A 144,179-nucleotide genomic window follows, 5' to 3' on the forward strand; every position below is an offset into this window, starting at 1 on the left:
TAACTCAAGACTCTGTAAAGATGTTATGTTACACGGTAAAAGGGACTTGATATATGTGGTTAAATTAAGGATCTTACATTGGAGAGATTAGCCTTTGTGATTAACTTGGGGCCACTGTACTCAGATAGGCTCTTATAAAAATGAGGAAGGAGAATAACAAGTAATAGAAGATATGACCTTGGAAGCAAGAGTTTGCAGTGATGCCACAAAGAAATCATGAGCGAAGGAATTCAGGCACCCTCTAGAAGCTGAAAAAGGCAAGAGAATGGATTCTCCTCTTCAAGTCTTGATTTTGCCCAGTGAAACTGATTTCAGACTTCTAACTTCTGAAATGGTAAGAAAATTAATTTGTACTCTTTTAAGCCACTAAATTTGTGGTGATTTGTTACAATGGCAATAGAAAATTAACACGCCTAGCCAACATTGTGGAGGGCCATATGAACAAGATCTGACAATGGACAGGAGTGAAATGAATATACCTAACAACAAATCTGGCCCCATAATTCCTTACAAAGTCTTCACCCTCTTTTTTTCTCTGTCCACCAGATGGAAGCCAAGAACATAAAGGTCCTTGGGGATGAGAGGTCTGCAGGAGGAAAGAAGCGTTAGGACCTAAATCGACCTATGGAAGACCACCTGCTAATATCCCACTTTACTGAAATGATCTTTCTGCCTATCTTTACTGTGAGACAAAACATATAAATGAAAGAGGATATACCTTATTCTTGTGTTCTTAATGGTTAACATTATGTTTGGTGCCTACCTAGAAAGTATCTCCTAAGGGATTATCAAGACCTTGTAAGCTATGCAAAAGAAAGGAGGCAAGAGGTCAGAAGTGAAGATAGCAAAGGCAGATTGAAAAGCAGAGGGCAGGGCAGGTACAATTTTTCAACACACAAGCTGAGAACAAAGTCAGGGTCAGGAGTTAACCTGTAATGGATATCGGCCTATGGACTATAGGCTCATTTACATGGAGAGAACAAAACCAGTCATCCACTACACAATGGGTGACCATGGCAAAGTAGGAATGAGAGGAAACCCTTATGAATTTGGGACCTCTATTCAAAGTTAGTAAATATAGCACGTTTATTAATCTCTTGATCAGAAATAACTTAGCCTTGCCTAAGTTATTCATTTTTTCATACATGCTATTTTGATAGTGTTTGGATAAATAAAGCCATGAGATGCTTTCTGCCCTGGTTTACATGGGAAAGCAATATACAAAGGTTCACACTAGAATTAAAACAAAGATTATCCCCCGAAATAATGGAATAAAACAAGGCAACCATCAGCTCAAAGACTTTTATTGTCCCAAGTAGGGTCTGAGATTTATAGAGAATATTTGCTTTTCCTATTTTCAATCTACTTAAGTTCTGTATTATTTGAAGAGCAACCCAATTATTTTTAACCTAAATGCTTCTCTGATCTGGAACAAAGTTTTGCTTTTACCAGACAGTTCTCAGGCCTTGCAATAGGCAAGATCATCGTCACTGTAGTCCCAAGATACAGTCTCTTTCTCAGTGATGCATAAAAGGATTTTCCTCCCTTCAAATGATAATTAAATTAAAAACAAAGTTGGAAAGGCAGCTTTGAACTGCTCTGATGAAAAAGGTCACTCACTGATCAGCAATCTGTTAGCACAGCTGTGTTGAGAAGAGACTTTTGAGCCATGTCTTCTACAAGTGGGTTCTTCATGTCAAGTGAGAAGGCCGTTGATTTTGCTTCTTTTAAACACTTTTGTAAGTGACTCTCAGAAGCCAGCAAACATACAGGCATTTGGTGAGTTTGGAGAGACTTAGGTAAAATACCAAATTATTTTGTCAAGAAAATCCACAAGAGGAAAGCAACACTGAATCTACAATCAGGAAAACAAACAAACAAAAAACCTGTGGCAGTGAGCTAATTTATGTCCTTTCTATTAGAAGTGTCATGTGTCAGTTTGCTCGTTTCCTTGATCATTGTACCACCAGAGGGGAGGGAGTTTCATGAAGTGGTTATGCTTAACAAGTGTTACTCCTAGAAATTGCATGTGGCCAAATCATATTTTATATTCAGTGAACTGATATTTTCCAATCTAAAAAATCTACATGGCAATGACCAAGGGATTTTAGCATTGTTTAAAGAAAAGAAAACCTTATGCCCATGGCAATAATAAATGGACACTTCTCTTCTCAACTTCTTGGATGCTACAGCCAGTAAACAAACAGGCATTTGGAGAGTTTGTAGGGACAGACAGATAATCTAAGTTTGGTTTTAGACAGATAACAACCTAAGTGTAGCTAATGTCAGGTTTTGAGTAGCAATTGCTCTTCTGTAGCTCAGGAATTGGAAAATAGTGTCGTTTTAAAGTTTCTTCATAGGATAATAATTTTCCCATTGGAAAATCTCAGATTCAAACCTGTCCCTAATCACTTCCTTTAAATTCCAGTAAGAAAAAGAATAAACTGAACCTAGTGCGGAGACTGGAAATTGATTTGTTAGTCATTTTCAAATATGGCATATCATGTTGGCATTCACTTCTTTTAATAAATATAAAATGACTCATTAATCTCACTGTAGAAAAAATACAGATGAGATTTCTTTTATCATAACATTTACTGTACATAGAAGTTTGATGACTAGTAAAATGATAACAACATTAACATTCACTGAGCAATGTTTACATGGCAATGACTGAATCCATTCTATATTTCTTGAAAAGGATGTGGGTTGTGTATCTCAGCAAATATCGGGGTTTTTAGGTGCTTTTCTATGTCCTTTATATGCCTCATTTAATCTTCACAACAATCCTTTGAAGCAATTATTTAGATAATTTTATGTGACCTTTGAAGACTTTGAAGTATAAACTTGATATATCTTATTTAATAGAAGGTTTTCTTCATAATCTCCTTATCTTCCCTGACAGGTTTTCCTAACTTCAAATCTGGAGAAGAGACAAGAGATTCATTCCCTTTCTTCCTAGAGATTCTTATGCCAAGTAGTGCAGAGATTCTTATGAAAATTATTAAAAAGTTAGCCTTCATCAAATCACAAAAGATGAATATGTTGAATGGGTGGCTACTTACATTTTTGTAACTAGGAGGAGTCATTCAAGTGGTTCTTAAATGAAGAATTAAATCTTGCTTAAAGCTTTACTAATGAAAACAAATATGTCTGTTATTGTTGATTGTTTACAAAAAGTGTCCTAGCAACATGAGAATTTTTTCCAAAAAACATAAATGAAGAACTACATGAAGTTATACACTTATTGACTTAATTTTGTTAATAAAATAAAACCTTACACAATTGGGACTTTGCAGGAAAAATTCAGCTTATTCTATTCTTCCAATAACGTATCTGGAGTAAACAAATCCCATTATTTTGACATCTCTTTTAGTTATTGACAGCCTATTGGAAAACAGCTCAACAGTTTCACTTCTCTGACTCACATAAAGGGCATGTCATGAGATTTCCTAAGAAAAGGTCTAATCTCGGTTAGGTGAATTTTGGGGTTTGTATTGGGTACAGTATTATTTGGTAATAAAGATCACAGGGTAAAAGTCTCTTTATCTTTGACTCGCTGCACAAGTCAAAGACATCTAGCTTTCTTTTTCCTTATGAAACATTTTATTTTCCTAAATTGTAGCTAGACTCTGAACAATAGGCTGCCTTGCCTGGTAAGTCTGCAATGGGTAGATCCTAGATGGTCTTAGGGCAAATAATGTGTAGTAAGCTTTAGATTAGTGTTTACTCACATCAAAGAAGCAAGAATAGGTTTTGTGCTTTGAGGTTGAAATGTATCAAACTGACTTTGGATAACTTGAAAATACCTTACAAAGGGAAAGGGAATTTCTAGCATAAGATTTATGTCAAGTTTGGTACTATAATGCCAGGTGATAATAGCTTCACTTTTGCTCTGTGTACATGTGTATTTTCTAAATTCTAAAATATCAGTGATTTTAAGATATACCTTCAATTCAAGAATACCTTTTCAGGATACAGAAAATGCCACAATAAATACAATAAATTTTGTTTCTAGTGGTGGTTTATTATTGTAAACTAATCAAACAATAATGGGGCATAACTAGGCGGCATTCCCCCTACCCCTGTTTTCTTTTTAAATTATTAGGAGGGCTTGATGTGGATGTTAATGCTTGAAGTGAGTCATTTGCAGAGCTACTCTTAGTTATGCAGCTGTTAGGTGAATAGACTCACAATCCAAAGGACAGCTTGCAGTGGAACTCTTGGCATAATGAAGGCTTTCCTGCAATATTCCCCTCCCCCGAGGATCCTTAGCTCTTATCACTAGAGAGAGGCACGTTAGCACTTAACACCTCATCTCCCATAGTGTAGCCAGGGAGGTCTAATGAAGAGGAGCAGGTGATCCTGAACAAAGTCCTCTGTTATAGAGGTCACAGGAGAATGTATTAGAAGGAAGTAGTTAAATAGGCATGAAAACTTCCTCAGCTTTGCAGAGGAGGGCCAGCCCTTCCATAGATGTGACTGAGCAAATGACTATGGGCAATTCAAACAAGCTCAGCAAGTTGCCCTTGGGCATCAGGGAAGACTTCAATGCAGCTGTAGTCTCTGACGGACTAAACTTCAAAAGTGAGTCTGGCTACCATGACTGAAGCAATTGGGCTAGAATCCTGCAAAGATTTTCCAGTTATCTTTCTCTGTCCTGTATCCATTCCTACCCTGTAGCTGCCAAATGGACAGGACATTAGATTGATACCTGTAAGTCTCTTAAGGGATGGATACAGTGAGGGGGCAAGCTGAGCCTCACAATGAAGCCCCACTAATAAGCACATGAAAATATTTGGGAAATGAAGTAGAACAGTAAAACATATGACTGTGTCTGTGTATGTCTGCTTCACAGAATTTCTGCATACAAAATCATTTTAATACACCATTGTTGGTGTAATATATTGGAAGATACATTAAACAATAATTATAGATAAAAATTTAAGTTAAAATTAATCTGAGGGTGGTATTACCAAAGCAAATAATACTGAAAAAGTCACAATTAGATAATTACATAAGCACACATCAACAGATAATGGCAGTTACAGATACTGTAAATCACACCCAAGTCTCAGCCTGGTGATGGTCACATTTAGTCATCAATAATAATAAATAATAATACATTAAAAATAGACCTAAGTATGTTACATTTTTATTATGTGTCCAAGAATTGTAATGTCTATCAAAATTTTTGTGAAACAACAGTAGTAACAGTAACAACAACAGTTTGTGAGAGCTTCATTCCCAACATGGTTAGTAATTGCCTTATATTTTCATTCTTATCCTTACAGCAATCCTTCAAGGGAGGAATTATTTCTCTAAAAGTGGATCTTATTCATTCATTTATCAACATATTTATTCAACAAATATGTAATGCTGTTATTTGCAGATCCTTCTGTGAATACTAGAGTTTCAACACTAAGCAAAAGAAATAAAAATCATTAATGTCATAAATAAATAAACACACAAACTAGGGACAGTCACAATCAAATGCCGAGCCACCACCAGAATTAGAGGACAGAGTTAGGATGGGGACAAATTCCATTTAAATATGATGCTCAAGGGCGATGTTAAACCTTAATGATGTGAAGGATCTAGCATAAATATCATGGGGAAGGGAATTCCAGATAGGGCAAACAGCAGAGGCAAATGTCCTGAAATGAGAGTGAATTCTGTGTCTTCATGATGCATCAACAATGCTAAGTTGCTGGGAACAGAGTGGTCAGATCAAAAGTAGAAAGAAATGAGGAGAGAAAGATAGGCCAGGGCCAGTGTCTTGTAGGCAATCATAAAGGGTATGGAATTTTAATTTGAGCCAAGGGATGGCTTTCGGCAAAGGAATTATGTGATCTAATTTTAAGAGGTTCACTCTGGCTGTGGAGGACTATGGAGATAAATTTTGTGGACAATAGACTGTAAAGGGTACATGAATGAAATGGAGGAGACCATGTACAGGCTGTGGCCCAGGTGAAAAAAATTAATGCCTTTTACTAGAGTTTTTCTCTATGGAGCTTATGAGGAAAGGTAAAGTCCAGGATAGATATTGAACACAAATTATGAAGCACAGGGATAAGAATTAGATGTGTCATAAATAAGTCAATGGTGAGTACTGATGTGGGTTCCTAGACAAGTTGTGAGTTATGGTAATAGTTATTCATATGCATAAGGGGAAGGAAAGTAGGAGGAAAATAAGTAGGAGTACTAGTAATTAGCAAATTAAGTATTGCTGAAGATGACCCAGAACTAGTGGAGGTTGGACTTGGACCTGGTTAAATCAGATTCCAAAGCCTATCCTCTTTGTGTTCAGTATCCTATAGTAAATTCCAAAGATGAGAAAATTACTCATGTGTTTCCTCTCCAAAATAACTGAAAATTCACTGCTTAGCTTAGTTGCTTTCCAGGACTTTGATAAATCTACTGCACTACATCTCAATATGAGAATTCCTGGGGAAAGTGGAAAGGAGACGCTGACCCTCTTGAACAACTGACAATGGATTGCAGATTAGATAAAACTATATTTAATTACTAGGAAGATACTGACACTAAAACATAGTAATGCTATTTATAGCTCAGCTGCTGTAGGGAATGTGGGAAACAATGTGCAAAACCATTTTCAACTACCTTACTTTCTTTGAATGCACTGTCAAAGCATATTTTCCATAGTTCCTTGAGGCTACTGTAACAAAAAGTTGTAATTTCTAACCCAGGAGCAGTAAGGCAGATATCAAAAAGAACAAAGTAACACAGTCAAAGCAATAATAAAAAATGTGGCAACTACAACCTGTGGCTTAACTGTGTGGCTCCTTCTTTAAGGAGCTCAAGCAAACATAGAAGAACTCCAAAGCGCAGTTAAACAGGAAGCATTTGCCCCTGCTGCTCCTAAGGTTGTTACTGTTGACAGACTAGACCTAGGTCAGTTCAAAACCTCCTGGAATTTGTTCAGCATTCTTGGCACTAAGGCAGTACTGATGGAACAGAAGTTACCTACCGGTATGGCAGCCTTTATCCATTATCCATGAAAGGTACTGTCAGATGCCCTGAGGCTTTAGAGAGAAGTAAAACCATATGTTCACTGCTGCTAGGGTGAGTGTAGAAAGCCATAGCCCTTGAGCCATACTGATGATGTTAGTTGGATAAAATGATGGCACCATAAGGTCTTTCTTTGTGAATTTTAATAAGTTAAATGTTCAGAAACATAAGGTTACGCACCCCCTAAGACTCCAGACTCACTAATCTATTTATGTTTCCCAGCATTGCTGGAAAGTGCTGTCAGGTGCGGGTGGATGCACTTCTTGAAGACTGAGGTAACAGATGATTTCTACGGTCTTTACGCTGACATTTATTTGCTGGTAATAAGACAGTGTTCAGGCTAGGTGATGCTCCAGCTTCTCAGCAGATGGTAGAAATTTACAGAAGAATAAACAGGATTTTTTTTTTCAGTGTCTGGGTTTTAAATAAAAGGCTGTGCCCATACAGGATTTTGGAGGCAGGCAGATATACATTCAAATCCCTGCTCTTCCTCTTATTTTTATTTTATTATTATTATTATTATACTTTAAGTTTTAGGGTACATGTGCACAATGTGCAGGTTAGTTACATATGTATACATGTGCCATGCTGGTGTGCTGCACCCATTAACTCGTCATTTAGCATTAGGTATATCTCCTAATGCTATCCCTCCCCCCTCCCCCCACCCCACAGCAGTCCCCAGAGTGTGATGTTCCCCTTCCTGTGTCCATGCGTTCTCACTGTTCAATTCCCATCTATGAGTGAGAACATGCAGTGTTTGGTTTTTTGTCCTTGCGATAGTTTACTGAGAATGATGATTTCCAATTTCATTCATGTCCCTACGAAGGACATGAACTCATCATTTTTTATGGCTGCATAGTATTCCATGGTGTATATGTGCCACATTTTCTTAATCCAGTCTATCATTGTTGGACATTTGGGTTGGTTCCAAGTCTTTGCTATTGTGAATAGTGCCACAATAAACATACATGTGCATGTGTCTTTATAGCAGCATGATTTATAGTCCTTTGGGTATATACCCAGTGATGGGTTGGCTGGGTCAAATGGTATTTCTAGTTCTAGATCCCTGAGGAATCGCCACACTGACTTCCACAATGGTTGAACTAGTTTACAGTCCCACCAACAGTGTAAAAGTGTTCCTATTTCTCCACATCCTCTCCAGCACCTGTTGTTTCCTGACTTTTTAATGATTGCCATTCTAACTGGTGTGAGATGGTATCTCATTGTGGTTTTGATTTGCATTTCTCTGATGGCCAGTGATGATGAGCATTTTTTCATGTGTCTTTTGGCTGCATAAATGTCTTCTTTTGAGAAGTGTCTGTTCATGTCCTTCGCCCACTTTTTGATGGGGTTGTTTGTTTTTTTCTTGTAAATTTGTTTGAGTTCATTGTAGCTTCTGGATATTAGCCCTTTGTCAGATGAGTAGGTTGCGAAAATTTTCTCCCATTTTGTATGTTGCCTGTTCACTCTGATGGTAGTTTCTTTTGCTGTGTAGAAGCTCTTTAATGAGATCCCATTTGTCAATTTTGGCTTTTGTTGTCATTGCTTTTGGTGTTTTAGACATGAAGTCCTTGCCCATGCCTATGTCCTGAATGATAGCTGCAAGACTGCAGACAAGTTATTTAACATCTCTATATTTCTGTTTCACCATCAGAAACATGGAACAATTAATATCTACATCTCATGGTAATTGTAAGGATTCAAAAAACTAATGGATGATGTACTTAGTACAGTGCTGAAAGTATAACAAGTACTAGGTAACTCTCTCTGCCTGTTGCCTCTGTGAGGATTTTTAACTATGTGGACTTCTTCAACTTGTGTTTTAAATGGAAAGTAAATAGAAGCTGTGATGTGTTTGTGAACCACTGAAATGCTCAAAGCTTAAACATTATTTCTCTGATTCCATCTTGCTAAACCATGCAAACATGATTTAAATCTCCTACAAATACTAGTCATGGGATTACAGGGACCTGGAAAAACATCTTAGCAGACTGTCTGATCTGGCATATAGCAAAATGTCTGGGACACTGTCCTCACTATCGTTCTAAGAGACAGTGTCCCACGCAATTTAAGAATTATAAATAGCTGCCCCAGCTCCAGCTACCATCGGCCTAAAAGGAAAAGCAACATCAAGGAAGCTTCCTGGGAGTGCAGACACAATGGGGGTGAAGGGATGTATTGAAAGAGTCCATTGAAGTCCTCCAATGTTTATGCAGCATCACTTACTGATCACCTAGTGTGCACCAAGCATTGTAGAGGATGTTCACAATAGAAGGTAGCATAGCTTACTGTAAATATTACAGGCACTAGAGTAAAATACATAAGAAAGACATCCCAGCTCTGTCACTGGGAATTATATACAAAAGTTATATTGGAAAGCCAAAAATGGAATTTGTTCTCACTATATTAATAATGGATTGTTTACAGATAAGTCAGGCATATTTTTATGTAACTCATTTTATTTATATCTGGCAGGCATTGAAACATTGTGCTCCTAAGAACAGACTTGAGGCTTTTTTTTTTTTTTTTACCTCTGTTGACACAACAAGAAAAGACCAGATTTTTAACCCTGTAAACTGTATGTTAGTAAATAGAAACATAGACCTGACCCTACTACTCCCATTGCCAGGGCAAAGTGTGAACCCTTAGCATAGTGTATAGGGTTTCTTATTATTTGACAGCCATCAATGTATATTGTATTTTCTGCAACCACTATATACCATGAATATAACCTGTCTAATACATAAAAAATTCCATTTTCCCCAGAATGTACCATGTTTTCTTTTACTATCTCTTTACTTCTGTTGTTCACCCTATCTGCAGTGACATAACTCTACCTTGCTTTTTTCCTGACTAGAAGACAACTGTCACACTTCAAAACCAAAGTTAATTTCTACTTTTCCTCCACGAAAATTGTCTAGTCTTCCCCAAATTCAATATTCCCTATTCTGGGCTTCCAAATCATTTTGTGTAGAACTATATAGTAGGCAAAGATTTTCTTTTTGTTATTTGGGTTTTAGAAATAACTACTCTAATTATCATCCTTACTAAACAACCAGCTATTATGTACCTTTGTATACTTATCCATACTTGTTGAACCATTAATAATGTGCCATGTGATTTACTAAGCATGTTACATGCTGAATCTCCAGCCCCTACAGTAATCCAGTGAATTTGGTATCATTTTCCATTTCACAGATGCAACAACTGAAGCTCAAAGGATTGAAATGACCTTTTGGCTTAAAAAACTAACTTTCTGTATTAGTCAGGGTTCCCCAGAGAAACAGAACCAATAGAAATATATAGATATACAAAAAAGGCATTAATTATTAGAGACTGTCTACAAAATTATGGAGACTGAGACGTCTCACAATCTGCAGTCTGGGGTGGTGGTGGGTAGGGGTGGCTTGCGTTGTAAGTTGATCCAGGACCATAGTCCAGGACCATTTATGTCCAGGGATAGGAGAATATGAGATGGTTGTCCCAGCTCAAGAAAAGGGAGGAAAGAGGGTAAATTTGCCCTGCCTCTGCCTTTTTTGTTTTATTCAAGTCCTCAACAAATTAGATGATGCCTCCCCAAATTGGTGAGGAAGATCTTTACTGAGTCCACTGATTCAAATGTTAATGTCTTCTGGAAACAGCCTCAAAGACACACCTAGAGATATTGTTTTAGCAGCTATGTGGTCATCTCTTAGCCCAGCCAAGTAGACACATAAACTTAATCATCACTGTTTCTCAGGTAGAAGGAGATGTTACACAGAGAAAGATTCTTCCAATTAGGGCTTCTTAATCTCTACCAAGCCATCCTCTTTAGTTATAATATTTCTGGTCATATTTCTGACTATCTGATCATATTTCAACATAACATGAGAGACACACTAGGACACAGCATTAGAACACATGATGTAATGTATGCAACAGTGTTTGGATAGTGTTATCTAGTAGGGGAGCTATAAATAATAGTACCTTTTCTTTCTTTGCAGGTGTCCTCCCTGAGCATGAACTGGAATGACCAGTATAGCCTACTTTGGTTATAGGTAACAACAACAGCAACAACAACAAACAACAACAAAAACACACACAGGCCCATATTATATATTCACTACAAAAAGGACCATATTATATATTCATCTACAAAATGTGTGCCCTACACTTGTAGGGACAAAAAATCCCCACCCTACCTGACTCCATCCCTAATTATGAAAAGACATATGCTTCAAGAAACAAGATCTATGGCAAACTTTTTTTTTTTAATCCCTTGGCTACATGACTAAGACCTGTTCACCTTCCTCCTCGATGAGTAGCTTGAAAGGTCCTGGCAAAATCATACAGCCTCCTCTGTTAAGTGGAGCCGACTCCTGAAAGAGCACTCCTTATAAATTGTCTTGTCCATATGTTTCTGGAGGATGTGCCATCTGGGATTAGAGTGCTCATATTTTATGAAGCAGGAAACCAAAAATATGTTCACAATTTAACAGTCTCAATTTGATGAGAAAGTGGAGTTGAATTTACAACAAATTTATACCATCTCAATATGTGAACCCACTGTGTGCCAGACATCATATTAAGCACTCTTTTGAGTGGAAATTAATTAAGAGACAATTGTTTTGGCTTTTGAGAAATGGACAATTCAAAGAAAGACTTAGAGTGAACCTGGCTCTGTTCAACCTGCCAGTAGCATACAAAAAATAAATTTATAACAAAATATCCTAAAAACAGATTTCATCACCCATGCTAGTCCAGTGGATTTGTAGCAGATGTCTGCATCGTTACACTGGAAAAGAATCTGAGGTTTGAGAAAAAGGGGTGTCATTACAACGTCTGCCAAGAGCAGGCACATGTGGTGGCAAATATGCCCTAGTCTTGTCTTCTTCGTTGGAACTGAAAGAAGAAATGGCCATGCTAGAGCATTATTTACAAGTAATGATGCTTACTTCATCCAGCTTTATTAATTTAAAAACATGCGTGAAGAACCAACTAAATGCCAAATACCATAGAGTAAAAATGACCAGGACCCGGTTCTTGCCCTCAGTGTGCTTGTCAGGACTCCCTCCTCTACCCTTTCTTAGCATCTTTACGTATTACATCCTATGGTGGCACTTATAATACTATGTAATTTCTTATTTACTTGGTCATATTATTCTCATTAGTGTGTTCAGACTACAAGTCTCAACCCATTGTTAGATCATTAAATTAAAAGCAGTAGGTTGTGACAGTCATTCTTCTGGTTATAATTAACAGAATGGAATAAAAATAGAATGAAATGGAATAGAAAGTATTAGAGTGCTTCACACATATATGTATTATATTCATGTATGTACATACCTATACATATATATGACTGCATAGGCTGGACTTAATATAAATTGTATTTGTCAAATTGTATCATAATTAGAACACTCGAAAGCCACCAATTTATCTAAAATGTTTAAAACAAGAGTGTAAAATATATTTCAAAAACAGAAGAAATGTGGATTAACAATGATAGTAATAATAAACACATAGAGTGTAAATATGCTATTTAAACATATGTAGTTTAAATATGCTTTTTGTAGGTGTAGCTCTAGAATTTATATCCTTATCCATTAGAGAAAGAGGAACTGACAGCAGCTCTTCCGGTACTACCGATCTGCCTGCATTTCCCCACTACCAGCTCCCACTCTACCTGCATGTACCTCCATCATGTCACTCATTAGAGTGTGTCCAGTTCATTAGCTTGCCTATGTGTCTTGCTATTAGACTGAGGGCACCTGAATGCCAGAGACTGTTTTAACTGTTTTCTAAAATGAGGCAGAAAGCTCTGATCTGAATGTTTGTGTCCCTCCAAAATTTAACCCCTATTATGGTGGTATTAAGAGGTGGGGCATTTTAGTATGTGATTAAATCATGAGGGCTCCACCCTCATAAATGAGATTAATGCCCTTATAAAAGAGGCTTCCGAGAACCACCTGGCCCTTCCACCTCCTCTACCAGGTCAGGACACAGCATTTGTCCCTCTTTGTACTCTTCTGTCATGTGAGAATGCAGCAAGAAAATGTCATCTTGGGAGCAGAGAGCATTCAACAGACATCAAATTTGCTGGCAACTTGATCTTAGATATCTCAGCTTCCAGAACTGTGAGAAATACATTTCTGTTCTTTATAAGTTGCTTAGTCCCAGCTATTTTCTTATAGCAGCACAGACTAAGATTAATAATAATTATTATATAATAGACACATATGTAGGTTTGAGGACATGCTATTCTTTAGTCTGGCTCCAGAATAGATATCTTTATCCATTAAAGAAAGAGGATTGACACCAGTTCTTCTGGGTTGACAGATCTGCCTACTGCTAGATCTGCCTACATTTCCCAACCACCAACTACTTTACCCTGCCTGTGCTGCCAGCACATCGCTCTTCATAGTGTGTCCAGTTTGTCAGTCTGTCTGCACTTCCCCATTAGACTGAGGGCACTTGAAGAGCAGATAATGCCTTGGCCATTTTTGAATGCCCAGAATTTAGCTTAAAGACAGGCATCTGGTAGGTGCTCGCTGAATGTGTGTTGACACACACAGGCCTATAAGAAACATGGTTAAAAAAAAAAAAGAATTTTGCTCTTCTGTCATGCCAAAAGTAACTCAGACAAACCACAGGATGACAGATTGTTTAGAATGTACCAGAATGATTGCATGAACAATAAAACTCCTAGCAGGAGAGTAAGGATAAGAATGGGATTTCTTATGAAATTATTAAATGCTTATTGAGAGTTCACTTAGACTTGCCATAAGTTTCTGAGCAAAATTTTGAAGTGATATTCTACACTGTGCCTAAACTAGACTCTATTTATTGCTGAATATAGAATATCTTATTAGAACAAAAACTAGAAGCTTAACACAAAAAAAGTTATAAGGAATGTAAAATTCAGGTGTTGAGGTAGAAATTAAATGGAGAGAAGTGATCTACCTTAACATATTTCAGAGAAAGAACTGGCATGATGTAATGATGAAGTAGGCAAGGGCTCCCACATGTTTATGACATTACAATAGATTACTTACAGATATCTCCAAAAAGAAGTAATCTTCTCAGGAATGTGGTGACAGTGATGTTGCAGTCAGTATTAGATTTATTGTGGCCAAAATGCCATTGGCGTTCTATAATCCCTGGACTCTGTAGAACTTATAGCCAACCTGGGGAAACAAAATTGAAATGCTGGAGACTATGAGTTCTGATTCTGGCTGAAATCACCATATACATCTCTGGTGCAAACCCCATATGAGCTAAATTCAAGTTCTAAGTTCAAGGCAAATAAAAATTATAAATAAGATGAAAGAATACTGAATTCTGGATAAAATACAAGAAATTAATTCCCAGATTTCACCTAACATAGTCATCTAAATTGCTGCTTTGTATTTTTTTTTACAAGTTCCTTATTTCCCCAATAGTTTATTGGAAAACAGGTGGTGTTTGGTTACATGAGGAAATTCTGTAGTGGTGATTTGTGAGATTTTGGTGCACCCATCACCCGGGCAGTATACACTGCACCAAATTTGTACTCTTTTATCCCTCACTCCCTTCCCACCATTTCTTCCTGAGTCCCCAAAGTCCACTGTGTCATTCTTATTCCTTTTCATCCTCATAGCTTAGCTCCCACTTATGAGTGAGAACATAAAATATTTGGTTTTCCATTCCTGAATTACTTCATTTAGAATAATAGTCTCCAATCTTATCCAGGGCTATGAATGCCATTAATTCATTCCTATTTATGACTGAGTAGTATTCCATCATATATATATGTATGTGTGTGTATATATATATATACACACACACACACACACACAGAGATACATACATACATACATACCACGGATTCTTTATCCACTTGTTGATGAGCATTTGGTCATTTGGGCTGGTTCTACATTTTTACAATTGCAAATTGTGCTGCTATAAACATGCATGCATGTGCATTTGTCAATGACTTTTTAATCTTTTAACTTTTTATTTTTTATTATACTTTAAGTCCTATGTGCACAATATGCAGGTTTGTTACATTTGTATACATGTGCCGTGTTGGTTTGCTGCACCCATTAACTCATCATTTACATTAGGTTTTTCTCCTAATGCTATCCCTCCCCCTGCCCCCCACCCCACGACAGGCCCCTGTGTGTGATGTTCCCCGCCGTGTGTCCAAGTGTTCTCATTGTTCAGTTCACACCTATGAGTGAGAACATACGGTGTTTGGTTTTCTGTCCTTGTGATAGTTTGCTCAGAAAGATGGTTTCCAGCTTCATCCATGTCACTGCAAAGGACATGAACTCATCCTTTTTTATAGATGCATAGTATTGCATGGTATATATGTGCCACATTTTCTTAATCCAGTCTATCCTTGATGGACATTTGGGTTGGTTCCAAGTCTTTGCTATTGTGAATAGTGCTGCAATAAACATATGTGTGCATGTTTCTTTATAGTAGCATGATTTGTAATCCTTTAGGTGTATATCCAGTAATGGGATGGCTGGGTCAAATGGTATTTCTAGTTCTAGATCCTTGAGGGATCTCCACACTCTTTTCCACAATGGCTGAACTAGTTTACACTCTCACCAGCAGTGTAAAAGCATTCCTATTTCTCCACATCATCTCCAGCATCTGTTGTTTCCTGCCTTTTTAATGATCACCATTCTAACTAGTGTAAGATGGTATCTCATTGTGGTTTTGATTTGCATTTCTCTGATGACCAGTGATGATGAGCATTTTTTCATGTGTCTGTGGGCTGCATAAATGTCTTCTTTTGAGAAGTGTCTGTTCACATCCTTTGCCCACTCTTTGATGGGTTGTTTCTTTCTTGTAAATTTGTTTAAGTTCTTTGTAGATTCTGGACATTAGCCCTTTGTCAGATTGCAAAAATTTTCTCCCATTCTGTAGGTTGCCTGTTCACTCTGATGGTAGTTTTTTTTTTTTGCTGTGCAGAAGCTCTTTAGTTTATTTAGATCCAATTTGTCAATTCTAGCTTTTGTTGCCATTGCTTTTGGTGTTTTAGTCATGAAGTCCTTGCCTATGCCTATGGCCTGAATGGTATTGCCTAGGTTTTCTTCCAGGGTTTTTATGGTTTGAGGTCTAACATTTAAGTCTTTAATCCATCTTGAATTTTTGTATAAGGTGTAAGGAAGGGATCCAGTTTCAGCTTTCTACATATGGCTAGCCAGTTTTCCCAGCACCATTTACTAAATAGGGAATCCTTTCCCCATTTCTTGTTTTTGTCAGGTTTGTCAAAGATCAGATGGTTGTAGATGTGTGGTGTTATTTCTGAGGCCTCTATCCTGTTCCATTGGTCTATATCTCTGTTTTGGTACCAGTACCATGCTGTTTTGGTTACTGTGCCTTGTAGTATAGTTTGAAGTCAGGTAGCATGATGCCTCCAGCTTTTTTTTTTTGCTTAGGATTATCTTGGCAATGCGGGCTTGTTTTTTTTTTTTTTTGGTTCCGTATGAACTTTAAAGTAGTTTTTTCAAATTCTGTGAAGAAAGTCATTGATAGCTTGATGGGGATGGCATTGAATCTATAAATTACTTTGGGAAGTATGGCCATTTTCACAATATTGATTCATCCTATTTATGAGCATGGAATATCCTTCCATTTCTTTGTATCATATTTTATTTCATTGAGCAGTGGTTTGTAGTTCTCCTTGAAGAGGTCCTTCACATCCCTTGTAAGTTTGATTCCTAGGTATTTTATTCTCTTTGTAGCAATTGTGAATGGGAGTTCACTCATGATTTGGCTCTCTGTTAATGGTGTATAGGAATGCTTGTGATTTTGTACATTGATTTTGTATCCTGAGACTTTCGCTGAAGTTGCTTATCAGCTTAAGGAGATTTTGGGCTGAGACTATGGGGTTTTCTAATTATACAATCATGTCATCTGCAAACAGGGACAATTTGACTTCCTCTTTTCCTAATTGAATACCCTATATTTCTTTCTCTTGCCTGACTTATCTGGCTAGAACTTCCAACACTATGTTGAATAGGAGTGGTGAGAGTGGTCATCCCTGTCTTGTGCCAGTTTTCAAAGAGAATGCTTCCAGTTTTTGCCCATTCAGTATGTTATTGGCTGTGGGTTTGTCATAAATAGCTCTTATTATTTTGAGATACATTCCATCAATACCTAGATTATTGAGAGTTGTCAGCATGAAGCGCTATTGAATTTTGTCAAAGGCCTTTTCTGCATCTATTGAGATAATCATGGGGTTTTTTTTCTTTGGTTATGTGTATGTGATGGATTATGTTTATTGATTTGTATATGTTGAACCAGCCTTGCATCCCAGGGATGAAGCCAACTTGATCGTGGTGGATAAACTTTTTGATGTGCTGCTGGATTTGGTTTGCCGGTATTTTATTAAGGATTTCTGCATCAATATTCATCAGGGATATTGGTCTAAAATTCTCTTTTTTGTTGTGTCTCTGCCAGACTTTAGTATCAGGATGATGCTGGCCTCATAAAATGAGTTAGAGAGGATTCCCTCTTTTTCTATTGATTGGAATAGTTTCAGAAGGAATGGTACCAGCTCCTCTTTATACCTCTGGTAGAATCCGGCTGTGAATCCATCTGGTTCTGGACTATTTTTTCATTGGTAGGCTATTAATTATTGCCTCAATTTCAGAGCCTGTTATTGGTCTATTCAGAGATTCAACTTCTTCCTGGTTTAGTCTTGGGAGGGTGTATGTGTAGAGGAATTTATCCATTTCTTCAAGATTTTCTAGTTTATTTGTGTAGAGCTGTTTATAGTATTCTCTGATGGTAGTTTGTATTTCTGTGTGATCGGTGGTGATATCCCTTTTATCATTTTTTATTGCATCTATTTGATTCTTCTCTCTTTTCTTCTTTATTATTCTTGCTACTGGTCTATCAATTTTGTTGATCTTTTCAAAAAACAGCTCCTGGATTCATTGATTTTTTGAAGGTTTTTTTGTTTCTCTATCTCTTTCAATTCTGCTCTGATTTTAGTTATTTCTTGCCTTCTACTAGCTTTTGAATGTGTTTGCTCTTGCTTCTCTAGTTCTTTTAACTGTGATGTTAGGGTGTCAATTTTAGTTCTTTTCTGCTTTCTCTTGTGAGCATTTAGTGCTATAAATTTCCCTCTACACACTGCTTTAAAAGTTTCCCAGAGATTCTGCTATGTTGTGTCTTTTTTCTCATTGGTTTCAAACAACATCTTTATTTCTGCCTTCATTTCATTATGTACCCAGTAGTCATTCAGAAACAGGTTGTTCACTTTCCATGTAGTTGTGTGGCTTTGAGTGAGTTTCTTTATCCTGAGTTCTAATTTGATTGCACTGTGGTCTGAGAGGCAGTGTATTGTGATTTCTGTTCTTTTATATTTGCTGAGGAGTGCTTTACTTCCAACTATGTGGTCAATTTTGGAATAAGTGCAATGTGGTGCTGAGAAGAATGTATGTTCTGTTGGTTTGGGGTGGAGAGTTCTGTAGATGTCTATTAGGTCTGCTTGGTGCAGAGCTGACTTCAAGTCCTGGGTATCCTTGTTAAACTTCTGTCTCCTTAATCTGTCTAATATTGACAGTGGGGTGTTAAAGTCTCCCATTATTATTGTGTGGGAGTCTAAGTCTCTTTGTAGGTCTCTCGACTTGCTTTATGAATCTAGGTGCTCCTGTATTGGGTACATATATATTTAGGATAGTTAGCTCTTCTTGTTGAATTGATCCCTTTACCATTATGTAATGGCCTTCTTTTTTCTCTTTTGATCTTTGTTGGTTTAAAGTCTGTTTTATCAGAGACAAGGATTGCAACCCCTGCTTTTTTTTTTGTTTTGTTTTGCTTTCCATTTGCTTGGTAGAACTTCCTCCATCCCTTTATTTTGAGCCTATGTGTGTCTCTGCACGTGAGATGGGTCTCCTGAATACAGTACACTGATGGGTCTTGTCTCTTTATCCAATTTGCCAGTCTGTGTCTTTTAATTGGGGCATTCAGCCCATTTACATTTTAGATTAATACTGTTACATGTGAATTTGATCCTGTCATTATGATGTTAGCTGGTTATTTTGCCCATTAGTTGATGCAGTTTCTTCCTAGCCTCGATGGTCTTTACAATTTGGCATGTTTTTGCAGTGACTGGTACTGGTTGTTCCTTTTCATGTTTAGTGCTTCCTTCAGGAGCTCTTGTAAGGCAGGCCTGGTGGTGACAAAATCTCTTAGCAATTGTTTGTCTGTAAAGTATTTTATTTTTCCTTCACTTATGAAGCTTAGTTTGGCTGGATATGAAATTATGGGTTGAAAATTCTTTTCTTTAAGAATGTTGAATATTGGTCCCCACTCTCTTCTGGCTTCTAGAGTTCCTGCCAACAGATCCGCTGTTAGTCTGATGGGCTTCCCTTTGTGTGTAACCCGACCTTTCTCTCTGGCTGCCCTTAATATTTTTTCCTTCATTTCAACTTTGGTGAATCTGACAATTATGTGTCTTGGAGTTGCTCTTCTCAAGGAGTATCTTTGTGGTGTTCTCTGTATTTCCTGACTTTGAATGTTGGTCTGACATGCTAGGTTGGGGAAGTTCTCCTGGATAATATCCTGCAGAGTGTTTCCCAACTTGGTTCCATTCTCCCCATCACTTTCAGGTACACCAATCAGACGTAGATTTGGTCTTTTCACATAGTCTCATATTTCTTGGAGGCTTTGTTCATTTCTTTTTACTCTTTTTTCTCTAAACTTCTCTTCTCACTTCATTTCATTCATTTGATGTTCAATCACTGATACCTTTTCTTCCAGTTGATCGAATCAGCTACTGAAGCTTGTGCATTCGTCATGCAGTTCTTGTGCCATGGCTTTGAGCTCCATCAGGTCATTTAAGGACTTCTCTACACTGGTTATTCTAGTTAGCCATTCGTCTAATCTTTTTTCAAGGTCTTTAACTTCTTTGCGATGGGTTCAAACTTCCTCCTTTAGCTCGGAGAAGTTTGATCATCTGAAGCCTTCTTCTCTCAAATTGTCAAAGTCATTCTCCATCCAGCTTTGTTCTGTTGCTTTCAAGGAGCTGCATTCCTTTGGAGGGGGAGAGGCACTCTGATTTTTAGCATTTTCAGCTTTTCTGTTCTCTTTTTTCCCCATCTTTGTGGTTTTATCTACCTTTGGCCTTTGATGATGGTGATGTACAGGTGGGGTTTTGGTGTGGATGTCCTTTCTGTTTGTCAGTTTTCCTTCTAACAGTCAGGACCCTCAGCTACAGATCTGTTGGAGTTTGCTAGAGGTCCACTCCAGGCAGACCCTGTTTGCTTGGGTATCACCAGTGGAGGCTGCAGAACAGCAAATATTGCAGAACAGCAAATATTACTGTCTGATCCTTCCTCTGGAAGCATTGTCCCAGAGGGGCACCCACCTGTATGAGGTGTCAGTCAGCCCCTACTGGGAAGTGTCTCCCAGTTAGTCTACATGGGGCTCAGGGACCCACTTGAGTAGGCAGTCTGTCTGTACTCAGAGCTCAAACACCATGCTGGGAGAAACACTGTTTTCTTCAGAGCTGTCAGACAGGGACATTTAAGTCTGCAGAAGTTTCTGCTGCCTTTTGTTCAGCTATACCCTGCCCCCAGAGGTGCGGTCTACAAAGGCAGCAGGTCTTGCAGAGCTGCAGTGGGCTCAACCCAGTTTGAGCTTCCCTGGCCACTTTGTTTACCTACTTAAGCCTCAGCAGTGGTGGATGCCCCTCCCCCTGCCGGGCTGCTGTCTCACAGGTCGATCTCAGACTGCTGTGCTAGCATTGAGCAAGGCTCTGTGGGCATGGGACCAACTGAGCCAGGTGCAGGATATAATCTCCTGGTGTCCCATTTGCTAAGACAGTTGGAAAACTGCAGTATTTGGGCAGGAGTGTCCCAATTGTCCAGTTATAGTCTGTCATGGCTTCCCTTGGCTAGGAAAGGGAAATCCTCTGACCCCATGTGCTTCCCAGGTGAGGCGATGCCCCACCCTGCTTCAGCTCACACTCCATGGGCTGCACCCACTGTCCAACCAGTCCCAGTGAGATGAACCAGGTACCTAAATTGGAAATGCAGAAATCACTGGTCTTCTGCGTCATTCACACTGGGAGCTGCAGACTGGATCTGTTCTTGTTTGCGCATATGACTTATTTTCCTCCAGGTAGATACCCAGTAGTGGGATTGTGGGATCAAATGGTAGTTCTACTTTAGGTCTTTAAGGAATCTCCACACTGTTTTCCATAGTGATTGTACTAGTTTACATTCCCACCAGCAGTGTAGAAGTGTTCCCTGTTCACCACATCCAAGCCAACATCTATTTTTTCTAAATTTTTTGATTATGGCCATTCTTTCAGGAGTAAGGTGGTATCACATTGCGGTTTTGATTTGTAGTTTCTGATCATCAGTGATGCTGAGCAATTTTTCATATGTTTCTTGGCCATTTGTGTATCTTTTGAGAACTGTCTATTCTTGTCCTTAGCCCAGTTTTTGATAGGATTGTTTTTCTTGTAAATTTTTTTGAATGTATTGTTTGTATTTTTAATAATTACAATTATTTCTGTAAACATTATATTAAAATGCAAGAGTACCATGTCACTTCTCTGTACCAACTTATAATGGAATATCACCATCACAAACTGCAGGTAAGGAAGTGTAGACAAACTTGTTGGCATAAGACCTATATTTATGCACTACTTATCATATGCCAAATATTGTATATCACTTTGTATAAGTTATTTTGCCCATATAATTATGCACCTTACAGGTGGGTTACAGAGAGCTGAAGAAATCTGCCTAAGGGTACAAACAAAAAAATCAACAAAGGCCAGACTGAAAGTCAGATCCAAAGTATATCAGTCAAATCCAAAGTATATTGACGCTTTTTCCACTACATCACACTGCTTGGAACATTCTTATGTTATTTTGTTAATACACCCAACTTTTATCAGCTTATTATTAATAACTTCTTTTACAGACAAGAAAGCAGAGGCACAGAGAGAAGAAATGATTCCTCTAAGATTATACCACTACAAAGAAGTAGAACAGATTTAAATACAGATGTTTGACTCCAAAAACTGATGCCCTTAAAACTACTGAAGTTATTCACTATTGGTACAATTTATTTAGAGCATCATCCTTAGCAAATTTGAGACTATATGACTTGACCAATTCATGTAACCTCTGACTGTTCATTTCCTCCCCTTCCCTACTTTTTAAATCAGGCTATTGGTAAGATTATGAGAAAGAAAGTATGAAAATTTGCTTATAAATAGAGAAGCAGTGTATGTAGCTATATGTTGGAGTTGCTCTACTTTAAACAAACACACGCAGAGTGGTTCAAGAGGTAAGTGTTGTGTCATTATTTAAGGCTTAATTTTGTTTAGCATTATCTTGATATGAGCTTTTTATAAAACTTACTAAATTATTCTCTACCTGTGTCTATCTCCTTTATAAAACATCTTTATTCAAAGTTTGCCAATTAATAAAATTTGGGGAGGGAACACAGTCTAACAAGTAAAAAAATGAAACACATTTTTTTTAAGAAATGTAATTTTCTTGCTACTCCACATATTGAAAGTAAACTATTGATAAGTTAAACTCCAGTCTGGACTCTTTTAATTTATAGGACACGTCGCCTGGTGTTACTAATCCTTATCTGGAAAGAAGCAGTTTATACAATCTCGTTTTTGAAATGCATAAAATGCTATGCAAGGTTTGCTTCATTATTATACCATATAAAATGCTGAAGTATATATTTTCCTCATATTTAATGTATAGGTAACTTTCACAACAGATTGGGCCCAAAATTGCAAATTATATATTAGTAGCCTCTGAATTAATTAGGTTTAGATGTCTGTGTTTTATAAAGGTAAAGACTGAGGTAACACTCTGAAGAAGAGAGGTCATTAAATTATTGCTTTCTTCTTAACTAATAAAGACAGTAAATTTCTTTCAATATTTTCTGGTTATATGACAAAGATGCAAGTATTTTATTTAAAAAGAAACTTTCTTTGCTTTCTTAGATCCTTATACTATGCCCAGTGAAAGTTGTTGAGTAGGCACCAACCACCAATCCCATTTTTCCAACTAGCGAGTTGGAATCTCGCACTGATCTTTTGTAAGGTGGCTTCCATTTGCTCCCCACTCACTGTTGTGGAAAACTTCCTCTTCCCTCAACAACGGCCTCTCTCAGAGGCTATTCCAAATTAGAGTATGGTATTTTGTAAGGTGGATTCAATGAACGGGGCTTGTGATGCTCTCCCAATTCTTAAAATAGATAGCTTTTAAAAAGTCATTTTCTGGAGGCCAAAGCTATAGGATTAATCTCTCCTGAAATCCATAAGAAGTAGAATCAGAAACATATCAATTTAGGAAGTAACACTTCTTTGTCCATAATACAAACTTCACAACATATACAAAATTTTTAAGTAAAATCAGAAAACTTTCTTTCCTTGCTCCTCAAACACTAATATTGAATGCCTATACCCACTCTCCCATTACTCGGTAGGCATTTTTATTTAAGCAGAGGTACAGAGAAAATCAAGTTTCCAAATAGGTTCAGGAGTCATTTCATTAATAAAAATCAAGGACCCAAAATAATTGTTCTCTAATGTCTTTTGTTTTGTTTTGTTTTGTTTTTGTTTTTGTTTTTGTAACAGGCAACAGTCTATTTTAAAATAAATAAAATCAAACATATTTTTAGAACACTTACTTTTCACAACAGTTTTTGGATATGTCTAATTTAATCTTCTCAATAACCATGTAAAAATAAGACATAGTTATTACCCTCATTTTTCAGATACAGCAGGATAAATAATGGGTCACAGTCACAGAGTCAGGAAGTGGTAGAGCCACTAGATAGAAGCTGCCTTTAAAGTTCTAGATTCAGGATTGTGGCCACTTACGCTAATTAAAAAATCACTTACTACTCTGGGATTCGGTGCAGTTCAAATATGGAGAAAAAGAAACAAAAACAAGATAAATACCTCTGGGAGGGAGCAATATTTTCCTACCCCAGGGCAATGGCAGGCCTTCATTAAATTCTCTCATGTGTCTGTGCTTGGACAGCTAAGACGATCCCACAAATTCTGCCTCCTAGGGCAAAGAGAATAAGCCTGCAGGATGCAGTATTGATAGCAGAGACCTGAAACTTCTATACTAGAGGGAAATATGGGTTAAAGCATTAAGGGCTATGTAAAGATCAAGAAGTCTGATATCTATTCTTCTGATATATTGAAAGTAAGGTGACCTCCACCAAACCCTATATCAGAAATAAATGTAAGTACAGTTGGGTAGAAATGGATATACACATTTATTAAGGACTGCCTAAACTATATTAGTGATAAGACTGTAATAGCACTCTTCTTAAATTTGGAGGCTAGGATAGGGACCTTATAAAAATATATATATTGGAAGACATACAACTTTTCTTTAGAAAACTGTACACATGCATTTTAACAAACACTATTTCCTAGAGTCCTGAAGTATTTATAGATTTTCCTCTGTCAACTTAAATATATCCATGGACTACACAAACTTGAAATTAGGAGCCACTGACCTATAGTCTGATAATCAATGAATCTAAGCTAGGTCCTCAGAACAAGAAGGCAGACATTTAGGCAGCATGATGTTAAAACCATAAGCCAATTAATTTAATTTCATTAAAAATCAGTTAATTCAGTGAGGGAAAAAGATCTACAGTTTATTTGGTTAAAAAAAATCAACATTTAAATTTGTTCATGTCTCTAGCCATAGTTTTATCCCTTTTTCTTCATTTTCCTCATAGTCAATTGGTCAGAAGTTAAACGACTACACTTATATTTAACCTGTTTCCTGCCCTATCTTACCCAGTACACTATACTTCTTGAACTACTAGAGACTGAATCAAAGGCAGGACAGAGAACAGTAACACAGGAGATTCTGTGACATCAAATGGTTTCACAAATAAATCACTCACGTTAATGGACTAACAGAGTTCTATCTTTGCTCACAATTTAAACCTCTCTGTATCTAGAGCAGTAGCTGCTACTTCAGTGTGTATTCAATAACTGTCAATGAACACCATGTTGGCTCCAAGATTCCTCCAAAAGGTGGGCACTTTCAGGATCCTCCTTTGCTGATTGCTTCAACATAGCTCCAGGGTGTAGCAAAATATGTCTTTGCAATTTGCATTTCTCTAATTAGTGAGTTTTCACATTTAGCTACCTCAATAGCAACCAGCTGCCACTTGTGTTTCCTGTATGTATGACACCTCATGACACCACCGAGTCTTCTCTCTGAATCCTCAATTAGCGAAAAAGCCTGCATCTTTGTTAGCCTGTGGGGGGATAGATATGCATATCTTCTTTTTTTGCTTTCCCTTAGATAAACTTGGAATTAATTTCCAAAGTGGGAAAAGAAAAAAAAAAAAGACATATGAGAACTGTTATTTCCTAATTCCTCCAACCCAAGATGGAAGGAATCAGGTAGTCCAATGTGGTGTGCTGAAGATATTTTGGATAAAAAGCAGAAATGAATAGAACCAGGAATAGCTTTAAAATGAATCATCAGTAGAGAGCATGAGGGTATTGCTGTAAACTTTGGTAAATACAAAGCATGTGTTTTGGTCAAGGCCAGTATCACTTTGTCTCACTCTGATTTTCTCCCAAAATGCAAAAAAAAAAAAAAAAAAAAAAAAAGTGATTATCTTGCAATTATGGTGAAAAACATCAGGGAATAATACCTATGTAGATCACGAAAAAACCATGAGTGATGATGTATTCCTCACGCCTGACTTTCTTATACTCTAGCATGACATTTCAGATCAAAATCTAAAGTTTTTATAAGTAGTGCATATACTGCTGGATTCAATTTTACTCAGCTGGGTACAATGACTTCAGATACAAATAAGCAAGCACTGGGAAAAGCTTCCGATGGCTGTTAAATTAAATCTAAATTTAATTCATTTAATTAAAGGAAGTATCATATGGAAACACCATCTTTGTTTCCCCTACCATGAAAAACCAGTGACATCATGAATATTAACAATGCCAGGGGCTTAAGATATTATTTTATATATTATTTATTATAGTTCTTATATTATGGAAACAGTGTCTAAGTCAAATAACTTGATTTTTGAAATGACAGATTATATAAGAAGCAAATGTGATGTAAACATCATCCAGCCTCCATTCAACAAGTTTTAGTATTTAGTATGTACACAGTACTATGCTACATGCTGAAGAAATAGAAATAAGACATAGAACTTCACAAAGAGTTTAAGGGAGGAGACAGACTTGTAACAAAGAATTAGCAAAAGTCTACAAGATTATTATTTATTTCAATGTTATAGACAAGAAAAGTGGAGTTTGAGAGGTCACACAACAGGAGAGTAAACATTCAGATTTGTCTTACTTCAGAATCTTTTTTTTTTAACCTGTTCTTTAGAAGTGCAGGAGTTTTATGATAAAATGTTTGAGAAAAAAAGACAGAGAGAGAGAACATGTAGGGTGTGTGTGTGTGTGTGTGTGTGTGTGTGTGGTGTGTGTCTGATGAGCAGCAGTGGGAGGGAATTACAGAATTACAGCATTTTAAACCAGCTTTTCATAATCCCACTATAGTGAGCTTTCCAATAACCTCTATTAGAAAGTAAATACCGGAAGCAAGCATTTGCTCCACCAACACTGACCTCTAACCAGAACCATTTGCAAAGGTACAAATAAAATCATATAAGTCAGTGCTCATTACCTTGAGCATGATTGTGTGTATGTGTGTGTGAGGGGGTGTGTGTGTGAGGGGGTGTGCGTGTGTATGTACGTGCCTGAGCATGCATGTGTATGAGAAGTTTTTATTGATCCTATATAGGCTACAAACAGGCAAAGAACTCATCTGTTAAAAGCTTTTAAAAGCTTGTTCTATCTCATCTCACCTAGCTGTTCATCCTAAGAACTACAATTTTGACAGGAGAATATAAGCAGCCATTAGCAGCACAGCCTATCCTTTTATAATTTGGGGTATGTACCATTCTGGGATGGTCAGAGACATTCTGCAGTTTCAACTGATGTTGTAGAATGAACTCTGTTCATGAGTAGAGAGATGTCATTTTTATAAACCCAGAATGGTGGGAAGAGTGTGGTGGGCTAACCAGAGAATTGGATATGTAATGGGATGGATATTTAGTAAGGGTAGGACTTGTCCCTACAGAGACAGTCCAAATTATATTTCTTTATCCAAAGTAGGGAGCTATTCATAATCAAGGAGAATAATCTAAATTCAGCCATAACATTTTAAGGAAGTAAACTGATATGTTAACTGTCTATGATATTTTTCTCAACAGGGTATCTGACTTGAGGATTTTTCAAGCTCCTATAGCACATAGTTTCACTTAATAATGAGAATTGAAACAAAAATGTTTAATAATATTTTAATTTACATGTTTTTGAAGTTGTCATTTTCCAAGGATCTCTGTGATCATGAATTTTGGGGAGATGCTATTCAATCCAGACAGTATACCCTCTGCACCCCATCAATTCATCCACATCCCATCTGTAAAATACATTAATCCCATCCCAACATACTCAGTTAAACCCACTAAAACATTAACTCTAAGTCCAAAATCTCAATTATCAACTCAGAGTTTCAAAATCTCATCTAAGTCATCCAACACATGTAGGGATGAAACCCTGGGTCTGATCTACCCTGGGATAAAATTTTTCTCTACCTGTGGACCTGTGAAATTGAAAAACAAGTTCTCTATTTCCAAAATACAGTGGTGGAAGAGACATGGATGCCATTTACATAATAAAAGCAAGAAAATAAAAGGAATAAAGGAGTCACTAGTATTAAAGTAAGTCCAAAACCCAGCAAGAAAATTTTCATTAGGTTTCAAGACCTAAGAACAATCTCTGTGGCTTCATGATCTGTCCTGGGGACCAGGGCAGCAGTCCCACCTTCTATCACTGAGGTGGCAGTTTTACCCTCTAAGACTTGCAAGGCAGTGGCAACCCTGCCTTCTGAATAGCCCATTCTATGTTTGCAGATCCTGAAAGTCTGATAATCCTCCTTCATATTTCCCTATTTCCAATCTGTTATCTTCAAGGTAGGTTTGTTTCTGCCGTTATTCTCAAAATCCTTTCCAGCCTTCTGGGAATGTAAAAGTGATCCACACCATTACACATGAGGGCTCTCCAGAGATCCTTTCTATGTAGCCCCATCTCTATTCCTGACTTTTACTGGTATTGGTCATTGACTCTATAATCACATGCCTAATGTCTTCAGGAAAATATTGTACAGCCATACACTTAGTGTTATCTCCAGAAAGTGTGCAACTTTTACAATATGGATAGGCTGAAGATTTTCCAAATCATCAAACCTTTTCTTCCCTGTGACATACCCTACCTAAATTTATCTCTTTTCTCTCACATTTTACTGTAAGTAGCAAAGAGAAACCAGACAACACCCTCCCTAATTGGCTTGGAAATCTCCTCAGATAAATATCCAGATTCCTCACTTATAAGTCTGACTTTCCATTCAACAGTATAACACAATTAAGCCAACATTTTTGCCACTTTATAACATCATTGCCTTTACTCCAGTTTCCAGTTTCCAATATCATGTTTCTCATTGCTCATTTTCTTGTGTGACCTCACCAGAAGCATCTTTGATGTTCATATTTCCACCAACTTTCTGTTCGTGGTACATGTATCCTCTAAAGTGATAGAAAATTCTTCTAATGTGCTCCTCACAGCTATCTCAGTTCTCATCAGAATCATATTTAACATCTTTAAACATTTTTAATCATCTTTAACAATATCTACCAGCCATTTATCTAAGGAATCTGGGCTTTTTCTATCAAGTACTTTAGCCTCTGCCCAATTCTAAAGCCATTTCACATTTTTAGGTAGTTGATACAGCAGCTCCTGCTTCTCAGTATCAAAATCTATATTAGTTTCTCAAACTGTTGTAACAGAGTTTCACAAACTGAGTGGCCAAAATAACAAGTGTATTCTGCTCCAGTCCCAGAAATAAGAAGTCAGAAATCAAGGTGTTGGTAAGGCCATACTTTCTCTGAAAACTCTAAGGGAGGTTCCTTCCTTTTCTCTCCTATCTTCTGGTGGTTGCCGGAAATCCTTGGCTTCCTTGGCTTATACCTGCATGATTCAAATTTCTGCCCCCATCTTCACATGGTCATATTTCCTCTGTGAGTGTTTGTGTTTCTTCACACAGCCTCTTAATAAGAATACTAGTCATTAGATCTAGCATTCGTCCTAATGAAGTATGACTTCATCTTACTTAACTAATTACATTTGCAAAGACCTTATTTCCAATTAAGATCAATTATGAGAGAGTGGGGTGGACATATTTTTTTTCTTTTGGGTAGTGATGAACTGTTCAACTCAGTACACAGGACGATTTGGCAAGAAAAACTAATAAAAAGCATCTAAATTGAAAATTAAAATGTAAAAGTATTTGGAGATGACTTGATTGTATATTTAGAAAATTCTAAGAAACCCACAGAAAGACTTTTGACTTAAAAAGCAAATTTAGAAATAGTGTAGGATACAAGATCAAGATCAAAATGCAAGTGTCAATGAACAGTCTAAAATGAAATAAAAAATAGTTCTGTTTTTAAAAGTATAAAAAAGGATAAAATATTTAGGGATATACCTAACCAAAAATTTCAAGATTTGTACATTGAAACTATAAAACATTGTTGAAAGGTTCTAAAGAACATTTAAATGAATTAAAAACATGCTGTGTCCATAAATTGGAAGATTATAAATTGTTAAGATGGCATTCCGCCACATATTTATCTGCAAATTCAACACAATCCCATAAAAATCACAGTTTTCTTTTTATTTTTCTAATATTGACAATCTAATTCCCAAATATATAAAAATGTAAGGGACTCAGAATAGTTGTATGCATCTAGAAAAGGGAGAAGAAAATTGGACATTCTCATTTTCTGATTTCAAAACTTAGAAAAAGCTACAGTAATCAATACAGTGTGGTACTGGCATAAGAATAAATACATGCATTTTTAAAATCCCATTCTTACCCATTACCTTTGTTATGCTTGTTATCTCAGTGGTATATTCCATCCCATTGAGATACATATATATACATGCATATATTATATACATAATACATATATACACAAATATATCAATAATTTATATATTTATAAAGGGAGAGAGAGAGAAATGAGATAGAATTGCAAGCCCAGAAATAACGCTTTACATTTATGGTCAATTGACTTTTGACAAGGGTACTAAGGCAATTCAATGAGAAAAATATATTCAACAAACTGTACTCGAACAACAGGGTAAACACCTGATAAAGAGTAAGTTGGACTCCAACCCATGCCAAGCGAAAAAGAAACTCAAGGCTGGGCGCAGTGGCTCACGCCTGTAATCCCAGCACTTTGGGAGGCCGACGCGGAAGGATCATGAGGTCGGGAAATCGAGACCATCCTGGCTAACACGGTGAAACCCCGTCTCTACTAAAAATACAAAAAAAAAAAATTAGCCGGGCATGGTGGCAGGCGCCTGTAGTCCCAGCTACTCAGGAGGCTGAGGCAGGAGAATGGCGTGAACCCGGGAGGCGGGGCTTGCGGTGAGCCGAGATCACGCCACTGCACTCCAGCCTGGGTGACTGAGCGAGACTCCGTCTCAAACAAATAAACAAACAAACAAAAAACTCAAAATTGATCTAAGATCTAAAAGTGTGGGCTAAACTATAAAACTCTATGAAGAAAATGTAGGTGTAAATCTTTGTGACCTGATGTTAGGCATGTTGGTTCCTAAAGTGACACCAAAAGGACAAGGAACAAAAAAAAATTAGTTGTGTTGTACTTTAAAATGTAAAACTTTTGACCTGCAAACAATACCATCAAACAAGTGAACAGACAGTCCACATAATGGGAGAAAGCATTTTCAAGTCACCTGATAAGAGGTTTGGGTCAGGGATATAAGGACCCATTACAACTCCATAATAAAAAGTGAACAAAGAGGATATAAATAAAAATTTCCCCCAAAATATATACAAATGGCAAACAAAGACAGGAAAACGTGCTGAACATCAGTAGTCATCAGAGAAAGGCAAGTCAAAACCACATTAAGAGAACTTCTTCATAACCACTAGGATGGTTATAATAAAAAAGGCAATAAAAAGTGTGGATGAGGATGTGGAGAAATTGGACGTCCCATGCATTGCTATTGAAAATATAATATTGTGCTGCTATTTTAGAAACCAGTTTGGCAGTTCTTCAAATGTTGTCATGGAGTTGCCACATGATGCAGCAATTCTACTCTTAAGCATATATCCAAATCACAGCATGTATCCACCCAAAAACTTGTGCACAAATATTTACAGCAGCCTACTTATAATAGCAAAAACATAGAAACTATCCAATTGTTCATCGGCTGATAATGGATAAAATAATATTTGGTATATTAATAAAGCAAAAACTTACTTCTCAATAAAATGGAATAAAACATGGGTAACATGCCACAACATGGATGAACCTTGAGAACATTACGCTAAGTGAAATAAACCAACCACAAAACATTAAATATCGTGTGATTTCATTTATGTGAAATGTTCCAAATAGGCAAATCCACAGAAACAGAAAATGGAGTAATGGTTTCCAGGGTTTCTTTTAGGGGTGATGGAAATAGTGTAAAAGTAGATTGTAGCAATGGTTTTATAATTTTGTAAATATGCTAGAAACCAATTTGTACACTGAGAAAATTTTATAGAATGTGAGTTATATCTAAATTAATCTGTTAAAAAAACTATTAGAATGAGAAAGCTTTAGTCATGTAGAATTTTGTAAAATGTTCATAGGTTAAAGGCCACATTTGCCATAAAGAGTAATCTTCGATGATTCTGTTTTAGAGTAAAACTCTAAGTCTGTTAAAATAATTGCTCTTATAGTCTATGCTGTACATTGAATATTTAATATATTTGTTCTGTAGTAATTTTCCCACTTCCTTTTCTGATCAATTTATCTATTTTTCTTAGAATGTGCTAAATCTCTCAAGTTGGCCTAATTTACAAATTTCCTGTACTATTTACACTATTCTAAGAGAAAGTCAAGCTGCTAATTAAGTTGGATCTAATACAAGTCTCATGACACCAACCCACTCACCCCAACAAGGTACATTTATATTCTTTTTATTGTTAGTCTTTGATCAATTTGCTCTCTGACATCTCTCTATGAAAATGACTTTATTTTTAGAAAATAGGAGCATAGAAAATGTCTCTATTGATTAGTACATAGAAAGATGAATAGGCATCTTTTGAAAATTTCAAAATTAATTCCCAGCCTGTCTCCAGTCCTCTCAAATCATATTAGTTTTAGTGCATTTAGTAGATAATTTGTATTTTACCATCAATATTTTAGAAATATGAGATTGGATGGGAATTTAAGGTTTTAGCTGTATGTGACATCCAGGAACATAATTTAAAATTGGTTCTTTTTGAGAAAAGACATTTATCCTAATTCTTTGTGACCCATTTTTTTTCTCCCATGGAAAAGAATGACCTGTGCATACTTTGAACGGCATCAGAAAACCTTCCAGTCCCACTCTGCCCTCCCATCTATGACTCATTTCTAGTAGATTAGATTAGTGGGGAGTGGTAGTGGTAATGAAATTAGACTACTAATACTCCAAACCCAACCTATGGAGTCATGTGATATAAAGTGTGGATCAACAGAATTCAGCAAATAGGGATTACAATGTGATATCCACCTTATAATCTAAAGTTCAGGTTTCCTAATAAAGCTGTATTGGATAATACTGCAATTCCTTCCTCACTGAATTGAATCTATCAATCTATCCATCTAATCAAATGCAGTACAACTGCAGAAGTGAAACTTCTCTAATACAGTCTGTGTCTGGTGCAAGGTGGGTAGGGATACTGATGGCCAACTGTAATAAGCAGGAATAGGAAAAATGAATTTACTCCAAATCAGTGCCAATAGATCCAAGACAGAAATAGCAAGATCTGAAAGGCCAGGACACAGTTTACCTCTGCTCCAATTTCATCAATCAGAAATATCATTCTTCCTTCATGAATGGGAGAAATTTAATGAAAATAGAAGAAGACTGGAGGTGTCTTCCAATACTATTTCCTTCTTGGTGGTGAGGAAGGAAATTCTCACATCCATCTACTTCCTTGGAAAAAACTGTATGTTAATCAGGGGGTCCCTCCTTTTCCCCAACAACTGAACAGTCTACTGGACAGGCACTGGTCAACTCTTTGGTCAATGGTGTCTGCCTCATTCCAGTGCCTTAAAGTGCAGACTGTTATATAGTTATGTGTCTGGTAAACTATGGAATCTTTCCTGTCTCTCTAACAATCAGAATCTTCTTTCTTGCTCTACTGATTTTGGAATCTCTCCCTTTATCTGATATCAAGATATTAACTCTCTTGGTCTCTGTCTCTCACTTACTTTTTATTTTCTCTCCTGCCTCAGCTTCACACCACTTTTCCAGGGACACATTTCAGTTAATTCTTACCCCAGGTAAGACCTCTGGGACTTCAACGCCAATCCAGAGCCTGATCATGCTTATCCAGGAGAGAAGAAGGAAAATGAGTTTCATCGAGATTCAAATTCAAATTGTTTATTTTTTCCTAAGATGGCAGATTGGAAGCAGTATTAGCATGCCTCTCTCATTTAAAAAGACAAAATAGCGTGTAGAGATTCACACTGCTTTTTTTTTTTTTTTTTTTAAAGAAGCAATGCAGGGATTTAACAGGAAAGCTGAAAGAATCCAAAGACCCTTTGAAAGAAGCAGTGGGCAGCAGCCTACACCATGAGCCAGGCAAAAAACTGTAAGTCCTCAGAGTGTGAGTTGGGAGAGACTGCCTCCAGGATATACACCTCTCCATTGGGGAACCTAGAAATCCAAGTCACAGGGGAAGGCCCTTAATCTTACCCAGTGCTGGCAATGATATAGGCAGTGGTGAGGAATATAAAAGGAGAAACAGCAGTGAGAAGAGCCTTGTGTGCATTCCCAGTCTCCAGCATGGATCAAGGGAAGCCATTTCTTATTCTGTGTCACAGGGGACTTCACAGAATTCTACCAACTAACTCAGGCAGTGGTCATAGGTTAAAAGAAACTCCCACCTGAATTTTGCAATATGACCTCAAGGGGGGATGAAGTCCCTTGGCCAGAACTGAATCAGGGGTAGTGTGAGTGGAAGTGTGCTGCAGCCATGAGTGCAAGAGCTGGGGTGCCCCAGCTTTGTGGTTAGACTGGGAGGGGTGTGGCCTGAAAGCTGGGATAGCTACTTCCCTGAGGAAGGCTTATGGCCTGAGGCAGTTTTGAGTTCTAATCGAAAATGACCTGGAACTTAACTCACTGCTGCTAGCAGAATACTGCAGATGTGAGATCTGCCTTACCAAGTATCTGGGAGCTGGTTGGGGGTTACCGGCACCTGCTACTTTCCACTCCCTCTGCAACATTTTCTCTGCAGCAGAAGCCAGAGAAACACCTCTCAACTCCCAGAGGGGACACTGCTTGACCCACATGTTGGGAGCCAGAGGACAGATCTGCCTCACCCAGCCCCCACCTGGGTTTGTTCCTCTGCCTCCCCTAGTAGCTCAACACAAAGGACAGAAACTTTTGGGAGCTTTATGGCCCTGCCCATCACCTGAGAAACAAGAGTATCTCCCCTGGATAACATAAGGCAAGTATGTATCCTACCATTACTACTGCAGCTGGTATTTTTCCAGCTGCAGTAGGAAGGTGCAAGTACCACCTCTTGGCTAGAGGTCAACCGACACAGTCCATTACAGCATCTCCAGGTAAAATAACGTAGCACTCAGGAAGGATAAAAATTGTGTATGGCCTTGGTTATTACCATTGCCCACCCTACCCTGGCTAATGAGAAGGTCTGAAGTCTGTCCACACGACTAGTTCATTACTATCACAACCAGCATTTGAGAAAGCCAACACACCAAAGCTATCCCTAATTAAGGAATCTCAGAGTCTGTATCACTCCCCTGCCACACCCATCAGAGCTGCTGCTGGGAGACTTGGTGACAATCTACATCAGTGGATCCCTTGCAGACATTCCCCAGCACCAACCTGGAGTGTGGTAACCCCACTGGGCAGCTAGACCCAGAGGAGCAGCAGTATTCACAGTAGCTTGGTTCTCAGGGATCCCTACTCCTAGAGGAAGGAGAGTGCACCACATCAAGAGAACACCCTATAGGATGAAAGAATCCAGATGGCAGTCCTTGAGTCCCAAATCTTTCAGCTGGTGGGAAGTTTCTTTCAACAGAGGCACAGGTGTAGTACAGAGTTCAGCAAGGAGAATCTGCAGCTCTACCGCAAGAGTCAGGCAGCGCTGGTGCTTGTCAAGGGTCTTGGAGAAGGTGACTTATTTTGCCTTTCATCCACCACTACAGACACAGCTGGGGCTTCTCTCACAGGAAGCAGATAGATAGATAAGCATATATATGCATATACAGATATAAATATATATAAGCATATATATAAGCATATATAGATATAAATATATATAAGCATATATATATATATATATATATATATATATATATATATATATATCTTACAGGAAGAATGGGTGCATATATAGACAGCCTTTCTGGACTGTGGTGATTACATCCCCATCACAGGTGCACCCTCCAGGTTCAGGCTTGCACAAGGGGAAATGTCACAATTCCTCTCTGCTTGGAACATAAATATCCAGCAGATGAAAAGAGGTGGCTGTCTGATCTGAATAGCTGGAATACTGGGTCAGGAGTGTTTCTGGGAAGTGGATAGGTTTCCTGCTGACCTGGCAAGGGAACTGAGGTGGCTCCTACTCTCCCCTCTGTTAAGACTTCAGTGCATTTCACTGACAGCTTCTCTAACCACCTCTGTCAAAGCTGGGACTTCTGCCCATCATTGGATATTGCATTCACCCACTGGGTTTAGCCATAACCAGTTTCTACTTGAAGACATCTCCAGATGTTTAGGCTTGAATCCTGAACTATTCAATCCAGTAAATAAAATACTAGGGGAAATATAAATATATAAAAAATACATACCATGGGAGAATGAGATAAGCTTCAAAAGAACTTATGTAAAGTCTTCAACCCTTAAAGCACCAAGAGCTGAATGAGGCTATAATAAACTATAAACATAAAAGTCACATCATTAAGGGGAAAAAGGAATGATAAAAAATACCGTCAAATAAAAAATAATTTCAAAAATAAGAAGTCTATGCAAATGAGAAGGAACCAGAAACATAATTTTCATAATATGACAGATCTGTAGCACTCCCAAAAGATCACCCTTAGCCCTCCAGCAGTCAATCCAAACCAAGATTAAGTCATTGAAATACCAGATAAAGAATTCAAATGGTTAATTATTAAGCTGCTCAAGAAGATACCAGAGAAAGATGAAAGCCTATATAAAAAAATTTAAAAAATCAAAAATGAATGAAAATTTTTCTAAAAAGATAGATGTCATAAGGAAAAACCAATCAGAACTGCTGGAAATGAAATGAATTACAAGATGTATTGGAAGTGTTAATAATAAAGTAGAACAAGTAAAAGAAAGAATGTCAGTGCTCAAAGACAGGGCTTTTTAATTAACCCAATCAGATAAAAATAAAGCAAAATGAATCAAAAGAAATGAACAAAGTCTCCAAGAATCTGTAAGATGGCCAACCCTAAGAATAATCGGTATTCCTGAGGGAGACGAGAAAGCAAAATGTTTGGAAAATTTATTTGAGGAAATGATCGAGATAAACTTCCCTGGCCTTGCTAGAGATTTAGATATCCAAATACAAGAAGTGCACAGAATTCCTGGGAGATTAGTTGCAAAAAAGTCATCACCAAGGTGTATAGTTATCAAGCTATGTAAAGTCAATATAAAGGAAAAATTCTAATAGCAATTAGACAAAAGCATCAGATAACTCATAAAGGAAAACCTATCAGACTAACAGCAGTCTTCTCAGCACAAACCGTAGAAGCCAGAAGAAATTGGGGTATTATCCTTAGCCTCCTTCATACAGAATAACTGTCAGTGAATAACTTTGTATCCAGAAAAATTAAGTTTCATAAATGAAGGAGAAATAAAATTATTTACAGATAAATGCTGAGAGAATTTGTCACTACCACAGTACCCTTACAAAAAATTCTAAGAAGTTATAAATCTTGACATAAACGTCTTATATGCACCAAAACAGAACTTTTCAAAGGCACAAAACTCAGAGGGCCTATAAAACAATTACACAATGAAAACAAATAAGTATATAGGTAACAATGAACAGGATTAATTGAAGAGTACCACACATCTTAATAACTTTGTTGAATATAATTGGCCTAAATGCTCCACTTATGTAATATAGATTGTTAGAATGGATTAAAAAATGACAAACCAAATATATGCTGTCTTCAAGAGACTCATCTAACAAAGAAAGATTCATATAAACTCAAGGTACAGGGGTAGAAAAACAGATTCCATGCAAATGAACACCAAACGCAAGCAGGAATAGCTATTCTTATATCAGATGAAACAGGCCTTAAAGCAGCAACAGAAAAAAAAGACAAAGAATGTCATTTTATATTGATGGAAGAATCAGTCCAACAAGATGACATTACAAATCTAAATTCATATGCACCTAACATTGGAGCTTCCAGATTTATAAAATGATTACTACTAGACCTAAGAAATGAGATCGACAGCAACACAATAATAGTGGAGGACTTCAATATACTACTGATAGTGCTAGTCAGATCATCAGCAAAAAATGTCAACAAAGAAACAATAGCCTAATGTACACTCTAAAATAAATGAACTTGACAGATGTTTACATAACATTCTACCTAAGAACAGCAGAATATACATTGTTCTTATCATGACACAGAACATTCTCTTAACTAGACCATATGATAGGCCACAAAACAACTCTCAATGAATTTTAAAAATTGAAATCATATCAAGTACATAAAGAGATTAATCTAGATATCTACTTTAAAAGGAACCTCCAAGACAAAACAAACATGTAAAAATTAAACGATCTGCTCCTGAATTATTTCATGGTTAATCATGAAATCAAGATGAAAATTTAAAAATTCTTTGAAATGAATAATAATAGTGTCACAAGTTATCAAATCCTCTGGGACCCAGCAAAAGCAGTGCTAAGAAGAAAGTTTACAGTGCTAAATGCCTACATTAAAAAGTCTAAAGGATCACAAATTGACAACCTAATACTGTACTTCAGAGAAACAAGGACAAACTAAACCCAAAGCTAGCAAAAGAAAACAAATAACAAATATCAGAGCAGAAATAAGTGAAATTAAAACAGAAAACACACAAAAGATCAATGAAACAGAAAGATGGTTCTTTGAAGAGATAGAAATAATTGATAAGCCATTAGCTATATTAACCAAGAAATCATTCAAATAAGCTCAATTAGAAATGAACTTGTAGACATTACCACCAATACCACATAAATAATAAAGATGGTTTGTGACTACCATGAACATCTCTATGCACACAAAGTAGAACACCTAGAAGAAATGGACAAATTCATGGAAACATACAACCCTCCTAGATTAAGTCAGGAAGAAATATAAATCCTGAGTAAACCAGTAACAAGCAGTAAGATTGAATCAGTAATAAAAAATTTGCCATCGAAAAAAGAACAGAGGCCCAGATGGATTCACAGGTGAATCCTACTAGACATTCAAAGAAGAATTAGTACCAATTCTACTGAAACTATTCCAAAAGATTGAGAAAGAGGTAATCCTCCCTAAGTCATTACTTGAAACCAGTATCACCCTGATACACAAACCAGGAAAGAACATATCAAAGAAGGAAAACTACAGGCCAATACCTTGGATGAACATAGATGCAGATATCTTCAACAAAATACCAGCTAACCCAATCCAATAGCACATCAAAAATAATAATAATAATACATCATGATCAGGTGGGTTTCATCCCAGGGATGCAGGGATGGCTTAACATATGCAAGTCAATAAATGTGATACATCACATAAATAGAATTAAAAACAAAAACCATATGATCATCTCAATAGATGCAGAAAAAGCATTTGAAAAAATCCAGCATCCATTTAAAATAAAAGCCCTAAAAAAACTAGGCATAGAAGTGACATACCTCAAAATAATAAAATCTGTATATAAGAAACCCACTGCCAACATCATACTGAATGGGGAAAAGTTGAAAACATTCTCCCTGAGAACTGGAACAAGATAAGGAGGCTCACTTGCACCCCTCTATTCAACATAGTGCTAGAAGTTCTAGCCAGAGTAATCAAGCAAGAGAAGGTAAAAAAGAGAATCCAAATTGGAAAAGAGGAAGTCAAACTATCACTGCTCATGGATGATGTGATTTTTTACCTAGAAAACCCTAATGACATTTCCAAAAACTCCAAGATTTGACAAATAAATTTAGTGAAGTCTCAGGTTACAAAATCAAGGTACCCAAATCTGCTATACACCAGAAATGGCCAAACTGAGAATCAAATTAAGAACTCAATCTCTTTTTGCAATGGCTGCAAAAATAAAATAAAATAAAATACCTAGAAATTTACTTAACCAAGGAGTTAAAAGGTCTGTACAAGGAGAACTAAAAAACACTATGAGAGAAATCACAGATGGCACAAACAAATGGAAACACATTCCATGCCCATGGATGGGAAGAATCAATATTGTGAAAATGACCATGCTGCCCAAAGCAATATACAGATTGAATGCAATTCCATCAAAATACCAACATCATTCTTCACAGAATTAGGGATAATATCCTAAAATACATATGGAATCAAAAAAAGAGCCAGAATAGCCAAAGCAATCCTAAGCATAAAGAACAAACCTAGAGACATAATGTTACCAGACTTCATATTATACTTCAAGGCTAAAATTACCAAAACAGCATGATACTGGTATAAAAATAGGCATATAGACAACTGTAACAGAATGGAGAACCCAGAAATAAAGCCAAATACTTACAGCCCACTGATCTTCAATAAAGCATGCAAGAATATAAATTGGGGAAAGACACCCTATTTAGCAAATGGTGGTGGGAAAACTGGCTAGCCACATGTAGAAGAAGGAAACTGGATTCCTCTCATCTAATAAAAACAACTCAAGATGTACCAAATACTTAAATCTAGTATCTGAAACCATAAAAATTATATAAGTAGCCTTGGAAAACACTCTTCTGGACATGTCCAGAAAAGCAATTCATCATGAAGACCTCAAAAGCTAATGCAACAAAAACAAAAGTAGATAAATGGGACCTAACTAAGCTAAAAAGCTTCTGCACAGTAAAAAAAAAAAAAAAAAAAAAAAAATCATCTGAGTAAATAAACATCTTACAGAATGGGAGAATATATTTGCATATCCTGCATCCAACAAAAGACTAGTATCCAGAAACTACAAGGAACTCAAACAAACCAACAAGAAAAAAAAACAAAAAAAACACATCATCCCATGAAAAAGTGGGCAAATTACACGACCAGTCATTTCTCCAAAGAAAATATACAAATGACCAACAAATGTGTGAAAACATTCTCAACATCACTAATCATCAGGGAATGCAAATTAAAACTACAATGAGATTCCACTTTATTCCTGCTAGAGTGGCCATTGTTAAAAAGTCAAAACCCAATATATGTTGGCATAGATGTGATGAAAAGGGAATGCTTATATACTGCTGATTGGAAAGTAAATTACTACTACCTCTCTGGAAAACAGTATGGAGATTCCTTAAAGAACTAACAGTAGATATACCATTTCATCCAGCAATTTCAGTGCTGGCTATCTTCCCAAAGGAAAAGAAGTCATTATATAATGCTATATAACATTATATAACAAAGACACATTCACACATATGTTTATTGCGGCACAATTTACAATTGCAAAGATGTAGAACCAACCTAACTGCCCATCGACCAGTGAGTGGATAAAGGAAATGTGATGTAATAATAAAAGGAACAAAATACTATATTTTGCAGCAACTTGGATGGAGCTGGAGGTCATTGTTTTAAGTGAAATAACTCGGGAAAGGAAAACCAAATACCATATGTTCTCACATATAAGTGGGAGATAAGCTATGTGCACACAAAGACATACAGATTGATGTAAGGGACTTTGAGATTCAACAGGGGGAGAGGAGAGAAGGGGAGTGTGGGATTTAAAAACTGCATATTACAAACAATGTACACTACTCAGGTGACAGGTGCACTAAACCTCATAATTCACCACTATATAATTTATCCATGTATCCAAAAGCTACTTGTATCCCAAAAGCCACTGAAATAAAAATATTTAAATAAGATTTTAAAAAATTAATGTTTATCGGGCATCCACTGTATCTCAGACAACTCTTAGCCTTTTTCAACATCCCTATAAAACTTTTATTCAAAAGCATAGATTATAATAGATAATACTTGTTGTTTTTCATATATCAGTCTTACTCTAAATAATTTACATGTTAACACACTTAATCCTTATGCTAAATTCATGAGGTAAGTGCTATTTTAATTTTTATGTTAATAGTAAGGAAACAGAAGCAAAAAGGTTAAAAACCCTTTCAATATTATAGCTAGTAAATAACACAGCTGAAAATGGAACCCAAGCAAGTTTCTCCAGATGGGAAGGTTATGGTTATATGGATGAAATAACTTGACCAGCTTCACAATTGACAAAGAGTGGCACCAAAATTTAAACCCAAGACTTTCACCAATATTTTTTTCTATTGTATCTTTTTTTGCATAATAAGCCAAAAATAAGAAAAAAGAAAATAATTAGATAATATTTTTGCTTAGCAATACAAACATCTAAGTCATAGATTAAAAATTAGTTTGTACTGAATATAAATAATTCATAGGTTGTAGTTATAATTCATTCATTCACTCACTCAATAAATAGTACAGCCTATTATTACTATTATTTTTATACTTTAAGTTTGGGATGTATGTGCATAATGTGCAGGTTTGTTACATAAGTATACACAGCCTATGATTAAATCACAATGATCATATCAACCACCTCTACAAACATCTAGCAACTTTAACTACACTGAGACACTTGGCATTAGAGAGTTAATAGTGTGATACTAAATAGTAATAATAATATTTAAATTCTTAATTTGGATTGTCAAGGCATAAGGATGAAATGTTTTCAGCATAAACAGCCCTTACATGGAGAAACCAGAAGGTCTTCTCAGAAAGTAGTCAAGTCATTGGCTGACACACACACTGCAGAACCCATTTATTTGCCTGATACCAGCCTGTAAAATGCAAACTTAACCTCTTGATCTCCTTGATGTTAAAGGACATTTCCCTCCAACTCCTCACAAAAATAATGCTCAAATTTTCATACTACAGCTAGAAAAAAAATGCACTTTTACACTGGTAACATAGAAGCTAGAATTCTCTCAGGTTCTATTTGAGGCTTACAACTCATGATTCTCGACTCCTTCCAAATACTCACCCACTCAATGCTGCCAGAATGGAGCCGGAGAGAAAAATGAGATAGATTTACCTGTAGTCACTTATTTAGACCTTCCACATTGTGTTGTATGCCCAAAAGCAAAAGTTGAGCAGCTGCATTTCTTAATTGTATTTTTTCAGTTTATTTATGCCAATGCCATGTAGAAATGTATTTCTAAGATCAAGATCTTAAGTAAAATATCACCTATATTACCCATTCTGTTAATGTATCTGATTTTCCTTAGCACTTACCATGGAGGGACTGATGACATCAAGTCTTGTCATTCAGTTATTCACCCACTTATTCATACTTTTAATCTTAAAATTACTAGATTATCATTTTTAACTCCTTCTATGCACAATTCAATACCCTATTCCTCAAAATCCACTGGTAGTTACCAAACGTTTAGGGAAGAAAGCCTCGAATCTTGCATTGCATTAAAGAATCTTCATAATCTAGTGCCTGAACATGTTTCTGCAAAAGCTTTGGCCATCAGTCTTATCCCATTTTGAAGTCCCTCTCATCCCTAGTTAAATGTTCAATGCCAGACTTCAGGACTTTCCCTGTTGACCATGGTTCCTTACAAATAGGCATTCTTCATCTTAAGTCACTTGAGGCTCTATTGGATGAAAGGTCTTGTAGGGCATCTGCTTCACTTTTATGCATTCTATTCCAGTTATCATATTGTCTTATACATATACTTTTTTAAAAAATATAAATGGTTACTTATTGATTTAATTTAAACAGTTTTTTAATTTTATTTATTTATTTATTTATTTTTTGAGACGGAGTCTCGCTCTGTCACCCAAGCTGGAGTGCAGTGGCGTGATCTCGGCTCACTGCAAGCTCCGCCTCCTGGGTTCACACCATTCTCCTGCCTCAGCCTCCTGAGTAGCTGGGACTACAGGTGCCCGCCACCACACCCGGCTAATTTTTTTTTTGTATTTTTAGTAGAGATGGGGTTTCACCGTGTTAGCCAGGATGGTCTCGATCTCCTGACCTCGTGATCTGTCTGCCTTGGCCTCCCAAAGTGCTGAGATTACAGATGTAAGCCACCATGCCCGGCTGATTTAAACAGGTTTAAATGCAAGATGGGTATGGGAATATAGAAGATGTTTACTATCTGTTACTAGTCATTGGCTTCTAGACGGTGGAAAAAAATAAATATACTACCTTTCCTTAAATTTCCTTTCCACTATCTACCTGAACAAGAGGAGCGTATGAGAAGCAAGGAAGAATAAAGTATAACACTAAGTTGCCTATGATTATGATTCATGAAATGTTAGAGATGTTATATATTACACAGGCATAGAAAATCATGAATAGGAAAGGTTGGGGAAGTTAAATTTAAAGTTGGAACTTGAGGCAAACTTTAAAAGCTATAGAGAAAGAAAGACTGAGAGAAGAATGCGTTTTGGCTGGAAAATCCAGAGGAAATGATTTGCCAGCCAATTTTCTTTTTTTTTAATTTTTTTATTTATTTTATTATTATTAAACTTTAAGTTTTAGGGTACATGTGCACAATGTGCAGGTTAGTTACATATGTGTACATGTGCCATGCTGGTGTGCTGCACCCATTAACTCGTCATTTAACATTAGGTATATCTCCTAATGCTATCCCTCCCCACTCCCCCCACCCCACAACAGTCCCCAGAGTGTGATGTTCCCCTTCCTATGTTCATGTGTTCTCATTGTTCAATTCCCACCTATGAGTGAGAACATGCGGTGTTTGGTTTTTTGTCCTTGCGACAGTTTACTGAAAATGATGATTTCCAATTTCATCCATGTCCCTACAAAGGACATGAACTCATCATTTTTTATGGTTGCATAGTATTCCATGGTGCATATGTGCCACATTTTCTTAATCCAGTCTATCATTGTTGGACATTTGGGTTGGTTCCAAGTCTTTGCTATTGTGAATAGTGGCGCAATAAACATATGTGTGTGTGTGTCTTTATAGCAGCATGATTTATAGTCCTTTGGGTATATACCCAGTAATGGGATGGCTGGGTCAAATGGTATTTCTAGTTCTAGATCTCTGAGGAATCGCCACACTGACTTCCACAATGGTTGAACTAGTTTACAGTCCCACCAACAGTGTAAAAGTGTTCCTATTTCTCCACATCCTCTCCAACACCTGTTGTTTCCTGACTTTTTAATGATCGCCATTCTAACTGGTGTGAGATGGTATCTCATTGTGGTTTTGATTTGCATTTCCCTGATGGCCAGTGATGGTGAGTATTTTTTCATGTGTTTTTTGGCTGCATAAATATCTTCTTTTGAGAAGTGTCTGTTCATGTTCTTCACCCACTTTTTGATGGGGTTGTTTTTTCTTGTAAATTTGTTTGAGTTCATTGTAGATTCTAGATATTAGCCCTTTGTCAGATGAGTAGGTTGCGAAAATTTTCTCCCATTTTGTAGGTTGCCTGTTCACTCTGATGGTAGTTTCTTTTGCTGTGCAGAAGCTCTTTAGTTTAATGACATCCCATTTGTCAATTTTGGCTTTTGTTGCCATTGCTTTTGGTGTTTTAGACATGAAGTCCTTGCCCATGCCTATGTCCTGAATGGTAATGCCTAGGTTTTCTTCTAGGGTTTTTATGGTTTTAGGTCTAATGTTTAAGTCTTTTATCCATCTTGAATTAATTTTTGTATAAGGTGTAAGGAAGGGATCCAGTTTCAGCTTTCTACATATGGCTGGACAGTTTTCCCAGCACCATTTATTAAATAGGGAATCCTTTCCCCATTGCTTGTTTTTCTCAGGTTTGTCAAAGATCAGATAGTTGTAGATATGTGGCGTTATTTCTGAGGGCTCCGTTCTGTTCAAGGCAAGGCAAACAACTGCTAGCCTGAACTCTCAACCTGGTTTTAAAATGATAGCTCTCCTTTCTGTCAGTAATTCTAATTTGAAACTAGTTCATAATGACAATTAACTTGATGCTTCAGTCAATTTCATAAAATGCCAACCACTTCCTCTAACAATTATTTCTTTCTAATCTCTACACCCTCTTACTAAAAAATCTGCTCATGTCCTCTTATTAGAAGTCAATTTTCATTATTCCTGCTGAGGGGTACTAAGATTCATTACTCTATACCCCTGGTATTGACTGATTAGAACACAGTTGGGGCCAAGCCAAACAAAACAGATTCTCTTTGTCCTGGATTCTTAAGGGGTTTAAAACAGGGATTCCATGTAATATTGTGTCAAGGATAACCATATGTCCACCAAAGGGGAGAAAGTAACCTCTTGAGACAAGGAAAAGAATGAAGCAGACATGCAAAGAGAAGCAGAGATAAGAAACCATGTACTCTCAAAAACACAGAGGAGGTAACCATTGGGGTGCTGTCTTCAGGCATATGGGAGATTCGTCTTTCTCTTGGAACCTGTGCTTTAGCCCATATGTATATTTCCTTTTGTTCCCCATTTAAGTAACCATTCCACCACACCAGGCCTCTAATCTCTTCATCCTACCACCTTTTTATTACCTCTCAACTATCTTGGTTTCCTCTCATTTCACTCTCTGTTCTGCATAAATTTCAAGGTCAATCATTAAAAGTGAACTCCTGGCTTATTTCTCACAGGGTCTTTCACCTCTCCAACTTTGCCTTTCTCTAACTTTGCCAAACAAATTTTGCTGAAACTTAAGCCCTATTTAAATCCAATTATTTAGCTATTCCATGTTTATATCATGCAGATAAAAGTGGCTAGATAAAAACTCGGAGATATTCTATATGAACCTATTTAAATATAGTGATCTCTGCTATCAAGTGGGCCTTAATGCTGCCTGATGATCTAATTACATTTCCCTGGGCCATTCGCTCTTGCAACTTTAATATGATAATTTCATACCTTTGTCTTCTGAAGTTTCTGGTCTTCATTCTCCCATTTCTCATTCTCACTCTCATATAATGATTCTGATTTTCACAACTGGAAAAAAACAAAATAAACAATTACAGAATAATTTCACAACCTGAAAAAAATAAGAAAAAATTGCAAAACAATTTCCATAAACTCCCACTCCCACCTCTCACAACTGTGCATGTGTTCTTCTTATCAAGACAGATGTAATTTCTGCAATTCTTTTTAAGATACAGGTTTCATTTGTGTAATGTATCCCATGTCTGCTCAAAAATCAAGGTCTAATGGCTTGGGTTAGTGTACATTTATATGAAGTTCTTTCTCCATCCATTCTTCTGCCTTGAATTCCAGAATCACATATCTATCTTCCCTACTCAATATCTCCTATTTCTTGCCATAAAATAAAGTTCTCTTTTATACCTCTCTTTCTTTTGTAGTCTACATTCACTTTATTAGCAAAATCTTTTACAAATCAAAACAAACAGAATGCCAGCAGTTCTCTAGTTTCCATTGCTCTGAACTGCCATCATTTCTTGCCAGAATTACTGAAATACCTTTCTGATTTGTCCCTCTGCTTATGCCTTTGCCCTCTGAAGTTTATTCTCAGCAGCCTTAAGAGTGATACTTTTAAAATATAAGTCAGATGATGGCAATATTTGTCTTAAAACCCTCCAGTATTTCTTCACTGTGCTCACAGTAAAATTCAATGTACTTCTATTAACCTACAAGCTTTTTTGTGACCCAGATCTTGTCACTTCTTTGACCTCATTCCCTACCACTCACTCTCCGAGGTATTCAGCTCCAACCATGCTACAGCACTGCTGCTGCTTCTGGATCCTATCAGGAATTCACCTGCCTCATGTTTATTAAATTTGCTTTTCTCTCTGACTAGACTTGCCTTCCCCTATATATCTACCTGGGTGACCTCCTCACCTCCTACAGAATTTTGGTCAAATGTCTTTTCTCAGAGACTACTTCCTGTCAATGCTTCCTAAATTAGAAGTAGATTTGCCAACCATTCCGATTTGCCTCAGAGTATCCCAATTTTAGGATTAAAAGTTTCACACCCCAGTAACAACCTCGGTTCCAGGCAAACCATGAGAGTTGGTCACTTTAATAGCACTCACCCTCATTCATCCATCCATCAGCTATCCACTTTCACTTTTTTCTTTTTTTCAGTAGCACATTTCACCATTTTGTGTACCAAATATTTATTTGCCTATCCCATTCTGTTATTGTAGTTTCCACAAAAGTAGAGCTTTTAGTATGTTTTGTCTACTTTTGTATTCCCTGCAGCTGAGAATAGTGCCTGTAATACACCTTAACGATTTGAAATATTATTTTAAATGAATAAACAGGTAATTGAATAAAAGAAGAAATAGTTCCCATAATTCCCTGTGTTTGGTTAAATTAGATTAATTAGACTTATCTTCCTTGCAACCAAATACTCTCAGATTCTACCAACCTCCTTTGTTTGGAGCCAGAATCTAAATTTGTTCTTATGTCTGTGCTATCAGTGCTGAACTTCTCTGGACCAAATATCTCTTTAGCTTTGGTTCAGTTTATCTTTGACCCCCTTCTCTATGAAGAGATTTCCCATTGCACAACCAAGACCTGAGCAATTACATGGCAGTGAATAGATAAGCCTTACTCAAATAAACGGGAAAGAGAGAGAGACCATTAAAGGATGATTGTGTCCCCCCAGATTCATATGCTGGAGTCCTAGCCCCCAATACCTCAGAATGTGACTGTCTTTGGAGATAGGACCTTTAAGAGATAATTATGGTAAAATGAGGTCATATGAGTAGGCTATAATCCAATGTGACTAGTGTCCTTATAAGAAGGGGAGTTTGGTCACAGACTCAAAGATACCTATATGAAGACAACAGAAAGGAATGACCATCTATAAGCCAAGAAGGGAGTCCTCAGTAGAAACCAACCTGGTTGACACCTTGATATCAAACATCCAGAAATGTGAAAACATGAAATTCGGTTGTTGAAGCCACCCAGTCTATGATACTTTGTTTTAGCAGCCATTGTAAACCAATACAGGTACTCAACTGGAAACAGTGGCTTGGAAGAAACTTAGGTATATAGGTTCTAAAAGTAGAAAATCCAAGGCTAAATCTTACCAGTGATATTTTCACACTATGATACACAAAAGTCTCCAGATATATTTAAAGCACAGTTTGGCTAGTAGAATAAGAGATCTGACATCTCAAGAATTGGTCCAAGTCCTGGTTTTGTGTTTTCATAACCCTTCAGAGCCAATAATCTACTTTAATCATTATTTCTTTTTCATTCATTTTATCACAATAGTGAAGTAACATTACCAATGTTCAGAGTTGTTGAGACTATCAGATATGGCACATAATGAAAAAAGGCTTAACATAAATATTGAAAGCAACTATAACAATAATAGGTACCAATATATGAATTTTTTAAATTGTTGATTTAAGTGTCATTTAATTTCTATGACAGTGTTTGATTAATAACCATTGTGATGCTTTAATAAATAATTTGTTTCATTTGAAAGCATCTAAATTAGTTCTACTCAGGCATTATCTCCAGCTTCCCACTCATTAATAATAGGATAAGTATTTAAATGTTTTATTATACACCTAGTAAATTAACTCACCTGTAAGTGTGCAGCAATCTGAATGTATAGGATAGAAAATCAACGGAACAGAGTTCTCATGGTTATACCTAGCCAGGTCAGATCTAATTTTATGAAAGCCAATTGTGAATTTAAGCTTCTTCAATGGACTTAAACATACATTCCTACTTTCCCCCGGGTTTACATTGATGTCCAGTTGTTATTGTACTAATTTTACATAAATAAAAAACTAAAAAACAGAAGGGTTTAGTCATTTGTGTACCAAGGACTTACTGTTAGAACCTAAATCCCAGGTTTGTTCTATTCTTCCTTTACCAATGGAATCATTCTAAAAAATCTTTGCTTTGGAATTTTCTTTCAGACTCTCTATATTTTTCCACTGATATTTTATTGCATCATTTTTTCTCTTTATCTCATCTGTCTTGTATTACTCCTTTAAATTCCAACATTTGCTTCTATTATTTAATTCATGCTAAGTGGATGAGAGGAAAGGCTTTAATAATACATAAAAAAGATCTGAAATGCAGAAGTGTGGAAGGTAAGAGAAAGGAATAACCTGACATTTGCCAGATATTAAATTATATTCTTTACATGTGTTACATCACCTTTACTTCCAAAAGAACCACAGAGTAGGTGTCATTTTCATCAACTTGTTCTTGCTGCCTCTCAGAAAGTAGGCTTCTGAGAAGTTAAAAAGTAGTAAGAGATGAAACAGCCATTTCTATCAGGTCAGGGTGACTCCTAAGACTATATTCTCCCCACTACACTAAGCCCGCCCTCGAGTAAAATGTTACTACATCACACCTATCCTAGTCTCTTGTGTGCTTCCTTTGGCAGCATGTACCCTCCTAGGAATTCCTTTCTAAGCCTTTAAGTCTTTCCAAGTCAACATTCTTTCAGAAGAGATTAGTTACTCAGGGCTCCTCCATGTTCCCTTCTCTCTAATCTCCCCTGCTGAGGTCTCTGAAGTTAGTATCACACATGCGAATGTTTCCACCAGTAAACCTTTTATCTCTTTTGATCTGTGGCATCAGATCTTTGGGGCATGCCTTGTGGACCCATTCAACTATCCCCCCACAGTGTAAAAGAACCATTTATATCAGTTTCTTTCTCCTCTTCTTAGCTTTATAAACAGCTCTATGCTCTTAATTTAAAAATATGTATTAACACCTTAGGTTACTTAATTATCGTTCTTATCTCTACTTTCCAGTCAGCCCTAAAGCTCCTTAAAGCATCGGTATTACCTGACCCCAAATAAATCATTGGTTTGTAAAATGTGAGGCTGTATTTTTAACTATTTTCCAATTTTGTCCACGGATTCCATTATTCTATTCTGCAAATGTAATTTAAATTGTTTTACATCTCTTTAACCTAAATGTATCCAGTTATCTCCTTCTTCATTCATCATACTCAAAAGAGGTTTTTAAAAAAGTGGCAAAAACAGGAAGAAATACAACTTGCCAAATAACACTAGTGTTTCCTTTCTACAGAGAAATTCATTTAGTGCATTCAACTTCCAGAGATAAGTGAAACAACAGTTTTGGCCTTAAGGAGTTCAAATCTATTATGCAAAACAAATCATTACACAGAATATGGAGAGGAAATCGAATGGCTATCATAGACAAGTTGCTTTAGGAGCACATTGGGGAAACAGATAACTTTGCCCAGATCACTTTTATGAGACTTCACATAAATTATGACTTTAGTACAGTCATTAAAGATAAAATAAGAAGCAGAGAGGAAGTCAGAAAAAGGTGATTTACTAAGATTCATTTGGGATATAACACAAGTTTTCTGTTGGATGAGAGGAAGTACAAGGTTTGGATTCAAAGAGATGGAATTCCAGATCACTTAATTACTGTACAACCTGTGAATATTTTGAAAAACTACTTAATCTCTACACCATGATTTCCTCATTTTAAAAAGAGTGATTCTTTCTACTTTGAGTTGATTAATATTAATCAGGGAAATATGTATTAAGGTTTCAATATATAGTGGTATTCATCCAAAGATAGAGTTCTTCCTCCAGGACCAAATGCAATGAACAGCTCCCCTGGAATATAGGAGCCCCAAAGTGAGAAATCATGCAGAGCCAAGTCTTCTGTGCACTAATACTGCAGTGTGAGTGGCAGAGCAAGAGTCCATGGGCAAAGATTGGGAATCTGGACTCTTTCCTTAGCTGATTGAATTTGGGCAAGTTATTCATCTCCTCTAAACCCTGTTTCTCATTTATAAAGTATGAATCTCCACGGAATTGTCATGGTTATTATTATGAGAGAACACACACACACACACACACACACACACACACAGATATACATAAATTCAAGCACAAAGAAATACTTTTCCCTACCTACAAATGTTCTCTATCTTTTCACTACGTGACCTTAGTTTCCCTTTTGTATAGTTGCAGTAATAAACTTCTCTCCTTTTCAGTACTTCACCCAGCCTTTCCTTATGTATGCAGACAAATTTTTGAGGAACGCTTTCTTTGGCCGATGGTCTTCTAGGTTCCACTTGCTCACCATTTATGTTTGATCCTCCTATCTATTTGAACTACCAACTAATTTATCACACATGCTGCCGTTACACTGAAATAAGATCATCAGGGCAAGAACTTTGTACACCTTCGTTGCATTCTATAAATCAACATCTTAGTTTAGTATCCCAAATAAAAAGTTACATATGGATTTTTTAGGGCAAAATGAACATATAGTCACATGTAGTTTTTATTTGAATTTGTTTCTAGACTTTACCTACTGTTACTTGGTACAATTTGTTCAAAGCATGTCTGAATAAATAATATTCTAAAAATTCACTATTTAAACATGTGCAAGTCTTCCTTTGAGCTGAATTCTCCAATTGTAATTCTCCAATTGTAATATTAGGATAATGATACCATGAGGTCCTCAAAGTTAGGGGCTATGCCTCCTATATATTTATATTATCATAACCCAGAAGATCATAGATGAATATTAGGCAATATATATGGAGGCAAAATAACATTTTCTGAATTACTTATACACATCTAGGGGTTGTCCTGTAGTTTAAATAAAAAAAAACACTAACATTAATTTAAAATTTCAAAATAACCACTATTGTAAGTAGTTTACATATGTTGTGTCAAACATTAAATAAATGTTTGAAATAATACTATTATTATCACCTTTTTATAAGTTAAAAATACTTTAAAATCATATAGTGATTTTCCCAAGATTCCACTGTTAGCACCAGAGTCAAGATCTAAACCAAAAACTGACACGAAAGAAGCTACAAAATTTAATGATGATGCTAAATGGCAAATGAGATAATAAAACTAAATTATTAATGCCCAAATTTAGAGCTCCATCCCAGACTTCTCCCCAGAATTTCAGATTTACATATTGACTCATCATTTCCACTTGGATATTTAAAATACATCTCAAAATAATATGTCCCAAAGTGAACCCTTGCCATTACCACATTCACATCAGCTCCTCCTCTGGTGAATAACATTCCAATCCCCCCATTGTTGAGGTGGAAAATGTGGATTTGTCACTTTCCTCTCTCATCCTATATTCAAGTCATCAGTTACTCCAAATAGCTTTACCTTCAAAATATTTCCTTATTTTGATTACTTTGCATGCTTTTACCACTATTGCCCTAGTCCAATCTACCTTTTTTATAACCTATTGCCATAGTTTTCTGGTCTTTTTGCTTTTTCCCTTGCTTCCCTGCACTATATTATCAATTAAATAAAGATCCCATCAAATTAGAAATTAATACCCTCACTAATTCCATACTAAGGGATACCATGAAGCATTAAAAAGGAATGAAAATATCTCTATATACTGAAAAGAAATAATTTCCAAGATATAGGGTTAAGTGAGAAAAGTAAAGTACAGACCAGTATTTATAGTATTATGAAGGTGGCATGGATATTTGTATGTGCTTGCTTCAATTTCAAAAAGAACAATTGATGTATAAATGAACAAAAAGTTACCCAAAGAAAGACCAGAGATCAGGATGGAAATATCAGAGATAGATAGAAACAAAATTGCTCTAAATATACTTTGTTATATTTATTTGACTTCGGAAAAATCTAAATGTTGCACAATTTCAAAATTAAAATTGGATCAAAGATTTTAAAAAGCAATCTGTAGGAGAGAAAATAGAAATCAATGAACCTAACTATCAAATTGGTGACACAATTACATAAAAAATAATTTTCCAAGTGACCTCAAAACACAGTACTTTGTCTATACACAGTATTTTGGATATACTTGCAAAGTGAAGTATATCCAAAGGACAAACAGAGATGGAAGGAAATCTCAAGTTTAACTCAGTGGTCTCATTTGGAGTATTAATATTAGAATTTTTATAACTATTTTAAACATTATAGGATAAAGAAAAGTAGACAGTATTTATATAATTTAGAAAAATTAATTTCTAGTTAAGAGGAAAGAGTTGTAAGTCTAAAATAAGTAAGGTAGAAATAAACTATTTTACCTTTATTTTGATACAACAGTATGAATTCTGATTTTTTTCTCTCCAAAGATGTATTCTCTAATTCTAGCTACTGAAAATACCAATAAGCAAAAATGAAGCCACAGCAATGAATATATCTGCTGTCTTGACAGTGGTTTCTACCATTTCTCAGTAATAGAACTCAGCTTGTTGGGAGAGTTGACTAATTCCTAGATGGGGTAGGAAATGTATAAGATGCGAAGAAGCACTTTGTTGTGCTAGAAAGTAAACAAGCTCAAAGATAAGTAAGGTTATGTTAAAAAGACAAGAGTCAAACTAAAGGGATTCCCAGACAAAAGCGAACATTTTGAACACCAAAAACAGTAATGAATACAATAGATTGAAGCATACTGAATATATAAAATCGACGAATTCATATTAATATTCCAAAGAGACAGATACATATATTTGTTTTATATGTATGTATGTGTGTGTGTGTGTGTGTGTGTGTGTGTGTGTGTGTATAGAGAGAGAGAGAGAGACAGAGAGAAAGAGAGAAATATCATTGCTAGTAAATAGGAAACAAATTTCTTCCTCTGAAAATTCTCATTCAAGAAAAAGGCTTCAGTATTTATCTTGTCTTTCTCATGCAAAGCGTATTTAAGAGAAAAATAACACTTGATATTTAGAGAAAATTATTTTACACATAATTCCTGCTGATAAATACGGAAAGAATGACAGGATTCGAAAATTGCCATTTAGTAAATCCTAAGGAAATAATTGATTCGGGCAAAAATTATCAATGAATAAGATGAGCTGTCGATGGAGGATTTTACAATGAAGAAATCAGACTGTCACCCTAGAACACACAGACCAATCATAGGCTCACTAATATTGGGCAACCAGACACTCTGTGTCTCCTACTGTGATTTAATCTGTACTATAAAGCCTTTTTCTTTTGAAAAACATCTAATCAAGACCTCCTAGCTAATTTCTAGTATACACAAATACAGACAAAGAAGCAACAATTCAAGGGATATCACCAAAAGTAAACAGAAAAATCCTGCATATGGGACAAGATGCATTTAAAAAATCAACGACATGTTGAAGATATGATGGTGGAGGGGAGAAAGACACTTTCAAACTAAAAGATACGTAAAAGAAATAATAATTGAATACAGTGTGTGTAACAAGTTTGAAACTTCAGTTCAATGTGGTAACATACTGTGTTTAAAAGAGAAATCTGAATATGGACCAAGTAGTATGTAACGCTAAGGAAAGATTCATTGTGTTGAGTGGAATAATGACTGTGTCTATGTAAGAAAATGTCTATAATTTTTGAAGTTACAGTTTCAGCAAGTAGTAGTGATATGAGATCTGGGATTTTCATTTCAACAAAAACAAGGTAGGGTGCGGTGGCTCACACCTGGAATCCCGGCACTTTGGGAGGCCAAGGCAGGTGGATCACTTGAGCCCAGAAGTTCAAGACCAGCCTGGGCAACATAGCGAAACCCTGTCTCTGCAAAAATCACAAAAATTAGCCGGGTTTAGTGGTACATGCCTGTAGTCCCTGCTACTTGGGAGGCTGAGGTAGGAGGATTGTTTGAGCCCAGGAGGTCGAGGTTATAGTGAGCCATGGTCACATCACTGCACTCCAGCCTGGGTGATAAAGCAAGACCCTGTCTCGAAATAATAATAATATATTAAAAAATGAAAACAATAAAAAATAAATATATAAAAATAACACAAAACCTGGGATGGATAAATTGTGAGCATGGTAAATTTTTAATAATTATTAAATGTGTGTGATGGGTATATGTGTGTTTATCATACTATTCTCTCCACTTCTGTGCATGTTTGAATATTTTCATATAAAATGCATAAAAATTCTAGAATATTAAATATTAGATGCTATCATCTACTTGCTCAAAACTCTCTGATAACTTTGTGTTAGGATAAAAAGGAAATCCCACGTTCTTACTAGGCGTTGTATAATCTGGCCCTTGACTTCCTTTCTCACCTTCTCTCTCACACTCCTTCACTGATTCTCCCTCCTCCAGCCACTCTGGTCTCCTCGTTTATCTTCAAACAATTACCCACGGATTCATCTTTTTCATGCTTTCCTTTCTTAAACGCTCTTCTCTTAGTGTATTGTTGATTCCACTTGATTCTGACCTTTATTCCAAAATCACCTCCTCAGTGCCCTGTCTCAGTTGTCTTTCCAAAACAAACGTTGTATCAAGCAATTATTTTGTATTTACTTAACAGCACCTAGATTAATCCGTTTTTCTAGCCACCCCATGGTCTGGAACTGCATACATTGCAGGTGCTACATACATATTAATTGAATTAATATGTGGATTTAAAAATATGCCAAATGCTATTATATCATCAAATAAGAAGGAATAAGAAGGAATGATTGTTTCTTAACAATGATGAACTCTGGGTAATAATGTTTGAAAGGTTTCTCTGTCTGGGACAAAGAACTATGCTATAAATAGGCTTTGCTCAAATCAGAATTTGACTTTTGAGGACAACCTTTAATTTTACCTGGCATTATTTACTATTTGTTCATTCAAAACTGGTCACATCAGGAGGGCATTCTGCTTCTAATATTTACATTTTACGTCTTTTGAAAGGCAGAGAAACTGACATTTAAATAAGTTTAAATGAAATTGATAGCACTTATTTTTTTCCAAATAAGGTACACAGGATTTGAAAGCAGATTCCCAGAGACCCTAGTTCTATTTTGCTCCTTGTTTCTTTCTTTCTGTTTTTCATTGTCCTTCAGCTCCAAGGAGTGATGTTGCTGCTTCTTTTAAAAGGCACCTAATCACTAACCAGATTTTCAGTACTGACGTGGTTAGGAATAGAAAAGGTGACACATTTTTGCCTGCAAAATAACAATGGCTCCCATTCAAGGAACCAGGTTAATGTCCTGAAAAATGGACATTGCATATTCTTGGGGTTTTGGGTATTCTAATATAAGCAACATTCTGATTTAAAAGCGAACATATATTTTAAACAAAGTGAATAGCAACTTTTTGAGCCCTAGAATCAGTGCATGTCCCTAGATGCACACCATTCAAAGGGCTGCAGTTATCTATGTCAAGGCAGCTGGGAAACTGGACCTGCAACATATAGTGTTCTTTCCAAAATGAAAAGATATTATAATAAAAATTGTGTGTGGCATTTAGAAGTTCTTCTTAAGTAACCTAATGATTCTTGAAATAGATAGATCAGAAAGCTCAAGTAACGATGAATGCACAAACATGATCTCTTAGCTTCAACTGCTTGTAAGGCCTGGTATTCCATACAGCATTATGATTGCTTTGCATTTCTCATCATTTGTCACACGCCCTATAAATCAATAGAAGAGATTTTCTGTAACAGGGGTTAAGAAACTTGCTCTCACCGATTGAATTACTCTATGAGAATCTATTCTTAAGCTATTATAAAACCAAGTTAATAACATTGACTAAATGACAACTGAATATGAGGCAACTTTGTGATTCGTATTATTATAACCCATTTTCTTTTGGGAAAAATGCTTCTCAGCTCCTTTTATATATTCTCTGAGAAGATAATACATTTTCTCAAATTAAAATGAATGAAAGATGTAGCTGTGACACTTCTTTCTCATTTTTTTAAATTAAATTGCCATATTGCTAAAGTTCTAATTCCCTTTAATTAAGTAACCATTAAAAAAATTGAAGTTGACTATTCAAAAAATTCTAGCAGTTGTAAAACTGGTTCTTTAATCTAGAGATCAGCTCTAATGGCCACATCATTACCATCATTTGTATTAATTTGCCATTTAAAATTAGAGGAATGTCCACTAAAGTTAAGTTCTGAGTAACACAGACCCTCCTTTATCTGCTACTGTGAAAGTGACAGTTGGAATTGCAAAGAGATTGTCAATTTTTTTCTTTGAAAGCAGTTAGCATATGGTGCCCAAAGATTTTTATGGATTTTGGTCTCATCAAAAGTAGCACCAAAGTTACAAAAATATTTATTGGTCCACAAATAAATGTCTGTCTGTGATGACGCCAGTCAGCTTACCTGCCACAATTACCTAAAATCTGTTGACAACCAATCTGTGGACTAGCATGGCCTACTCCTACAGCCGTTCAAGGCCACCTCATTCCTTGTAAATATAACCAAAGAGGATGCACAAAAGGTTCAGAGTCCTCCGCAACATTAGGCTCTGTCTGGCAATAGTTAGAGATTGGAGAAAGGAAAGACACCTAGTGTTTCATCAAAGTCTTGATTTCTCTTCTTTTGTATAACTTTATTCAGAAACAGATAAGCAAATTATTTAGTATGGATTATATAGCTGCATGGAAAAGACAGATTTTCAAATTCACTTTTATTGATTGTCAGTAGGTCAGGAGTTTTAAAATGGATTTACATGAATGTCTGCTGAAATGGATGACAGAGAGAGACCCTATCACCCATCATGGACTGATACAGGATTGCTGCTTGTAATGAATTGAGGGGATTTCCTTTCTCGTGTTCTAATATGTATTAATATTTCATATATAAAATCTAATGTAGTACTGTGTAAGAGCTGGCTTTTAGAGTCAGACTGAGTTTGAATAGTGGTTCTACTACTTTCTTTTTTTTCCAAGTAAAAATTTTTTTATTCTTTTATTTTTTATTTATTTTTATTTTTTATTTTTTTTGAGATGGAGTCTCGCTCTGTCACCCATGGTGGAGTGCAGTGGCGCGATCGCGGTTCACTGCAAGCTCCACTTCCAGGGTTCATGCCATTCTCCTGCCTCAGCCTCCCAAGTAGCTGGGACCACAGGCGCCCGCCACCACGCCCTGCTAATTTTTGTATTTTTAGTAGAGACGGGGTTTCACTGCGTTAGCCAGGATGGTCTCGATCTCCTGACCTTCTGATCCACCCATCTTGGCCTCCCAAAGTGCTGGGATTACAGGCGTGAGCCACCGTGCCTGGCCTTTTTAAAATTTTTTTTAATTTTATTATTATTGTACTTTAAGTTTTAGGGTACATGTGCACAACGTACAGGTTTGTTACATATGTATACATGTGCCATATTGGTGTGCTGCACCGATTAACTCGTCATTTAACATTAGGTATATCTCCTAATACTATCCCTCCCGCCCACCCCACAACAGTCCCTGGTGTGGCCATCATTAAAAAGTCAGGAAACAACAGGTGCTGGAGAGGATGTGGAGAAATAGGAACACTTTTACACTGTTGGTGGGACTGTAAACTAGTTCAACCATTGTGGAAGTCAGTGTGGCGATTCCTCAGGGATCTAGAATTAGAAATACCATTTGACCCAGCCATCCCATTACTAGGTATATACCCAAAGGTTCTACTGCTTTCTAGTGGTGTGTCTTAGGCCCTAACATCTCCAAGCTCTAAGTTTTCTCATTTGCAAAATGGGCATTGTAAAAGTGCAAATAACTGTATATGATTGTTGCAGAAATTAAATAAATTCATATAAATCTGTTAGCACAATAGTATATAATTGCTTAATAAAATGGAGCTGCTTGTTCTTTGTATATATAAAATATATCTGAGAAAAACATATTTCATCTATATTTATTCACATATTTTTCTAATAGGTGGAAGGTGAGAAGAAATCCTGCCTTATTATCAAAAAGAAGTCCCATGCATTCTCCTCCATAATGTCTTCATCAACTATCCCAGGGAGAAACAAGCAATTATTGCATCTGCAAGAATTCTTAGATAGGATATGTCACCTTTTTTTCTGGTAATACTTCACCTCTTTTACTTATAGTTATGAGTCTCAGGGATATAGACCTTACTCTCACCTCCAGCAGTGGTTTAAGGGTAAATAAAACAAACTGAACATGAGATCTACCTTCTTACATTTGTAAGTGCATGACACATTATTATTGACTGTAAGTACTATATTGTACAGGGTGATCTCTGGAGCTTGCTCACTGTTGCTTAAAAATATATGCCTGCTGATTAGTCATGCCCATTTAGTCCTTTTCCTGACCCTGATAACCATCATTTCACTTTTTGATTCTATGATTTTTGACTATCTTAGATACCTCATATAAGTGGAATTACACCATCTTTGTCTTTCTATGACCAGCCTATTTTACTTAAAATGTCTTCAAGTTTCATTCATGTTGTCACAAATAGTATTCACAATCTTTATCCATTCATCTGTCGAGGGACATTTAGGTTGTTTACACATCTTGATTATTGTGAGTATGCTGCAGTCAACATTGGAATGCTGCAATAAACATAAGGATCTTTTTCGAGATCCTGATTTAATTCTGTTGCATAAATATCCAGAGATAGGATTGCTGGATCACATGGAGTTCTATTTTTAATTTTTAAAGGGACCTATATACTGTGTTCCATAGTAACTACACCATTTTACACTTCCACCAGACATGTTCAATGATTCCAAATTCTTCACATCCTTGCCAACATTTGTTTTTTGTTTTTTTGTTTGTTTTTTTTTTTTTGATAATAGCCATCCAGACAGGCTTGAAGTAATATCTCATTGTGGTTTTAACTTGCATTTCATTACTGACATTGAGCAAAAATTTTGTTTACTGTTTGGCCATTTGTATGTCTTTTTTGGAGAAACGTCTATTCAAGCCCTTAGCCCATTTTTTTTATTCATCATTAATTTTATTTACTATTTAGTTGTAGAAGCTCCTTATATGTTTCACTCAGATTAATCCCTTATAAAATAGGTAGTTTGTAAATATTTGCTTCCATTTGTAGGTTACCTTTTTATTCTGTTGAATGTTTCCCTTGCTGTGCAGAGCTTTTTAGTTTGATAGAGACATTTATTTTTGTTTTTGTTGCCTGTGTTTTCAGTGTCATATCCCTGAAGCTATTGCTAATACCAATATAGTAAAGATTTCCCCTGTGTTTTCTTCTAGGAGTTTTATACTTTTGGTCTTTAACATATGGTGAGATGATTTGAGTGCTAATGTTATTTAGGGTAACCCATTCCCCCTACTTACACATGAATCAAAAGTGACCACACGACCCATTTTCTGAAACCTGTAAGGAAATTTCCTTTGCTTCTAACATAGAATCATATGAAGAAATAAGTCCTTATTTTTCTAGATGGTGGTCTAGCCATCAAACTTGGGACCATCTTGCTCTTAGCCTGAGAATAAAGATAACTCTGAGGACATTGCACAAAGATGTTTGTGTTAATTCGGTTCATCTGGCCTAGGTGTGCTCACTGACTGATGTCAAGAGGATTCATAGTGAATCAGTAGCCAATTATTATACGCTCAAATTCACAGATTTTTGCAAAGCCTTCACACACCACAAATCATCAATTAATATTGAACACACAGTCGGTAATAAAAAAGGGGCTAACAAACTACAGTGATGGCTCAGGGGACCAGCATGCCAACAGAAGCGTCAAGTGTGACAAGAAATTCTTCAGACACCGATCGACAGGGGAGTCATTTCTTCCAGAACCTCTGGTGGCAGATGCCAAGTTGGGAGAAGATTTCAAAGTTCTCAGGGTCAGAGACTCCAAAGGGGTCTCAGACAGGATCAGTTCCTCCTTGCTGCTTTTAGGATTCTCTGCAGTTGTGTATATTCTCATTATCTTAGCCACTTTTCTGGATTTACTTTCTATCGGTTGTTTCAGGTCTTCTGTGGGACTGGGCAACAGCAGATGTTATCTTCTCATTTTGGTGCATTACATATGTGTTTACTGCTATGAAGGGTAAACAACTTCACTGTGGGCCTAATGCCTCTTGATATGAGTGACTCCATTTTGAGATATTAAGATCACAACTCATTGTGATATACTAAAGATTAAAATAAACAGGGTATTTAATGACATAAATAGGCTACTTGATATATCTGTCCTGGACCTCACCCTATCAAAGATAATGTGTCTCCTTACAATTTGTGTCCATTTCAGCTAGACTTTCTATTCTAATTTAAATATTAGTCATTTGGCACTTATCATATGCTGTCTTACATCTTTTTATTTATAACTTCTACCCCCCTCCATCCTAACTGCCACCATCACTAGATTGTAAAATCTTTGGGAAAACAAATTGGCATGATAAATACATATAGGCTTAGAAGTTGAATAGGTCTGGGTAAATATCTCCTCTCCACCACTTTTACGATGTAAAATCTTGAAAATGTTATATAAGCTTTCTAAGCCTCAGTTTTTTCATCTCTAAATTAGAAGGAAATAATATTCAGTAAACAAAGCTTTGTGAGCACTAGATGATGCAAAGGTAAAATGCCTACTAGTGTTTGGTCCTGAATTGGCACTGAAAAAAATAGCACTTCTGTTTTGCCTCTCCCTTACAATTTTCACTTTTCCTTGCCTCCATCCTTGTAGATACTCAAATGTGCCTTGCAGCTACCACTGTTGTTTCTAATTTTTACATAGAGTAGGACTGCAATAATTGCACTACTAATTTCAGAGCAACGTTCTGTGTGATATGTGAAGCTTCCTATCAACTAGGCCAATGTGGTCCAGAGTAAGAATTCAGTTTCAAACATCTCAAAACGTCATGTTCAGTTTTCTCGTTGCTTCTGAATCCTCCTAGCAATTAAGACCCAGTTTCCATAATTTCTCCTTGGTGGAAATTTTTTCAGCTCCTTAATTCACAATTCTCTTGCCTGCCTTGGAATTCTGGAGTGGCTACATTTCCAGTTACATACAACCTAGCAACTGTTGTCTCAGTTAATTAGATATTTCTTAACATGTGCACAGCTTAAATTCACAATTAGAAAAGTTTGAAGATGCATTTTCACTTTGCTTTTTATTTCCTGATTATATTTAGTACCAATGGATTATTTACTCAGCAATAATTGTTATGTGTATAGAATGTTGCTGTTATCCTGTATTACACACTGAACTTCCTGTGTGGAAAGCAAGTTGGTAGAGTTGTTACTATTTAGTAAATGAAACCATTGAGACAATAAGCAACTTCTACATGGTTATACGTCTAACTAGAATCCCAGGTGTTCACCTGGGAACTTGGTGTTCTTGATAATGCATAGGCTAAGCTGCACACATACCACATTCCTACGCATCCTTTGTTCCCACCCCAAGAAGCGTAACAGAATGCAAGAATGATGTTGAATCAATTCTAATTATTTTCAGCCAACAATTCATAAACTGTAGTACTGTATTCCTAACAAATTACTTATGACTTACCTTACAAGTGACTTCAACATTGCAATGTCTCACTGCACCTGTTTTGAAAACCACTGGTCTAGAAAGTATCAGCAAGAGACATGTATTTATGTCATGAGTTGGAAGGAGGTGCTAATTTCTGCCATCTGGAAGGCCACGCATTACTTTCCTTACTTTGCCATTCTTGGCATTCCTTTTTTTTTTTTTTTTTGAGTGATTATTTGAAAGCCAGTTATCCAGTGATAAGAATAGTCTGAAGGTCCATGTTAGATTATAGGGGAATACAATGATAATCAAATTTAAGCAGTTTTTGATCAAAAATCCCTCTTGATGTAATAAGCATAAAATTTGCTCCAGCTCAGCAGAGGATTTTGCTTATCTTAATAATGCAAGGTCTTTATTGCATTATTTTCTATTCACAATTAGAAAAGTTTGAAGATGCATTTTCACTTTGCTTTTTATTTCCTGATTATATTTATACCAACGGATTATTTACTCAGCAATAATTGTTATGTGTATAGAATGTTGCTGTTATCCTGTATTACACACTGAACTTCCTGTGTGGAAAGCAAGTTGGTAGAGTTGTTACTATTTAGTAAATGAAAACATTGAGACAATAAGCAACTTCTACATGGTTATACGTCTAACTAGAATCCCAGGTGATGAACAGAGGACCCACCTCCACACGGGCTTTCATGGTTCCCGCAGCATAGGCAGAGGACAGGGCATGTTGCACAATGACTCTTCATGCTTCTGCATGTGTAACAGCCACAGTGCTGCTCACATTGCATAGGCTAAAGCAAGTCATGTGGATTCACCTAATATCAAAGTTCCATGGAGGTTCAGTTATACATATGAGTGGAAGGAAACTCTAGTATTGTGAACATCCCTAATGAATATCTGGAAGGCATGCTTAGTATCAATACCACTCCTGTTAAAAGTTGTACAGATGACAAGAGGGACAATATCCCTTGTACAGATGACAAGAGGGACAATATAAAGGTGATAATCATAACCAATAGCCTTGGCTATGATAATATAAAATATTCGGCACATATATATGTGCGCATATATATATATATATATATATATAAAATATATGTATTTCTACCTCCTGACTAGGCCATGCCTATAATCCCAGCACTTTAGGAGGCCAAAGTGGGTATATCACTAGAGCTCAGGAGTTTGAGACCAGCCTGGGAAACATGGCGAAACCCCATCTCTACCAAAAAAAAAAAAAAATAGACAGGTGTGGTGGCACATGCTTGTAGTCCCAGCTACTTGAGGGGCTGAGGCAGGAGCATTGTTTGAACCCTGGAGGTTGAGGATACAGTAGGCTGAGACCACGCCACTGTACTCTAGCCTGGGTGACAAAGTGAGACCCTGTCTCAAAAAAAAAAAAAATATATATATATATATATATATACCTTTTGTTAGATACTTTATCAGACATACATTCACGTGTGTGCATGCATACACACACACAATCTTTAGTTGCTCTATGGTCCCTTATAAATTGCAACTTTATCTCACTCATTTTACATCCTTTCTATTTCACTCAGTATTTGTAACTACAACAACTTTCTTTCAGTTTCTTGGGCATACTCAGCTACTTTTTACTTTAGAGACTTTACATATTATGTGTTCTCAGAATGCTTTTTACAAACACATTTATCTAACTGGTCACTGTTCATTCTTCAAGGACAAACTTTGTGTTGTTTTCTGTAGATTCCTTTAGCTTCTAAAACTAGATTATGTTGCTCTGTTTAACATTTTTATTGAAACCTGTTTTTTTCATAGCACCCATTATAACTGTTATTATGTGAGTATCCAACATTCTGTCTCTTCCTACACTTTAAAAAAATGTACCACAGCAAGTCAATATCTAGTAAAATACATAGCACAAAATTACATGCTAAATAATTAACTGAACTAAGATTTCTTGGCCACCCATGAGTACTACATCTTGTGGAGTAAAATCCAATATAGATCTTTGTTCTCTACCCCTTCCCCTACTTTTGGGTGTTTTGAAGAAACCATCTATGCAATTAGAACCAGCTCTTTGGAGGTACTAAAGGCTAAGCTTCCTCTTGAACCTGGTGACAGGAATTTCAGGTGATTAGGGCTTTATATTGCATTTCGCGAGAATAACTTTCAAATGATTTATATTCTCAAGCTCTCAGAATAGACACAACAGGATTACATTTCCCTGTTCTTTTTTCACTCTCCTGATGTTTGGCAAATGATTCGGCATATCACCATAACTACCAACTCCCCTGTCTCTTTCTTGGCTAGGCGCTGAGCTGTGTTCACTTTAAAATCTAATCCCAGGATTTATAAGTCCCTGACCTCTTCATACACATTTCATTCTGCTGATCTCACAAAATCCGGTTTGGGATGGGTTGCTTGGCTCCTTGATTTTCTTCTCTGGAGAATGTCCTTGTTACACTGTAACTCCCAAACCTGAGTATGGACAGCTTGGAATCTGTGCTTCCCTCTAAATTCTAAATTTATTGTGCAAATCGGTATGCTAAACAAATTCAAATATAGCAATGTGGTGAGCCTTCATTAGCTAGCACAGGACAGACCGTACTTCTTCCCTGCTTCCTCTGAAAAATGCAGAGGAGAACTAAATTTAATGTGCAATGTTCCTGGCATCGATTTCCCATCTAGCCTACTTCCCTCGTCCATTTTGTTTCTTTGCTGTTTTACCTAATGCCACTAAATTAATTTTCCTTGGGTTGAATTTGTTAACCCAATCACAAACAATAAAGAACAGAAATTTGCCTATGCATACAGATTAGGTAATGCAAACCTCTCATTGTCCTGAAAGTCCAAAATCTAACCTAGCACCACAAGTCCCCAATTACAATGCCTGTTTACCTCTGACAACATAGACCTTGCTTAAAGTGTGTAGTTCACTGCTCAGTTCTTCTCTAAAGTCCACATTCCTTTCTCTGTCACTGGTTTGGTTTTCTCCTCTGGTCCTGCCTATTTATTGCGGCCATGGCTCAAGAGAGAAAATCGTAAACTCAAATGTTAATTTATTCATTTAATATGAGAAAAAATGCAACTTGTGGAAAACATCCATCTATTTCCACTTTGGAGAAATACCTGCCCGGCAGCCAGGACCTCTCCCTGGTCGGGGTGTAGAGAGCCTGCAAATCTATGACTCTGTGGCTCCCCTTCATATGAGCTCCGTGAGGGCTGTAACTACATTCCTTTAGTTTCATTATAGCTAAACGTTACTCTGGCTAAGCATATATAATTTTTAAAGTGACTCACATATAATAACTGATATTTGTTTTTATAGTTTACTTTCTTTGAACTATATTAGTTTTTTGACCTTTCAGATTCTTATATGGGTAGGTGAGGGCTGAAGTGAGAATACATGGGGATAAAACTGACAGCTTCTGGGTATTTTACTTTCCTCTTTGTATTGGTTTTCTTAGAACGTCTATCCACTCCGTCCTATATTATTGTAATAGCCTCCTAAACTACAGTGACCTTCTATATTAGTTCATTTTCACACTGCTATAAAGAAATATGTGAGACTGGATAATTTATAGAGGAAAGAGGTTTAATTGACTCACAGTTTCGCATTGCTGGGGAGGCCTCAGTAAACTTATAGTCATAATGGAAGGAGAAGCAAGCACCGTCTTCACAGGGCTGCAAGAGAAAGAGTGTATGCAAAAGCAAGGAAAACCGCCATATAAAACCATCTGATCTTATGAGAACTCACTCACTATCACGAGAACAGCATGGGGGAAACCACCCCCATGATCCAATCACCTCCCTCCCGGTGTCTCCCTCAACATGTGGGGATTGTTGGGCTTACAATTAGAGATGAGATTGGGGTGGGGACACAGAGCCAAACCATATTACCTTCGTTGCTCTGATCTATCCTACAAAAAAATATTGATTTTGTGCCGCATCACCATGATCCAGTCATTTTCTTGCTCATAAGTCCTTTCTAGATGACCTTTGTTTATTGCATTGGTTCACAAACTACTGTTCTGGACCAGCAGCATTGGCATCACCTGAGAACAGCATTGGCATCACCTGTTAGAAATTAAAATTCTCAGGCCCCACTTCTTTTTTACTGAATAAGAAACTCATGAGTGCGGACCAGAAATATGTGTTTCAACAAGCCGTTGAGGTGACTCTGATGCTGGAAACTCCTAGACCATTGAATAATCGAAATCCCTAAAAATGCTATTTTTATGGATTGATATCGTGTCTCCAAGACACGATATCAACCCACATGCCAGCTTTATTTTATAAACCCAATTGCACATTTTCTAAGTCTCAGTAAAACCACAAATCTTACTACTTTTAAAATATGCATTATAATATCTCATGTCACATATTTTTCTTACACTGTTCCCTCTTTAAAAGATTTCCTTATCACACCTCTCTTCCAACCACCGGTAACAATAACTCTGCTGCAATCCTCTTTATTTTTCAAAGCCCTGTCTGAAAAAGTACCCTGCTTTTTAAACATTTCCCAATTTCCTATCAAAAAATAGGATACTTTCCTCTTTTGAGTCTTCAGAATAACTTCATTTCATCACTTTAATGCCTGCATCACAACATAATTTCTAACATATTTTAATTGTGAATGTGATGACTGATGACTGGCAACCTCTTTCACCATTTGGCTAGAAGGCTTTGGCAGGTAAGGACTAGATCCTATTCACTTTGATTCTACTGCAGTTTCTTTTCTTTTTTTTTTTTTTTTTTTTTTTTTTTGAGACAGAGTCTCGCTTTGTCGCCCAGGCCGGACTGCGGACTGCAGTGGCGCAATCTCGGCTCACTGCAAGCTCCGCTTCCCGGGTTCACGCTACTGTAGTTTCTTGTACATAGTGGTATTCAGCATGGGTAGATTAGTTAAAAGAAGCAAATACCTTTTTTTCTATAAAGAACAATGCCCTTTAAGCCTCTTTTTGCCGACTTTAAATCAAGTGCTTCCCTAGAAACCCTCTAGTTTCCAGCTGAGTAACATTATCTAGCGATGGTACTATGGAATTAACTCTTGACTTTAACTTGGATAGACTTTCATTCAAGTCCCAGACTCACAGCCCCACCCTGGTGACTTCAGGCAAGTCCCTTATCTCTTTGCACTTCATATGTATGATGGGGCTACTATTACTTGCCTTATAGGATTGTATGAGGGCTATACTCCATGCAATGCACACATATCTTATAAACAAAAACTACTAGCATAAAATGTGTACATAAGCCACAATAACTTAACAATTATCTAAATCTACATAGCTTATATATTATCAAGACAAAATTGAAAATTAAATATTATTTTTGTACTTTATTTCCATCTTCTGTGTAGAAAAAAAAAATACCTTAGGTTAAAGAAAATTGAAAGGACAGGCTTCCTAATATGCCCCCGTTCTGATCTAGAGGCTAGTTCTTCCCTCCTGGGTTCTCACCTAGAAGCTAGCCTATTTGTCCAGTGCCACATACTCACCTTGCTCTTACGCTAAACTAATCAATTTTTTCTCTTCACTGAATTGCTCTATGATTTCCATGGTTACCTGCCATGTTTTGATGAAGTAGTCCTTCAAAATATTGGAACAGATAAAATAGAATTTGGAACACATTAATGAATAGACTGCTTCAGTAACTTACATGACAATCAACATCAATTTTTAGTTAACTTAAATAAACCCTCAAGGGGAAATACATTATTTCTCTGTATGTGTGTGCATGTGCATGTTTATATAAAAAGCCTTAGGAGAATCTACTCTGTCAAAGCCTGTGACAGTCCTAACTTTAATGTCCTATAGAGCTTCTTACTATATTATACTATGGCCTCTGCAAGTCATCAGTTGAAATTAATTAGTGAGGATTCTCTCCCAATTACATCATGGTGATTGTATTGCATTCTGTTTTTCCTAATACATTCAGACATTTCTGGGATGTTGATTAGTTCTGCCTTCCATCACTTTTCTTACAGCATTTGTGTCAACAAAATTATGAAGTATAGGTTTGGAAGTTACTTAATTTTCTTTTAGCACTTTAATTCACAGCTGGTTGTGGCTGTATGCAGTAACCATAATTTTACATATTTGATCCATCAGATACATATTGTAGTTCACTACTATGCAAGTGAAAAGTAAAGTTCTGTTCTTGAAACTTGGCCTCTCTTGTATGGCAAATCTAAGAATAGGAGGATTATAGAAGCCTAAAGGATTTTAAGTTGTGTGTATGTGTGTGTGTGTGTGTGTGTGTGTGTGTGCTGTACACACACACATATTTTTGTATTACCACTGGAGTTACTTCAATTTTGTGACACTGAAGACTGAAACAGAAATGTCAGCTTATGCTCTGGGACAGGTAGCTATGGTGGCATAAGAAAATCACCCTACAATTTGGAGACTTTAAATAACAACTATTTATTATTATTATTAATATGTCTGCAGGTTTGGGTGAATTGGTTGATATAGGCTGGCTTCACCTGAATGGCTCTGCCTCTAGCTATGGATCTGGATGAACTTGGCTTCTTGCTGAGGTTTCAGTTCAGGTATGCTTCATGTCTGGCCATGTGGGCCCAGAATGAGGAGGGGCAAATCTTCAGATTTTTCAAGCACTTTTCAAGATGAAAAGCAAATGGAAAGCAGGAACATGAGGTTTCTTAAGATCTGGGCTCAAAGGTGTAACACTGTTACTTTTACCTTATTGTATTAGCTCAAGCAAGGTACATGGGGAAACCCAAAGTCAAGGAATAGGGAGATTCATTCTCTGCTCCTTCAGTGCGAGAAACTACAAAGACTCATGGCAAAGAGCATGGATAAAGGGAGGGTTGAGGAGCTGGGACCAGCAATGAAATCTATCACCTGTTCTCATATGTTGATTTGATAATGATAAATAGTGAATTTGTCTAAACATATTATGTCTTGCTCCTAAATATGGTTGTCTTTTTGTTTCATATAACCAATAGCCTCTGAAAATAGATCTTAAAAGTTTTTTTAGTTAAAAAATGGCTACAATCTTGTATTGGTGAAATGAAGATAAATCTTATGGCACATTTATCCCTGTTCACTATTTGATGGCAGATATCATACCTTATGTTTTTTTCTAGAAGTTTGGCCCTAATGGTGAGAGATTAGAATTCAAATCTATGAATAGGTATAGTCTTATTTTAATGTATTACATAACAACAGAGATGTGTGATTTCAAGTATTAGTCCTACAACCTACCAGGTATGTGACCTTGACTGTTTAAACTCTCTGGTTTCAGAGGATTCATTTGTAAAATAAGTATTACGATACACACTTGGAAAGTTACTACAAGGATTAATGAGATAATTTGATAAAGCAGCTGGCACAATACCTGGCATGTGGTAGTATTCAATAAAGATAAATGTTCTTAGATTGAAGCAAATGTTACCTATCATGAGAAACTATGAAAACTCTATACTAATATGAATGTAGCAGGTGCACATTCTGAAGCCATGTACTGAAGTATATAATAAAATTTCCTTCCATTCTCAATAACTTACTTTGTTAAGTCATTTATTCTACAAATGCATTTTGAGTGACTTCTATGTGCCAGATGCTATGTTCCAGGCATTGGTCATACAACAAAGAATAAAACAGACAAAAATATGGCCCTCAAAGCAGAGGAAACAGGTAGTAAACAATAAATAATTGTAAGCATATAACAATAAATAATAATAAAATAATACATATCTAACACACACACATAATATATAGTTTCCCCCCCACATGCCCCAAGAAATCAGTACATGATTTGTGTGACTACCTGCCATTTGATAAAATAGCCCTTCCAAATATTTGAACAGATAAAATAGAACTTGACACATGTTAGTGAATAGACTGCTTTGATGCCTACATGACAAATTTTAATTAACTTGAACCTTCAATGGAAATTATATATATATATATATATATATATATATATATATATATATATATATATATATATATTCTTGCTGATGTTTGGATCAGGTTTGCTTTATGTCTTAGTATATATATATATATATATATGAGAAAAAATGAAATAGAAAAGAAATATATAAAATTGTTGTGACTTACATGTAATTAGATAAATTGACTAGAGGAAAATTAACTTCTTGTTTCCTACCAAAGGATTGGATTAAGGGTTCCCAATGTGATGTTCATGGATCTCTCAGAGGATACATCAGTGGTTTTCAATAGCTCTAGGAAGCCTCTAAAATTGAATGCAAGATTTTGAATGCTTGTCTCCTCCCCAGCCCTGGGGAGAGATTACATAGCTTTCATGAGATATTCAAAAGGTTTCTTAAGAAGGATTCATTTAGGCAAAAGTAATAGAAGGGAATCACTTTCAGGGGGTAGGTTATGAGGTTAATTCTTAGTTTAGTGTTCTATGTCTGATCATATAATAGGCAACCTACCCTGTTCCCCAATCATTCCCCTGCAGGAGGGTTTACATAAAAAATCATAGAGGCTTTCAACTCACCTGTAATAAGGGCTTACAATTGCAGGGTTCTTCCTGCACAGGAGACCTTACCTCTACCCTCAAGGAAAGATTGGCACTCAAAAATAATTGGAATTCAATTTTATCAGTGCCAAAGTTATAAACAAGGAGTTACAGACCTTTTGTTTATTCAACTTACAAATGCTGATCCTAATTTTTTCACAAGTTCTTAGGTAATACAATATATGTAAGTATTGTTTATGCTTTCTACAATAAGAGTGTCCAAATAAGTCTTGGACTAAATTCATAACAGCTCACATTTATATTGAACCGTATTATTTACAATTTCTTTAGATATATTGCCTTAAGTGGAAACCATGACAAGAAAATCCAAAAAGTTCCACAAGATGCATGTCAAAATCATGAATTTAAGAGATAGGAAATACCTCCGAGATTATGTAGTCAAATCTGAATATTTTTTAAAAAGTAGCTTTGTTACACTTTACCTGTACTTTCAGCATTTAGATGTCCTTTGTATAGTAGTTTAAAATGGTTAAAAGCCCGATGAATTCTGCTGCTAGACTGATGTGATCAAAGCAGTTTTCATATCCATTTACCACATTCTCTAGCGTGAAAAGTACTGTATTATTATTTAGGATAGTTTCTCTTTTCATAAGCTCTTCTTCTCAAATGACTATTAATATCTCCAGGTTATTCTTATCCTGAAATCTCAGACATCTGAGACACTGATTTCTTTTCTTTGATAATTTTCTGAGTATTTTCTTTTATCCAGATTGGTCTGTTTTTATTCCTGCTACAATCATTATGAAGGGAGTCTTTAAACATATAATAATTTTTTTGACTAGCCTGTGCCATCACCCATTCTAGTACCTCATCCTACTTAATTACACTTAGAAAATCTGACAGCCTTTCAAGTTTAATATTTTTATCAAAATTCAGGGCTTTATCCATCCCAGGCTTTCTTAGTTTTATTGGAAAAGGGATGGGAGAGAAAAAGCAATGGGTGAGATAACTGTGCCTTCTTTTAAGAGACCCAGTCTCTCAAGTATTGCTCATTTTAGAGCCTATTGAATTTACAGGTGCAGCAAGCAAAATTAGGAGCGAATATTTGAAACCTAGGAAAATCTCAGAAAAAAAATCAAGGAAAAAAGAGTGGAGATCCTTCTACATGCTTTTACCAGGCTAATATGTTTTATGTCCATTTTTCTTTCATTTCAAGGGCAGCATTTAGTTTTCTAGACTGATATGATATCTCACCTTGAATTGTAGTTTCCATAATCCCCACGTGTCGTGGGAGGAACCTGTTGGTAGGTAGTTTAATCATGGGGGCGGTTTCCCCCATGTTGTTCTAGTGATAGTAAGTGAATCTGATGGTCTTATACGAAGATTTTCCCCCTCTGCTGGACACTTCCCTCTCATGCCACCCTGTGAACAAGGACATGTTTGCTTCACCTTTTGCCATGATTGTAAGTTTCCTGAGGCCTTCCCAGCCATACAGAACTGAGTCAATTAAACCTCTTTCCTTTATAAATTACCCAGTCTCAGACAGTTCTTCTTAGCAGCATGAGAATGGACTAATACAGAAATAACTCTATTTATCTTTGAGTTTAATATTTATTTGCAATACTCAGAAGGATGCTCTTATGCAAAGGTTGACAGCCCAATAACTAATGCATCTAATCCAGCAATAATATCAGGTGATTTTAGAGTAATAATTATAATACTGACAACAATGATAATAGCGATGCTATATGCCAAGCACTAGGCTAAGCTTGTTATAATAATTATCTATCTAATCTTTACTAAAACATGAGATAGATACTGTTAAGAATGCTGTCATGCATAAGCCTCTGGAATTTTAGTTTTTCTGATGTAATCAAATTTAATCACAACTGATACGTTTTACATGAAGCCACCTAGAACTGAAAATACCAACACACGAATTTGTCATGGATACATTGTAATATACATCCTAAATAGTGTCTATTAGCTTGTTACTATCACTGTAAAATGTTCGATATTCACTTGTTAAATTTTCAAATTTTAAAATATGAAAAATATTATATTGTGAGAAAATAATGTTAAATTCTCAATTTTAAAATATGAAAAATAATATATTGTGAGAAAAACTTCAGGTTGGATATACAAAGCATATTAACATGATCATCCCTGATGTAATGGGATAGAAAGGAGTTTCGTTCTCATTTGTATCTTTTTTCCCTCATTTTTTATTATAAACATGGATTAATGGTGTAAATTTATGTATTTACATATTCACTTATTTATTTTTAAGGAAAATACTTCTAAGTAAGCCGAACCTAGGATATGACCTAGAATATGAAGAATCAGTCCCATGCAGTGGTTATGAGTATGACTTCTGAGGCCATGCTACCTAAATTTGAATCCCAGCTTTGCTTTTTGACTTGGTTCATTTTACTTCATCTTTCTGTGTCTCAGTTGCTTATTCACTGAGGTTAGTGAAACTATTAATACCTATCTTAGGATTCTTATGAGCTAAAATTAGATAAATTAAGCATGGAAAGTGTGTGGTACATACAGATTGCACTATAAAATCAACTGTCATTATAACCTATAGACAGTGGGTTCCAGTGCAAAGAAAGCTCAAAATTTCCTTCTTACCTCTTGTCTCTTTCCCATCTACTTCAAAGTAGCATCTCTGTAAGACTGTCAAAACATGTCAGATATTCGGCATTAAAGCTGCATTATATTGATATTAGATACTGAATTGCTAAGAAGTGCAGCCTTGCAAGTATTGCTAAGAAGAAAACATGTTAAATCACCCATGGTTTTATACAGTGAAAATCAACCCAGCCTTACAAACAGAAGTTACGGAATTCAGTTTCAAAGCTGCCCTTGTTTAGCTGGGAAATGGAAAGCAAGTCATGTTATCTCAAGACATTTCAGTACCCTTATCACTCAGGAAAGTAATTCCTGGGTCAAAGGGTTATATTTGCATCATTTTTGTAGGTATTTACAAAGCAAAATCTTAGATCCCAAGATAGGAATATATTTCTTTAAAAAATATAAAAATCACAAATCATAATAGTAAAGACTGCTACATTTGATCATTTGAATAAAAAATATTGTGTTTTACAAATGACACCAGAAGTGAAATAAAACATCAAGCTACAGATATGGTAAACTGCATAGCCAACCAAAGATTGAATACAACATAAGTGAAGAGTTTTTCACATAAATAATAAATAGATGAATATCACAGTTTTTAAAAAATGGGCAAAGCTTGTGAATAAGCATTCTGTAAAGAACCCAATTTGTCATTTTAACACAGGTATTATTAGTAATTTCACAAATATTCAAGTTTGAACATTAATAGAAAATAATACCATTTCCAGTTAGTTTTTTAATTAATAAAACTGATGTCACCAAATTTTAGTGAGGAACTGGGAAAAGGGTTGCTCAGTCACTGCTGATGGTAGTTGCTACACGTTGTAGAGCAAATTTACAACATGTGAAGCAGAAAATACCCACAAACCATCGACCTAATTGTTGTGCTTCAATGAAAATTGAGCATGAAAAGATACACACAAGGATGCTCACTCTATCTCTCTGTAACAAATAAAAAATTATCTCTTTCTCAAAAGAATTAATATATACCATATGTTTGATTTATAGAATGGAATATTATAAATGAATTAAAACATGAACTATACTACCAATGATGCTAGCCTGGGTAAATTCATAATATTGAGTGGGGAAAAAACAAATTTCAAATAAATAAGTAAAATATTGCTTTGCATGTAAAAATTTGTTATAAAATATTATTTTCTATATATAAAGACATGTTAATATAATGAAAGTATAAAAACAAGCCTAAGAATGATAGACATCAACTTCATGATTGTAGTCACTTCTATACATAGCTAGATTGAATTATGCCTGGTTTGCTGAGAGGTATCTTTTTTGTTGTTGTTTTATTCATATAACCATAAATTTTTCAAGTGCTTTTTTGGTCACTTGTAAGGATAATAATGTAGTATTTTTTTCCCTTCAGTTACAAATGAAATTAATTGCTCTAACACGAATTTCCCAAAGTTAAATAGTCCTCATATTTCTGTGTTAAGATCAAGTTGGTACTGAAGGGTATTTGTGTGTGTTTGAGCGGTTGAACTATTAACTTTCTTCTGTTACAGGCTGTTGGCTTAGATTTTCTAAAATTTTAAGAGAGATTTCTGCATTAACATTAATAAATGAGATGACTTGTGCTTTTTCTTTTTTTTCAATTACCTTTATCTAGGTATGGTAGCACATTGATGAAAGGTTCCTTCTTTTACTTTTCTATTCTGTGAAATACTTTATATCAAATAAAGGGTCATATTCTTTGAAATTTTGATAGCATTGACCTATGAAACTCTTTGGTTAAAAATAAAATGGATAGACAAAATACAGTATATTCATATCAAATCATACTCAGAATAAAAAGGAACAAATGGTGGATACATGTAACAATGGATGAATCTCAAATATATTGATGGTGAGAGGAAGAAATCTTGTACAACAAAGTACATAAAGTGTGATTCTATTTATATTAAATATTCTATGGTGGGAAAAAATCAAGAAGGTTGTTACCACTGGGGAAGCGGAGATGGGTATTTATTGGGAAGAGTCATAAACAAACTTCCTGACCTGATGGTACAGTTAATATTCTATATCCTGTTGGGAGCTGGGTTTCACAGTTGTATTCATTTGTCAAAACTCAGTTTAAAAATGATGCATTTTATTGTGTGTACATTTTACATCAAAATTTAAAAAGTCAAAAATTGAATTCTGATTAATATTTATTCTGACATATTTAGGATGAAGTATACTGATGTCTGGAATTTACTTTGACATGCATCAAAAAACAAAAGGTGTTTGTACCCAAAGGTAGAAGAATGAATAGATGGATGGTCTATTAGTCTGTTTTCAAACTGCTCTAAAGAACTGTCTGAGACTGAGTAATTTATACAGGAAAGGGGTTTAATTGAATCATAGCTCAGCATGGCTGGGGAGACCTTGGGTAACTTACAGTCATGGTGGAAGGCGAAGAGGAAGCAAGGCACTTTCTTTACAAGGCGGCAGGAAGGAGAAGTACTGAACAAAGGGGAGGAGCCCCTTATAAAACTATCAGATATCAGGAGAACTCACTCACTATTACGAGAACAGCATGGGGGAAACCACCCCCATAATTCAATTACCTTGACTTGGTCTCTCCCTTGACCCATGGGGGTTATGAGGAGTATGAGAATTACAATTCAAGATGAGATTTGGGTGGGGACACAAAGCCTAACCATATCAGATAGATATGTGAAAAAAGCAAGTACTGTAAATGTTAATGGAGGAATATAGGTGACAGGACTATAAGTGTATCCTCTAAGATTTTGGTGTGCCATTTCTATCTTGAAAGTTTCAAAACTTTCACAATAAAATGGGGCAAAAATCTTTCTATTTTGAAAGTATTAAAACTTTTACAATAAAATGGGGGCAAAAAAAATCTTGGCATTTTTAAACTCCCCACAGTAGTAGAGCTTCAATATTGATTTGACACTCTGGTATTAGCTGTCTTTTTCTGTGTGCATCCCTGAAAACTTCCATTTCTTTGTTTCAAAGACAGCTACATGTTTTAAAAGACCTTTGAATTTCTTTTTACAAGAAGCGTGAACGAATTCTGCAGTCTGAGGAATTTTCAGATAATGTAGCCTCTCATATTTCTGAAAAGAAACAATATTAAAGATTTAATTTTAATTTTTTTTTTACATTTTACTTTAAATTCTGGGTACATGTGCAGAATGTACAGGTTTGTCACATAGGTATACATGTGCCATGGTGGTTTGCTGCACCTGTCAATACGTCACCTAGGTTTTAAGCCTCACATACATTAACTATTTGTCCTGATGGTCTCCCTTCCCCCACCAAAGTGGTCTTAAATGTACACATTGTGTAACCTCGATTTGGTGTATTCATTATATGCTACCCTATTGTTGGAAGTTAACAAGGCTATAGCCCCCTTTCAAAAAAAGTATTAACTTACCTTTGTAGGTCCTCTCCACTAATAAATTTTCTTGCAGGCTGGATTTCCAGTGTGTGTCTTTACTATTTACTGTTTCCAGACACTGAAAGGATATCTTTGATGCTAATGTTAATATAGTAATCTTCCCTTAACCGTGGCTTTGCTTTCTGCAGCTGTAGTTACTTGCAGTCAACTGTGGTCTGAATATATTGAATGGAAAATTCAGAAATAAACAATTCATACGTTTTAAATTGTGAAACATTCCAAACAGCATGATAAAATCTTACACTGTCCCACTCTGTCCCATCCAAGACATGAATCATCCCTGTGTCCAAGGTATCTATATTGTATACACTACCTGCCTGGTAATCAGTAAGTAACTCTTATTTTACATAATGCAGTTGGCCCTGGCCCTATGTTTCTGCAGGTTCCACCTCTGTGCATTCAACCAATTACAGATCAAAAATATTTGAACAAAAAAGTACAATAAAAATAGCAATACAAAAATAAAAGCAATATAAATAAAAACAATACAGGATAACAACTATTTTTACAATATTTACATTTACATTTCATTATATAATTAAGATATGATTTAAAGTATATGGCGGGAAGTCCATAGGTTATATCCAAAATACAACACCATTTTCTAACAGGGACTTTAGCATCTGCAGATTTTGGTATCTGTAGAGGTCCTGAAACCAATCTCCAAAATATACTGTGAGGGCCCACCATAATGGCCCCAAAGCTTAAGAGTAGTAACAATGGCATATTGTTATAATTGTTCTATTTTATTAGTAGTTATTGTTCATCTCTTACAGTGCCTAATTTAAAAATTAAACTTTATCACAGGTATTTATGTACAGGAAAAAGCATCATATGTATAGAGTTTAGTATTATCCAAGGTTTTAGACATCCAGCTGGGGTCTCCAAACATATACCTTGTGGATCAGTTGGGGGCACTACTGTATTTATGTTTATCTGGACCACTCCATACGGGTAAAGTAAAACCCATGTGAAATATCAGACTTTGATTTTGATTTCTCTGGGAAAGTTGTTGTTTTTGTGTTTTTTTCCTTACACCATAATATGTGGTGATAAACTGACTTTCTTATCATTTTCCTGTGCATGTGTGTCTGCCATTTCTACTTGATCCTTTCACTGAGATATAATCCTTCATAGATTCTAGATTTATGCAAGTGTTTTAATATTAGCTCACCAAGTTGGAGGCCCAAATACATTTTCCTAACTTTTAAATTCAATGTACTGGCAATGACAGCCTCCCACAGGGCCAGCTCAGAATCAATTCCTGCACTGACCACCCCGTGTTTCAGTTCTCAGTACATTACTGGCAATTGGTGACTTTTGTCCTTTGTTTGAAGATCAATGATGCTTTATAATTAATGCTATAAAATATAACTTTTAGGAAATTAGTCATTTTAAATGTTTTTCAAAGAAAAGCTGTGTATTACCTTGATTCATCATCTTTTCAGATCTACAAGGCCCAGTCCCTCTTTAACCAATTCCATTGTGGCCTCTGTCCCAGTCATTCTACAGAAAATACTTCTGTGAAGAGTACTGATGATGCTTAGAAAACTACACCACACACAGGGTGGTGTTTTGGTGTGCTGAGTACTTTGCATTGAAGGACATTGGAAGGGCCTCAGAAGCAAAGTTTATTCCTAAAATTCTCTGATCTTTCTTTTTTTTGAGCTTTCTTTTTAATTTTTTTTTTTATTTTACTTTAAGTTCTGGGATACATGTGCTGAACGTGCAGCTTTGTTACATAGGTATACATGTGCCATGGTGGTTTACTGTACCTATCAGCCTGTCATCTAGGTTTTAAGCTCTGCATGCATTGGGTATCTGTCCTAATGCTCTCCCTCCCCTTTCCCTCAAGCCCCCCTACAGGCCCCGGTGTGTGATGTTCCCCTCACTGTGCCCATGTGTTCTCATTGTTCGGCTCCCACTTATGAATGAGAACATGCGTTGTGTGGTTTTCTGTTCCTGTGTTAGTTTGCTGAGGATGATGGTTTCCAGCTTCATCTATGTCCCTGCAAAGGAAATGAATTCATTTTTTGTGGCTGCATAGTATTCCATGGTGTCTATGTGCCACATTTTCTTTATCCAGTCTATCATTGATGGGCATTTGGATTGGTTCCAAGTCTTTGCTATTGTAAATAGTGGCACAATAAACATACGTGTGAATGTGTCTTTATAGTAGAATGATTTCTAATCCTTTGGGTGTGTACCCAGTAATGGGATTGCTGGTTCTTCTGCTTCCTTTCTTCTCCCACCACAGGCCATAGAAACTAGAATCCCTCTTTCACAAGGCAGGTCATAGGAACCAGAAACCCTCCCCCACAAAGCTAGCCATAAACCTAGAAATATTAATTTATCCTTCGCCTGCCTTTTATGTAAGAAGTGGTCATAAAAAATTATCGGATCTACCCTTGTCCCATAGTAGTTTATAAAAACCTTATTTCAGAGGTGTCCTGTAATATACACAGGAGAAAGGAATGCCACACAAAGGCATCAAGACTAATCAAAATATACAGGTGTTGCTAGGTTTCCCCACTCAGTCTACTATTATTAGAACATTCTCTTTTGTCAAATTACAGTTCTACGCAGCTGTTCCCTCCTCATTGAATCTAAGCATAAAAATGGACAGTTTTCTCCTGGATCTTTGTGTCTTCCTTTTTGAAGGCTCCCACTGAAACGAAGTCGTTCGCTTGGGGTGATACCTGAAGTTCCTTGTCTCACAGCCATGGAAAACTAAGACACAGACACACAAAGAGTGAGGCTGACAGCGGGACTTTAATAGGCAAAAGAAAGAAAACAGCTCTCTCTGCTGCAGAGAGGGGTCCCAAACAGGTTGCCATTTCCGAGGTGAAACACAAGCTTTTTAGAGATGAGCTCGAAAAGGCAGTGTCTGATTGACATAAAGAACAAAAGATTGGTTGTACCAGGTCTGCCATTTGCATAAGGTGTGAAAAACTGTTTAGGATTAGGTGTGCCATTTGCATAGGGTGCAAAAAACTGGCCACCCCCACCTTAAACTTTTATATGCAGATGTGTTCTCTGCCTGGCTGGCACCATGTTGCCCATTTCTTTACTGTCCATGTGGTAACAAAAAAAGGGAAGATGGAGTCTCCATGATGGGCATGCCTGGCCCCCAGGTACCCCTTTTCTATTAGCACAGATGCTGGCATTTCCCTATGCAAGCTTCCATCTTGCTTATCTATGTTTGCAGCTCAATTTTTCAAGTTTCTCTTTGTTAGAAAAAAAATAATTTTGTGGGCTGCTTTGTGTTAAAGGGGAAGCTCTGCTAAGCACTCTTTTACCCTCACTATCTGCCTAAATAATTTCTTTCTAGTTCCTGTATCACCATGTCACCTAAAACTGTGACTAAATAAATTTGTTATACTTTTCTTTTCTTAACATGTTATAGAAATGCCGGCAGTGCCCCTTGCAATGAGTGAGAAAAGGTATTACACCGTTATACCCCTACAGTCTCGGGTTGATTGATGCTATGGTCATTTTCTTCGCTCATCTGGCCACTGAGTAACATTCTACTGAGTAGACAGAAATGACCATGCTCTCCTTCTTGAGACACTTTCATCTCTAAGCCTTTGTGATATCCCTTCTCTTTGTTTTTCTTTCACTTCACTCTGGCTGGCCTTTCTCAGTATCTTTTGCTGACTTTTTTATCTTTCCCACTTCTGAATGCTGAATGGTTCCAGGACTCATTCCTGGACCTTTTCTTTTTATTTGTCTGTACTCTTTTTAGGTGATTTGAATAAGCTAACTCACGAATATTGTATCTAGCCCTGTCCTCCTTCTTAGATCCAACTCACCAACCATCAAATTTATACCCATATTTATATATGTATAAATAAATTCTAAGCAATTTAGTTATACATATTTTCACTGAAACTTTTGCTGCATACTCCCAATCTTATTAGATGACAATCTATTAGGAGTCATCCTTAATTCATCCTTTTCTTGTACTTCCCACATACCATTCACGCACTGCCATGTTCTTTTTTGCCTACATCCAAGATATTTTATGTCCAGAATCACATGCTTCTCCTCATCTCCACAGACATCCTGCTGGTCTAGGTAACAACACCTTTTATCTGAATTACTGCAACGGATTGCTAACTGCTTTATTGCTGCTATCTTTTCTCCAGTCCACTCTCCACACAAGAGCATGAGTGAATATATACATCCAAAAATTAGCTTATGTCATTCCAATGTTTTTATGTTCTTCAAATCATTATTTATTGAAATGAGAGAAAAATATCCATGGTCTACTCCACTGTCTCTGGTTTCATGTCATGCTACCCCTCCTCTCTCTTTTATGATGCTTCAGGCATGCAGGTCTTATATTGCAGAAATATACCACCTAGCTTTTCTCTGCTTTAGGGATCTCACAGTGGTTGATCCCTTTTACTAGAGTACTCTCTTCTATCTCCTTAAGTAGTTGGCTTCTTCTCGTGCTTTATGTTTTAGATCAAATTTTACATGTGTGCCTCTATCTATAAAGTTGTGCTCTAAAAATTAGTGACTTCTAAGAAGATTACCTACCTCTCCCTGACTGATCAGTTCTGCATAACAATTGATTTTTAGAGAAGCAACACTTTATCAAGTTATACAATATAAAGTTGAATATTCTTTCCAAGAGTCTTCTATTTGCATAGTTAAGAAAATTGACTTTTTTGATCCCCTCGAAACAAAAAAATTGCTACCTAACGATGACTTTTCTTGTTTACTTCCTGGTGTTTCTTATCTGGGAACATTCAGTACTTTGGGTGCAGCAATCCTTCTTTGTATGGGACTGCCACACACATGACAGCATCTAGCTTCCTGTCACCAACACAAATAGTGTCTCCTAGTTGTTATGGTATGTTAAGACCCCTACACATTTCTACCTGTCCCCTATGGAGGTAGTAGTGCCCCCTGTTTGAGAACTGAAGAAGAGGCTAATAGATCCTGTAAAAGAAAAAAAAAAAAAAGAAAGAAAAAAAAAGAATTTTACCTCTATAAACACCCTCTATGTGTTAAAATACATGGAGGCTCAGAAAAAAACTAATAATTTGCCTAATGAGCAAATGGTCAATGAAATATCAAAGATTTGCCAGACTCCAACTTCCCCCTATATTAGATTACCTCTGCACAAATCCCCATAATATAAAGCAAATGTTAAAAGCCAAAAGATGATTATAATCAAAAGGTCATGGGTATTACATGAGCATGAGATATGAGAGTGAAATAACAATTGATTCCAGGGTTCAGGCAAGGCTTCCTAGAAAAAGGGGAATTTAACAGGATTCTTTAAGAAAAATGTCTAAGAGTATAGTTGGTAGAAGGGTGTCAATCAGGCAGAGAGAATATCACAAGCAAAAAGAAATATGGGAAATATCCATGTTAGGTTCTGAGAATAATAAATTATCCAAGTTGACTATTGTAGGCAAGGGAGTACTGGAAGCTTTCTGAAATATTGACTGGAGCCATGTTATGTAAAACCTTCAGGAATTTGTACTTGATTCACTAGGCAATAGGGACCCTTTGAATATCTCGGATATAGCAATGGGCTGACCAAAGGGAAGAGAGAAGTCAGAGGAGAAAAGAATTAGGCAACACCTGAACACTAATCACCTTGACTCCCCTAGAGGTAACTGTCTTACTGCTTACCCCTCACTTTACCTCTGCAGGTGAGATGCTCAAGAGACCAGGCATTGGACTCAGGCAGAATATATTTGAATTCCTGTTTATTCACTTCGTTGCTGTGTAACGAATTCTAAGCAATTTATGTAACCCTTTCTCAATCCCAATTTATTTATCTGTAGAATGGAGTTTGTGAGAGTTATATGATAATTTAATATACTGATGGGCACATAAAAATCACCCATTAAACTACTGCTATTATTATAAGTATTAATGTTAGGTTATTTGTTTCCTAGAGAAAACAAATATTTCTTTTCTAGATGGCAGAATCCATTAATGATTTTAGATCTGTGGAGCATGCAAGAATTCAAGGCTTTGAATATGAATGCTATGATGCCACCTCAGAGATAAATAAGATGTTGCCAATAATTGAGACCTAATACAGTGTCTATGTGTACTTACGTACACACACACATGTTGGAGTGCACCTATCAACTAACTACAGTACAGTCTGGCTTTTTTATGCTCTTCAGTGCTGCCTGAGTTGAAATACATCCACAAAAACCTCAGAGTCACTGTTGAAACCATGAACCAACCCCGATAGAACATTCTCTACATATTACCTTTCCTGAATGCTCTTGACAACTATCAGGAAAGCTAATAGCAAAGTAAGCTCTGTTCTGTTTCTTCCACAGCCTCAGTTATGTAGCCAGATGTTCTAAGCTAAGCCATTTTAAGGAAGAAGAAATGAAGTAGAAGGCTGATCAATTATACAGTAAACTTAGGCTAAAGATTTGTGTAAGTTTTCTTCACCAGTCAAATTTAGGTACTGAACTCTCTAGATTATACTCATTATCCAAATTCCACTTAAGTTTTTCCAAAATAATCTTGGGCTAGGTTCTACCTAAAATGTAAGATAAGCAGAGGATAATTAATAACTATAAGGCCTCAATTATACTCCATGTCTTTTGCTTAAACAACTTTGTGTTTCTCATTTAATACCTAAGTATCCACACATGCTTAATGAGATAAATCGACTTAAAGTAAGGGATGTTCCTAGCCCTGTGCTAAGTGCTTTAGGAGGTCATGTGGCTATTGATCCCTGGAGCTATTTTTCAAATACAGATCTCTTTACCCCCACTATGCCACACTGACTCTCCATTTTTCCTCAAGTGGGATCTCATTTATTCATTTCAAAATCAACAGAATAGTATTTACCTTATAGGGGATATTTGAAGAATAAGAAAATAAATGTGAAAAAATTTAACTATTAAGCCTGACCTATATTTGAAAGTGAACTTGTTATATATCAAATTTCCAAGTAACTAAAAATGCTTTTCAAAATATTTCTAGTAAAAATGATTTACTCCCTCACACATCATTCTCACCCCTTTCCAAATGTTGTCTACTTCTGTTTCTTATTTATTTTCACATTGTGAAACATTGCACAAAGAGAGGATGCTGATAAGTACTACTAAATCTCAAAACTATTACTATCTATTAACAATCAAGGACTTAGCTGCTATTATTGAGCACCTACTATATATCAGATGCTTAGCCCTTATTGTCTAAAGCCTGCAATGTGGATGCTATCTTTTTTTCAGATGAAGAAATTGAATCTCAGGGAAGAAAGTGCCATTCTTTTATACAATGTTACTGGTAATTGTTACCAGGTCCGCCTAGCTGCAAAGCCAGACTCTTTTCATTGTACTTGTTGCCTCCCCATGTCTGTTTTAAAACATTGACTAGAGCCATGTTATGTAAAACCTTCAGGAATTTGTACTTGATTCACTAGGCAATAGGGACCCTTTGAATATTTCGGGTGTAGCAATGGGCTGCCCAAAGGGAAAAGAGAAGTCAGAGGAGAAAAGAATTAGGCAACACTTGAACACTAATCACCTTGACTCCCTAGAGGTAACTGTTTTACTGCTTACCCCTCACTTTACCTCTGCAGGTGAGATGCTCGAGAGATCAGGCATTGGACTGGTCTCTTCACTTCTTTCATAACTAGGGCCTAACCTTATTCCAGGTTATTCCAAAAACTTTGTACTATGCATCACCAGGCTTGGAACAGCTTCTTTTTCACTATACTGACTACTTTCCTGCTTGCATCCATCATCATTGAAGTCTTAATGCAGATCCCAATGAGATCCATATAACAGGCCAGTAAATACTTTCTTCTTCTATTATGAGCTTCATAGATGGCAGAGGCACTTGGTGAGGAAAATATCCTTAGAAAACAAATTGCTTCCAAAACACTGACACTCATCCATTTAATAGAAATTATTGTATATCAAATATACAAGTCACTAAGAATGCCTTCAAAATATTTATCCAAAAAATGACTTACTCCCTCACACATTGTCCTCACCCCTTTCCAAATGTTATCTATTCTTTCATCTTGAATAACTCATTGTATATTCAGGTTAACACTATCTCCTATGATACCTGACATTTCTCTCATGGTAGCTCTTATTTCACTATTGGATCAGCTTCTCTGCTTGTTTAAATCCACCCCCATAATTTAAGCTCTGCAAAAGCAGTGCCTATGTCTGTCTTATTTGAGTTATAACACTAGTAACTCAGATTTTCTGACTTCTTTCTGTTTTTGAAATGAATAATCACAGTCTCACAGATTACCGAAAGCCCTAAATGGTATTTGCATAACGGCATTTCCTAACTCAAACTTACTAAATCTAGGTCATAAACGTTCCTGTTTCTTATATGCTGAGCTCCTTCCATCTGACAAATTATAGCTACAGCCAGGAAGATATCCAAAAGAACATGTTCTATCCCAATAGTCACATATAGTGCTGTCTTATGTCTACCATTTACATCTATTAAGTGAGAAGAATAGTCATTCCTAATAGAGTAGACTTCAAAGAAGACCAGCTCGTTGTGGTCTAACTAGGGAGTCTGAATTTACACTAAGTAAATTCCATGTCTATTCTGATTTTCTGTTCTTAAGGCAGTATACATTATTATATAACAAACAGAAAGAACTAGATGAAGAATCTCTCAACAATAATTCTCTATGTTGTTTTATAAAACACATTCTTTGCTCTTCTCCTAACAGAAGAATTTCTCTTTTCTTTTAGCATTTGTATATTTTCCATCTTTTAAAACTATTAATTACATGCCTTAATTCTGCTCCTTTCAGAATTTGACCAGGTATCTCTGGCCAGCCAATTGGCAAACCATTTCCCATTGGATATGATCACTGATGCAAGAATGACACAATGTCTGGAGGTCTTGGGGTTCGTTTTTGCTGCCACATTGCCATGGGGACACAGTCTGTAAAATAAAATAAAAGATAACAAAACAATAGAGTCAAGATGGAAAGAAAGGGTGAGAACTGATAACTTTTTTGAACATACAGAATAATTATGCTTGATTCCGGAAAGCTCCATGAACAGTTTTGTGAACTAGTTATGGTAGTAAATTTTTTTCATGTTTAATTGGGTTTCTGTCACTTTCTAGCCAAAAATATAAACTAATCTTCCTGTCTTTCCTTTTACCATACTTATGTTAAAATGCTGTCCAGCTATTCAACCTTAGGTCTTTATTCCCTGGATTCAGTTAAATATGGGATAATGTCAAAGGGAAAATACTTTTATAATACTTGTCCCAGGATTTGGGGCCAAAGAGGATAAAGAGATTAGCAACCATGGTTCTATCCTTAAAGAGCTTCCAAACTAAAGAAGAAAACCAGACTTACCTGTGTAACCTAAACAGAGAAACATATGAGAATTTCAAGGGAACATATTATAGATCATGAGTGATAGAGAATCTAGCACCAGGAGCGTTGCCATTCAATACTTAGGAAGAGCAATGAGCTCCTTGCCTTGCAAATATGTTCTTATTGCCTCTTTATGAACTGATAATCATCTATAAGGAACTGAAGATTTTTTTCAATAAAAATTCAAAATACTTCAGCAAGAAAATATCATCTAGCTTTTGAATTTATTTTTTATTTTAGTGAAAGATTAAAAAATAATTTCCTCCTCTGACCAACTATGGTCAAGTGATAGGTTTTGCCTGAAATATTCAGTTGGAAGGGATTTTGAGGACACAAATACTATGAGTTATAAAAAGTATCAAGATTGATGATAATGTCTGGAAATGGATAACAATTGTTATGGTAATATTTGTTATTCTTGCCTTTGTGTGAATGAATTTGTCAACTTGACTTCAGAGAACAAGTTTTGATTAATGAAGTGAAAAACACAGTGAGAGGCCACTCTGGACAGACAAACCTAAATAAAGAGAGGAAGACAGTAAAGTTAAAATATATGAATACAGAAACACTGTATTTCATAATTTTTTTCTTAGGCAAAATATTTGCTTAATTTCACAATTCTGAAAAGGAAAAAAATCTTTAAAAAGGAAAAAATGTTAAAAAAAGAATGATTTATATTTTTAGGTATAAGAGAAGGCATGTACTTACTTTTGTAAGACCATATTTCCTTTTCCTTCCCCATCTCTCTCATTCTAATTTTCTGGCAAATGTATACCTTCCTTTTCTCTTTCAATTTCTTGTGAGTCTTCTGAAGAAAACTTGAATATAAACTGCTCCTGGCTCAAAAAAAATTCCCCCAGTCAACTTGGATTCTAAAGCAGAAAACCAAAAATTAGCAAGTTTTTGACTGTGAATAAAGGATAAAGTAACATTGACCGGAACACATGTTTGAATACTTACTTCATTGTAGCTTTACATTCTCTTCCTTTGTCAAAAATTACTGCTTTTATGATACCAGCCAGGTAGCTTTAATTTTTTAAATAAAGTTCTTGCTGATAGAACCATAAAAAATTACAAAAACAAAATACTGGATGAATTAAAGAGAGCAATTTTTGTAATTGATTTTGTAAAGGTAAAATGATTACCCCAATCATCTCTCAATAATTAATCATCTTATAATCTGACACATCCTTGTCTACTAAAGGAATGAGGCAAACTTTTTAATTCAGAACAGCAACTACTCATTTATACAAGAACACTATGAAAACACTGTTGTTATGACAAAAATATTTATATTCTTCCCCAAAATAGCTCTAGGAAATAGTTGTGATAAAAAATAAGGCCATATGCATTTTTCTAAGATTCCCTTTTATGATGTCTGCCAAAACTTACATAAGTTTCAAGAAGTCCCAAATTCTCTTGGTCATATATATTTTGTATTAATTTTTCTAGCCAAGGTATCTGATGAAATCATTCTTTTCCTACACCCCCTAGTTGAAAATAGAAATATAAAGAAACATAACAATGCAAGTAATTAGAGTAAACAGACCAATAAGTATGTACAGTATCAAATTAAATATTTTATGTGACCATAATGAAAATTAAGTCTACATAAATACAATAGCAAAATTAGGAGTGTAGAATTTTTCTGGGTGAAAAAAAAATCATTGCTTATTTAATTTATTATGATTTTCTTCAGCTCCTGTGGCTAACCAAATTACATATAGTATCCTCTTAATTTTATTTAGCAATATACCTGGGGAAGCCAGGTTTGATTTTCTAAATAAAATAACAATATTGCTTTACAATTTTTTTAAAAAGCAACTAATACATATAAGAAATGATAGATTTGCCTTTTGGTAATTGTTATTTATTTATTTTTTTGTTGCTATAAAAAGTTACAACAAACTTAATGGCTTAAAACTATATGAATTTATAATCCTGCAGACTTGTAAATCTGAGGTTTGACAGGGATATCACTGGGCTAAAAGCCAGGTGTTAGGATGGATGGGTTCTTTTCTGGAGGCTGTAGAGAAAAATCTGTCTTCTTGCCTTTTCCAGATTTCAGATGGAGCCCACATTCTTCAGTTCATGGCCACTTCCTCCATTTTCAAAACCAGTGAAAGCAAATCTATTACTTATCACATAATCCTGATGTTCTTCTATTGTCACATCTCCTTCTGACTGACTCTCTCTTCTGCCCCCCTCTTCCACTTTGAATGACCTTTCTGGTTACACTGGTTTTACTCACACAATCCAGGATAATTCTATTTTATGGTCAGCAGATTAGCAACCTTAATAACATCTTCAACTTTAATTCATCTTTATCATGTTAACTAACATATTCATAGGTTCTAGGGATTAGAACATGGACATCAGTTGCAGAGAGCATGATTTTGTCTATCACAAGAGCCATCATAAGAATAGTTTATTCAGGCAAGAATCATCAGTGAATGCTTAAACTAGTGGGAGCAAGTTGCCGAAGGAACAGGATACTAAGGTATCTCCTCTCAGCATACTTTAATTATACGGTGGAAAATAGTAGCTTTAAAGTGGAGTAACCTGGCAGATACCAACAAAACTCAAATTAACCAACCAGCAATTAGACATACGAACATCATTGTCTCTGTTTATAGAAAATATATACTGAAGCAATTAAGGATAAAATAAAATTTTGTCTTCAATTTATTCCCAATTAATAGAGAAGACAATTATTCATATTATATGTGTGTATATATAATACAACATATGATATTAGCAGTCACAGAATCTGAGCGAAGAATATATGTGTACTATTCCTGTAATAATTCCACAAGTCAAAATTATATTAAAATAAAAAGTAAAAACACATCTGACAAACGACTAATATCCAGAATCTACAAGTAATTCAAACAATTAGCAAGAAAAAAACAAACAATCCCATCAAAAAGCGGGCTAAGGACATGAATAGACAATTCTCAAAAGAAGATATACAAATGTCCAACAGACATATGAATAAATGCTCAACATCACTAACGATCAGGGAAATGCAAAATAAAACCACAACGCAAAACCACCTTACTCCTGCAAGAATGACCATAATCAAAAAATAAACAACAACCACCAAAAATAGATGTTGGCGTGGATGCAGTGAAAAGGGAAAACTTCTACACTGCTGATGGAAATGTAAACTAGTACAACCATTATATAAAACAGTATAGAGATTACTTAAAGAACTAAAAATGGAACTACAGTTTGATCTGGCAATTCCACTACTATCTACCTAGAGGAAAAGAAGTCATTATATGACAAAGTTACCTGCACACACATGTTTATAGAAGCACAATTTGCAATTGCAAAATCGGGAACCAGCCCAAATGCCCATCAATCAATCAGTGGACAAAGAAATTGTGGTATATATGATGAAATACTACTCAGCCATAACAAGAAATGAATTAATGGCATTTGCAATCTGGATGGAACTGGAGACTACTATTTTAATTCAAACAACTCAGAATGGAAAACCAAACATTGTATCATCTCACTCATAAGTGGGAGTTAAGCTATGAAGATGCAGAGGCAAAAGAATGATACAATGGATTTTGGGGACTCAAGGGGAAAAGGTGGGAGGTGTGTGAGGGATAAAAGGCTACAAATTGGGTTCAGTGTATGCTTCTCAGGTGATGAGTGAACCAAAATCTCACAAATCACCACTAAAAAACTTAATCATGTAACCAAATACCACCTATTCCCCAAAAACCTATGGAAATAAAAAATTAAAAATAAAATAAAATGTATTTAGAGTGTAGATTTGCTGGCACTTGTTAATAGATTAGATGTGTGATTAAAGAAATAAAAAAAATTGGGAACCTAAAAGTTGTATGAATAATTGTATGTTTACTGAGATTAGAAGTACTGCAGATAAGGCATCTTTCAAGGAAAAATAAGTATTTGAATATTCAGCATATAGCTGTATGGGTGGTATTTGAAGACACAGGACTAAGTGAGACAATTTAAGCAGAGTTTTAGAGGCAGATGAGAAGTAGCTGAGAACCAAGTTCTAGGGAACAATAGCACTGAAAAGTTTAGAAACAGGGGGAGGAACAAAAGTTCCTAATGAGAAAGATTGAATGGTCAAGAGGAGAAAAAACAGAAGAGGATAACAACTTGGAAACCAAGAGAAGAAAAATTTTCCCCCAGATAAGGGACTGATCTAAACGTTACTGAGAGATTGAGTAAAATAAAGATTGAGATTAACAACTAGATTTGGCAGTATTACATTTCATGGTGACCTTGACAAGTGAGGTTTCAGGAAAGTAGTGGAGTTGAAGGACTAATTGGTGTGCATCCAAGAAAGAAAATATGGAAATAGAGAAAATAGAAAACAGAAAAAAAGATAATATTTGGGGGAGATTTATTATGTAGGAGAAAACAGACATGAATCAGTGACAGTCCGCTTGGGCTATTAGAACAGAACGCCACAGACTGAGTGGCTTAAACAACAGACATTTGTTTTCTCAGAATTCTGCAGGCTATGAGTCCAGAAACAAAGTGCTGTCAGGTTGGTTTCTGGTGTGTCCTCTCTTTCTAGCTTGGACCTGGCTTCTTTTTCACTGTGTCCTCACATAACCTCCCCTGTGCACTCATAAAAATAAAGAGATCTCTGGCATTTCTTCCTCTTCTTAGAAGAATACCAGTCCTACCCTTTTGACCTCAATTAACCTTAACAAGCTCACTAAAGGCCCTATCTCCAAATGAGCTCACATTGGTGGTTAGGGCTTCAACATATAGATTTTGGGAGAGCACAATTCCATAATACAGGTAGGATATGAGGAATTAAGGAAACATTATGTTTTGCTTTGTTTTTAAGTTGGGTGTTATTTAAACTTTTTTTTTTAATTTATTTTAAGTTCTGGGATACATGTGCTGAACGTGCAGGTTTGTTACATAGGTATATATGTGCCATGGTGGTTTGCTGCACCTATCAACCCATCATCTAGGTTTTAAGCCCTGCGTGCATTAGGTATTTGTCCTAATGGTCTCCTTCCCTTTGCCCTCTACTCCCCAACAGGCCCTGGTGTGTAACGTTCCCCTCCCTGTGTCCATGTGTTCTCATTGTTCAACTCCCACTTATGAGTGAGAACATGCGGTATTTGGTTTCCTTTTCCTGTGTTAGTTTGCTTAGAATGATGGCTTCCAGCTTCATCTATGTCCCAGCAAAGAACATGAACTCATTCTTTTTTATGGCTGCATAGTACTCCATGGTGTATATGTGCCACATTTTCTTTATCCAGTCTATCATTGGTGGGCATTTTGGTTGGTTCCAAGTCTTTGCTATTGTAAATAGTGCTGCAATAAATATATGTGTGTATGTGTCTTTATAGTAGAATTATTTATACTCCTAAACTTCTTTTTAATGATGACAATGACCAAATAGAGACAGAACACTGATAATGCAGGATAGAAGGAGACAACTAGAAAAAAGCATCCACTTCACCAAGGCCCACTGTACAAGGGAACAGTTTGAACTAAGATAGGAACAGTTCATTTGTTCTATAGAAGGGAAAGCAGAGTTTATGGGAACAGTTGTAAGTAAGTAGGTCAGCATATTTGGTGGTAAGAAGGTAAGGAGATTATTTTCTGATTATATTTTTTCATGAAATAAAAAGTGAGAGGACAGGATTACAGTTAAGACTTTTTTAAAAATGAACAAAATTAGAGAAGACAAAAGAAAGTATAAAATGGCCTTCTCAGGAGGTAGATAATGAATTGGCTGGTGAAATATAGCAGTATTCCTAATGAAGGCCAGGGCATACTTCACTTTTATGGTCATAAATGTAAAGTGGCATCAGTCAGTGGGCATCCATATTCAGCTGTGCTCTGCTGATTTCGAGTATAATTAGATTTAACTACGGTGGGATTTTACAAAGGGAGAACCAAAAAAGGAGATAGGGCGTGAGTTGAGGTTTAATCTAGGGAGTAGATATGGTGGCAGACGAACAGAGTTTAATCTATATGAAAAGAGAAAAAGAACCTGAGGGACTAGAGAGTGAAAAAGTGGAAGGGGCTAATTGATTTCAGGTCAAGTTGCAAGTTAAATAATCATTAAAATTGGAGAACTGGAAAGATAGGTGGTAGAGACAGTGGGTGGGGAGCTAGCATATCAAGATTTTTGGCAGTGGTATTTTTAATAATAAGAGCCAGGGAATGACCATGGAGTAGGTGGCTGGGTGGGATAAACAAAGAGATAATAAGAAACTGAATATGAAGGAGCTGAGAAGCTGAAGTGTTGGATTAGTGGATGGTAAGATCATAATAGATACAATGAAGAAGGAACAGCCTCAAGTGAAGTGTCGAAATCTCTTATGAGTGAGGGCGTGACTATGAGGGTCATAGGTAACTAAAATATCTAATATCATCAACTTCAAAAGAGCCAATATTTTACATATACATGTATCTCTCTGTTTTTATAGAAAGGTTAATTAACAATGGCCTAGACATAGCAACAGGAAGCAATATGAAGCCCTACCTCACCTCTGACCCTCTGTTCATACGGGAAGTGAGAAAAGACAAACAAACAAGCACCTTTCTCTCAAGAGGACTGCAGGGAAAGCAATGTGTTCTGGGCACAGCAAAGTTAGAAAAAGATGAAGGAAATATATATGCTACCTGTAAGCCCTGTGCTTTGAGTTCTGAAAACTGAAAACTTTCTAGACTTGGAAATTTTACCATTCTCTAAATTGGCACTCCACGGAAGCAGAAAGAGTGCATTCTAACCAGTACATTTTTGCTGCGGAATATCCTTTTCTTTCTAACCTAGTAGACTATAGAGGGCGACTCTACTATCAGCCTATTTGTCTTGCTGTGTGATGGAGATTCCCCCCATCCCCCCAGTTTACTTTGTGGGAATCGTTTATAAATGCATCCTGGGAACAATTTTGATTAAATCCAAATAAATGATAAATAGCATGCTTAAGTCCATTTATATTTATTTCTCCTTTGTTAACTGTGTTGGCAACACCTCAAAATTTAGTGCTATCTGCAAATTTCATTAGCAGGCAATTTATTCCCCCCTGGAGATGATTAATAAAGATGGAAAATAAAACCTGACCTCATGCCAAAGCTCCCGCAGCCCCCCTGCTAGCCACTTCCTCACAACTGGACGCGCTCCCATTTATCATCACCTTCCTCTGCACTGGCTCAGCCAGGCTGCCAAATGATGTGACAGTGTTCATGTCCAAGCCAACCTGAAACAGGTTAGAATACTAACTTTTCTGAGACACAGCATTAAATGCTTCAACTATTCCCCAAATAAAACACAGACCGCATTTCCAAAGTTACTAGCTTTGTCCTCCTGCAAACAGATACATGTTTGGCATCATTTACTATTTTATAAGCCCATGTAGCCATATTAAGGAGTCCATTGTTCTCTGGGTGTTTATAGATTCCCTTTCAATATCTGGGACTTAAAGAAAAAAAGTAAATACTGACATCACACATATCACATAACTCCAACAACTCTCTTCTGTTTGAAGTTTTGCAACCTGTCTGCTTTTTCTCAATGTCTGGCATAATTCCAATCCTTAATGATATTTCAAATATTCCTCTAAGTAGTTTAACAAATGTCGGCCCACTTTTCCTGCTCCTAAGTGATTGTGAGATAGACTATTCTGATATTAATATTCTCTGAGTTTAACTTTAAATGTAACCATGGGATTAAGTAGATTTGGGTTGCTTTTACTTTTTCCCCCCGTTCATATCCTTTGTTGAAGAATTATTGCATAATTGATATAATCATTTGGACAATTAGTCTGATTTGGCGATTAAAACTTAAAACGTTAGATTAACTTTTATTTTTAAAGTCTGTTACTTCTTATAAATAGTATAGTCTGTAAATTTATATAAGTCAAAATTCAATTTGAACTTTTACCCTGCAAATCTGATTAAAAAATCAGTTTGCCATAGAAAACACTTTAATAGCTGGGATTTTGGTTTAATTTTTTTTTTAGCTTTTTTTGTTTGTTTGTTTTACATATTTCAACATCAGAGTAAAATTTTACTATTATATATATATATAATACATTATATAATATATATGTGTAATATATATTATATAATGTATTTTATATATATATAAAGGAAAAAATGAGATCAAATCCAGTCTTAGAAAATATTTGAAACCTCTAGTCATTTTATGTAAACACTCAAACTATTTCATCAGACTATTTTGTAAAATGCCTAAAATATCTGCTTTAAGGAAAACATAATTATTGATAAATAGCTTTTCAAATTCTCATTGGCAGCATATATTTAACAATTTTGGTAGAGATTGAAAGAATTTGAATGTTGTATCATCTGTGAAATTTAATGCAGTTTTAAATAAATTAATCACCTAAAGAATACTAGAGTGAATACTTTATATGTCCCCAGAGCACTGTAGAAACACCTTGTTATACTATAAATATATGTATTGGACGTCCCTACTGCTTGTTGGAATGTAACTAGATTTTTCCAGGTAATTGAGAATTTTAAAAATCTGTCATTTTAGCTAACAGACTAGCAGTTAGAATATTTACTATATATATACTGTTGTACGTGAGTGTTTTAATACATTCTCTTCATTTTTTTCATAGGCTAAAACCACTAGCATGCTGGAAGTAGGGGTATTAGTTACCTAATTAGTCATCATTCAGTTCCCAACAGTTACAAAATTGCAAGGGAAAACCAAAGTCATCATGACATGAAAAAGTTTACTAAATAGTTGACTACTTGTATAATTAAGTTTTCATAAATATACCTTCATACTTGAAATAACACTAATGTTGAGCTGATAGAAAGGTTTTTATTTGGTTTTTAGGCAATGATATCTCAGTGAAGTCTCGTCAAAGTAAAAAGAATACTTCTGTGGTCAGTGTTAGTTTCCTGCAATGAATTACCAGGAAATAGAAAGATTTGGGGATGAAAAGTCAGGCAGAGGTTATTGAAGGTGAGTCATGGTAGCCATGACTGAAAGTAAAGCTTAAAGTTCAAACATGAAGCATTTAGGTAGCATGCAGAGAAGTTGGACTTTTTGTGATAGAGACTGTGACGCTATTGAAGGACTTAAGCAAAATTCTATACACAGAGTTGGACTACAGAATGATTTATCTGCCACAGCATGGAGGCTTGACGGCAAAAGGAACAGATTTAAGGCAGGGAAACTTGTTAAATGAATATCGCAAAAGGCCACGGCAGAAGTAATTAATATACTAAACAAATATTTACTGAGCTTCTATCTGCCCAACACACTTCAAGGTGATCAGAACACAAAGTAAACAAAAGAGAACACAATCCCTGATCTCATGGAACTTACATTGGAGCAGTAGGAGACAGACTATAAACAAAACAATAATAATTAAACTGTACAATGCAGTGGGAGGTGTTAAGTGATTTGGAAAAAATAAACAGTGAGAGAGGATCAGGAACATGGGCACAGTTACAATTTTCAATAAGGCAGTCACAGTGGGCCTCATCGTGAAGGTGACATCTGAGGGAAATCTTGAGTGAGTAAGTGACATGAATATCTGGGAAAAACGTGTTCCAGGCAGAGAAAAGAGCTAGGAAAAGACCTTATGTTACACCTGTGTCCAGCACATTCAAGACAGTATCTAAAAGTCAGTGCAGCTGGAGTAAAGTGAATAAAGAGAAATAGGAAGTGGAATTGGAGGGAATGGGTTTTGGGATCAGTTAAGGTTTTTCAGGACACTCTATAAACTGTCTTTTGCCCTGAGAGCAATGAGCTAGCACAGGGTTTGAGCAGAGGAGTGACACGATGTTATTTTAGTCTTAAATAAATAATTATGTTTTCAACAAATAATTATGATTTATATCTTTAAAATAGAATCTAAGAAAGGGGGCACACAAGTTAAAAGCCAGGATACCTATTGCAATAATAAAAGGTTGAAATATCAAAGTGACTTGGTCTATGGTGTTAGCAGTGCAAAGGATAAGTGGTAAGAAAGACCCGGATGGGAATGGAATAAATAGATATAGAAATGTCTAAACCGAGTGAAGATTGATAGGTCTTAGTAACTGTAAATACGAGTGAAGATAAGGGAAAATTTAATCACTATTCTTAGGTTTTGAGTCAGCATAACTGACAGTATGGTGTTGCCCTTAATGGAAATAGGTAAGTTAGGAGGTGAAGTTAGTTTAAAGGAAGAACAGGTGGTTTTAATCATATTAAATATGAGAAGTTAGTGAATTCTATTATGTCATATAAATCAAATACAGAAATTTAAAAATTACATATTAGTGTGTGTATGCATATATATGCTTATACACTATTATGCATGTAATTATATTATAAATTTATAAATTATATATATATAAATTATGGACATATTCATTTGTGGGATCCAAAGCATATACATTTGAGAGGCCATCTTTAAGAAAAATAAAGCGATATGACAAATATTTGGTTTGGGATCTTGGAAGTGGCTCATAAAATTGAGAGGTGCAGAAGTTTAAATTTCATAATAAATTCATTTCTGGTGATACTATAGAAGGCTCAAATTTCCAAAGGAGTTAGAACTGAATATCACTTTTGGAGATAATAGGAAAAGATACTCTTTAAATGTAGAGAAGGTGAAAGAAGAATCAAGATAAAACAGCATCATAAAAGTTAAGGTTTGCAGCTTCAGGAAATAGAAGTGACTGGATGACCAAATATTTGTAAATATCTGACAGGCAACATGCTAGATGCTGGAAGCCTGTGACCACAGGATATGGTGATGTGGAGCCTTTTTCCATAGGCTCTACCAGATTGCAAAGGGTGGCAGCAAGTCATCCAGAAGCCAAAAAAGATAAAGAACACTCAATTGAGAAACATAGCCACATGATTAAATGATTTTCTTAATTTTCATAAGTATAAACCTGTCATCAAGCTAATCACAGCTTTAGTGGCTGAGTATGAAAATATACTAACTCTGTACATACATTACATTCTTACCCATGGGAGGAAACTTAGCATATCTGAGGACCAAGGACTCTCTAATATCCTTAGAGATCTTTACGCTTAACTGCATCTATGTGTCTTTGAATAATTCCTTTGAATTTATGCATAACCTCTTTTTTTTTCAGCCAGCATATTTATTTCTCACTAAGAGCTCAAGAAAGTTAAAAAAATCCTCTATTGTTTTTATGTAAGCAATTACAACATTTTCACTAAGTGTAAATTCTATTAATTGTCTAAATTCTCTAATTGTCTAAAGTGCTTGGCTTATAAAAATGAAATATATATCTTAAAGCTATAATATGCGATTGTATTGATTTTCTTGTATTTTAGCAGCGGTTGGATAACTTTACAGATACTTTTGTCTGTGCTTGTGTTTTAATGTGGGGTAATTTAGCAGTTATTTTTCCATGTACAAATCAATCAAAATACATATTACATTGTAAAGTCTAAAGCAAAGTGGTGAGAAGTTAAATAATTTAGCCACAGGTCTTAGTTGCAGAGCTCAAAAAAATTAAAATATATATGATTCCAAACATTATAATCTTTAATCCAAACCTTCTCACTTTTATATTCTAATGAATCTTTTCCCCCGATCTGCCACCTTTTCTGTCACTAGACGGTCCTTATATATTATACATGCTTAATTGCCTCTCATTTAGTGACAAAAGATAGTCCCTTGACCCCATGTCATCTCTAAACACTATTTAACCTCCTCTTTCCTTTTCACAGACCATTTTATTGAGTTTTTATCCTTACAGTTTCTACTTCCTTTCTTGTCTGCCATTTATGCATAAACTTAATACAGTCTGATTTTCATTCCCCTATCACAAATAGAACATTTTTTTTTTTTTGAGACAGATTCTCGCTCTGTCCCCCAGGCTGGAGTGCAATGGTGCTATCTCTGCTCACTGCAACCTCCGCCTCCTGGGTTCAAGTGACTCTCCTGCCTCAGCCTCCTGAGTACCTGGGATTGCAGGCATGCGCTACCATGCCAGGCTAATTTTTGTATTTTTAGCAGAGACAGGGTTTCACCATGTTGGCCAGGCTGGCCTCGAGCTCCTGACCTCATGATCAGCCCACCTGGGCCTCCCAAGGTGCTGGGATTACAGGTGTGAGCCACAGTGCCTGGCCATAGAACACTATTTTATAAGTATATTCAATGATCACTTGCTAGTTCTTATTCATATGCTTGGGACAAAAAAAAATTTTTTCTTCTCTCATTAAATTATGTCATTACAATTACAAGTATCATAAAAGTTTGGAACTAAATACAATCAACTCTTAATAGGCATTCAATATGATATGGCTGTAAGTCAGTTTATTTCCCCAGATGGTGAGAGTCCGTTAACAGGGTGGGTAAGTTTAGAGTGTCTTACTTGTAGGCATTCCTATTTTTTCTGTCCCAGTTTATCAGAAGTTTACACTTGCTTTACTTGGCTCACTGATCTAGGTACAAGGAATAGAAGTCCAGAAAGTCTAACGTTAAGTGGGCAAGAGAAGGAGGTAAACACTCTGTAAAGGAAAGAAAGGAAAGATGGACTAAGGTCAAAGAAATGGGCCAAGAGGAATATGTTTTTTGTTTTTTTTTCTCCAGCAGCACCACTTAAGATAGGACTTTTATTAAGTGCTTTTGGGGGAATATAATTTATTACACAGTATATAAACCTTCAAATTAAATTCCCCTTTGTTCCAAGTTTATGACCCGGAACGTCAGCTGCCTTTTTTTAAATTTTATTTTACTTTAAGTTCTGGGATACACGTGCTGAACGTGCAGGTTTGTTACACAGTTATACATGTGCCATGGTGGTTTGCTGCACCTATCAACTCGCCATCTAGGTTTTAAGCCCTGAATGTCTTAGATATTTGTCCTAATGCTATCCCTCCCCCAGACCCACACATCCCAAGAGGCCCTGGTGTGTGATGTTCCTCTCCCTGCGTCCATGTGTTCTCATTGTTCGACTCTCAATTATGAGTGAGAAAATGCGGTGTCTGGTTTTCTGTTCCTGTGTCAGTTTGCTGAGGATCATGGCTTCAGGCTTCATCCATGCCCCTGCAAAGGACAGGAACTCATTCTTTTTTACGGGTGCATAGTATTCCATGGTGTATACGTACCACATTTTCTTTATCCAGTCTATCATTGATGGGCATTTGGGTTGGTTCCAACTCTTTGCTATTGTGAATAGTGCTGCAATAAACATATGTGTGCATGTGTCTTTATAGTAGAATGATTTATAATCCTTTGGGTATACATCCAGTAATGGGAGTGCTGGGTCAAATGGTATTTCTGGTTCTAGATCCTTGAGGAATCGCCACACTGTCTTCCACCACGAATGAACTAATTTACACTCCCACCAACAGTGTAAAATCATTCCCATTTCTCCATATCCTCACCAGGATCTCTTGTTTCCAGACTTTTTAATAATTGTCATTCTAACTGGTGTGAGATGGTATCTCATTGTGTTTTTCGTTTGCATTTCTCTAATGACCAGTGATGATGAACTTTCCTTCATATGTTTGTTGGTCACATAAATGTCTTCTTTTGGGAAGTGTCCATCCATATCCTTTGCCCACTTTTTGATGGGTTTTTTTTTTTGTAAATTTGCTTAAGTTCCTTGTAGACTCTGGATATTAGACCTTCCTATGCACTAATAATAGACAAGCAGAGAGACAAATCATGAGTGAACTCCCATTCACAATTGCTACAAAGAAAATAAAATACCTAGGAATACAACTTACAAGAGACGTGAATGACCTCTTCAGGGAGAACTACAAACCACTGCTCAAGAAAGTAAGAGAGGACAGAAACAAATGGAAAAAAATTCCTTGCTCCTGGATAGGATGAATCAATATTGTGAAAATGGCTATACTACCCAAAGTAATTTATAGATTCAATGCTCTTCCCATAAGCTACGAGTGACTTTCTTTGCAGAATTAGAAAAAAATAGTATAAATTTCATATAGAACCAAAAAAAGAGCCTGTATAGCCAAGATTATCCTAAGCAAAAAGAACAAAGCTGGAAGCATGATGCTACCTAACTTCAAACTATACTACAAGGCTACAGTAACCAAAACAGCATGGTACTGGTACCAAAACAGATATACAGACCAATGGAAAAGAACAGAGGCCTCAGAAATAATACCACACATCTGCAACCATCTGATCTTCAAAAAACCTGACAAAAACAAGCAGTGGAGAAAGGATTCCCTGTTTAATTAATGGTGCTGGGAAAACTGGCTAGCTATATGCAGAAAACAGAAACTGGACACCTTCCTTACACCTTACACAAAAATCAACTCAAGATGGATTAAATACTAAATGTGAAACTTAAAACTATGAAAACCTAGAAGAAAACCTAGGCAATACCATTCAGGACATAGATATGCGCAAAGACTTCATGACTAAAACACTTCTGCTCAGCAAAAGAAACTATCATCAGTGAACAGGCAACCTACAGAATGGGAGAAAATTTTTGCAATCTATCCACCTGACAAAGGCCAAGAGGAATTATATAAATATATTGTGACATACTGTATATATATATACATCTATGTATGTGTGTGTGTGTGTATATATATATATACACACACACATATATACGTATATATGTCTATGTATATATATGCGGTATGTCACATATATAGTGACATACATACTGTATATATACACATGTACACACATATGTATGTATATATGTATATGTGTGTGTATATATATGTGTGTGTGTGTGTGTATACTGATTCAAGTATGTCATCTTTTCTTTCACATTCAGATCATTAGAAATGCTTTTTCCACTGCCTGGACCACTCTCCTCTCTCTTCTACCTGGAATGGTTAATTCCTATTTTTCCTCGGGCTCTAACTTGATCTTTGAAAAATATCTTGCTGTCTAGAACATAATTAATTTCCTGAGAGACAGTGAACATGAACATTTTGAAAACGTTGCCCAAATGTACTATTCATTCCACACCTCATTGAAAATTTCTGTTCTAGAAAGACCATGGGAAATGCATGGTGCTTCCAAAGACAGCAGTGATGGACTTCTAGGTAAAGTGAATCATGGTACTTACCCTCCTACTGTTAGCACCAGTGACTCCAAATGGATCCCCCAAATTAAATCATATGTAACTAAACATAGCTCCTTGTTGTGGAAGGGTTTTGTAAGTTTAGGTGCATCGGCAGTTACATACATTGGTTTTATTTTGTGAAGGTTTTTGCTTTACTTGACATTTTACTGTCTACAGAGTTGCTGTCAAAAATATCCATGCTAAAACTACGATGTGCATTTGCATGATGGCTAACTGTTATTTATCTCATTTGAGAAACTAATTAAATACCCTGCTTCTCTGAATTCTGAGTAATTAATGAAGTGTTTAGGAATTAGCAGCTGGAGGTAGAACACTGATTTTTTCCTCTATCATTGTCCACAGTAAGTGCTTAAAATAAGCAACCATCATTCATTATTTGCTCCATTTTAGAGCTTTAATTTTAATAAATACTAAACACATAGGAAAATAAAGTGCCTCAGTTGTGTTTGTTTTAACTTTTGTTTTACTTTAATTTTTAAAATTCCTGGTTTAATAAAGATTTGCATTATCACATGAGAGGAATTCTATATTGGTGGATAACTGAATAGATACCATCATCATAATGTGCTGAACTGGCAGACTATGTACCATAGCAAACTGAGAGATTTGCCTTCTTCTGTCATAGATTGACATCAGAAGTGGACACTTTCTGTATCTAAGTTGTTAGTTCTCAAAATTCTCTGTATATGCTGGCTGAAAATAAAGGCAAAATCAAGTCACATCGCAAAAGCATTATCTTAGATGTATATGGATCTTTCTAATTTATAAGAACTCTAAATTCTCAGTGTGCCCACTAGAATTCAGTATGACTGGTGTTTAAAAACTGTGCATATCCATCTCCATTTTCTGTGTCTGCAAAATTCCTGCATTTCAAGTCTCATTTCCTATCAAGATCCCATACCTAACTCACTCACTTTCTTAAGTGAATCACTGCTCCCAATCCTTTCTTAAAAGGTTGTGTTCATGACATAACTGTTGTGAGACTTCTTTTAGAAATTAATTTTAATTTTGCTTGTTGTGGTCTATCCAAAGAGATTTTGCTCATGAATATCCTCATTTGAAAAATCTTACAAAAGTGCTCAATTGTAAGGGAAACCATGAATAAGGCAATTTTCTACTGTCCTCTGCAAACCACTTTGGGCCTAGGAGTGTTACACTTTTTTAAAAATCATATCACTGTCCAAAATATGTTGTAGATCTTGTGAATTCTAAGTGTTCAAAGATATTTCCATAGCAGAGAACACTAAGCAGGGAACACTTCCAAATGGCAGCTGCCTAATTTCTATTTTTATATATAAGTGAAACAATACAGCACTCCCCCTCACCAATAAAAAAAAGGTTGAGTTGAAGAGAGCAATGACCCAAAGATACCAGAAGTCCAACAAAACTGATAAAGTGCTCTAATTGACACAAGGTGCCTAAACGTTTATGTTAATATTAACCTCTTAGCATAAAACCTCAGCTCTGCAAATGTCACTGCTTTCTAAGGTTCAGGAAAGTTCAACACACAAAAAAAGTAGATTGTGTTTTAGAAATAAAAGGCATCATAAATTACCTATGATTGAAGAACCTTTTTCTCTGTCTTGAAAATTGCTGAAGCTCCTCCCTTCAAGGAACTGCAGTTGGCTTCCTGTCCTTCACTTGATCTGATGTTAATTATATACCTGTCAGCCTACCTACTCTATTTAGAAAGCAAGTTGCACATTTTTCCAACAACCCACCACTTAGTTCTCTTCCAATTTTTAAATAGTGCTGACTGGTACTTTTTAATTAAGATTTGACAGTTGAAATTTGCATTCCAAAAGCTCATTGAATTTTATGGAATTAGCTTGCCTATTTTATCCTACACACACACCCCACAGTAATTTCTAGGCCATTTTTTTCAACATATAAACAAGCTTTCCTTTTTCTGGGTTTCAATAGCATAAATTCTGTAGACTGTAGAAAATTTCACTTTTAAACTATTGTAAATTAGCATTTGCCATTTGATGTTCTGTTAATGTAGTGTAATTTGGCATGGCAGGGAATTTGTGTAACTGTTAAAACATTCTTCCCTATTCATTATTAATTTATATTAACTACAAGCAAAGGAATTCACTGGAGCTTACTGGACTTTAATCTCATAACTCTGTGGCTGATGCTGAGATTTTGGTACGTTTAAGTGATAGAAACTACATAAGTAGAGTGTTAAATTTTTGGTTCACAGAAGAAAAACCTAGTTCAGCACAAAATTATATTAGTGTCCACTTGTTATTACTAGCCACAGTCATATTTTTAAATAACATGTATCCCAGACAGAAGCTTATTTATGAACATAAATGAGCTTATTTTCTAAATAGTTTAGCAGCATATAAAATGAACATCAACTAGCAAATATATTACTTACCTGTTATGTGGATAGTAAAAATGACTTTCCAAACCTACAGGATTAAAAATATGTTAAGTTATATAGAAAAATATTATGTTATATATACAAAATACTGCAATGCTACATATGACAGAATTAAATATATTTTGGGGGGAATGCATTTGTGTTATTTACGTAAAAGGAGAGTTATCTCTAAATTGTATATAAACATATAGTTCTACTTATGACTTAAAGAAAGTGAATTAAAATCACTAAGCTGTTAGTCAAACAGATTTTGCAAATCATGATGGAGTGGATTTATCTCAAATCACAGAAATTTTTTTTTTGCCCCAATCTACCAGATTCCAGTAATGGTAGGAAGACTGGATTTGTATAGAAAAAGAAATTTTGTTTTCTAAATCAACTTTATTTATATCAGGTGAAATTATTCAATACAGGTCAAAATATTGTTCCTAATATGCAAACTTGACATCAAGACAAATATCTTAGGTGTGCCATTCCAACATAATTATCAAACATAAACACATTCTACATGAAATTCTGAAGATGTTATTGAACAATAAAATTTTCCTAGAGCATTTTGAGCAGATTTAGAGTCTACATAACATAATATTCAAAATGTCCAGAATACATTACAAAAATTTTTACATACAAAGAACCAGAAACACCTCAAGCTAAAATGCAATCAACAGATGGTAGCCTTGAGAAAATGTTAATGGTGAATTATCAATGTATTAGTCTATTAGGGATGCCATAGGAAAATACTAAAGACTGGGTGTTATAAATAACATGATATATTTTTTTAAAGTTCTGGAGGCTAGAAATCTAAGACCAAAGAATCAAAGTTGTTGAATAGTGAGGCTTCTCTTGCTATCTTATAGGTGGCTGCCTTTTTGCTATGTCCTCATGACACAGGATTTTTTGGTGCTGTTTTGCCAGCTGGAGACCTAGGTGGCCAGCAATGCCCTTGCCTGGGCCTTGCTCAGCTCTGGGCCCCCAGCTGGAAGCACTCTGCCCACTTAGCCTGAATCACTCCACTTGGCTTGCACTCTGGCCCATATCTCATGCTTGCTGCAGGATCCATGCTCAGCCTGCAGCTGGGCTGGTCATGTCATGTCCTGCTTCTGCCTTCGGCACCAGTGGCTGGACAAGGTGAATGCGATGGTGCCTGAAAAACTCAGAGATACCAGTGATCCCAAAGCCCAAAATGGGTGCTACAGGATGATATAGCTTTAGTTTGGGGAGCCCTGAGGTCTACGACCCCAGAAGGTTCAAAGCTCCCTTCTTTTTCCTGCCACTAGCAGAATGGTGAATGGGGGATGGGGGCCATGTTTCAGCCCATTTGTTTTACAGTGCATTCATTCCCTCTGCCCTGCTCTGGCCAATGGCTCCAGTGCTGGCTCAGCCTCACTGCTACTTCCTGTCCCATGGGGCAGCTGCCTGGCACCAGCGGAGGGTGGAGAGCTACAGTGTTACAGCCTTTTTTGTACCTGAGTTCTGTGGGTCCTGAGTACTTGTCCCACGTCCAAGGAGAATGAGGTTACTGACAACCGAAGGGTGAGCAGGGTGGAGAGTTCTATTGAGTGACAGCTCTTAGTGGAGAGGAGACCCATAGGGGATAACCCACTACCCAAAGTTAAGTAGCTCTCAAAATGTAGCTGAAATAGGGGCTTTTATGTGCTCAGAATGAGGGAGTGCATGCTAATTGGTTTTTGAGTATGCAAAAAAGGCTAAAAAACATACCACTCAAAGATGGGCACAACAGTGTAAAAAAACAATTAGGGAAGGATAAGTATGTATAAAATAGGTGAAGGGTGGGGATCAATCAGAGGAAAGTGTGCCAAACAGGAAGAGAGGTTCTCAATCTGATCAATGGATTTATGTGAGATTTGTAGCTTGATTTTCAGGCCTTAAACTGTCTTTGATATGAAGGTATGGTTTCACTGGGGACTCATCCCTGTCTGCATAGGGTTTGTCTGCCTCCTGCCTCTATCACAAACATGGCCTTTCTTCTGTGTGCACACAGAGAGATAGATATCTCTGATGGCTCCTCCTTTTCTCATAAAGACACTAGTCATTTTAGACTAGGGACCCACAATTATAACCATTTATTTTCCTCCTTAATTGCTTCCCTAAAGGCCTTATCTCCAAATACAGTCAAAAAGGGGGTTAGGATTTCAACATATGAAGTTTATGGGGAGACAGTTCAGTCTATAATAATCAAGCAAAAGCCTTAAAACAGCTATAAAGACTATGCATCATGAAGTAAAGGTAAACATGCTGGAAATAATTGGGAAAACATGTTAAAAAGTATAATTTATAAAATTTAAAAACTCACAGGCAAAGTTTAAATGATAAAATAGAAATGACAAAAAAATCTGTCAAATTGAAAGTAGATCGAGATTTTCCCAAACTAAAGAATATGAAAAAAATTTAAAATGAATAAATAAAGCTAAAGAATTGTGACATTTTTGTCATTAATGTCTCAGAGTGAGAGAAAAATTTGGTATAATATAAAATTTTGAAAAAAAAATGGTTGAAAGCTTCTCAAACTTACTGAGATTTAAAATTTTAAGAAGCTCAAAACATACAAAACAAAATAAAATCAAAATAAAATCAAAATAAAATCAAAGTAAAGCACTACAGAAAACTGACACGCTACATATTGGGAAAACAATTTTAGTACTATGTATTTTTCACACAAAATCCAAAAGTTTCAGAACAATAGTATCTTCAAAGGGCTTATATATAAAAAAAGAAAGTGTCAACCCAGAATTCTATATCTAGAGAAAATATTCTTTCAGAATGAAGGAAAAATGAAGACATCTTTAGACAAAAGAAAATTAAGAAAATATGTAGTCAGCAGTCTTGTTCTAGAAAAAATGCTGAAAAAGCTTTTTCATGATGAAGAAAAATGATACAAGAGAAAACATGGAATACCAAGAAAAAAAGAAGAGCAAGAAACATGCTAAATATCTGAAAAAATATCAAGGTCTCTCTTTCTCTTCTTATTTAAAATGTACATGAATTCAGAATGTATACATGGTAACATTTTCTGGTAACATTTTCAAGGTATGTAAATGCAATACATATGATAATTTTTAGCATAGGAGGCAGAAAATGTATAAAGAGGCCTGTAGGATTCTAAGTTAAACTATATTTTACTGATAACATTGATAAAGTATTATCTCTAAATAGAATGTAGAAATATGAATATACATATTGTAATCCTTACATCAATGATAAAAGAAATAAAAAAGTCCAAAACCTAATGTTAGTACTACAAATATTCAAATAATCTAACAAGTCATTAAAGCAGAACAACTAAAATCAGAGGAGGGGAATAAAAAAATAAAAATTTTAATTATATCAATAATTAAATTAAATATTTTAAGTAAAACAATTAAAATAGAGATGGTAGGTTGGATTAAATTAATATATATCTATCTATAAACCTATTTTAATATAGGGGTAAATTAAAAGAATGAAAAAATATAACATGAAAACAATAATCCAAAGACAGTTGAAGTGGCTAAATTATTATCAGATAAAGTAGACTTCATAAGAAAGATGATTACCAGAAAGAGAGTTATGTTGTATAATAATAACAGATTAAATTCAACAAGAAGACCTACCAGTCATAAGTGTGTATATATCTAGCATCAGAACTTCAGAATTTGTGATACAAGAAAACAGTAGAACTCAAAGGAGAAACAGACAAATACACATAGTTGAAGGCTTCATCACTCCTTTTAGTAACAGACAGTTCATGTAGAAAGAACATCAACAAAGATAAAAACACATGAACAGAACTTCCAGCCACCTTGACTTAATTAATATTTGTAGAACAATCCATCCACAGAATATACTTTTTTCTCAAATGCATCTGGAATATTGACCAACATAGACAACATTCTGGGTCATAAAACAAACCTTAGCAAATTTAAATACATTTAAATTATGGAAAATATCTTCTCTGACTATGATATAATTTAATTAGAAATCAATAAAATAAAGATATCTAAGGATTTTCCAATATTTGAACATTAAAACACACGCTTCTAAAAATCTCATGTGTCAGAGGGTTTTTCAAATGATATTAGAAAATATTTTGAACTGAATGATAATAGAACATATCAACATTTATGAGGTGAAGCTCAAACAGTACTTAAAGGAATATTTACAGCATTAACTGCTTATGTTAGTAAAAAAAGAAAAGTCTCAAATCAACAATCTAGGCTTAAAAGCTAGCAGACAAGTAACTCGAATAAAGCAGAGAGAGAGAAATAAGGAACAGAAATCAATTAAATTTGAAACTAAAAAAATTATAGAGAAAATCAATGAAACAAAACAGTTTATTTTAAGATTTATAAAATTCATAAACCTCTAACCAGCAAAGAAAAAAAGAGAGGACACCAATTACAAATTTTAGGAACAAAATAGAGGATATCAGTACAGACCTTACAGACATGACAAAGATGATAGAGGAATTTTATGCCCATAAATTCTATGTCCATAAATTTAATATAGATGACATGGACCAATTTCTTGAAAGATACAAGCTATGAAAATTCACTCAAAAATTAATAGTCTGGATAATCTTGTACTTATTAAATAAATTACATCCATACTTAAAATATTTTATCAAAGAAAACTCCAGGCCCAGATTATTTTATTTGTAAATTCTACCAAATTTTTAAGTAAGAAATAACACCAATTATGCCTACACTATTCCGGAAAATAGAAAAGGATCATATAATTTCCAACCTATTTTATAAATCCAGTATTTTCTTTCCACTAATGTCAAATACATTACAAGAAAAGGACAGCAATGACAGATCCACATCCTTCATGAGTATAAACATATATCTTCTCAAGTTAATATTAGTAAATCAATCTAGCAATATAAAAAGGTTAATGTTTGGATCAAATGAAGTTTTCTCAGGAAGAAAAGGCTGTTTAAAAATTCAAAACCTATCAATGTAATTTACTATATGAACCAATTAAATATATATATGATCATCTCATTATGCATAAATATGATTTAACAAAATTCAACATTCATTCATGATTTAAAAACCACTCAGTAAACTAAGAATGAAGAGAATTTCTTTAATCTTATAAAACATATCTCATAAAATACAACAGGTTATAGCTAGCATGACATTTAATAGTTAAATGCTGAATGTTATTCCCTTAAGACTGAGAAAAGGCAAGAATATAATTTTTCACAGCTCCTACTCAACATGACAAGAAAAAGAATTAAAATTCATAGAGGCTAGACAGAAATAAATAAAACTCTCTTTATTTGTAGAAGACATGTCTATCTACACAGAAAATCCCATGGAATCTACTGAAAATACTCATAGAATTAGTATACCTAAGTTGCAAGATACATGATCAATATAGAAAAACTATTTTCCTATATACTATAATAAACAATTGGAAACTGAAATATGGAAAGCCTACTATTTAAAGCAGCATCAAAAGCATTAACTACTAAGACATAAATCCAACAAAATAGGTGCAGGATATGAATACTGAAAATTACAAAGCAAGGATAAAAAAGAATCAAGATCTGAGTAAACTGAAAGAATTATTGTGTCCACAATTTGGAAGACCCAATATTTTAAAGATGTTAATCTCTTGGGGGTCCAGGTGTGGAGGCTCAAACCTGTAATCTCAGCACTTTGGGAGGCCAAGGAGGGAGAATCACTTGAGGTCAGGAGTTTGAGACCAGCCTGGCCAACATGGTGAAACCCTGTCTCTACTAAAAGTGCAAAAATTATCCAGGGCTGGTGGTGCCTGCCTGTAATCCCAGCTACTCGGGAGGCTGAGACACAAGAATCACTTGAACCTGGGAAGCAGAAGTTGCAGTGAACCAAGATTGCACCACTGCATTCCAGCCTAGGGGAGAGAGTGACATTCTGTCACAAAAAAATAAAAAGAAAAAAAGAAAAATCTCTTGGCTTCTTCAGAGAAACAAGACTAATAAAATACACACAGAGACACACATAAACACACATACATATATACACACATGTGTGTATACACCCACACATATATATACCTATACATATATACACACACATATATATACATACACACACATACATATATATATATATATATGAGAGAGAGCGAGGCAGAGAGGCAGAGAGAGAGTGATGTTAAGGAATTAGTTCATGCAATTATGGAAGCTGGCAAGTCCAAAACCTCCATGGTGGGCCAGCAGGGAAGAGAGATTGTTGTGGTTCAAGCCCTTAGGTTATCTGCTGGCAGACTTCCTTCTTCCTTTGTAGAGATTATACTTTTATGCTATTCAGGCCTTCAACTGATTGAATGAGGCCTACACACATTATGTAAAACAATCTGCTTCATTGAAAGTCCACTAATTTAAATGTTAATCTTACCTAAAAACAGCTTCAAAGAAACTTTCAGAATAATGATATACCAAACATCTGGGTCCCATAACCCATCCAATTGACATATAAAATAAACTATCATGTCTCCCAAACTACTCTACAGATTTAATACAATCTTAATCATTTTCCCAGTAGCTTTTTAAATCACAAGATTGTTGTAAAATTTACATGGGATCAAAGAACCTACATTACTCAAAATAAGTTTGAAAACAAAGTTATTTTGGAGGATATGTTACATCATCTAAAGATTTAATGTAAATCTACATATTAATTTGGACAATGTAGTATTTGCAAAAGGATAAATACATATTTCAATGAGTCATAATAGAGTTCACCAATAGAACCACATAAATGCAAGTCATTGAGTTTTAATAAAGGAGCAAAAGCAATTCAATGGAGAAAGAAGAATCTTTCTTTTTTTTTTTTTTTGAGACGGAGTCTCGCTGTCGCCCAGGCTGGAGTGCAGTGGTGCGATCTCGGCTCACTGCAGGCTCCGCCCCCTGGGGTTCACGCCATTCCCCTGCCTCAGCCCCCGGAGTAGCTTGGACTACAGGCGCCCGCTACCTCACCCAGCTAATTTTATGTATTTTTAGTAGAAACGGGGTTTCACTGTGTTAACCAGGATGGTCTCGATCTCCTGACCTCGTGATCCACCCGCCTCGGCCTCCCAAAGTGCTGGGATTACAGGCGTGAGCCACCGCACCGGGCCGAAAGAAGAGTCTTTTCATCAAATTGTACTGGAGCAATTTGACGGCAACATGCAAAAGAAGGAGAAGAAGAAAAAAAACTAGAAAAATCCATACTTCCTACCTTACACAAAAATTTAACCCCAAATTGATTATAGATCTATGTGTAAAACCTAAAAATTTCTAATGTCTCAAATAAAATATAAGATAAAATATCTGTGACTTCATGTAGAACAAATATTTCTTAGATATAACACCAAAATCATAATCCATAAGAGAAAAAAAGTATATAAATTGGACTTCATCAAAATTAAAAAGTACTTCATAAAATCATAGTTAAGAGAATGAAAACGGAAAGGGAAGGCCACAAAATATGAGAAAATATTTGTAAAACATACATCGGACAAAGGACTTTTTACCAGAATATACAAAAAGTACTTAAAACTCAATAATAAAAAGAAAACAAATTTAAAGATAAAGATTTGAACATAAACATCAAAGAAAATATATGGATGGCAAATAAACACATAAAAAGACATTCAATATAGTCATTAAAGAAAAGCAAATTACAGACATGCGTCACTTAATGACAGTGTTATGTTCTAAGAAATGCCCTGTTGAATGATTTTGTCATTTTGTAAACATCATAGACTATGATTACACAAACCTAGATGGTGTAGCCTACTACAAACCTATGCAACGTGGTATACTCTATTGCTTCTAGGCTACAAACCTGTACAGCATATCATTATACTGAATATTATAAGCAATGGTAATACAATAGTGTTTGTGTATCTAAAAATAAAAAGGTGCAGTAAATATGTGGTATTACAATCTTATAATGCCATTTACCACCGGTAAGTGATTTCACTTACATATGGCATCACCATTATGTAAGTGGTTCATCATTGACTGAAATGTTGTTATGCTGTGCGTGATTGTACATCCATAAGGATATGCCAATAAAACCTATTAGAATGAATAATATTAAAGAAAAAAATAACTCGACAAAACTAAGTGCTAGGAAGGAATCTCCCCTACTGGTGCAAATGCAAAATGCTACAGGCACATAAGAAAATAGTTTGTCCTGTTGGACTAATCCTTATATCATTATATAATGTTCCTCTCTGTCTTTTTTTTGAGACGGAGTCTCCCTCTCGCCCAGTGGCTGGAGTGCAGTGCCTCAATCTCGGCTCACTGCAAGCTCCACCTCCCGGATTCACGCCATTCTCCTGCCTCAGCCTCTTGAGTAGCTGGGACTACAGGCACCCACCACCACTCCCGGCTAATTTTTTGTATTTTTTTTTAGTAGAGACGGGGTTTCACCGTGTTAGCCAAGATGGTCTGGATCTCCTGACCTCGTGATCTGCCCACCTCGGCCTCCCAAAGTGCTGGGATTACAGGCGTGAGCAACTGCACCTGGCCCCTCTCTGTCTTTTTTAACTGTTGTTGCTTTAGAGTCTGTTTTGTCTGATATAAGAGTAGCAACTCCTGCTCTCTTTTGGTTTCTCCAAAAGGAGCCCTCAAAACTATACAAACACATGGAAATTAAATAATCTGCTCCAGAATTATCCTTGGGGCAGAAATGAACTCAAGATAGAAATTAAAAAAATATTTGAACTGAAAGATAATGGTGACACAACCGATCAAAATCTCTTGGATACAGCCAAATAGGTGTGTATTAGTCTGTCTCACGCTGCTAATAAAGACATACCCAAGACTGGATAATTTATAAAAGAACGAGGTTTAATAAACTCACAGTTCCACATGGCTTGGGAGGCCTCACAATCATGGTGGAAGACAAAGGAAGAGCAAAGGGACATCTTGCATGATGTCAAGCAAGAGAGCTGTGCAGGGGAGCTCCCATTTATTAAACCATCAGATCTCAAGAGACTTATTCACCATCACAAGAAGAGCAAGGAAAAGACCCGCCCCCATGATTCAATTGCCTTTCACCTGGCCCCTCCCACGACATATGGGGATTATGAGAACTACAATTCAGTATGAGATTTGGGTGGGGACACAAAGCCTAACCACATTAAGGTGCTAAGAGGAAAGTTCATAGCATTAAACACCTACAACCAAAAGTCTGAAAGAGTACAAATAGACAATCTAAGGTCACACCTCACAGAACTAGAGAAACAAAACAAACCAAAACCCAGCAGAAGAAAAGAAATAACAAAGATCAGAGCAGAACTAAATGAAATTGGAACAAACAAATATATAAAAAATAAATAAAACAAAAAGCTGGTTCTTTGAAATGATAAGCAAAATCGATAGACCTTCAGCAAGATTAACCAAGAAAAGAAGAGAAAGATACAAATAAGCTCAATTTAAAATAAAACGGGAGATATTGCAACCGATACCACAGGAATACAAAAGATAATTCAAGGCTACTGTGAACACCTTTATGTGCATTAACTAGAAAACCTACAGGAGATGGAAAAATTCCTGGAAATATACAACCCTCATAGGTTAAATCAGGAAGAAATAGAAACTCTGAACAGACCAATAACAAGTGGCAAAATTAAAACAGTAATAAAAAAATGCCAAAATAAAAAAGTCCAGAACCAGATGGATTCAGAATTGAATTCTATCAGACATTCAAAGAAGAATTGGTCTCATCCTACTGAAACTATTCCAAAAGATAGAGAAAGAGGGAATCTTCCCTAAATAATTTTATGAAACCAGTATTACCCTAATACCAAAACCAGGAAAGAACATAAAAAAGAAAACTACAGAACAATATCCCTGGTAAACATAGATGCAAAAATCAACAAACTACTAGCTAATCAAATCCAACAGCATATCAAAAAGATAATCCACCATAACCAAGTGGGTTTCATACCAGGAATGCAGGGATGGTTTAACATACACAAGTCAATAAATATTATACACCACATAAACAGAGGTAAAAACAAAAACTATATGATCATTTCAATAGATGCAGTAGAAGCATTTGACAAAATCCAGCATCTCTTTATAATTAAAACCCTCAGCAAAATAGGCAGAGATGGGACATACCTTAAGATAATAAGAGCCATCTATGACAAACCCACAGAAAACATTACACTGAATGGGGAAAAGTTGAAAGTATTTCCCCTGAGAACTGGAACGAGACTAGCATGCCCACTTTTAACATTTCTATTCAGTATAGTACTGGAAGTCCTAGCCAAAGCAATCAGACAAAAGAAAGAAATAAAGGGCTTCCAAATTGATAAAGTGGAAGTCAAACTGTTGCTGTTTGTGAATGATATGATTGTATACCTTCAAAATACTAAAGACTCATCTAAAAAGCTCCTAGATCTGATAAATGAATTCATTGAAGTTTCAGGATACAGAATCAATGTAAACAACTCAGTAGCACTGTTATACACCAACAGCCACCAAGCTGAGAAACAAATCAAGAATACAACCTCTTTTAAAACAGTTGCAAAAAAAATATTTAGAAATATACCTAACCAAAGAGGTGAAAGATCTGTACAAGGAAAACTACAAAACACTGCTGACAGAAATCATAGACAACACAAACAAATGGAAAACATTCTGTGCTCATGGATAGATGGAATCAATATTGTGAAAATGATCATACTGCCAAAAGCAATCTGTAAATTCATGCAATTCCCATCAAAATACCATCACCATCCTTCACAGCATGAGAAACAAAAATCCTAAAATTCATATGGAACCAAAAAAGAGCCTGATTAACCAAACCAAGACTAAGCAAAAAGGACAAATCTGGGGGCATGACATTACCCAACTTCAAACTATACTATAAGGCTATAGTTAACAAAAGAGCATGGTACTGGTATAAAAACAGGCATGTAGACCAATGGAACAGAATAGAGAACCTAGAAATAAAGCCAAACACTTATAGCCAACTGATCTTTGACAAAGCAAACAAAAACATACAGTGGGGAAAGGACACCCTATTCAACAGATGGTGCTAGGATAATTGGCAAGCCACATGTAGAAGAATGAAACTGGATCCTCATCTCTCACCTTACAGAAAAATCAACTCAACATGGATGAAAGATTTAAATCTAAGACCTGAAACTATACAAATTCTAGAAGATAGCATCTAGACATAGTCCTAGGAAAACAATTCATGGCCAATAACCCAAAATCAAATGCAACATAAGCAAAGATAAATAAGTGGGACTTAAACGTAAAAGTTTCTGCATGGCAAAAGAAATAATTATCAGAATAAACAGAAAACTTGCAGAGTGGGAGAAAATATTCACAAACTGTGCATCCAACAAAGGACTAATATCCAGAATCTACAAGGAATCCAAACAAATCAGCAAGCAAAACCCGAACATTTCCATCAAAAAGTGGGCTAAGGACATGAATGGACAATTCTTTAAAGAAGATATACAAATGACAAACAAACATAAAAAAATGCTCAAAATTACTAATCATCAGAGAAATGCAAATTAAAACCACAATGTGATACCGCCTTACTCCTGCAGGAATGGCCATAATCAAAAAATCAAAAACTAATAAATGTTGGCATGGATGTGGTGAAAGGGAACACTTTTACACTGCTGTTGGGAATGTAAACTAGTACAACCACAATGGAAAACACCATGGAGATTCCTTAAAGAACTAAAAGTAGAACTGCCATTTGATCCAGCAATCCCACTGCTGGTTATCCACCCAGAGGAAAAGAAGTCATTTTATGAAAAATATGCTTGCACAGACACATTTATGGCAGCACAATTTGCAATTGCAAAATCATGGAACCAGCCTAATTGTCCATCATCCAAGGAGCCGAGTGGATAAAGACAATGTATATATCACAAAAATATATATATCACAATATATAATACATATCACAAAATATGTATATCTATATACCATAAAATACTACTCAGCCTAAAAAGGAATGAAATAATGGCATTTGCAGCAGCCTGGATAGAGTTGAAGACCATTATTCTAAGAGAAGTAACTCAAGTATGGAAAGCCAAATATTGTATGTTCTCACTTATAAGTGGGAGCTAAGCTATGATAACACAAATGCATTATGATAATATAATGGACTCTGGGGTCTTGGGGGAAAGGGTCGGAGTGGTGTGATGGATAAAAGGCTGCACATTGGGTGCAGTGTACACTGCTTGGGTGATGGGTGCACTAAAATCTGAGAAATCACCACTAAAGAACTTATCCATGTCACCAAACACCACCAGTCCTCCAAAAACTATCAAAATAATAATTTTAAAAACCAGTTTGTCATTCTTTTAAAACTCTAAAACTTTACCTATGATACAGTAATCCCATTCTAGATCTTTGCCTAAGAAAAATGACCTGTACATGAATGTTTGTCATAGCTTTACTCATAATCACCCCAAAGTGAAAATGACCCAAGTATACTTCAGCTATGAATGAATAAATCAAATGTAGCACAGTCATACATATTCATCAATAGAAAAGAAGCTACTGATAAATGCAAAATATGGATGTTCTATAAGTAAAATAAGCTAGAATAAAAAGGCTACATGTTGCATGATTCCCTTTGTATACTACCTGTAAAAGTAAATTTATGGCAAAAGGAAATAGATCTGTCGTTGCCAGAGGCTGAGGTTTGGGAAAGGGATTAACTCAAGGGCACACCACAAGGATTTGTGGTAGCAGTTACAACCATTGGATAAATTTGTTAAAACCATAGAACTGTACCCCCCAAAATATACATTTTACTCTTTTAAAATAAGAAATTAAATATATTATAATAGGAAATAAATCAATGATAGAATCTGTCCTCCAGATAGTTATTCCAATTTAATTGGTCTAGAGGTGTGCTTGGGCATTAGTATTTTGTTTTTATATTAACTCTGATTTCTTGATTTTCACAAGAATTCAATGGGGAGTTGCTACCATTTCATTCTCCTTCATGAAATCTAGATTGGAACCACAAAGTCCATGAGTCCATGTCTGGAAGCCAAGAGCACAAATATCAAAAGTTTAAGGATGTGATTTCTATGGGACCACTGAGACTTTCTGGGCTGGAACCCAGAAGACCTATGTTTGTAATTCTGGCTCTGTCACCTACTTGCTATTTGTTCTTGGGCAAGAGAAATGGAATCTTGGTAGTATACTTAGCTTTAGTTATAACATGATGGGTTTGAACAAATGAGCTCTACACTCTCTTTCACCTCTGTCATGCTAAGATACAAGAGCTAAAAATTCTAGACTGGTCTTTCATTTGCTTTCAGTATAGTAACTAATTCTTCTGAGCCTCAAATTCTCTGTGTATTAAATTGGAAAAGACAATGTAATCAAAAAATTAGTGAGTAGAGGAAAAACCATACACTGCCTCTATCTGTGATCTTACCAGCCAATAAAACAGAAACTTCGATTTTCTTAGGCATAATCAGCATAAACTACTAACCACCCCCTCTCCCATTTTTACACCTTCTACCCACAGGAGTAGAAATTATTTATCTGTTTGCTAAAATGGCAAGAGATTGACAGTCATTCATATTTCTCTACCGAGGAAAAAAGGCATATGCCCAAGGTCACTCACAAAGGGAAGCTTTCTCTGAAGGGCTGTCTGCCCTCATCTACATATGCCTCAGGTCAGTCCTCCTCTCAGCTCAGTGCTCACCTAATTCTCCCTACAGGCAGATCCCAGATTTGAAGTTGAAAGTAAAAGTTGGGGAGTATGAGGAAGCCCATTTTGGTCACAAAGAGCTATGGGCTAGTTAATGTTTAATAACTGCCTTTCTGCCTTTCTGGCCGGGACAGAGGATGGGAAGGGGCAATACATTGTAATTTTATCCTTTTTTAATATTCAAAGGGTAAGTATTCTTACCGTGGTAGATTTCAAACTACCACAGTGATGTCAACGCATGCAAAGTTGGAAAGAGATGTGCATAATTGGATTTTGCTCTTGCAAATCAGCAGCTCCAGCATACCCCTGGTGACAGACACATATCTAAGACATGTAGCCTAGTCAAATTTCACAAGCAATAAAGCTGATAGTTGGAAACAAATTACATTAATATCATTTCTTACTAATCAGATTTTCAAATACAAAAAACCTTGAAAATATAGCCTCTTGGTAAGGTTTGTCTCATAATTGTTGCTGGGAGTGCAAACTATTATTCACTCCTATTGAAGTGACAGTGTCTATAGAGAATATACACGTTTGCTCTAAAGTAATCAAATTCCTTAACTAATCAGTAGATACCAAAACACAGAATGGGAAATTGCTGGCCAGCAGAAATTCACACTACTCAAAGTATGACAGATCATTTTTTAGCTATAAATGGAAAAAGTTACTTTTAAAATAGGAAAAGCATGTAGCAGATACCACCTTAATTAAAAGATCAAATTGATGTTTCCATTTATGGGAGAAACTGATATTATGTATGCATTGGACTGAGAAGGACACCTCTGTCTTTATAGTATTGCTGCTAAAGAAAGATAAGAATAATTAGAATAGTGTTCCTGTTGCATCTGGGTTTTCTTTAAGCCATTAAGGATCTTATTTGGCCAACTGGTTTTTTTTTAATTGCCTTTCTGAATGTAATATTTTTATTGTGATCATGTAGGAGAATAATCCTTGTCCTTAGGAGATACATACTGAAATATTTAGGGGGAAGTGTTATGATGTCTTCAACATTCTCTAAAGTGGTTCCAAAATAATAGTCTAAACCTATATGAATGAATGGTAAAGTGAATGAGAGATATAAAACAAGTAATTTGTTAATGATTAGCAAAACTAAGCAAATAATATACATACTGCTGTTCATTGAACTATTATATTCAATCCTGACACTGTATAATAAATGTTTTCAAAATAAAAATGAAAAATAAAAAATTGGATATGAAGTTAAATATATATATATTTACAAGTATGTTTTTTATGGTGTTGATGCAACACAGTGTTGCAAACCAATTCAATTTTAATTTTAGGAATGTGGTTAATTAAATTTGTGATATCTATATGATAGGTACAGAAGTTAAACTGATGATATACATTGTTCATTTACAGAGGTTGCCTTTGGGTGTTGGGATTCAACCAATTTGATTCTTTTTCTTTTCCCTTATCTCTTTTCTCTGGCTTTCTTTTTGTTTAAGTTTTGTTTCATTGCAAAATTTAAACATTAAAATATATCAAATACAGCAAAGCTTAAGCAATTTTTTTTTTTTTTTTTTTTTTTTTTTTGTAGAGATGGGGTTTCACTGTGTTAGCCAGGATGGTCTCCATCTCCTGACCTCGTGATCTGCCCTCCTCGGCCTCTCAAAGTGCTGGGATTACAGGCGTGAGCCACCATGCCCAGCCAAGTAATATTCTTTTAAAAGACAAAAATGTAGGTTCTCAATTGATATCTACTAGATATGTGAGAATACACTAGATATGTGAAAATCTGAAAAAGAGATTTTTCAAATCTCTTTAAAAAATGTTCTATCACTTCTGGAATGTAAATGCTTCTCAGTGATTTTTTCCACAAGTCTATTTCTTGGGGAATTTTTTTTTCTTCATAGCTGTAATATTTTGATATGTGATATGTAAAGAGTTTCTTAATTATTATGCATTTTGTAATTATTGCATGCACCTATAACCAGGTTTTTTAGAATTGTGTTTTGGAGGCATGGTGGTATTTTACTAATGAAAATAGTATGTAGGTATTTTAAAAATAATTTTTGTAAATAAAGGAGCAAGTGAATTTTTAAGTATCAGAATATTACTCCCCTTTTCTTTTTACATATATATATATGTACAACTTACACTCTTTTGCCATATTTTTGTACATTGATTCTCAAATGCCATCAAGAGTCACATATAAAAGCAACAGTGAAAACAGTACCACAATGGATGGAATGTGTTGATGATTATTAACTGCATAAAAATTACATTGACTGCTATCCCTCAGCAATTCGCTCACACTCACTGCATGAATACTTTGCCATTATTTTTTTCTTAATATGATTTTTTGCTTATTACAATTATTTTTACTGAAAACTACTATATATTTACTTTACTGAATATTACTTTCCACAAAATATTCAATTGTCATTGACCATCCTATAGAAGTTCAAGTTTCTTCTTAAAAGTTTTCTCTCTCATTTAATTTTAAAAATATAATGATTCTGTGACACTAGATACTTCAAAAACCCCAGTCAGAAACAATCTTTGGTAGATCTAAGTCTATATTTTGGGGGTAAAAATATGCCCTGACCTCTTTGCGCCTCTTGTGATGAATTGAGGACATGGTGTGTCATACTGTTATCTTGGGCACACCTCTGTTTTCAAACTTTCTAAATCCCTGAATTATTTTTAAAGCATCAGAAAGGTTAAAATTCAAAATCTTTGAAATGGTCCTCTGAGAGATAAGTCCCGTATACCCTTAGTGCCCTGTACAGTAATCTCCTTTATGCTATTTGGGCTCACTAGAAATAGAATCATCGTCATTATAAAGCCTCCCAAGATCAGGAGGCACAGTGTGGAAGCAAGGCCATTAATGCAGAGCTCATGTGTCTGCCACTGATGGCTCTTATAACTTCTTTTCTTTCAGTGCCCCAAGCAGCAGGTGTTGCAACAGCTGTTTTGCTTCCTCTGCTGGAAGCACCGAGCTCCAGGATGATTCCCAGTGGCATCATTTTAGAGCTCAGAGTACATGTCTGTCTATGTTCCACGGTCTGAGCAACAGGATCATTAAAATCCATTAGAAGCCAGTGACATGGGGTTCCCAGCAGACCATAGTTTCTCATTTGCTTGTGAAGGCTGAAACATGAGAACCAACATGCAACCAGGGCTTGCAAAGCCCTGGCAGATCTAAATTTTACTTTTCAAGGTATTGCTGATGGTAAAAATCTTCCAAGAGCTCTCAGGGCATAGTGCAAGAAACTCTGGGCTTGGATTCCAAACAGCAAGGGTTAAATTGACTCAGATCCAAGCCACTCCAAGGAAAATATTCAGTGTTATTATCTCTGATATATTTGTTGCAAAAATTAGAAAGATGAAAACAGTTTGGCATGTTTATTACAATGTTAATACATATGAGTATAATAAAATAAGAGTGTACTTTTATTTAAGAAAAACATTTAAATATATTTGGTAACTTAGAGGAAGAGGAGATGCCATGGTGAGTTACAGTTAGGGGCATCCTGTTGGATGCTGGGCAGAACAAAGTGCAAGACAGGCCTCCTAGTGTTTCTGGCTTCTGTCACCAAGATTTTTAACAGAAGTAAGTGAGTATGGGGTACGAGTTGAAATAAGAACGAAAAATTTTAAGACAGTTTTCATTCTCTGGCACTTAGTGGTCTGCCTGGCCCCACGGTAGGTATTTAAGGCGCATTTCCTCATCTTCATGATACCCCTAAGGGATAGGTATTGTTAAACACCTTTTATGGAAGAAGTGACCCATGTCTGGAAAAAATAACTTTTTCAAGTTCTTACCTCATTAAGTGGCAGAACTGAAGTAGGTCTCTGTCACTGACTCTACATTCTGTGCTCTGTTATCTAGTAGGTGAGGGACACTATTGTCACTGATAGTGGAGGTTCTCCGAACAGTTCTGAAGATCTTTAAATGGTTTGTGAAATGGTACTCAATTCAAAGCATAAAGTAGTGAAAATAATCTATTTTAAGCAAACCACAGATTTTGATGATAATAATAGCTAGAATTGCGAATGCTTACTATGCTAGATGCTATGCTGAGTTATTATATATACTTCCTTAATTCTCACAGTCCACAAAATTTAATGTGAGAGACATGGAAATGAGTAACTCAGATTTCCCTTCAATCAAGGACCAGCTGCCCCAGTTGTAGGGAGTGAGATCGGCAGACAATCTCCAGCTGTCATCTCTTTCAGGTTGATCTCAGATGCAAACAGCCCAAAATCACACACTACCAAGGTAGCCTACATTCAGTAACTGAGCAAGGTAAGTGTATTGATTCTTTAAGCCCTAGATGCGACACTCTGATGGACAATTGTCTCTCCAGAGCCCCAACCTAGTTGGTCAAGACTGTGAGGCCTGATCTCAGTTTGTTTTCTTCATCTGCCCAATCCTGGCTCCCAATCTCTCCCCACCTATTTTTTGGTTATAGTTGTTGACTGTTACTAAGCACCTTAAATCTCAAACTTTGACTTAGCATCTGCTTCTAGGGATCCCAACATGCCACAACTAACGATGCTCAAAATATTTTTGGAGTTTATATTTGGAATTGCCTCTACAAGTCACAGAAGAAATTCTTTTTTCCAACTTGACTTCACTTGGTTATAATAATGGTATTATTCAAGTTAAATGACAAAGTAGTTTGATATGTTAACTTTGAACAATGGTTGCTCATTTTTAATTACAACATCAAATGTTTATTCAATCAAGAGACATTTATTAAGCATCTCTTATGTAACAGAGATTATTCTAGACACTGGGGGTTCAAAGGCAAATCAAGACTGCCCTTGGGGATATATAGGCAAATAGAGCAAAAAGTGAGGCATTTAAAAGCATGTGAAATACTTGAGAGAATTTTGTGGGAGGGTTTGGGAGAGAAGTTCTCCATCCCCATCGAGATAAAATGTGAATTTTAAAGGATTAGTAGATGTGAAATACATAACACAAACTTAAAAGATTTTAGCTTAGGCTCTGAATATACTTCTAAATTTGAATTTTACAACTATATTTGAAACAGTGAAAGCCTAATTAGAATAAGCATATTGTCTCTCTTTTTTTCAATTTTGATTGGCATTTCCTTTTTATTTCTTCTAAAAAACAAACAAACAAACAAACATGGGATACATGTGCAGAATATGCAGGTTTGTTACATAAGCATATGCGTGCCATGGTGATTTGCTGCACCTATTGACCCATCCTCTAAGTTCCCTCCCCTCACCCCCCACTCCCCACAGGCCCTGGTGTGTGTTGTTCCCCTGTTCCCATGTGTTCTCATTGTTCAACTCTCACTTATGAGTGAGAACGTGCAGTGTTTGGTTTTCTGTTCCTGTGTTAGTTTGCTAAGGATGATGGCTTCCAGCTTCATCTATGTCCCTGCAAAGGACATGATCTCATCCTTTTTATGGGTGCATAGTGTTCCATGGTGCATATGTACCACATTTCCTTTATCCAGTCTATCATTGATGGGCATTTGGGTTGGTTCCATGTCTTTGCTATTGTAAATACTGCTGCAATAAACATATGTGTGCATGTGTCTTTACAGTAGAATGATTTATATTCCTTTGGGTATATACTGCTGGGTCAAATGCTATTTCTGGTTTTAGATCCTTGAGGAATCACCATACTCTCTTCCACAATGGTTGAATTAATTTACATTCCCACCAACAGGGAAAAAGCATTCCTATTTCTCCACAGCCTTGCCAGCATCTATTGTTTCCTGACTTTTTAATAATGGCAATTATTAATTATTATATCGCCATTCTGACACGTGAGATGCTATCTCATTGTGGTTTTGATTTGCATTTCTCTGATGATGGGTGACGTTGAGCTTTTTTTTTCTATTTTCATGTTTGTTGGTCGCATAAATGTCTTCTTTTTAGAAGTGTCTGTTCATATCCTTTGCCCACTTTTTGATGGGATTGTTTTTTTATTGTAAATTTGTTTAAGTTCCTTGTACATTCTGGGTATTAGACCTTTGTCAGATGTGTAGATTGCAAAAATTTTCTCCCATTCTGTAGATTGCCTGTTCACTTAGATGATAGTTTCTTTTGCTGAGAATAAGCACATTGTCTCTTAAAGTGACTGTTTTTAAAGAGAAAGTACTTTTTTGCAAATACACATTTTTATATATTTAGGCTTCTTTAGAACACCCATTAATATATGTATCCTATATTTTAGTTTGTTAACTATTTACTACTTTAAGTTGCTTACTTGTTTCGCTGTACTTGTTTGTCTTCCTAGCTAAATAATGAAGTCAATTGGGGTATTTCTTGTCTGTGAAGGGTAACATGTACAAGTAAGAGAACTATATTAAAGGAGACAGGACCTGAGCTGACCCTTAGTAGCTGTCATCATATTCCCCTGTGCTAATTAGGGGTTGGAGAATGACACCATGATCCGTTCAGCCCATTAGTTAGAGTTTCCTTTTAAAGATAAGTTTTTTAGGTTCTGTGAACAGTGACAGCCCATGGCCTCTGATCATTCCACCATACATCTTTGCTGTGAATTTCTTTTCTTTCCCTTTGTCCCTCTTCCTCAGTACATGCCCTTCCTAGTGAAAGAAGCCAGCTTTTAGAATTATTCTTTTTTCAAGTCGGAGGGGAGCAGATTAAAATATCAACTTTGACTTCCTATCTCTTCCACCCCACCCCCTCTTCTCAAACTTATAATTGCATCCTCTATTCTTGGAGAGTGTACTGACAGTAGTTTTATGACCCAGGATTTTTCAATTTCTTATCCAAAGCCAACTTCATCTCAAGTTTCCAAATTTATGGGCACAGGAGATGACATATGGGATTAAACTCTTGATAGATTTTCAACAATGACCTGCCTTTGGCAGTAGGCAAGGCTTTCTGAATCTGGAGGAAATGTGGGGAAAACATGCTGTCATGGTGCAGTGGGGTATCTTGCTTCCTTTTCAGGCCATTCTCTTTGACCCTTCCTGCTCTTTATCCCTCACCACCCTCCACTCAAACAACCACTAACCCTGATGAACAATTTACACTAAGAAGTAGACTCACTCATTCTTTTTTTGAATAGCCTCAATTGTTAAGAGTTAGGAAACTTTGAAGCTCTCATAAAAAAATTAACAGTGACCGACAGAAAATAAAATGAAACACTTTAGACTGCCGAACCTGACTAAATGGCCATCTGCTTTCCTCAGTGCTTTCTGGGTTTTGTTGTTGTTCTAGATATTTTATTGTTTGAAGAATTACCTCTCTCCACCTGTGCATTCCTCCAACATCCTCTCTAGGGTTGTCTTCTGATAAAGACAAATTGCATTGTTTTTCTTCATTTTGCTTCTCATGGTTTTATCTTGGAGATTCCAAAAATCTCTTTCTTTTACATGGTAATACTTATTTGGCTCATTTGCCATAATCTGTGAAGCATACCTTCTCTAAATGTATTCATTATTCTTTCCTGGCCTTTATCCAGTTTTCCTGATTGGCTTCAGGAGAACTTTACTCTTAAAAGTGCGTCAGGAATGGTAAAATCACATCAACAAACAGTAGTATAAACAGATGCCTCACATTTAGGAGATTATTTTATAACACTCTTTTCAGCCCAGTATATTTTAAGCATTTATACTTATTATCTCACGTTGAATATTATACACAGAATTTCTGAATCTGTCATCTCACTCGGGATTAGAAGAACCAATTTATTATTTGAGGGCTCAGAGGTAACTAAAATGTTACCCAAATTTTTAAAAATAAGTTTTATCTGGTAGTAATAAATATGGTATTTTTTATGCAAGTAGCATCCTTAATTTACTTCTTTTTGAGAGCAGAAGCACAGTGTTAATTTATTCTATGATTTTGAGAATTTCTTTTGAAATAAATTATTTTCTCTGCTACTGTATTACTACACCTAACACAAATTCATACATTTCATCATTATTAGCCTAGGATAACTAAGTTTAAAAGCATATTTAAATGCATATATATTTTGAAAATATGTCTTGGATGTTGATTCACATTCAGCATGGCTAGACATATAGATTTTAGATCATACATCTTAGCTTCAAAATGATTTTGTTTTTTCTGTAGTAGTTTAATTCTGAGGAGACAAAGTCTTCGCCTTTGATAGGTAAGAAAGCTTTTGTTTTTGTTGGATTGTTGCTTAGTTTCTTTTTATCTTGGATGAATGCTTGCAAAATTCTTTTTGATTTTTAACACCTGAAATTCGTCAATGCCAGCTTTGCATATCTGGGTGTTTGTTGTTTTATAAACATCACATGAGTCTGATCTACAGATTCAGGTCCTTCAGTTCAGCTAATCTTTTCTATTAGTATACTTTTGTTCTGTTTACTTCTTGGTTGCAAGTTGGGTGTCAGTTATCTAGAAGAGTTCCCTTTCATCACTATCATTGTCTTTGTCCTCTGAATTCTGAGAGAATTTTTAAATCATGTTTTAAATATCCGAAAGTTTTTTTCTAAATATTGTTGATTGGCTTTATGTAGTCTAGATTCTACTCATATTTTCAATTCTGTTGTGACACCATTTCTTAAAATTTTCTTCTTAAATTGATAATTAGCTCATGCAATATGTTATTAACATCCAATTTTTATTACATTTTAAATATTTATTTTTAATTATAAAAAAACACACAACATAACATTATCCTCTTAACCATTTCTAAGTGTAGATTTAGTACCATAAGTATATTCACATTGTTGTACAACACAGCTCCAGAAATATTTCTTTTTTTTTTTTCTTCAACTTTTATTTTAAGCTCTGGGGTACATATGCAGGACATGTAGCCTTGCTACATAGGTATATGTGTGCCATGGTTATTTGCTGCACAGATTAACCCACCATCTAAGTATTAAGCCCAGCATCCCTTAGCTATTCTTCTTGATGCTTTCCCTCCCCGAACCCCAACCTCTGTCAGGTCCCAGTGTATGTTGTTCCCCTCCATGTAGCCATGTGTTCTCACGATTCAGCTCGCACTTATATGTGACAATATGTGGTATTTGGTTCTCTGTTCCCACGTTAGTTTGCCGAGGATAACAGTATACAGCTCCATCCATGTCTCTGCAAAGGACGTGATCTCATTCCTTTTTATGGCTGCATAGCATTCTAGGGTGTATATGTATCACACTTTTTTATCCAGTCTATCACTGATGGGCATTTGGGTTGCTTCCATGTCTTTGCCATTGTGAATAGCGCTGCAGTGAACATATGTGTGCATGTATCTTTATGATAGAATAATTTATATTCTTTGGGTATATACCCAGTAATGGGATTGCTAGGTCAAATGGTATTTCTGTGTCTAGATCTTTGAAGAATCCACATTGACTTCCACAATGGTTGGGCTAATTTATACTCTTAGCAACAGAGTAAAAGCATTTCTTTTTCTCCACAACCTTGCAAGCATCTGTTCTTTCTGGACTTCTTAATAATCACCATTCTGACTGGCATAAGACAGTATATTGTTGTGATTTGTACTTTTCTAATGATTAGCGATGTTGAGCTTTTTTTCATGTTTGTTGGCCACATGAATGTCTTCTTTTGAGAAGTGTCTCTTCATGTACTTTGCCCATTCTTTGATGGGAATAATTTAGTGTTTTTTTTTTTGTAAATTTGTTTAAATTCCATGTAGACTCTGTATATTAGACCTCTGTCAGATGGATAGATTGCAAAATTTTTCTCCCATGCTGTAGGTCGTCTTTTCACTGTGATGATAGTTTCTTTTGCTGTGCAGAAGCTCTTTAGTTTAATTAGATCTCATTTTTAAATTTTTTCTTTTGTTGCAATGCTTTTGGTGTTTTTGTCATGAAATCTTTGTCCGTGCCTCTGTCCTGAATGGCACTGCCTAGATTTTCTTCCGGGGTTTTTATAATTTGGGGTTTTACATTTAAATCTTGAAACCATCTTGAGTTAATTTTTATATAAAATATAAGGAAGGGATCCAGTTTTAATTTTCTGCATATGGTTAGCCAGCTTTCTCACCACTATTTATTGAATAGGGAATCCTTTCCTCATTGCTGGTTTTTGTCAGCTTTGTTAAATATCAGATGGTTTTAAGAGTGTGGTTTTATTTCTGATTTATCTACTCTGTTCCACTGTTGTATGTGTGTGTTTTTCTATGAGTACCATGCTGTTTTGGTTACTATCCCCTTGTAGTATAGTTTGAAGTTGGGTAGTGTGATGCCTCCAGCTTTGTACTTTTTGCTTGGGATTGTCTTGGCTATTTGGGCTTTTTTTTTGGTTCCATATGAATTTTAAAATAGTTTTTTCTAATTCCATGAAGAATGTCAGTGGTATTTTAATTAGAATAGCGTTGTGTCTATAAATTATTTTGAGCAGTATAGCCATTTTAAAGACATCGATTCTTCCTATCCATGAGCATGGAATGTTTTTCCATTTGTTTGTATCCTCTCTGATTTCCTTGAACAGTGGATATAGTTCTCCTTGAAGAGGTTCTTCACTTCCCTTGTTAGCTGTATTCCTAGATATTTTATTCTTTTTGTAGTAATTGTGAATGGGAGCTCATTCATGATTTGGCTTTCTACTTGCCTGTTGCTGGTTTATAGGAATGATAGCAATTTTTGCACATTAATTTTGTATCCTGAGACTTTGCTGAAGTTGCTTATCAGATTAAGAAGATTTTGGGCTGAGGCAATGGGATTTTCTAGAATATAGGAACTTGTCATCTGCAAACAAAGATAATTTGGTTTCCTCTCTCCCTATGTGAATACCTTTCTTTCTTTCTCTTGTCTGATTGCCCTGGTCAGAACTTCTAATACGATGTTGAATAGGAGTGGTGAGAGAGGGCATCCTTGTCTTGTTCCGCTTTTCAATGGGAATGCTTTCAGCTTTTCCTCAATTCAGTATCATATTGCTGTGGATTAGTCATATATGGCTCTTATTATTTTTATGTATATTCCTTCAATATCTAGTTTATTGAGAGTTTTTAACATGAAGGATGTTGAATTTTATCAAAGGTCCTTTCTGCATCTATTGAGATGATCATGTGGTTTTTGTCTCTGGTTCTGTTTATGTAATGAATCACATTTCTTGATTTGTGTGTGTTGAACCAGCCATGCATCCTGGTGATGAAGCCAACTTGATCATAATGGATAAGCTTTATGATGTGCTGCTGGATTTGATTCATTTGTGTTTTATTAAGGATTTTCGCATCAATGTTCATCAGGAATATTGGCCTGAAGTTTTTGTTGTTGTTGTCGTTGTATCTCTGCCAGGTTTTGGTATTGGGATGATGCTTGCCTCATAAAATAAATTTGGGAGGAGTTCTTTCTTTTTGGTTTTTTTTTGGACTGGTTTTAGTAGGAATGGTACCAGCTCTTCTTGATACCTCTGGTAGAATTTAACTATAAATCTGTCTGGACTTTGACTTTTTTGTTTAGGAAGCTATTTATTACTGCCTCAACTGCAGAACTCATTACTGGTCTACTGAGGCATTCAATTTCTTCCTGGTTTAGTCTCAGGAAGGTGTATGTTTCTAAGAATGTATCAGTTTCTTCTAGATTTTCTAGTTTGTGCATAGAGGTGTTTATAGTATTCTTTGAAGGTTGTTTGTATTTTTGTGGGGCTAGTGATAATATCCTCCTTTTCATTTCTAATTGTGTGTATATTATTCTTCTCTTATTAGTTAGCTAGTAGTCTATTTTATTATTTTTTAAAAAAGAAAAACAGCTCCTGGATTTATTGAGTTTTTGAAGGATTTTTTTGTGTTTCTATCTCTTTCAGTTCCACTCTGATCTTGGTTATTTATTGTCTTCTGTTAGCTTTGGGGTTTGTTTGCTCTTGGTTCTCTAGTTCTTTTATGTATGTTGATAGGTTGTTAATTTGATATCTTTCTAGCTTTTAGATGTGGGCATTTAGTGCTATTAAATTTCCCTCTTAACACTGCATTAGCTGCATCCCAGTGATTCTGGTAGGTTGTCAATTTGTTCTCATTAGTTTGAAAGAAGTTCTTGATTTCTGTCTTAATTTCGTAATTTACCTAGGAGTCATTCAGGAGCAGGTTGTTCAATTTCCATGTAGTTGTGTGGTTTTGAGTGAATTTCTTAGTCTTGAGTTCTAATTTGATTGTGTTGTGGTCTGAGAGACTGTTTGCTATGACTTCTGTTCTTCTGCATTTGCTGAGGAATGTTTTACTTCTGATTATGTGATCAATTTTAGAGTAAGTGACATATGGTGCAAAGAAGAATGTATATTCTGCTGTTTTGAGGTAGAGAGTTCTGTAGATATCTATTATGGATGCTTGATCCAGCACTGAGTTCAAGTCTGGAATATCTTTGTAAATTTTCTGTCTCAAAGATCTGTATAGTATTATCAGTAGGGTGTTAAAATACTCCACTATTGTTGTGTGGAAGTCAAAATATTTTTGTAGGTCTCTAAGAATTTGCTTTATGAACCTCAGTGTTCCTGTATTGGGTGCATATATATTCAACTTCTTGTTGATTTGAACCCTTTACCATTACATAATGTCCTTTTTCATCTTTTTGTAATCTTTGTTAGTTTAAAATCTGTTTTGTAAGAAACCAGGACTGCAACCCCTACTTTTTTCTGTTTTCCATTTACTTGGTAAATTTTCTTCCATATCTTTATTTTGAGCCTATGTGTATCTTTGCACATGAGATGGGTTTCTTGAAGACAGCATACTGACGGGGCTTCACTCTTTATCCAGCTTGCCATTCTGTGTCTTTTAGTTGGGCATTTAGTCCATTTACATTTAAGGTTAATATTCTTATGTGTGAATTTGATCCTGTGATCATGACGCTGGCTGGTCATTTTGCAGACTTGTTTATGTGGTTGCTTCATAGTGTCACTGGTCTGTGTACTTCAATGTGTTTTTGTAGTGGTTAGTAACAGTTTTTTCTTTTCATATTTAGTCCTTCCTCTGGGAGTTCTTGTAAGGCAGGCCTGGTGGTGACAAATTCCCTCAGCATTTGTTTGTCTGAAAAGAATCTTATTTCTCCTTCACTTATGAAGTTTTATTTGGCCTAATATAAAATTCTGGGTTGGAAATTATTTTCTTTAAGACTGTTGAATATTGGCTCCCAATCAGTTCTGGCTTTTAGAGTTTCTACTGAGAGGTCTGCTGTTAGTCTGATGGGTTTACCTTTCTAGGTGACCTGGCTTTTCTTACTGTGTGCCCTTAGGATTTTTTCTTTCATTTCAACCTTGGAGAATCTGAGGATTATGTGTCTTGGGGTTTATAATCTTGTAGAGTATCTTACTGGGTTTTCTGCATTTCCTGAATTTGAATGTTGGCCTGTCTTACTAGGTGGAGATATTCTCCTCCATGATATCCTGCAGTATGTTTTCCAATGTGGTTCCATTCTCCCTGTGTTTTTTAGGTAACCAAATCAGTTGTAAGTTTGGTCTTTTTTCATAGTCCTAAATTTCTTGGAGGTTGTGTTCATTCCTTTTCATTTTTCTTCTCTATTATTGTCTGACTGTCTTATTTCAGAAAAATAGTCTTCAAGCTTTGAGATTATTTTCTCCACTTGGTCTATTCTACTATTGATACTTGTGATTGTATTGTGAATTTCTTGTGTTGGGTTTTTCAGCTCCATCAGGTAAGTTATGCTCCTTTCTAATTGGCTATTTTGGTTATTAGCTCTTGTATTGTTTTATCATGATTTTCAGCTTCTTTGCATTGGCTTACAACATGATCCTTTAGCTCAGAGAAGTTTGTTGTTACCCACCTTCTGAAGCCTACTTCTGTCACTTCAGCCATCTCAGCCTCCACCCAGTTCTGTGCCCTTGTTGGAGAGGTATTACAGTAATTTGGAGAAGAAGAGGCACTCTGGCTTCTTGAGTTTTCAGTGTTTTCACATTGATTCTTTTTCATCTTTTGGGGCTTATCTACCTATGATTTTTGAGGTTGCTGACCTTTGAATGGGGTTTTTTTGGGGTCTTCTTTGTTGATGTTGTTGTTGCTTCTTTCTAATTGTTTGTTTTTATTGTAACAGTCATGTCACTCTTCTGTAGGGCTGCTGCAGTATGCTGGGAGATCACTCCAGAACTGTTGCCTTGGTTTTCCCTTACCTGGAGGTATCACCAGTGAAGGTTGCAAAACAGCAAAGATGACAGCCTGCTCCTTCCTCTGGGCACTCTGTCCCAGAGGGCACTGACGTTTTGCTGGCCCACATGCTCCTGTAAGTGGTGCCTGAAGACCCCTGTTGGGGGGGCTCACCCAGTCAGGAGGGACAGGATCAGGAACACGCTTAAAGAAGCAGTCTGGTTGCTTTTTGGTAGAGCAGATGTGCTGGGCTGGGGAGAAACCTTCCTTGTCCAGACTGCCTGGACTCTCCAGAGCCAGCAGGCTGGAAGGGCTGAGTTGACTGAACCACAGGGTTGGTAGCTGCCCCTCCCACCATGGTCTCTGTCTCAGGAAGAGATTAGAGTTCTGTCAATATAACCCTGGCTAGAATTGTTGAAGTTCCCACACGGAGGCCCTGCCCAGAGAGGAGGGATAAATGGGAGTCCCACTTAAAGAAGCAGTCTTGTCACAATGTGGCACAGCAGTTGTGCCACATTGTGGGGGACTCCTCCTCATTTGGACAGCCTGAACTCCCTGGAGCTAGCTGGCTAGAATGGCTGAGTCAACCTAACCACAGAAATGGCAGCTGCCCCCACCCCAGGAAACTCATCTGTCTCAGGCTATCTCCAGCCTACTGAACTGGCCGGCTGGAATTCCAAGCCAGGGGGTCTTAACTTGTGAGGTGCCATGGAAGTGAGTCCCACAGAACAACATTGCTTGGCTCCCTGGATTCCTTCCCAGGGGACTGTACGGATGGAATTCTTGTCGTGATGGGATTCCTGGGACCAGAAAATGTAAAAGTCCTGGTGGTATGGGGATCTCCTGATCTTCGGGTTGCAAAGATCAATGGGAGAAGTGTGGTTTCCTGGCAGGGCTGCACCATCACTCAGCAATTCCTTTGGCTGGGTGTGAGTGTTCCTTTGGCTCCGTGCCGCACCCTGCTTTCCTTTGTTCTCCATGGGTTGAGTCCATTGCCTAGTTAGCCCCAATGTGAGAATCTGGATAGTTCAGTTGAAAGTGCCAAATTCCTCACCGTTTTCATACCTCTCTGTGAGTGCTACAGACTACAGTTGCTTCTAATCAGACATCTTTGCCCCTCCGAAATTTTTCATCTTGCACAACTGAAACTCTATATCCAATTAATGACAATTCTCCATTTATCCCTTCTCCTAGTGTCTGAGTTCATTTGTGTTGCTATGAAAGAGTACTTGAGGCTGGGTAAATTATACAGAAAAGAGGTTGATTTACCCCTTAGTTCTCTGCAGGTACAAGAATCTTGTCATCAGCAACTGTTTAGCTTGTGGTGAGAAGTGCAGGCTGCTTCCACTCATGGTAGAAAGCAAAGGGGAATCAGCATGAGCAGAAATAACATGGTGAAAGGGGAAGTAAGAGAAAGGGAGGGAGGGAGAGAGAGAGAAGATGCCAAGCCCTTCTTAACAACCACCCCTTGAGGAAACTAACAGAGCAAGAGCTCACTCATTTCTGTGAGTATGGCACCAAGATGTTCATGAGGAATCCACCCCCATGAGACAAACACCTCCCACTAGGTCCTACCTTCCAACATTGGGAATCAACTTCCAACATGAAGTCTGAAGGGTCAAATATCCAAACTATAGCACTCAGCCCATAGCAACCACGATTCTACTATTTCTATGAATTTGACTAATCTGGATAGCCCATATAAATGGAATTATATAGTATTTGTCTTTTTGTGACTGGCCTATTTTACTTAATATAATGTCCTCAAGGTTTGTCTATGCTGTAGCATGTGTTAGAATTTCTTTCCTTTAAGGCTAAATAATATTCTATTGTATGTTTATGCCAAATTTGTTTACTATTCATCCATTGATGGACATTTCATTTACTTCTACCCTGGGCCTGTTATGAATAGTGCTGTTATGAACGTGGATGTGTTATTTTATTTTAATTTTTTTGAAAATTGAAATTGCTTTCACAAACATTTCTAGTTAGCAAAATAGTTAAAAACATGCCTAACATATTTTGAATATATATATTTAATGTTGCAGCTTTTTTGAAAAAAGTAACCCCACTTTATTTACCCGTTTATTTTTCTTTGAATAAAGATAGGTCTATCCAATTTGCTATGTGAGAAGATTCTCAGCAAGTCCCTTTCCTATGACATAAACAGCATTTGACACTACTTTTAAAAAGGTTTATAACACTATAAGATGACTATAATTAATAATCTCCTATATTTTCAAAAAGCTAGAAGAAAAGATATTTATATATGCCATAAATATGTACAGTTATTATGTGTCAATTAAAAATAAATTTCAAAAGTAAGCTCTAGTGGGGCTGATTTATATATGCAAATTAACTTCATCATTCAGTAGCATGAGATTGTTGGTAGAGAAGCACAGAAATTTGTCTCTGTAAATTTTTTCCCTTTGTTTATTAAAATGGCTGAAGGATGAACTTGTTTTCAATACCTTTTCCTGTATTGACTCCCTTCAGGCATCTGATATGATTATTTCTAGTCTTCTTTCCTAAAATGTACTTGCCAATATTTGAAATATTGACCAACACCAATTTGTGCAGATACTCTGTATTTTTAGAAAATACTCCCTGTATTGAAGTTAAATAAAAATATCTTATTCATATTTTAATTAAATATGTACTTGCCCTCTGAACAACACAGTTTAGGTCAACCTAAACTCCGTATTTCAAATAAAAAGTACATAAATGTAGAAGCCAGTTTTAGCTACTTAGAGTGATAATGAAGTTTCTTGGCATGAGATAATTTTATGATTGGTAAAGTAGAACCTCCAAACAATTAAGACTTTTTCATAAATAGCTGGAACATCTTAGAAATGGATAAGAACTGTTTTACAGCTTTAAGGTACAAATACCCTGTAATTCCTTAGTTTACTTCAAGCTAAATTAATATGGTCTAGAGAGTTCACTTGTCAAATAGAGAGAAGGTCCATTGCCACAGGGTGTCACTATTGAATACTAGTCCTCCACCATCTGACCTGCTGATTGATACGAGCTGCAGGCAAGCCTCTCTGGCCTGGTTCCCGAGGCACATAGGCATTGTCTTTTACAGAAGGCTATTTGGTGGAAATTGTGCTTTTTGAATGTGTGTTCACCCAGCTGTCCCCGCTGTATTCCCCAGACCCTGATATTTAGTGCCCTCTCGCATCTGAAACATACAGCCATTCTCCTTACGGGTCAGATTAGTTGCCTGTGTGTCCTTTAAGGGCTTACATAATTTTCCACTTTCTCAGAGTCTAGCAACTCAACCAGGATACAGTTGACTGCTTTCCTTATCAGCACCAGTAGATTAAGAGGAGTGATTCCATTTACACTCAAGCAACAGATGGCTCTACATCTTCCTCCAAGAAAGTCTTAAATTATTTTCCGAGTTAATCCATCTCTTCCGTCTGACCCTCAAACAGAAAAATTTAATATTGCCCCTTGCTGCAGGGAACTTGAGCACCTTGAAGAAGAATCCTTCTCTGGTGGAAAAAAAAAAAAAAGAAATCTCTTTTTTCTTTACTGGGGTGTCTGTGTGTGTGTGTGTGTGTGTGTGTGTGTGTCTGTGTGAAGGGATAACTTCCATGTCTAACAAGAATATTTGCTCAAGATCTCCCCATCACTTTTCCAGCTGTAGAAGAAAAAATAAAATGTGTGAAAAGACAGGCTGATGCATACTTACTTGTGTATATGAGATGATTACTTTTGTACAGAAGTAAGTACCACATGCTATTTGAGGAACTTGGCAAAATTATCCTTTTGAAATATATCTCACTGATTGATTTCCTACAGAATGTTTATGATTTATTTACATTATTTAAGTCACAGTACCTTTTTAAAGAGAACTCCTTTAGAATGAAGGTACCCTTGTACTAATAGTAGTAGTGTCAGTAATAGTTGAACAAAGTTTGTTATTTTTTTTTTCTGGACAGTAGGGATCCATTATTTCTGATGAAGTCATACCCTAGAATCAAAGGATCATCATTTAATATAATAGAGGTCATGGGATACTTTTCATGCCTTGCCAGGGGACAACTTACAAAAGGGGGCCAAAGTGTATTAATTTAATCCAGTATCTAATATGTGCATAGAATGAGTGGAATTAAACATTTTTCATACATAATCTCATTTAAACATCTCAGTAGTCCCACGGGCAGATAATAGTATTCCAAATAACAAGTTAGGAAAAGAAGTCCCAAAGACATTGAGTAGCCTGCCATGGTCCACATGACTTGTAATTGGTGGAGGCAGGGTTCAAAACACTGGTCAGACTGATCACCTAGCTCATGTCCTCCATCACATGCTACACTATTTACCATGAGAAATATTTCTTTTAATAACAATTACTAAGGATTCTTATTCCTTGGTGGTTTATAAACTGCTTCTACATAACTAATTAAACTTTCCCAACTGCTTGAGATATCTATAACTATTATGGTCTTCACTTCACAGATAAAGAAATAAAAAAGTTCTGAGAAATTAAGTAACTTGACTGAGATCCCTTAGCCAGTAGAGTGGAAGACCAAGGTCCAGCCGCTGCCAAAGCCTTTGTATATGCACACTTGAATAGACCAAGTCCCACGTGAGACCTCCTTAAAAAGAGGGGGCTTCGCAAAAGAATTGGATCCCTCAGGCTATGCCAACCAGATATGGTTAAATGGTAATTGTATAAAATTAAGTAGCTAGGAAATAATTCTGATTACAATTGATGTATCAATTGTTTAATGTAACTTCCTTTTTTTTTTTTTTTTTTTTTTTGAGACAGAGTTTTGCTCCTGTTGCCCAGGCTGGAGTGCAATGGTGTGATCTCAGCTCACTGCAACCTCTGCCTCCCGGGTTCAAGCCATTCTCCTGCCTCAGCTTCCCGAGTAGCTGGGATTACAGGCACCACTGCCATGCCTGGCTAATTTTTTATATTTTTAGTAGAGCTGGGGTTTCACCTTGTTGGCCAGGCTGGTCTCGAACTCCAGACCTCAGGTGATCCACCCACCTTGGCCTCCGAAAGTGTTGGGATTACAGGTGTGAGCCACCGCACCCAGCCTAGTGTAACTTACTTTTTAACAGACCGATGATATGTATAGACCACCAAACAACAAAATGAAGTATTCGGCAACATGAAACAACCATGGATATTCTGTCAAACAGGAAATAATAAGATAAACATGAAACTATCTCTTCAGAACCATGAAAACAAAGGAATTGTTGCTATGAAATATACCCCGGGTTTTTTACAACTTAAATCTCAATTCTTGACCAGTATTTTGGGACAGCATGATGCTCTTTCTGATCTAGTTTTGTCCATTAACCAAAGGGTTCTATAAAATTATTTTAACTTTTTCTTTTTTTGGTTTTGTGGCTAAAATTGTTATAAACTTGTCATGCTTTCAAAGCAATGGCAATCCACTAAACTACAAGTGCTCTGGAGCTATTTCCTAGTTTAGAGGGCAGGTCAGTGGATCATTATTCTTGAAGTCATATAGCATGCTTCATTAGCTTGGAAAACGATAGCCACTACAGCACTTGCACTCCTCCTCTTGAGCAAATAAAAGGAGAAAATGAGGCATACGCTTTTCTCTATGGTTGAACAGTAGCTGAAGCAATGGAACATCATGGACAACAGAACTAGAAAATTTAGTTTACATTTTATGGGGATTTAATAGACATTTAGTAAGCTATGCCACCTTCCCAGCTCTACCACTAACACCCTACATGCAAAGAGAAACAAAAACAAGCACGTGTGTATTGCCAAATACACACGGATTTAAAGGGAAATCAGGAGAACATGCAACAGGGATAGTCCTTGATCCTACAGGGCCTTTTATTTCAGTCAGCAAATCCATTCTGTAAGGTTTATGAAGGGTCTAATTTTCCCTTCAAATTCACGTTTCCTGATTGAAAGAGTCAGAAGGAAATTTCCATGCCATAACACTGAACAGATCTCCAAATATGAAGACACTTGCTTTCTTCTCCAAACCCCTCTAATTGACTCCCTATAAGTCTGCTCCTGACCTCCATGTTGCCAAGCCAATTGACACCTTTCTGACCTTCTTTTGCACACTTAGCACCATGCCATTCTCCTTGTTTTCCTTCAATCCTTCTAACAGTTAATGTTCAGCTGACATTGCCAGTTCTTTTCAACACAAATAATAAACCAGAATCACTCAGGATGTGTTCATGGACTCAAATTCTCATCTGTAATCCTGGCTATTTCCTCCATCCTTGTAAATCCATCATTTGTATGATTCACAGCTGTCTCAAACTGAATTCTTAGTCTCCCACAAGCCTTCCTCTATTGTTTTCCTCCTATTTTGATCATCTCAGTAAGTGGCAACTTCATCAATCCATTTGCCAAATTCTGAAAACAATGTTATTTCCTAACATATTCTCCTCATTATATCTCACATCCATTCCACATGTCTCTTCTACAAGCAATTCATGTTTTTTAATATAACCAGTTTTCTTCATTTCCCTTGCACCTACATTGTTACACTTCTAGTCTGAGAGATTGCAAAAGGCTCCCATTTGGACATAATGCTTCAATTCCTTCTTAATTTTGCATCCTGAAATTTTTTTTATAAAGTATAATTTATAACACTTCCACTCTTCCCCACATTAAAACTCCTCCGGACAGTAAACCTCTTTTTTTTTTCATTCTTACCCTGGATACCTCCAAGTCACCTTTCCTTTCTCAGATCAAATCTTGCATCTCCAAAAAGACCTTTTGCTGGTCTGAAAATATAAATTAAATCTCTCTCATCATAGTGTAAATGTAAATTATGATTTATTTACATTATTTAAGGCACAGTATCTCTTTAAAGAGACCACTTTTAGAATGAAGGTACCCTTGTACTAATAGTAGTGCTATCAGTAATAGTTGAACAAAGTTTGTTATTTTTTTTTCTGGACAGTAGGGCTCCATTATTTCTGATGGAGTCATAACCTAGAATCAAAGGAGCATCATTTATTATACTTACTAGAGATCATAGTGGGATGCTTTTCATGCCTTGCCAGGGGCCAACCTGGCATAGAACCTTTATGACACTTAAATACAATATAAAATTAAGTTGAATATCTTGAAATTTAAGCTCAAGACTAAAGCTGAAGATAGAACTGAATCATCTCTTCTAAGGAGAGTTGCAGTACTTATCAAAAGGTGCTCATACTAATTTTTCAATCATCAACTCTTATCACGAAACACTACTGGAAAAAAAAAAGAGAAGAAAATAAATAAAAGAAAGAAAAAATATTTTAAAATTCACTGAGCAGATATTCCTTTCTTTGTTTACAAAGAAGCAGAAATTTTGCCCTCACCTCACTTTAAGTAAAATGAAGGGTTAAAAGACCATTTAATCACATCTAAGATTAATACAAATAGTTACTCTGAAGGCACTGACCACTGCAATGCAACTAAAAAATATAACAATTTAAATATATTACTATGCTTTAAGAAACAAATTTTAATGGTGAATACATTTTTTAAAATACCAAGAAGAGTATGAGCTTAAATCAGAGTTATAGGGTGGTTATTAGAAAGCCAAAGTGAAAGTCTGTGCTTCTATATGAATTCTAGTCCTAGAAAATTAGCCTTGGAACCTCAGAAACACAAGTGAGTGAAACCTTACACTTCTACAGAGGAATAGAGCAGGATGTTCAAGTGGTACTGTATTAATTGTTCCTTCCTGGAAGAAGCCAACAAAATCTTTGGAGAAAAGCATCCCACAACAGAGGAAACCAATGGCTCAATTACAACATCTCTAGTCACTGAACACATTCACTCTTCATAATGCCTCTCTCATAGCTAGACAATGGAGGATCCAGAAGCAAGAGAGTAAACTGAAAAAGATATATAGATGAGCAAAGATGGGGGAAATATTGTGTTGTATATGCTGTTGAACGTAAGATTTTTAAATGGATGTGAGATTTTGCTGGGACTAGATTTTTCAATGTCAAAAATGAGATGATTCCTCTTCCTTAAAAAACCCTGAAACTTATGCATCTGCCTGAGACACTCTTAATGACTGGAGAAGGGAATTCAACAGAGTATGTTTAAAGTCAGGAGCAGGAGAAGAATAAAACTTTATCTTAGTTATGCCAAACCAAGTTCTGTCCATTTAATAAGCTGTTACATATATTCCTGAGTATTTTTCTTTAATATTCACCTGTCTTGTTAGATTATGTATTAGTTCATTCTAACACTGCTATAAAAAAACTGCCTGAAACTGGGAAATTTATTTTTTTAAAAAAGTTTAATTTACTCAGTTTCACATGGTTAGAGCGGCCTCAGGAAACTTACAATCATGGTAGAAGGTGAAGGAGAAGCCAGCACCTTCTTCACAAGGTGGCGAGAGAGAGAGAGAGAGAGACAGTAAGTGCCACTTTTAAAGCATCAGATCTCGTGAGAACTCACTATCATGAGAACTGAGAACACCAGTGAGGAAACTTCCCCCATGATCCAATCACATCTCACTAGCATCCTCCCTTGACATATGGGGATTACAATTTGAGATGAGCCAAACCATATCACTCTACTTCTGGTCCCTCCAAAATCTTATGTTCTTCTCACATTTCAAAACACAATCCTGCCTTTCCAATAATTCCCCAAAGTCTTAATTCATTCTAGCATTAACTCAAAAGTCCAAGTCCAAAGTCTCATCTGAGACCTGGCAAGGTTCTTCTGCCTATTAGTCTGTAAAATAAAAAACAAGTTAGTTAATTCCAACATACAATGGATGTATTAGTCCGTTTTTATGCTTCTGATAAAGACATACTTGAGACTGGGCAATTTGTAAAAGAAAGTGGTTCAACTGGACTTACAGTTCCATGTGCCTGGGGAGGCCTCACAATCATGTTGGAAGGCAAGGAGGAGCAAGTCACGTCTTACGTGGATGGTGGCAGGCAAAGAGAGAGATTGTGCAGAAAAACTCTCGTTTTTAAGATCATCAGATCTTGTGAGACCTATTCACTATCATGAGAACAGAACGGGAAATGCCCACCTCCATAATTCAATCATCTCCCACCAGGTCATTCCCACAACACATGGGAATTATGGGAGCTACAAGATAAGATTTGGGTGGGGACACAGAGCAAAACCATATCAATGGGGATACAGGAATTGGGTAAATGTTTCTATTCCAAATGGGAGAAATTGACCAAAACAAAGGAGCTACAGGCCCATGCAACTCTGAAACTCAGCAGGGCACTCAATAAATTGTAAAGCTCCAAAATAATCTCCTTTGATTCCATGTCTCACATCCAGGAGACGCTGATGCAAGGTGTGGGCTCCCAAGGCTTGGGCAGCTTCACCGCTGTGGCTCTTCAGGGTACAGTCCCCATGGGGTGACCACTTTCATGGTCTGGCTTTGAGTGACTAAGGCTTTTCCAAGCACATGGTTCAAGCTGTTGGTAGATCTACCATTCTGGTATCTGAAGGATGATAGGCCTCTTTTTACAGCTCCACTAGGCAATGCCCCAGTGGAGACTCTGTGGGGGGCTCCAACCCCACATTTCCCTTCTTCATTACTCTAGTAGAGGTGCTCCATGAGAGCTCTGTTCCTGCAGCAGACTTCTTTCTTGACATCCAGGCATCTTCATACATCCTATGAAATCTAGGCAGAGGTTCCCAAACCTCAACTCTTGTCTTCCTGCAAGCCTGAAGGCCCAACACCATATGGAAGCTGCCAAGACTTGGGGCTTACACCCTCTGAAGTCATGGCCTGAGGTGTACCTTGGCCTCGATTAGCCATATCTGGAACTAGAGTGTCTAGGACACTGAACGCCATGCCCCGAGGCTGCACAGAGCAGTGGGAGTCCTGGTCCTGGTTCACAAAATCACTTTTTCCTCTAAGGTCTCTGGGCCTGTGATGGGAGGGGCTGCCATGAAGATCTCCGAAATGCCCTGGAGATATTTTCCTCATTGTCTTGGCTATTAACATTTAGCTCCCTGTCACTTATGCAATTTTCTGCAGCTGCCTTGAATTTCTCACCATAAAATGGATTTTTTCCTTTCTACTGCATTGTCAGTCTGCAAATTTTCCACACTTTTATGCCCTAGTTCACTTTTACACATAAGTTCCAATTTCAGATCATCACTTTGTGAATGCATATGACTATATGCTTTCAGAAAAAGCCAGGTTACATCTTGAATGCTTTGCTGCTTAGAAATTTCTTCTGCCAGATACCCTAAATCATCTCTTTGAAGTTAAAAGTTCCACAGATCTCTAGGGCAAGGACACAATGCCACCAGTCCTTTGCTAAAGCATGGCAAGAGTGGCTTTTGTTTCAGTTCCTGATAAGTTCCTCGTCTCCATCTGAGACAACCTCAGCTTGGACTTCATTGTCCATACCACTATCAGCATTTTGGTAAAAACCATTCAACAAGTCTCTAGGAAGTTCCAAACTTTCTCATATCTTCCTGTCTTCTCCTGAGCCTTCCAAACTGTTCCAACCTCTGCCCATTACCCAGTTCCAAAGTAGCTTCCACATTTTCAGATTATCTTTATATTAGTACCCCACTATCCCGGCACTGATTTTCTGTATTAGTTCATTCTCACACTGCTATAAAGAACTACCTGAGACTCTGTAATTTATTAAAAAAAAAAAGGTTTAATTGACTCACAGTTCCACATGGCTGGGGAGGCCTCTTGTAACTTACAATCATGGTGGAAAGTGAAGGAGAAGCAAGCACCTTCTTCACATAGTGGCAGGAGAAAGAGAGAGTAAAGGGGGAAGTACCACTTTTAAACCATCAGATCTCATGAGAACTCACTCACTGTCATAAGAAGAGCAAGGGGGAACCATCCCCATGATCCAGTCACATCCCACCAGGTCCCTCCCTCAACATGTGGGGATTACAATTCAAGATGAGATTTGGGTGGAGACACATAGCAAAACTATATCAGATTACAATTTCCCATAAGAGTGGAAGTCATGCTTGACATCTTCATCAAAAAATATTGAGTTGGTTATCATTTTTTGATACTTCCATCTCAGATATCAATATGTTAGTAAAGATGGCCCAAGAAAACTATTAGAAAAAAAAGGTGGCCTTAAGTCAAATTCTGATAAAAGTGGCTTTTCTCATTTCTACTTCTCCAATTAGTTAAAGAAGATGCCTGACAAAACAGTAATATAATTTAAGAATTAAAAAATTGAGATATGGGTTGTTTTCTCTCTAATATTTTGAAAGTTAAGTGGTAATCTTGACTCACTTATAGAAGTTAAGTCATTTGAACAAACCTACAGTTTAGTCACTTATTGCTGTATGTCACACTAACTCCAAATCTTATGCCTTAGAATGATAATGATTTATCAATGTTCATGCTTCTGTATATTGGGAAAAGCTCAGCTGGGTCGTCCTGCTATTCTCATTTGGGGTCTCATGTAGTTACAGCCAGATGTCAACTGGGGCTTCAATATCCTCATGGTTTTCCAATATAACTAAATAGACTTGAGCTTCTTTGAAGAGAGGGTGGATTTTATGGACTACCACCCCCAGTATTCAAGGGCTTATGAAGACTCTGCTGGTGTCCCACTTGCTAACATTCCAGTGAACAAACCAAGTCACAAAGCCAAGCACAGAGTTAATGTAAGCAGGGATTACTCAAGGATCTAGATATCAGGACATATGTTCATGGGAGACGATGAAGAAAACATCACAACCCAGTTACACAAAGAGTCAGAGGCAGAGGTAAATTTGACCTTGGGTTTCCCTGACTCCAAATCTATAACTTCACAATAGCACAATGGCTTCTCAGTTATTATATGCTACTTTCTCATTATTACTTGAAAATCTAGGAATAATAGGGGAGAGTAAAAAGATGAAAACTATTTTTCCCTAGGCTATCACTGCTTTCTACATTTCCTACAATTCTGCTTTCTTGACCAGTGGCTTGCATACGACTCCAAGGTAATTTTTCTTAAAATTTTAGTGATTATGTTCTCCTTTCATATAGTTATTTTGTGTCTATTTTTATTCTCCAAGATTCTACTAATAGAATAGACAAGAAGTCATATTTCCCTAGATCCACGTCCACTATCATGTACATCCTCTATATTACATAAACTTGTGCATGCACATGTTTGTAAACTTACACACACAGACACAACGTTGATACCCAAATAATTATTTTGTTAGCAAATTTCTACATTTCATGAATATATGGTTATAATACTGTATTTCTCTTTTACAAAGGGACTAGATATGTTAAACTTAATGCTTAGAATACTACTGCACAAGGTTATTTCCATAACTAGTTTTAATTAAAGCATCCTCACTGAAATGATTTAAATGTACTCTGTTATAAATTACTGTAAGGATGGTAAAAGTTCACACAAGCAAGACAGTTCAGAGCCACTCATAAAGGCACCATTTGTATATAAAATAATGAAGAAAGAAAATGGTGGGGAGGGCCAAGATGGCTGACTAGAAGCAGCTAGTGCACACTGCTGTCACAGTGAGAAGAAAAATTGGTGATTAAATAGTATATTTTCAACAGAAACATGCAGGTGGACACATTGTGAGTGTCCTATGTGGAGCCCTATGTGGAGTCTGGCAGAACCACTGCTCAGGCACAGATG

General features: G+C 36.1%; 1 long non-coding RNA gene across 1 annotated transcript; it reads right to left on the reverse strand.

Moving 5' to 3' along the window:
* Window positions 1–13,880: 13,880 nt before the first annotated feature.
* LOC107984371 (uncharacterized) lies at window positions 13,881–77,212 on the reverse strand. Its single transcript, XR_001748074.1, has 3 exons — window positions 77,038–77,212; window positions 46,299–46,376; window positions 13,881–14,198 (listed from the first exon to the last, which is right to left on the reverse strand). It is a non-coding gene; the product is annotated as an uncharacterized LOC107984371 (long non-coding RNA).
* Between the last annotated feature and the right edge of the window lie 66,967 nt (window positions 77,213–144,179).

This window comes from Homo sapiens, chromosome 11 (assembly GCF_000001405.40).
Source record: "Homo sapiens chromosome 11, GRCh38.p14 Primary Assembly".
In the NCBI taxonomy this organism is placed as follows: domain Eukaryota; kingdom Metazoa; phylum Chordata; class Mammalia; order Primates; family Hominidae; genus Homo; species Homo sapiens.